The sequence below is a fragment of the Micromesistius poutassou genome, assembly GCF_964030765.1.
Source record: "Micromesistius poutassou genome assembly, chromosome: 9".
Taxonomy (NCBI): domain Eukaryota; kingdom Metazoa; phylum Chordata; class Actinopteri; order Gadiformes; family Gadidae; genus Micromesistius; species Micromesistius poutassou.
This window is the reverse complement of record NC_140279.1, coordinates 7842099-7984939: the sequence shown is the minus strand read 5'-3', so window position 1 is coordinate 7984939 and position 142841 is coordinate 7842099. Positions and strand designations below refer to the sequence as shown.

Below are 142841 nucleotides of genomic sequence, written 5' to 3'. Positions count from 1 at the left end.
TTCCCAGGGGTCTGAGGGTCAGCAGGTATGTTATGGGGACTTTGAGTTCTTATTCACAGGTTGAGGTTCAGGTTAACTCAAACGATTGTCTTCAAACTGTTCCAGTGGTGACCTATGCAGTGTAACTGAAGGGAGTATACAATTGAGGATCACATGAGCTCTGGCTGAGTATATTATAAAAACAGTATAAAGACATATACACACACACACACAGACACACAGACGGTTATCATCAGCCACAACAACACAATGTACACACTCTCTACAACACTAATGGGAAAAACAGTGCAGCCCTCTGTTTTGATCACCCTATAGAAATGACTTCACCGCTAACTAACAACACAACCGCTAACAAAGACTGCGTTATGTGAGATCCGGTGGGGGTCGTGGTATAATGACATTCATATCTATTTCAGGAACAATGTCTTCAGACTGGGCTTCACTGCTCAGCTGTTGGATGACTCTAAGGACATTCCTTTAGTGAAAACTGACAACCATTGTTCACTTTGTAGAGTGAAGCTTGTTTAAAAGCGGTACCGGCCCACCACATGCAAAAGGACAAGGGATGGAACATTCAACAGGCCTGTTCGGCCCAGCGGATACAAAGGCCAGAGCCCTCAAGATGAAAATCAAATCATCTTGACATACAACCATTATACGTGTACTGATAGACAGCACAAAAAACGATGTGTGTGATGTGTGTGTGTGTGTGTGTGTGTGTGTGTGTGTGTGTGTGTGAGTGTTTGTGTGTGTGTGTGTGTGTGTGTGTGTGTGTGTGTGTGTGTGTGTGTGTGTGTGTGTGAGTGTTTGTGTGTGTGTGTGAGTGTTTGTGTGTGTGTGTGTGTGTGTGTGTGTGTGTGTGTGTGTGTGTGTGTGTGTGTGTGTGTGTGAGTGTTTGTGTGTGTGTGTGTGTGTGTGTGTGTGTGTGTGTGTGTGAGTGTTGTGTGTGTGTGTGTGTGTGTGTGTGTGTGTGTGTGTGTGTGTGTGTGTGTGTGTGTGTGTGTGTGTGTGTGTGTGTGTGTGTGTGTGTGTGTGCGTGCGTGCGTGCGTGCGGGCGTGCGTGTGTGTGTTGCACAGAGAGGAGCGTCAGACAGTGGTACCCAGTGGTCTATATCTGGATGTAACCACACACACACACACACACACTCCCACACACACTCAGGGAGGATGGGCAAGAGTACAGTTAAAACAGTCGAGAGCAGCGTGGTTTGGAGCCTATCAAGGGGGTATGGACAGAGGAAGTCTAGCCTTGATCTACCTAACACCCGCAGGGAGAAAAGAGAACACAGGACCAAAAGCTCCCCATTGATACCCCCCCCCCCCCCACAAAAGTGCTGAGTGTGTTGCTTTCCTCTCTGATCCCAGCTCTCCCCCACGGTCCCATCTCCTTCCTGTTGTCACAGAGAAAATAAGAACAGGATGCCCCGCTCCCTGGCTGGACCATCACTGTCCACATCCCCCGCTCGTCTCTCTCACTCCTGCCAACCCCAGCTTGAAAGAGTCAGAAACCAAACTCTTCAAGACTCGATGAAACACCTTTCACCGGCCCCCAGTCACAAAGCTCTCCTCCGGCCCCCAGTCAAACAGTTCTCCCCTGGCCCTCAGTCACACAGCTATCCCATGGAACCCCCAGGCACAGAGCTATCCTCCGGCCCCCAGTTTCACAATTATCCTCCAGCCCTCACTCACACACCTTTCCCTCTGCACCCAGTTACACAGCATTCCCTTTGCCCCCTACTGTAACCAGAGCCCTATGTGCAAGATGGGGAAATGATGAAGAAGCTGGGACACTTTCCAGGGTCACATGCTTTGTTTTGAGGCTGTTGTTGCACCACGTGTGTGTGTGTGTGTGTGTGTGTGTGTGTGTGTGTGTGTGTGTGTGTGTGTGTGTGTGTGTGTGTGTACCAGTGTGTGTGTGTGTGTGTGTGTGTGTGAGACACACTTATTGCCATTTTCTCTGAAACATCTTAGGATTCATTCTTCTCATCTATCCTCATACCAGCACTAGCACTCTGTGTTTATTAAATTGATATGAATAGATTTATCGTAATTCATAATAGATAATAGAAATGTGGAAATCAATAATAGATTTCCACAAAATACGATGACATCTGAGGTTGTACATCAGTGCATCTACATGCAAAGGGAAACCCCTGTGGAGGGAAACCAGGTTATGGTCCAACCCAATGTTTCAAAGTTTGTGCCGTGTCCAACCAGTGATAGGCCCATGGTACATGGGTTTTATTGTTGAAAAAGACAAAGGGTCGATGATAGAATAATATAATAATAATTATTTGAATAACTACATTAAATATTAAATATAAAAAATAATGTTCAGTAAATATCATGTATAGTATTATGGCTCTTTGTTCACTCCATCATATGTTTTCCATTGTAAATTGTACCATTGATGTTTTGTGTTCATTTGTGCTTGCTAAATAAACACATAAGAAGCATAAGCAGGGTTGCTGACTTTCTCTTTCTTCTGTTTCCCACTGGCCATTGCCTTCCTGCATAAATAATTGTGTTCACTGACACTCTTGGCTCAGCCACTGCAAATGTAATTAGCTATTTTTTAACCGTTTCCATATGAGGTGCCTTTGTGATCGCTTTGCATATCAAAAACCTCCTGTTTTTGGCCAATGGCCTTTATTGTCCAAGCCACTGAACTGATTCCTTGAGCTCCTTCAAGGCCTTGTGAGTGACATCTATAAAGGAGGCATACTTCTTTCCTGCAAGGAAAGCCTGCTGGATTCTTTCTTGTTTATGTTTTCAAAGTGCTAGTCTCGTGTTATAGTGTTGGAGAGGTGTATTGAGTTGCTTATCTAAGTAGCAGTGGGCTACTTTATTGAAAGTGGGTACTGGCCATATCTTCTCATGAGGGGAAGGTTCTCATTGTCAAGCGCCTGTTTGATTCTCTGCTGATATTTATGGCAGCAGAAACTCTAAAACTCAGCATCTTTATTCATGAGATTCATGTCAGGATGCTGATGACTATATTAGCCTTCTGGAGCCATGGCCAACAGGCAGGTCTTCCTCTCCATTGGTAAAGTAGTTCCTCGGCTACAAGAGCCTTTTATGTTTCCTGTATTCTTATCTGTGCAGGGTCTTCTGCGGCTCCTGCAGCTTTGTGAGGATCTCGTTCTTCTCCTCCTGACCAGCATCTCTCATCCGTTCTTGTGACTGGGCCTTCCTCTGGCTCTGCTAGATTTAGGGGATTGACTGGAGGTCTAGGATCAGCTGCTGCAGGTGCTGACACTTGTGGAGGCCCAGCGGAGCCCAGATGCAGTCGGTATCGGATATGGCTTGGGTCAGCAGTGGCAGCTCTGCTTCCAGACACTCTAACCTGGCCCTAGTCAGACTGATTAGAAAATCGAATAAAAAGTTGAAAATAAAGATTACAATCACGGCTGTAGTGGTGAAATGTGAAGTGGGTAAACTCTGATCAGATGGACCACGATGCAGTAAGGCAGACCGCACGGCGGCCACTTTCTCCCTTCTTCTCTTTTTTCCTCCTCTTTTTGATCCTCTTTTCTCTGTATCTCCTTCATCTGTCACTTCATTCTCTGTTCCTCTTCTCTCTGTTCCTCCTCTCTCATCACTGCCTGTCTCACCACTGCCTGTAAAATAAAGGTAAAATTAATTGTATTGGAGAATTATGCCCTGGGTACACCTGGTAGGCAGCCTGTCACTTTATTTAGCCTACTCGCTAATCTACCCCATGCTAAAAGACCTACAAAAGCATGTCTGAATGTCTAATCAAGTGCTACAGCCCAGGTCCACGTTCACACACATTTCTGTTATTAGAGAAGCATCTTAAGAAGGGCGAAGGGGAGGTGGAGCTTTCTGAGAAAACTTCCTGCCAGATTAGCCTAAGAGATTCTTTATTTCCCTACGAAGTGATGACATGCACCTACATCATCCACACCTGTTCTTTGTGACTTTATAGCCGAGAGTGGATTGTAAGAGAAAAATAAGCTTTGTTCCACGCTGTACAGCAACAAAATAAAGATCACTCGCTAGCAAAGAGCTGTGTACAATTAGTGGTAACATTATCGTCACTGACTGAATGCGTCATCTTAGACGAACCACAACAACCTTAAAAAAAACGTGAAGAATTGCTCTTTGGACTTACTTTGTAATCAAGGCCTTGTGTTTGCATCTTTGGGAGGGGAGACACCGCGGGGACGCTTCGGAAGTCGCCTAATATCCATTTTATATATATCACAAAGTTTACTGCATCAGCGTTTATCGAGCCATTGATCAATAGAGACAACCCGCCACTTTCTGATAGCCGGCGCCACAAGCAGTGACTGGTCACACAGACACGTACCATAATGCAGCACAAAAATTATACGGATAAATTGCTTGTGCTTGTGTAGGTACAACACATGAAATGTCGCCAATTTTACAATAACACCAAATTTATTTAGGAAGACGTAAAAGGCATGTAAAAGTAAACGTGGATAAACAAATTTACAGGTGCGTAAACGCCACTCAAATTCCAAAATTCCAGAGGTGGGTAAACTGCATTTATGTGTATTTAGCCACCACTACAGCCATGATTACAATGTCTTAGAGCTGTTTATGCACATTTAAATGTATTAAAAATGCACTACTACTACTAGTGGGAAGAAAAATAAAAGACTCAAGCGTCATGGTAACAGTTCAAAACATGTTGGTGATGATGTCACAAGAGTTGGCCTATATAAAGCTGCACGTTTGGAGCAGTCTTGCTCATCCAGTAGGAGCACCAGCCTAGTGACGAGCAGATGCTGGCTGATGGTGGAGCCCAGCTCCTCCTGGCGCTGCTGAAGATGAGTGACGCAGACGCACGTCCTGGTGACGTGTTTCTGCAGCTCCCACGACACACTCTGGTACACCAGTGGAGCCCTGACAGAGAGTGAAAGACTGGTGTGTGTGTGTGTGTGTGTGTGTGTGTGTGTGTGTGTGTGTGTGTGTGTGTGTGTGTGTGTGTGTGAGTGTGTGAGTGTGTGCGTGCGTGCGTGCGTGCGTGCGTGCATGAGTGCGTGTGTGTTTTATACTGTTGGTCATGGTAATCGTTCATGGTGTGGTTTAACATAGATACTTGTATGTTTAAGAAGGTGTAAATGTAACATTTTTGTTAAACTACAGACAAAATACAAACCAGGCACTGCATTTACAATGTTAATCTCTGGTAGTGTAAACCAGACATTCTGTTGGCGTCACAGTGCCTGTAATCTCAGAGACGTGAGATGTGTCCAGAAGGCTTCAGCTAGGGAGGGTGTCTGGTTTGGTCTACTGCAGACACAACACAGGGATTGAAAAATAGATTGGATTAAAAACAACAAATAATTGAAAACAACAAAGATAAAAAATATACAACATTAATAATGTCCACCATGAATGTTATTTTTCATAGGATGGTAGGGGATCACCTTATGTTGAGCCCTCTTCCCCACCCTGCTGGAGACAGAGGACCCCAGCCAGCTGTGTGGTGCAGTGTTGGGCCATGTCCTCCAGCTGGGTCAAGAAGTGTTGGGCCCGGTCTTCCAGCTATGACGCAGTGTCGGACCATGTCCTCAAGCTGTGTGATGCAGTGTTTGTGTGAGTGTCCTCCACCTGTGGGACGCAGTGCTCGGCCATGACATCCAGCTGTAAGACGCGGTGTTAGGCCATGACATCCAGCTGTGTGACGCAGTGATGGTCCGTGTGCTCCAGCTGTAAGATGCAGTGTTCGGCAATGTCCTCAAGCTTCTAGAGGCACTCCTTAGATCGCCATGTCGCCGCCCAACCTGGCCTCAGGCAAGTTTCTACAGTCATTTGGGTCACTGAGTTATGGTACACCTTAGGGTTAGGCTTACCATAGAGGACTTACATCAACTATGCTAGACTGCACTGCACCTCGACCTGCATAATCTGCTGCTGCTACCTGATCTCCTCCAAGACCTGGTCCGGTTCATGTCCACGATGACCTCCCAGCCCAGCACTTACAAAATGACAGCATCAGGCGACCCGCTTTTCTAATCAAATAAAGAACAGCCTCATTGCAACAACACATGACTGCGGTTGTTGGTTTATTATCAAAGTTCCTTTCCACAGTCCCTTATCTGAAGGATGACTTGCAAGAGGTTGTTGGTTTGTTATGTTTTCATTTCTTAGACACGAAAGCAGATGTAATCATTAAGTCATTCAGCCTTGCCCCATAACATGACTTACTGGCGTTTAAACAACTCCACCGCTGCGAGGGCAAAGCTTGGCGTTAAACATATTAATGGATATTACGCTGGCAAACAAACATACAGATTCACACACACACAAACACACACACACACACACACACACACAATATAACACTGTATAACACTGTTATGTACACACACACATGCACACATTCACAGACACCTATGCAATTGCAATCAGGTGTGTGCTCGCATACACCGTTTTTGATCAACAACACTGAGACATTTAAAGTGAACAAGCCTGCTGTTGCGTCACCTTAATGAGGCTTCGAAGAATAAGTGTTACCTCTCAGCAGCTGCTGCTCAGCTGAGACCAGGGCCCGTCACCTCGGCTGGGGGCCATGCAACAGAGAGGATGAGCTCACATGTAGTTCTAAAGCAAAGGGGGCTCGGAACTCAACAGGAGGGCCCGACCATGGAGGGTGTTGTGAAACAGTTCTGTTTTTCCATAGGAGTACGTGTTAACAGTAAGTGACTGTCAAAATACACAGTGCTCGCGTCAAAAGGAAAAGGAGAGGCAGACGGGGATTGACAAAAAGTTCTAATATGGTGTATAAACCGACACTCAGGCCTCGGAGATTTAACAACAATGGCCTCCCCTTCCTCGTAGTCGCCCCAGTAGAGGTATCAGGGGGGGGGGGGGGGGGGATGTTCAGAAAAATCTGATAGGGATTCACAGAAACACCTGGTGCAGTGATTTCCACATCCTCCATGTCACATCCTTCCTCAGTCCATCCTCGATCTTCCCCTGTCTTCTCCTGAACTACCACCCCTATTTTCCACCCCTTACATTTTTTGTTCCTATTTTCTTTTTCAATTTCCTATTATTTTCTCTCTATACCTACATAAGATAGAATTATGTCTTGCTCGCTGATATGACACACAATTGCCATATGCATGATTTATCGTTACATTTCATTACCAAGATAATATTTTCATTTGTAATATGAAAAGATTGTTGAACTAGACACTCACACATGAAGAAAACATGCATGACTATGCAATGTTTTTGGAGACATTAACCATTTTCAGTAGGAGAGGGGAAGGTAGAGTTGATGGAGGGGCATAAAAGTATGCAACCAAATTAGTTACTGAAAGATGTATTCATCATGACCATGTTTTTGTTATGTCAAGCTTGAATGTAAACATATGTGTGTGTGATGTGTGTGTGTGCGTGTGTGCATGTGTGTGTGTGTGTGTCTCTCTCTCTCTCTCTCTCAGGGGGCAATTCACATCTGGTGTTAATTTACACAAATCTCTGCTCTGCATTCATTCATATAATCACACAAATGCAAATGCACACGCACACACACACACACACACACACACACACACGCACGCACACACACACTTGTTGCGTATACCACATCATAGTGTTGCTCCATTGGTCTCTATAGATGGGTTCTGATCTGGAGGTTAAGTAAGGGATAATGTATAGAACGCTGGTCATTATCAGGAATATAAGCCCAGACAGGGTGAACCAGACACAAAGCGGAGGTGTCTAGCTTTGCCCTGAAGGGGCTTATTTCCCAATAATGACCGGCGACGTTCTATACATTATCCCGCTTATTACACGGCTACTTGCCAAAACGCAAAAATAACTTCCCACAGTGTGTCTTTTTACAATTTATTTGTTACCAGCATTCGTAGTGTTTAGTCTGCCAAAGACGTTGACGTCGCTTATCAACCGAATGCGCTGGGGTTGATAAGTTACCAGATTACTTGCGGAGTGATACGAAAGACGTGAATCACTCCACTTTCCTTGACAGCGGTGATTATATGCTTAGCAACGGTCATTATCGAAAATAATTGACCGCCGAAGTCGGGAAGGCCCATTGAAGTGAATGGAGCATTCTACAGCATTAAGAAGAGCCGTGTAATAAAGGTATATCATGAATGAGAAGGATGAAGATAACTCATAAAAACTAAAGGAAGAGAGTTCATGGGATTCAGCAGTGATGTGCATGGGCACAGCATGGAATGTTGACATGAGTATTCGGCTGGGGTCCGAATGGCACTGTGTCAGACAATGAACTCAGCCGGAGGTTACAGGTTACTAGGTCAGTGTGTCAGAACTGATAGTATGTCCCATTTAACACTCAGCACTGCAATAACAAACACACATTGGCCAGATTCATGAGTGGCACGCATAAACACAGACACGCACACACAGACATGCGAGTACACAGACTTTGTTGCTGTCTGTCTTTCCACAGTCCACAGCTCTGGTATGTATCATGAAGACGGTATTATTGGAACGAGGTACCATTTAATTCATCCAAAACACGCTAAATTTTAAACCATAAACTGTGATTTTGTATTACAAAATGTCTTTTTCAGTTGCAAAATAGTGGACATTAGTACACTAATGTGACTGCTGTTGTTTTTACCTCTCTAGCCTGGCCCTATGGTTTATGTGCAAGTTTGTGTGTGAGTGTGTTTGTGCGTGCATGCATTTGTGTCTGCGTGTGTGACTGGTGTGTTTCAACAAGCCTGCCGCCCGGACACCCCACTATTAAAACAGACATTCAGCCCCACACAACCAAGCCCCACAATTACAATTACACCCATAGGCGCCCCAGCCAAAGCTAAAAACAATAGCAGTTACGTTTGTTTATAAATGTTCATCATTTCCAAAAGGCTGCTCTCAAAATGAGGTCACACTTATAACCACTCAACCCAGTCCGTAAATCACAGGCTTTTGGTGATGAGGAAACATTCCTGTGCTTTGTTCCAATATAACCATACTATCCATACTCACTATACTTAGTTTGAGTACGTAGGGCGTTCAAATTCAGATCGGGGCGAAAAGAACACATAGCCTGCATTAATGGAGTTATTTTGTAGCTTTTAAAGCTTTTATAGCTTTTTATAGCTACTATGCGTTAAGAGTTCATCGTTCAAAGCGGGATGTTTATTGCGAGGGAGGAGCCGTGGCGGCAGTCACGATCGTAATTTCCGGATCGTAATTCGATTTGGAATGACACTGACATCTGAAAATCAGCGCACTCAGTGCGGATAGTGTACTACGTTTAAGTGTACTCATGGAAGTATGGATATTGGAACACAGCACCGGTCTGCCTCACCCTTACCCCCTCCCTTGTCAAGAAAAACGAACGAGGAGAGAGAGAGAGAGAGAGAGAGAGAGAGAGAGAGAGAGAGAGAGAGGCCTTGAGACCCGGATGTGTCGTTTTAATCAATCATGCTACCCACAATGCATCACATACATCAGACCCTCCAGTGAAACGCTTGGCCGGTGTGAGCCATTGTTAACGCGTCAAGTGGAGTCATGGTGGGCCTGGGCCCCCCTTGATGTTCACAGCCGCTCCATATGTGCGCATTCATACATTCAACATAGAGGGGGGTGGGGGGTATGGCTCCCAGGGGAGATGGCCAATTCTGGTCTAGGTAGATGCTGGTGATGGGGTCATTCTTATCAAACCCCGAAACACGCCTCCACTCCCCCCCCCGCCCCTCACGCAGGGAGAAGCCTTATCAGTTGGCAAAAGCAAGGTGTCCGCAAAGAGCCAGGGCTCTCACGGGCGACCCGGCCAATTGAATTCTGTCAATCACAGGTCCGATGGGAGCACAGCAGGCCAGAAGGAGAGTTGAGCGGCTGCGCCCGTGGCTGTTTAGGTTGGGTTTGTCCACACTGCACACTTGCCTCATGTATGACCCATTATTATAATCCTCCACATCTGACCCAGACTAAACCAAACCATGTGGACAGTGCGTGTGTGTGTGTGTGTGTGTGTACATGCTGGACTTTTGAGGAGAGACTTATCAGGTCCCTCTTATTGGGGCCCTGTTCTGTTGGGGCCCAGCCTACAGGAGAAAGGTAGTGAGAAAGAGGGAAAGGAGTGCAAAACACAATATTTTCCAAGCTTGGATGTGAGACATGTTTCACCTTTTGTCAACCATCCATAACTCATAGCTGAGTTACATCTCAGTGATATCTGACAGCCATTACAGAACAGGGATCGCTCTAAACAGATGCCAACAGGAGTTTAGATTGTTTAATTTCTCTTTTATATTTCTGATCTGCTCTTCAAGAATGATCACATGCACTTCATCATACTCTTAGAAAAGAAACATTATTCGGGTCCTTAATGACCTGAGTACCCAGGGAAGGTAATCCGTTTCCGACAAACACACGTCATGCATGCACTCTCCCAAACACACACATGATCCATGCAAAAATGTACACATAGCTATACACATAAGAACACATGTAAGTAGTCAAACACACAAACACAACATGTAAGACAAACACACAAACAAACCAACATGTAAATAATCCAAGTCATTTCCTGTACCTCGACACCCTCTCATCCTCTTTTACTGTCAGCCCCCCACTCCCCCTCTACTTTATAATTCCAGAATGGTACGTCAGATGTCTTCTGTATGACCCCAGCCTGACCTGCCAGAACCGCCCCCCCCCCCCCCTCTCTTTCCTACAGTGTCAAGGCCAGACCCGACCCACACTGCTTCACTTTCCATTTCTTCTTATTAAAGCAGAGACATGGCAGAAAGGGGCTGTTCTGTTTCCTGCATCTCGTCGTCCAAGAGCTCTGTGAAGAAAGACGCCACAATGCAACACAGTTGGCTTGATCAGCCATGTAAAGCTGTTACTGTAACGGGTCGGGAGAGGAGCCAAACGCAGCACACGTAGGCAAGCAGACGGTAATGATATTTAACACGTGCTTTATGGATAGTTCAAAGATATCACAGTGGGGTAAACTTGCTAGTGTCCGGGGAGGAGACGCCATTGGAAGCAGCAGGTGACAGTACAACAGGTAGGTGTACGGGGCAAAGGCCAACACACAAACAGTTTATCGCCTGTACATTGTACCATACGAGCAGGAATGGATCCGATGCAGAGCAGTTCCACCACAGAAACGAGCAGAAGGAAGACAGGCAGAATCTGTTGTCAGGGGCGGAAGGCAGATGACCCAAGGCGGCGCTGTTTTTAAACATGCACGAGTTTGAAGCGTAGACAGGCATGAAGTCGTCCACGTGCGGAAACATGCATGAGCTTAAAACGTAACATTTGTATCGTCATCCGTTTTTCGGTTTTGTGAAACCGGGCAATAGCACGTTGATCCATAGCGTGGGTCTGTACAATGCTAATCAAATCAAATCAGGGTGTCGATGACGATACAAATGTTGCATTTTAAGCTTGTGCATGTTTCCGCACGTGAACAACTTCATGCCTGTCTACGCTTCAAACTCATGCATGTTTCAGAAAATGCCCCCTTGGGTCACACTTTTCAGTGGGTCGCAGAATTCAGTGTAACACCGGAACCGGATTTGTAGAAGCATTCTGAGACCAACGCGGAAGTGTTGCGTGCATAGAGCCCATTGAGAGGAGAGGCTATATGCCGGGTTGATTAGTGATCAGAGGCAGCTGAGCGCAACAGGTTTGGAGAGTTGGACTGATGAGCAGAGATTGGCTGGCAGGCGGGTGAGGAGAAGGAGGGAGAACTGATTACTGATTTTACCCAGCATTGGGATTAAAGGATCAGAGAATGATCTATTATTGTACGTAATAAAACGTAATGAAGTAACTTCTAAAGTTGGTACAATGGTTTTCTACACTAAGGACCCTGGATTTTTCAGGGTCAGCCAGTGTGTGTGTGTGTGTGTCCATTTGGCATTCTCGCTACACGAATGTTGCCAGTCCCTCGTTCTCCATTTCAAACGGCTCAGAGTAGAACCTGGCACATGCATAGCCGGGTGGGAAAAGGGAGCGGGAGGGGGAGAGCTGTAAACACATGTTTCTGCTGTCAAGTCATTTGTGAGTCTTTTGTTTGGCCCAAATTGATCAAAGCCCATGGGTCTGTTTATGAGCGCTGGAAGAAGTAGAGAGGCAAGAGGTGGGGTGTCGGGTTGGCCTGTGTTTGAGCTTTGTGTCGGTATGTTTGTGTATGCGTAGGCGCGTGAATTGATATGTGTCTGTATGCTGTTTGTATGCTGTCTGCTGTGTGTGTGTTCTATCGCATAAACACAACCACCAGCAGATCTGTGTGTTTTGATAGCCGCGTTGGCAGACCCTTTCCTAATCTATTCAGAAACTGATACGCTCTCACTCAACACCACCATATTCGTTCTATCGTAAAATACAAACGAAAGGTGTGACGTCGACTCTACCAACATAGTAGGGTAATCAGATATACTTACATAACATTATCCCTTCCCCAAGATCAATATTTTCAATTGACACAATGCACCAAGAGTGTTTTATTCTACCCACAACAACATTAGTGTACCCCGATATACCTACTGTACAGTTATCCTGCCTGCCTCAATTAGCAGCAAAGCCTCCCTTGATATTGCTGCAGTATACTATTCCTTCCCCAAGAGCAAAATATGAAAAAGTACTGTATATTATCCCTGTCCATAGTAGTAGAGTCATGCTATCTTTACACTACATTACGAATGGGACAGTAGGAACATTTCCTGCCACAATCATCCTGGCCAAATGGTCATTTTCAATCCATGCTCTCTCATAATAATAATAATAATAATAAAACTTTATTTGTATAGCACATTTCATACAAGGATTGTAGCTCAAAGTGCTTTACATCAATAGTATAAAAGACAGTATAAGGCAAGCAGTATTGTAGCTCAAACTGCTTTACATCAATAGTATAAAAGACAGTATAAGGCAAGCAGCAAGTACAGTTCATATAGTAGGAAAAGTATAAAACAATAATCAACATCATATCAGATCCTAGTGTTCTAATAAGTTACTTGAGTTACCATAATCGAGTTGCAAACAAACATAAACATATTAAGTGCAGAGTAAGATTCTTGAGTTACCATAATCTGGTTACAACATTAACACAAAGGATGGAATATAAATAGTGGCGGATAAAAGATTAAAATTAGGAAATAACATTTTTTTAAATTAACCAGTAGTGTATTTAGTGCAGAGTAGGATTAAAAGTGCAAATCAGAGTGCAATGATACTAGAACTAGTATTTAGGAATAATGATGAGGACGGGTCAGTCAAATGCTTTGGTGAAAAGATATGTTTTAAGATGCCTTTTAAATATATCCAAGGTGTTAGCTTCTTTAATATTTGTGGGTAGTGCGTTCCACAGTTTTGGGGCATAATTGACAAAGGCTGCATCGCCAATCTTTTTATGACTGCTTCTGTTGATCTCTAATAGACCTGCATCAGATGATCGGAGTGTTCTAGCTGGTGCGTAATTTGTTAGTGAGTTTGCAATGTAGCTAGGTCCTTGTCCATTTATGGCTTTGTATGTGAGGAGTAGGACCTTAAAATCAATTCTAAAAGTTACTTTTTTTTGGTTAGTAATCTAGCTGCAGAGTTTTGAATAAGTCTTTCAGTGGTTTTCTTGGGGAGACCAGTGAAAAGTGCATTGCAGTAGTCCAGTCGGCTAGATATAAACACATGAATTAGCTTCTCAGCATCATTATGATTTATGAATGGTCGTACCTTTGCTATGTTTCTGAGGTGGAAGAAAGCTGTTTTGGTCACTTTGCTTATATGGGAGTTGAAGTTCAAGTCTGAGTCAAGGATGACACCAAGACTAGTTACCTCAGGTTTAATCCAGGAAATTAAGCTTCCTAGGTTTTTAGTTAGCATCTCTCTCTTTGATTTGGGACCAACAAGAAGAAATTCAGTTTTGTCGTCATTTAATTTGAGGAAATTTGCATTCATCCATTTGTTTATTGCCAACAAGCAGTTGGTAATGGATTTAATTGCTGTTGTATCATTTGGTTCAGTGGATATTTACAGTTGTGTGTCGTCCGCATAGCTATGGAAATCTACATTATATTCTCTAATGATGTCACCGAGTGGTAACATATAGAGAGAGAAGAGTAATGGACCTAAGCAGCTCCCTTGTGCAACCCCGTAGCAACTTTCATATCTCTCTGATACATTGCTTCACAGACTAACATAAAACTTCCTTACTCTGATATATGTCTTGAGCCAGTTCAATACACAATCAGAGAAGCCAATATGCTTTTCAAGTCGATTGATTAGAATGTCGTGATCAATAGTATCAAGAGCCGCACTGAGATCCAGTAAGATAAGGATAGAGACTTTATTTGCATCAGAGTTTAGTCCAGAGCTGCCAACTCTCACGGTTTCACCGTGACACACGTTTTTGCCTGCTTACACACGCGCACACGCCACACATCCACTTTCTCACGGAAAAAAACAAACACGCATCCGTCCGTCCACCACCCAGTGGACGTTGGCCACCCATGACGCCTTCCAGGCCCTAAAGGATCCTGGATCCTGAACGGCAGTTCATGTTTGAGGTGGACGCCTCCGATGTGGGAGTCAGGGCAGGTCGCCACCGACCAAAAGCTGCACCCCTGCGCCTTCTTCTCTAGGTGGTTGACCGCAGCTGAAAGGAATTATGACATTGGCAACAGGGAGCTTCTCGTGGTCTAGCTAGCCTTGGAGGAGTGGCAACACTGGCTCGAGGGGACGAAGCTACCGTTTTTGGTATGGACAGATCACAAGAACCTTGAATATATCCAGTCCGCCAGACTAAAGTCTAAACAGTCTGACCTCCTGGCAGGCTCGCTGGTTGCGCTTCCTCACCCGATTCAACTTCACCCTCTCGTATCGGCCGGGGTCCCACAACGTCAAGGCCGAAGCCCTGTCCCGGCACTTCCCGGAGGAGGACGGGGACTCTGCCGGCCCTGATACCATCCTTCCACCCTCCCGTTTGGTCGCCACACTCACCTGGGAGGTGGAGGAGAGAATTAGAGCTGCCATCCAGGACCAGCCCATTCCCAGCGCTTGTCCTCCAAATCATCTGTTCCTGCCACCTGACATCCGGTCCGAGATTCTGCAGTGAGCCCACAGCTCCCAACTCACCTGCCACCCTGGAATCCAGAGAACCAAGGCTGGTCTCCTGCATCCACTGTTCCTCATCGCCCCTGGTCCCACATCTCTGTGGATTTTGTCACCGGTCTGCCACCGTCCAGCGGCAACACCACCGTACTGACGGTGGTAGACCGATTCAGCAAGATGGCCCAATTCATGCCATTAACCAAGCTCCCATCGGCCAAGGAGACTGCCCAGCTGCTGCTGACCCACGTGACCCACCAGCCTGTCCTCGGGATACCATCCCCAGTCCAATGGCCAAACGGAGCAGAAGAACCAGGAAATTGAGACGTCCCTTCGCTGTAAGACGTCTCAGCACCCGTCGTCCTGGTCTGAGTGGCTCTTGTGAGTAGAATATGCCCACAACACACTGACCAGTTCTGCCCCCTTCCCCTTCCCCTCCCAGAATACGGCTTCCAGCCGCCTCTGTTCCCGGCTACCAAGACCACCAAGACCGGCCGTATTCCCCAGCCTCGGGGTTGGCCTCCTCAACCACCTCCTCTGCTCGACCCGTCTGACGACGAGTCCGAAGCCGACAGCGTCATCTCCAGGGACCCCTCCTCTGACAAGGGTGACGTGCTCCTGGGAGCTGAAGATGAGAGGATGGAGGTCTCTGCCAAATTTAACAGGTTTAGGTTTTTTATGAACTATTTGAATATACCTTCATAAATACATAACAATTAGGCATAACCAAAGCTTAATATTTTAATATACTCACAGTTTTCGTGGGAATATAAAATTGTAAATGTATTTTATGAGCTATATTGTGAACCTGTTTACCGTACCATCCCTGGTAGCCTACACTAAGACACTTAGTGCAGTCAGGGTAACAATAGACAAGATATGCTAGTCTTATATTCATCATACTTTAGAACTACAGTATACTACTGATATGCTCAAATCTTTGATAGGGACATTTCACTTTATTTTGCTTCATATGAGTCTTTTCGACCACTAATGTTGCTGAAGGGGTAATCTGTAGGAGCGCAATCGGCTATAAGTGACCTCAAACTTGGCCTTCAATTCTCCCGGCAGGAAGACAAGCTAAAACAACAATCTGTTTTGGCACGGAGATATTCTACCAAAGAGAAACAAATTTGTGCCAGTTGATGAAGATTTCCGAAGTGAATTTTAATGAATGTATTTCTACAGTGGCAAGGATCCAATCTGTTGGTTTTAACCTTTTAACCTTTCATTTCACTTTCAAAATCGTTGTCTGGGACTTTTTATACCGTATACCGTTTTATACCGGGTGTTAAATCATTTAGGCCTTTGTATTTATTCTGTATATCAAATCCAGTTAAATTAAAGTAGAAATGTGTGTTCAGGTCAGTGGGTGCTGGTTGTGGTTTTATGGGAGGGGGGTAAGTTGTGGTTTGATGGCGGGTAGTGGTTTTGTGATATTTTACTGATCACAGCTCCTATGGGCATCAATATTTCTTTCACACGCATTAACACTTGGAAAGGCCTTGTAAATGTGATATCCATGTTTCAAGTAAGTTTACTTCCAAAAAACACCCACAAACACCCACACAATAAATACACACAGGCACACACACACACACACACACACACTCATACACATATTATAAATCTTAAACACACAGTACACAACACACATGCACAGTAGTCAAAATATAGTCCCTCTTCACACACTGCTTAAACCCCTAAAGAAAAGGTAGGAGACCGCATCTCTTGTATTTCAATTCCTTTTGCCGCCTTCTCTCTTTCTCTCAGCTCCTTGCACACCTTCTCTCCCTTTCACTGGCCTTTCCTCCTGCCTACATTATAAATCATTCCCGCTTCTCCTCTCTTCCCATGACTCTGACCATATGGTAATATCATACTGTTTCATTCATTATTCACAGTGTTGGACAACGATACCAAGAAAAATAAGTGTGTATGTGTGTAGTGCGCTTGCATATGTGTGTGTGTGTGTGTGTGTGTGTGTGTGTGTGTGTGTGTGTGTGTGTGTGTGTGTGTGTGTGTGTGTGTGTGTGTGTGTGTGTGGGGGGGGGGGGGGGGGGGGGGGGGTGGGTGAGGTCGGTGGTGTGTGTGTGTGTGTGTGTGTGTGTGTGTGTGTAATAATACCATTGTAATTGTTGGTCCTCTCGGATGATGTGATGAATGGGTGGGTGCCACTCTGGCTCCTGGCACACTATCTGAGAGCGTGTATGTTTGTGTAGATGCATGTGTGTGTGTGTGTATGTGTATGTGTGTGTGAGCATGCGGGCATGCATGTGTGTGTGCGTATTCTAAATACAGTAATGTTCACTGAAGGTGAGGGTGAGTAGCGGGCTAATTATTGGAGTCATATTCTGTTCTATGGTCGTCAAGCTGATAATAAAGTCAATACAAGTTTTTCTTTTTTTAACTATTACTGTTTACTGGGAATACTACTACTGCTACTTGCTTACTTACTATGAAATACGACAATAATTTGACAATAGTTTTATTGTAATGAATAATTTAGTTATTATTGTTTATAATATTATTATATGTATACAAAGTCATTCAAACAAGGTATTTTACAACCTATCATCAAGTCTAGTTTAGTCTAGTTTAGTCTAGTTCCAGTCTCAGTTATCAGCTTTCCTGTCTGAGAGGAAAGAACCGATTAAGGGCTCATTGTTGTACCAGAAGAGAAAGGCATGCTTTAGATGTGTAATCTGGTAAGGGCTCAATAACATGGCAATACTTCCCCTTATAGAAGGAGAACATACTGTCTTTCTGTTAGGTACCAAGGTGGGGGATTTAAAATATATATATAAATACATCCATAGAAAAAGAGAGAGAGTATGTTAGTCATTTCTTCTCTGAAAGCCACTGGAGCACTTTTTCCTTCTTCTGCTATGCATTTTGTTCTTGATGACTACCAACTGTGTGTTCCATACAACTTCATACCCAGGGCATAGCTTCAACTCCACACTGTCCTTCACCTTGATCTGAATCATTTGATAGGCTTAGCTATGTGGTCATTTATTGGGCCGTGTCTGCAACTAGACCATTTGGGCTTGTAATATTTAGCTGTAGTCCTTTTAAAATGAGAAGGTCTGTGTAAATTCTCATATGGACTTTTGTAGAATAGATCTATAAAAAAACGTTGACTTTGTGAGACCACCTATCACCCGCTCACCCATATATATCAATTCCTACTGTGGTGGGGGGGCAGGGTCCCATAGCAACATGTCAACATGAAGCCCAACTCTAGTTTGTATGCATGTGGGAGTTTTTTTGTGTGTGTGTGTGTGTGTGTGTGTGTGCATGCTTCTGCGTACCTGTGTTTGTGAGGGGTGAGGGTGTGTGTGTCTGTGTGTGTGCACTCCCCAGACTTATTGTGTTCCCTGTCCTTGTGCACCATCATCAAGTAGTTGTGGACGTTCTGCTTAAACGGTCCATTCAAACAACCTGTGTGAATGGACTGTTTAAGGAGAACACCCACAACTAGATGATCATAACACGATAACACAATCCCGATGACAATTGTAGCACAACTTTCCTTGGCAACACGTAGACACCAGAGAGAACATGACATCATGCAGCTGACCGAACACAACAGCCCGGTCTTACAGGTCCCAGAGAGATTATATCGCCGTCCCCGTGTTGCACTCACCATGCAGGCCGAAGGTCATGTTGTGCAAAAAAACGCCGCACAGGAGCTGTGTGTGTGTGTGTGTGTGTGTGTTTTGTGTGTGTGTGAGTTTGGGTTTGTATGTGTATGTGTGTGTAAGCGTAAGTGTATGTGTGTGCCTGGAGTGAATAAGCGAGTGAGTATGTGACTTATTGTGTGTGTGTGTGTGTGTGTGTGTGTGTGTGTGTGTGTGTGTGTGTGTGTGTGTTTGCGTGTGTATGTATATGTGTGCATGTGTGTGTCTGTTGGTCTGTGTGTGTGTGTGTGTGTGTGTGTGTGTGTGTGTTTGGTGGGGAGGAGTTTACTGTATATGCTATTCTGACAGTACATTTATACAACCTATTATTCATGCACCCCTCAACACACACACATACACACACACACACACACACCAACATACACACACTCCCAAAAACACGTGGACACGCATGCATGCACAGGGCAATTCACACACACGCATGAACTCAAACATATCCTGAGCGTATTATGAAACAGGATCCAGGACTGTATACAAATATGAACCAGAGAGGAAGACACACACCCGCGGACCTCCATGTCTCCATCTCCACAGTTCCTGTTGTTAGGGGTAAATAGAGAGAGCGCTGGCAACCAAGGTAAAGACACACAAGCACGCACGCACCGTGTGATACTCACACATGGCCCCTCAAGGAGGAGAGGAAGGAGTGCTGTTAGGAATGGTTAAACAAAAATACATTTATAGAAGGTTCCTTCTGAGTGGAGAAACAAAGGGGGGAAGTGAGATGACGTCGCGCGGGGAGGGAATGAGCAGGTCCCCGGTGGGCCGTAGGACATGCCCTAGAAACATTTTCTCATTCACACACATCAAAATGTAGTGTGCACACATCCAGATGCACACACACACACACACACAAACATGCACGCACACACACACATACACACCTACACACCCAGACGGCTGCACACACACACACACACACACACACACACACACACAGGCGTACTTAGAGTAACACACACAAACCTGAATGAACAAAGCCAATGTATGTGTGCTGCTCCGCAAATAGCCGTTTCCTTGTTGCCTTCACTAAGTTTGGAACATTTTCAATTTCCATATTTGTCGCATGAGGATGTTTTAAATCTATTCTTATTTTTGACCGGGACCGTCCGAGGTGGACGAGGTGTGTGCGTCTGTTTACGCAGGCTCTCGGGCGGTCTTCTCCCACCTGTTTTGAACTGTGATGTAACACTAGCCGTGGGTGGATGGGAACGCCACATCTGATCTGGACGCTGTGGTAGTGGAAGCGCCTCTCTGGTGTGGTCCGTACACCAGGGCCACTCAGCGCCGCCACAGCTGCATGTGCAGCCACAGAGAACACTGGAACACAATCTTCTGTCTCACTGTTTACTCAACATCTTTACAGCACAGCTTCCTGCACTAACACACACACACACACACACGCACGCACACACGCACGCACGCGTGCACGCACGGATGCACAGACACACACAGACATGCACACAAACAAACAACAAACAAACGCAAATGCACATGCACATGCACACACACAAACACAAACAAGAATATATCTCAAATGTGCACGCTCACACACACACACACACACACACACATACATGCGCACACATAGAAGCAAGGCTAGGATAATAGACTACAACAGGATACCTGACAGTATCGTCTGTACCTCTTGCTATTCTCTGGTATAGTTTAGAGGGATCAAAACCATATGCCCACGGGGTTGGAAACCCAAGCTCCTCTCCACAACCGTCTGACAGCTCTGTCAGTATCACCAACTACTTTTATTATTCAGGAGAGATTTGAAATCAGAGAAGAATGTAGTCACCCAAAATGTTGGGCAAAATAGTGAGGACACATGCACACACACACACACACACACACACACACACACACAGACACACACACACATAAACTTCACATCTGGCGGGAGTTAGACCTGCTAGAGTCTGAGGGAATTTCTGCATTGGAAGGGGGGGGTGGGGGGACTGTACCATCAATCAAAACCTCCCCTCACCTACTATCTCTCTTTCCCTTAACCATTTAGTTTAGTCTTACTTTATCAGCAGGGGGTATATCCTTGAGGGGGTCGGGGGGGGGGGGGGGGGGAACCACACTGGTTAGAGCTTGAAGTCAGGGTCTGTCTCGGTGGGGTCCCCTACCAGTCCAAGTCAGGATCCCTGCTGAATTGGGATTATCTGGTTCCAGAACTTTTGGAAGGGTACTTATTCTGCCACTTTGGGGGTTTTCCTTCCCCCAAACTGGCCCTCAAACACGCACACGTGCACACACACGCACGCACGCACACACCCATGAGGTGATCATAACGTTATTATTGAAAAAGAAAAATCCTGATGCAATATGGGAAACAAATTTCGAATTTAAAGCTATGGATACTGTGTTTGTAGCATATATAAACAGTTTAGAGACAGAGAGAAATTTACATATCCTCTGAGAAAACTAGTTTGGAGGAATAGCAATAGGAACAGAGAATCACAACCACATATCTTTCAAGATAAAGACCAATGTAAACATTCAAAATGTGCTCCCTCCCAGTGGACCACTTTGGTCTATCATACATCACATGCTCCAGTACAGTGTTTATGGTCGGGGGCCAACATGTGTAAAATAAGGTTTTGATACTATTTTACTATAATCCAAAACTGTACTTCAATTCTCACTTTTTTGTGCTCTTTCCTGGATTTTAAAGTGGGAGAAAGAATTCACCTTTTCTGTGGGGCAGCTGGAAGAACTCTCAGAATGACTCAAATGCAGGTTCACGCAAGGACAAACCATGATTAATATCAGTATTTTTTTTCCTAAATAAGAAAAGAACTTGAGATATTATTCCTCCACTACGTTTGTTTCTGTAAAAGACAGAGAGGGAGGCATTGCTTTACAAAACAATACATTGACAATAGAAAGAGCAGATGGAGACCGAAGCACCAGCTGATATTACTGGCAGTCTGCAAGGCCTTAGCTCATCGTAACTGTTGTAGCACGGCCAGCAAAAATCAAATGGATAGCTTTTAGCACACACAACAGAACACTGACCCGTTAGCTGAGCCAGGTGCAGTTATGTTTATACACCCGGGATAATGAATGCAAATATTATGGCAGTCTGTGGAGAGGGGAGCTCTGTGCTTAGCTTGGTGAACCATCCGAGCGCTCATTCACCTAAACCTGGACCGCTCTGGCAAAGGACCGTATGAAAGTTGGGCAGAGGGGATCAGAGCAATTCCAAAATGATCAGGGACATATTGTGCCAGTTATGCTGTTAGAAAGATTATGGGAAACATACTCCGAAGATAGTAATAACCTTTCAACAAATCAAATCATGCCTTCTAATACGGTATAGTATGAGCCAACGCACATTTTTCAGACTTGCACAAGAAGAACACAATCTTTTTACAGACAATCCCAAACACACACACACACACACACACAAATGCACACACCAGTTTTTGATTGATAATTCAATGTTCTTTTACTTCTCTCAAGTTCCCATGCAGTCAGCGGGAACATGCACAACAGGCCAGGCTGGTTAGGATTTCCTCAGATCTTCACTGATCCATGCTGGTGTACATGGTCCGAGGCCGGAGATAAAGGCAGCTTTGAATTGGTTCTATACTTGGTGGGACTCAGGTGGTAATGGCGTTCGGAAGAGTCTGGGTTCCTATTCTAGGAATGGCAGACAGAGTTTACAGAAGAGGGGTTTGTGTTTATCAGCGTCTGCTCCATTTAGGACGAGACAAACATTCTGTGACGCATGAGTCAACTCTGTCGTTTTTAAGGCTTCCAGGATGTCCATTACTCATTAGGGTGCTTACAGCGTACTTAAACTAGTATGCACACACATACACACACTCACAATCACAAACAGCATTCACACACACACACGCGCACACACACACACACACACACACGTGCGCACGCTCACACACACACACACACACACACACACACACACACACACACACACACACACACACACACACACACAAATATGTGCTTCTACATGGTCAACTGTACCACCCACATGCAGACAAGCCTTCTTTCTTAGGGAAAATCCTGAACCATGACATCATTTTAATGATGACTACTTTTGTTCTTTAACAACCTAGGATGTGACATGGATAGAAAGCCATGTTCTGTGTCCCTCTGACAAGACTACCACTGACTCACAGCACTCACTTCCATCAAGTATCATGATGCAAAACTCTAGACATGTATGCAAGGATCCTCTAGACACAGCATCAGAAAGACTACTGCAGGCCAGAGCCTCTAGGTCGAAGGAAATTTGTAAAAAAGCAACTAGCAACTGAGGGCGAAGGGTTTCACAGATGTTGCAATTTAAAAATATAAAGGGAAGGATTCATTGTCCAATCCAGGTTTAGTGTGATAACAAATAAGCTATTACATAATCTATTAATTGATTGGGAGAAAAATTATCTCAGTTGTTTTTTTTTAATTTTTGATTTGTTAAGTAATGTATCATGACAATGTTCTAATATTGAATATATATATATATATATATAATATATTCAAATATATATATAAAATAATATTCCAAATTATGAAATCATGAATTATCTTTTTGTACCAAGCAATGTGTCTTTCTTTACTTTAAATTGGTTCATAAAAACAAAATCTACACATAACATTTATCTGTGATTGTTAAATACACATACACAGACTTATCTCTTGATGGCTCTGGCGCCAAAAGGACCGTTACAACAGAGATCAACAGAGGACAACAGAGATCCAAGCAGGCACACACACTGAGATTAATAAATGAACATCCAACTTTAATCAACCTGACACAAGATGATTCTTAGGCACTGCTAGCTGTGACCTCCTGTCACCAAAAGTGGGCGGGGTCCGGACTCTGGAACACACCATGAGCAGGCTACACTCTGCTATGAGGTCACGATGCTTACGTAGCTGCCGTGGCTATCGCCATCCGGCTTGAACCCCGCCCTACCATAAGGGTACTGTCGGCGGTGGAAACACAAGCCGTAACTGAGCTGGGCCAAACCGCACCTTCACTACTGGGCCAAGGCGTGCTGGGCCTTAGCGCACCCGCCGGTGGAAACGTTGTTCAGCTGGGGCTGATGGAGACAAACACCGACATCCTCACTCCCCAACCTGCTGAGATCAACCCCCAAATGCAGAGACACCACTCGCCCATTCACCAGCACATTCCATCTGGTCTCATTTTAGATGCGTGATCACAGACCCGGGGCAATTTTGAGAATAACGCAAGCTGATTTTCCTCAAAAAAAATCTCAAAACGTGCTACACTGCTGACGTACTGATGTACTTCTTGGGGGTTGGGGTTAGAATTTCAAAGGTTTAGGTTTTAAAGATCTGCTGCGAGCGAGAAGTGACACCTGGGTCGAGTGTGAGCTTTCATGCCCACATGTGTGTGCTTGAAGGAGGCGTGTGTGCTGGAGTGACGGAGAGTGAGTGTGGTGCCAATGCTTGACCTCGTGTGGCTTTTCATCTCCTTTTCCCAAGAAAGATATTTGAAGTTTGACACAGTCCCTCTGATCTCACATGTGGCTCGCATTTGAGGAGAAAATGCCTGTGAGATCTACAGGCTGCTCTCGAATGGATGTAAACATGTACCGTCTCACCATTTATCTCAGGTCATTTGGATTTCTTTTAAAGCCATTCTCTGTTGCAGAGTCATGGTTTTGGTACATTTTACAAGCTGGAGTGTAGTTATAGTTTGTGTGTGTGTGTGTGTGTGTGTCTCCAAAAAACTTTGGACGTTTGTGGGACAATCTCCATTAGGAAAGTTGTTAACGCTTAACTAGGCCAATTAACACAACGCAAAAAAAAGATAGCTTCAAGACATTTTGATCATGTACAGTAATCTCTCTCTCACTGGCTCTCTCTCTCTCTCACTCTCTCTCTCGCTCTCATTTGTGAAGTGTAGTAAAGTCTCCCACAGACCATGGCAAACCTGTCCATTACACAACAGCGTGGGGTGGCATCTCGCCCTGCCATAGCTAACTGGCATTGGGGCTTTTGGGGGAAAAAAAGCACCTCTGCTGCAGATTGTAGCAGATTGTGACAGGATGTTTGACACTGTTTTAATCTCACTACTGGCTACTTTCTGCATTTGGTCAATTCAAATTCAAATGGAGCCTATTTTTATTGTATTTTTTTTTAATCAGTTGGTGGTTGCTTTTTTGTGAGGAATGTTTATTCTAAAAAATATGTATTTATTTTAGAAAGACCAGAATCTAAAATGCAATCAAATCTATAATAACATGTAGCAAGTGTGTATATTTACAAGCGTTATTTGTGTGTGTGTGCGTGTGTGTGTGTGTGTGTGTGTGTGTGTGTGTGTGTGTGTGTGTGTGTGTGTGTGTGTGTGTGTGTGTGTGTGTGGACTAACAATACCAAATACTGACTGAGGATAAACAATAGCAATGACATGAGAACTTCAGAGTTACCCTGTGGTCTATTTGTGGTAAATCTCTATCTAGACTAGACACACATACAGTTGATCATCATAGGATAAAATAAAATAGACTTAAAATGTTAGATTCTTTCCCCTGCCTAAAGTAATAGCATATCTCAACAAAGCTTGGGAATGGAAGACATATTTATCTGGCGATTTTAGGTAAACTTAGGTCACTGCATATGTCCCGGAAATGCTTCCCCCATGGGTTACGGTCTCAGGACATGGTCCTTATGACTGTTTCTGAAGCGTGGACAGAACTGGGAAAAAAGGCCTTTAACCTGCAGAAGCAGCTCAAGATAGATAGATAGATTACTCTCAGTGAATTTAAAGCTGTTAAGAGTTTGACGTCGGACTCCATTGGGAATTGCAAATGTTTTAGTCAATGATCTTAATGTATTATCACTATTGCACTAAGTAGTTGAACTTGTACTTTGTCTTGTGTTTAATGTTGGAACTGTGTACTGCTGTCCATCTTGGCCAGGTCTCTCTTGTAAAATATATTTTAATCTCAATGAGACTAACCTGGTTAAATAAAGGATATAATAATAATAATAATAATAATAATAATAATAATACTAAACACAAATAATAAACACAAAGTTAGTACATTTTCTACTTACTGTTTATTATCACCGTTCACAGTGATAACATGCAAAGGCCCAGTATACACAACATGCAAAGGAAGTTAGAGCATGTTTAAACATTTATTGACCTACATTTTTTAAACCAAAACCCACAAACCCACTTGACAACCCCATGGTTTAAAAGATGTCTGGTCTACCCTAGCAACAAATAAATACACCAACCAAACTCAAACATGGGAACACTTTTCTTAATTAGAAAAGTGTTGATTCCAAGTGGAAATTTGGTGAAAAGAACATCCTGGTGATTAAGATTAGTCCTATCTCAAAAAACAAAAATGACACGTTACCACAAAGTATTTCTCAGAAGGATCTGCACATATTGGTGTGTATGGGTGTTTCCAAAAACCTACCATCCCTATTAGGGCTTGTGGGTATTTTACTGAAGCACAGTGGGTTTTAACCCCACATCTGCTTCCCGGTTGGCTATATGACTTGCTATAATGCACCCTATCAGAGCAATTGAGGTATGGAAAGCTGGCCGGTGGTGGGAATTAACCCTGAATCCCTGTGTAACCTCTGGTTTATGTACGTTATGCCCGGTATCCTAACGATGATGTGGTGCATAGACTACCTGTTATATTTTAACATATGCACTGAACGATAACCTTACAACAATATTGTGCCAGGCATGTTATCAATCGGATAACATAATATAGTACCTGAGATACACCTACAAATCTTATTTTTTCTATACCATATAGTAACAAACCTTTTGGAAAAAATGTCCCATTTTAAGAAAGAACCAAAAGCAGATCTGATAAAATACAGAGAAGGTATAACACAGGAGCATATTACTGCCCTAAGGCCTGGAGAAAGAGAGGGCGATGAGGGGTCTCTGATCTGCAGCAAACAATATTACAGTATGAATAATGAGTTCCCTCTGTTGGGGCCTTAGCGAAAATAATGAAAACAACCTGTTTTAGATTAAGCCCCTCTCTCCCCTCTTACACTCACATGGGATCACAACAACGCAGGGGAGCTCAATTACTTTAGGTTATATGCTGCTGCCCACAGCTATAGGCATATAGGTTTACAGCACTAGTTGTGAATGTTGGAGAGCGAAACCAGCGATAGTGAAAAGGATCACGCATAGATTCTAAGCTAGTGACCTGCTCCTCGTCTCCGGCAAATAGTCAAACCATAATACTTTTTGATTCTCTCAGCCTTAAATTGCCTAAGACGAGACCATCACTATTCAAAGCTGCATTTGTTCATTTCTGGTGACACATCCAGATATTCAAGATTAAGTTTCACAATGAATATCAGAGAAACCGAATATGTAAATACCCCCGATGAGGAAGTTCTCGGGAGCCCAAGCCCCACGAACACTCTGACCAACATGTGGATTATAGTGATGGTGGAGTAGGCTCCATTGGTGAATCATGAGGACTGTTAACAAACCTGGGTCAACTGCAGCTCGAATTGAGTGGTTGTGTGATTGGGATTGGAATAAAAACTGAATCAATATTGTGATATCAGGCTAGTTAAATAGTATTGTGAACATTTTAACCAGAAAGAAACGTCTGAAACAAACTGGTTTTGTTAACCACTTGTGCCATGAAGATAAATTAGAAGCCAGGATTGAGAGGCATCATTGAACATGGTGCAGCACTGACACCTGCTGATTGCCGTCAGGAAAGGGAATAACAATCCATTGGTCAATGCAAAAAAAGTTTTATTAAAAAAAACAACCAAAACATTTAACTTTTCATCTTCGACTTATGTACAGATTACATATTATCCAATATCTCTGTTCAAAAATTAAACTCCTCTTCCAAAGCATACTGCATTCTAATGAGTTGGCTTCAGCTGCCTTCAACACAGTTACGCAATACCATGTGTCACTGTTTTCTATCAGTAGTAATCCATGTACATAACAATGCCTTTTGGATCAACCCTGCCTGAGACTTTAATACTGTAAGGGAAATCTACCACACTGAATACGCTGCCATGCAGATCCTATTCCAGACGGGGCACACCTTCTTCTAGTATGGGGTCAATTACTTCCTTATATAAAATGTACAATGCTACACTTTGCCATGGATCTAAAGAGTTGGCCATAATTGTCTCGTCCGTTCCCGCTGAAGCACAACTCCAATAGGATTCAAGCAGTGCCAACTGTCCATTTCTCAAGCGTTTTAGCTAGGTGTGAACTTGAGCTTGCCTGGATGTTGTTTCTGTCTTGCTTCATCTCTCCCCCCTGTAGTGCCGGGCTGGACTGGCAAAGGGAGGGGGAGACAATGAAGGGGGAACAAAAATACTTTTTTTTTTTCACCGCTTCTCCAGTTTCTTGAATTTTGCCTCTGTGGAGATAAAAAGATTAAAAAATAAATTAAATAAATCACTCAACAGCACGAAATTCTCACAAAACAAAGTAAACAAAATTCAAGTGAAGAGTTTTTGGTTTGGGAAACTGAGGAGGGCCATGAAGAAGCCATGTGCATGGAAGACTATCTGTGAGGTGAGAGTGCCATCTGCTGTTCAAGGTTGTAATGGGCAGAACAATGTGGTTTAACTATTTTTAGGCTTCAGTATGTCCAACATACTAGGAATAGACAGGACTGACATTCAAAGAAAAGGCTCTGTGGCTCAGCTGATATACAGAAGCCTTTCTTTAATCTCCATAATAATGTCTCTAAATGCACTTATGTCTTTCAGAAGTTTTCAATTACAACTGTTCTAATAAATGTTTATAAACACTTTAGAATTATTTGATCCCGTCATACCCAGCTTCTTGGAGTATGCATCTAGTTTGTAAGCAGCCTGTTCCAGAGATGATACTTGTTCTTCAATTAGATTTATTTGATCCAAGTAAGGTTGCAGGCTGGCATCTGAAAACACACACAAAAACAATTGTCATGGCAACAACAATCAGGCAAGGGTGTAAATAGCTAGCTGTCTGTCTGTCTCCACACACACACACACACACACACACACACACACACACACACACACACACACACACACACACACACACACACACACACACACACACACACACACACACACACTTTCTGGTATTGACACACCTCAACCAGAACATAAAACCAATGACCAGAGATATTTCAAATTATACACAATATTAGAACCTGACCGATATATTTGTTGGCCAATTTTACAGCTTATATAGGCCTATCACAGATATATCGGTATCGGCATATATGTTTGCTAATATTCGTAATAAATGTTGTTGATTTCTAAATGTAATTTATCCCTTTATAAATCCTTTACTTTCATGGTTGAACCTCAAAATTCTTAAACTGAGTAAATCCACGTAAAACACTCCCAACAATAACAGTTTGACATGATGGTCTGGGTGAAGGTTGGTAGCTCCTCCCCATACAGTTCATTGGTTCCTTTAGCTCAGGATTTCCATGTGATGTTGTGGTGGCCCTAAGCATTGCTGGAGGGTGAGCCACAAATCCCAAGGAACTGCTCCACCCCTAGCATTGATACAATATTGTATCAAACGATATATCAACCAATATATCTTCACCTAGATAGCATTTCATCTGCATAACCACCACGTGCCATTCCTCCTACTTATTGCATTTTGTACGTCCTGGCACTTCATGTATGCAATTATTGTATGTTATATTAAGTTATAGTACTTAGTTGTGTAGCATGTTAACCTAGCTATCATTGTTGGATAAGGGGAATGGGTTAACCTAGCGATTTTTAGTGCTTGCACTTGGTTCTACGAACATCCTTACTGTACCGACAGTGATATATCATTTCATTTTCTTCTGACAAATGTACTTATTGTAAGTCGCGTTGGATAAAAGTGTCTGCTAATGCCCTACATGTAAATGTAAATATATATATTTTATATTATATATATTTTGGTAATTTCTTTCTCCCCTCGACACACACACACACACACACACACACACACACACACACACACACACACACACACACACACACACACACACACACACACACACACACACACACACACACACACACACACACACACACACACACACACACACATTTGTTGTTGAGGTCCTGCAGGTTACGGCTGATGTTGATGCTGATGTCCTTCATCTCCATGTACTTGAGACTGGTCAGCTTGTTCATGTTCTCCAGCAGCCGGTAATCCTCACATGTTGCTGTGTGGCGAGAAGGAGAGAGGTAAGAATGGAAGCGGGATAAAAATAATTAAAGATAAAAATTCCCTGAATGTATGGGTGCGTGGATATGCACGATTACTGAACTATCTAGTTCAGTTATCTTTTTATGGAGTAAACAGTAGCAGAAGAGCTACATAGTGCATGTAATGAAAAGTGAATGCTCACAACACCCTTGTGAAAAGTGAAAGGGTACAATATCGAGTTTGGGCAATCATGCATTGTTAAAACATTAAAACTGATTGCAGCTGAATAGTTCCATAATTGGGAGTCAACTTATCCCTCTTATTTAGGATTTCAGTCAGTTTTCGACTTCCAATTCTGTAAAAATGAGAATGTCTATTGCAGAAATTGATCAAAGTTCACCAATGACATTCTATCATGTTTTGTGGTAGTCAACTCTTGTGTGAGAACGACTGTAGAACTTTTGTATTGAGGACTTTGTGATGTGTTGTTTTACATTGCATTGCATAGCATTATTATATATTGTGTACTTTGTCTATGTACTGTGTTTAAATGTGCACCCCATTGTCTGTGAAAATGCATTTCCTCTTTGAGGACACAAAATGACTATCCATCTACTTAGAGATGTTTCAAGAGTTAAACGTACCCAGTGTCTGCATCATCAACATTTTTGTCAGGTAAATAAAAAACTTTGTAGCTTCAACCCACTAGTTGGTGCTAAGAATAAAAGTACTATTCCTCTACTAAGAACTTGCGGCTTAGAATAAAATGATATTCAGTCAGTGCGTTTACATGACACTCAAGAAAGTCGATTTATTGGCTTTGTCGACATAGTCCAACTATGATTGGATTACTAAGATGCATGTATACACCTTAGTCGAGCTATACTCGAATCGAATTGGGTTACTCATAGTCGAATTAAGACCCCTAGATAATGCGATTCATAGTCGAGCTAAGCGTGCATGTAGCCAATCGAATTGGATTATGCGTTGATTTGCGTTCTGCGCATGCTCGAGATCTTTTCCCGGGGCCGTGAGCCGGAAGTAGAAGGAGACGATAGTCGCGTTGTTGTTGTCGTCGCCGTCGGATAAGGGATAACGAGAAACTGCAATTTATTTTAAAAGGTGGCGCAGAAGATGGAGGAAGTCGGTGAATGTAGTTACCCCCTATAAGAATTGTGTCCCGGCCGTGGGAGCGCGCATGGCATGCATTCATTAAAGGTGGAAGCACACGGACACTACGCTTCCATTTCACCCAAGGCTGAATTAAAAGTACATGTTTTTCTAAATGTGGGTCATCAACGAGGTTGTAAAGTACTAACTTCGGGCACATCTGTCAAAATAAATGTTTTTTTCTCCCGACGTGTTTACGATCTTTATTCATTCATTGCGCCGCGGCGGGGAATGTATACGGACGGGCGGCGGAGGGGCTGCTCGGGTGGGAGAAAGATGTTTTCAGTAGACAGCTGTCAACTAACTTTGGGTCGGCGATTTATTTAAAAAGCTGGCGCAGAAGATGGAGGAAGCCGGTGTCGTGCCAATGTACTAGTTACCCCCTATAAGGAGTATCATCAACAACGTGCATTCAGTACACACTACGCTTCGATTTAACCCAAGGCTGAATTAAAAGTCCATGTTTTTCTAAATGTTGCTCATCAATGAGGTTGTAAAATGACTACGATCTTTATTCATTCATTGCGCCGCGGCCGAACTGACGGGGGGATTCTCTGATGTTGAATGAATCTTACAGACTGCGTTGGGTTCTCCGACTCTCTGGTACTTCCACAACAAGTAAAGACTCCTAGTCTGGTTTATCTCGCCCATGGGGAAAAGGAATTGGGGGAAATTAACTTTGGCTTTGACTCTCTGAAGTCCAGATTGAAACGCGACATGGAGGAGAAAGCGATGTTTCAGCAGACAGCTGTCAGTTCACTTCGGGTCCATATAATTTCTCCGACGCTCCATTGTTCCGACCTCTCGGTCGTATGTGGACTGCTCCGAGCAGCCGGAGGAGTCGGCATACAACCGAGAGGTCGGAACAATGGAGCGTCGGAGAAATGATATAGACCCGAAGTGAACTGACAGCTGTCTGCTGAAACATCGCTTTCTCGAATGAGTTTGTTGTTGCTGGTGATGTAAAGAGGTCAACCGGTGGCTCTATTACCACTAGTTTAAATGGGTACAGCGCCACCTATCGTACCGGGGCATGACACGCATCGGCCAATGAATCGATTTACTCACCGCCATGTATACGCGGACAATTGCAGTTGTCCAATTGAGGAGCATAATCGAGCTATGGCTTTAATCGAATTAAGCTGTGCATGTAAACGTACTGAGTGATTATTTTCAGACATTTCTACTCGTGCTCAGAGGAAAAGTTACAAAACATGGTATGAACTGGGAGAAGAGTGTAAAAAAGGTGATGAAACCTGTGAGTTCTCCTTGTAGAAAAACTGCCATCTTGTCAAACATGTCAGTGCAAAGCTCATTAATGTCGGGTTCTGCAGGCTCCACAGCCTCCTCTGCCGTCTCCACGCCACCATCACCTTATCACACACACACACACACACACACACACACACACACACACACACACACACACACACACACACACACACACACACACACACACACACACAATAATTACTTTTTTTTTTAATCAATGATGTTAAAACCGAGAAGGACAATAATAGCAATCCTGTGTAATTACACCATGTTACCGATAACGTCGTGGAAATTAAGTGTATTGGCATAAAGTCAAGAGTAATTACAAATAAAACATGCATATTGTTATATATTGTTCATTCATTCTATATATTTAAAGCACATATACACTTTTATATTTAAAGCACAAGGCAAACAGAAAAAAGTGATGTAAACAAGGCACAGACGTGCTACGGACCAGAAACCTCCAAAAGTAAAAGCATTGGACGGCTATGCAAGTGTAGCCTACTTGTGGTAAGTTACCGTTCCTAATGTCATCGCGTAGCTAGCCAAGCTGCCCTGAACTGACATAAACTCACTGTTCGTGCTTGGCTTCTTGGGCGCTGGTGCAAGAGGTTCCGCTACATCTTCCAGGCTCTCGCCGTGAGGGACGGTGGTTCCTGTCAGATTTAACGCAGTCGGATGGGCCATTACCACCCTGGAGATGCTGTCCATAGCAGCCGCCTTATCGCCCGTTGCAGCCATTTTTGGTTGTTGGCCTTTCCTTGTCACATGATTTTAATTTCCACGTGATGTTCTTGTACGCGAATGAAAATCTCCATGCCACACCCTTTTCTTGTCAGGTGGCCAACTGTAATAGTATACGCTGCGTAAAACAATTTAAAATATATATTTTTATAATATGATCTAATAGATGTTGATGCGCGTTACAGTGGTCCACATATACTTACCCCATTATAACCGTAAATTGATTGATTGCACATTCAAATAATACTATTTTGGCCATTATCCCTAAAATCCTAACCTATATTTTAATAATAGTAGAAAATGAGAAAATAAGAACCCCGCGTTATGAAAACAACCCTTTTGGGCGGGTAAGGGTGACGCACTCCACGCATCCTCGGAAACGTCTGGCGCTGTTGTGGGAATCCATCGTGACAGGTTAGCAGTGGACTGTAAACATGGCGGCGTGCACAGCGACAGGGCTGTGCTCCATACCCCGCTGCTACTAGTCTGAGAGACGGAGACGCGCTAAACATGGAGACTGAAGAGGAGCAGCATATGACAACGCTCCTATGCATGGGCTTTCCCGACCCCGTTGCAATACGGAAAGCGCTTCGCTTGGCAAAGAATGATATAAACGAGGCAGTCGCGCTTCTAACGAACGAAAGCCCCGGACTCGGGTATGGTTATGAGCCGATGGAGAGCGGGCCTACCACGGGCTCGGGGACAGGAGGAGACGGGGAAAACAGCGGGCGTACTGGGACGGGGGGGTTTGATCCCCCGCCTGCATACCACGATGTAGTGGACAGCGAGGTAAGGCCAGATACAGCCTTTCTTCAATCAGCAGCAAGCGAATTCTTGACGTATGTGTGAAAGTATGCGTTACACCAGTAACTTAGCACTAGAGACCAGAGGGATCGCCCATTAGGCGAAATCACTGCTAGCTTAACATCAAGCATATCTGTCAAAGCAGGAGGGAAAGGTCGCGGCATGCACTCTCAATCCCATAGACTATAACGTTGAGAACGATTCACTTGGGCGGACGTAGACCGTGTGATAAATGTGAACCCCGTATTTATTTCGCACTGTGGTTTGCTGTCAACTCTAACCGGCTAACCAAGTAGCCGCTAGCTAGCCGGGACGTTATGCTGCCCGCGCGGTTCTCCGAGTAGCAGCAGTAGTACACTGTGCTGGCAGGGTTAAGTTAAGGAGTAATTGGTTTCACGTTTTAGTCTCAATGGGGAGTAAAACAATCAACCTAATGATTCAATACATTAACATTGCACGGGGAAAATATGCTGCACGCAAAAGCTATCGTTAGCCCTTATCGTAAAGCAAGGCAGTGTCAACCATGGATTCCTGCATAACCTTTTCTAGTGCACAACCGTATGGATTTCGCAATTCTTGACATTTAGCCACTTCAAGCATGACCCACGATATTTGCTGATTAGTTCGTCATCTTTATGCCACTGAAGTAAAAACGGCCCATGTGTTTAAAATGCTACCATTTTATGCCATGACGACGAATCGTTTGTCAGTATAGCAAACCACTCACTGGTCCTCTCTGGGTCACTGGTTTATTCTCTTTCTGGACAGCTTGAAGACCAGTTACATGATTAGTTCTCAATAATTACCTTATGACTGACGCATAATATCGTACGCACTGCCTGTGAGAAATATCTCCATACATTAAGACCGTTCAAGCAAGGCTCATCATTGAGCTGTAATAACGAGTTAGCAAACAACCCGTACACCTGTTGCATTCCAACATGGCCAAAGCAAAGACACATTAATCATTACTACTCCTGACCTTTAAATCGTCTGACACCACTGGTGTGTCACCCTTGTTGCACTAGTGTAGATCTCTAATATTTGAGTGAGAGCACAGTATGTCTTATCCGGTTATGGTCTGTCATTGCCAATGGTAGTTAATGCTAATAAGACACTCGCTGTAGTTAAAAACTATGCAACTGGAATCTGATCAGGAAAAATTGCATTTGCTTAGTCTAGCTGCTTCGGTTTACTGTCAATTGGCAACATTTCTTATCCTTTTTAAATTATAGATCACCTTATTCCTAGTACATCAGTAGTTCTCAGCATTAAGGAAAAAATACAGGTTTTATTCACCTCCTCATGCAACATTTTATATATACTTATTTTATACTTCCCCCATATTACTCTCCTAAATATACTTCTCTCTCTCTCTCTCTCTCTCTCTCTCTCTCTCTCTCTCTCTCTCTCTCACAAACAAACACACTGCAGTATTTTGCTGGGGTGGGGGTCCCAGGGGGGTCATCAGGGTGCATGGTAACAGACTGGCGCGGGATTGGTTACCTCTCTGTTCTGTGCAGATAGAAACATGGAGATGATCCTCTTGAGAAAGCTGAGCCTTTCACTCTCCCTCATTCCCTGCCTATCTGCATGTCTCATATTTGTTTTTGGAAAAGCCTCCCATATTCCACTTATTGCCTTTAGATTCTCTTTGTATATGTCACTAGTAATTTTGATGCCTCGAGACATCAAATTTTTAAGCAGTCATGTGGCTTCATTAGTCACTGGAGGCAATTAATTTTTGTATTCAGCAATTGAATGGTTCTAATTGGGTTTTCTCTCGCAAAAGTTCTCTCTTGGTTACCTTTCACTACCTTTGTCTAATGTCACAGCAGGTTTAATCTCTCATTCTCCATACACCCCCTGCCATCCATCCATCCGTCCATCCCTCATCTCATTATCACAAACAGGAGAAGATGAAATTTGCTACTTCTCCTTTCCACCTCCCTTCCTACCTCCATTCCTTCCTGCCTCTTGTTCGGTGTGCAGACCATCTACATACCTCAACAAGGTTGCTCATTAAGATACGCCGTGGGCATTGTTTAGAGTTAAACAGTTTTGTAGCTGTGTTCATCAGCCTTTGGATTTATTAATCAATATTGTGTTTCACATATCACAATATTGTATTACATGTTTTAACTAGTGATGCACCTTTTGATCGGCCACTGATTATTATTGGCTATTGTACGCAGTCACCATGTAATACGTGATCAAACTCTTCTTTTATCGTGTAGTAATACGTTTCTGAAAAAACGGAGCAATTGTAGCCTCTGAGAAATTGGTGATCCGTATCAGATTGTCTGATCACACATTGCCAAAAAAAGACGGATTGCTGCATCCCTAATCTTAACCCATGTTGAATGGAATATTGTGCAGGCACAAATCACAAATCAATTGTATATTCAAGAGCTATATTTGCTGTCTATGGCAAAACAATATATTTTCGCTTGCCTTATATCAGATCGATAAATCGCAAAGCAAGAATGAATTTCTAACAAGACACACAGGACTTATACCAGTGATCGCGTCTATAGTTCCCTGCGTCAGATCGCTGTATTTCAGAGCGTGAATATTATTTGTTGAATATCCAATATCTTTTCAACTTAAATAAATATAAACTGCTACTGAGATGCACAGTATCTATTCACAGTAGCTATTCAAAACTGAAAGTATTAATTTTACATTCAGTTTTGATGCCGGTACAATCCAGGTGTGCCTTCATTCTTTTAACTTGTCGAATGTCGATGAACTCTGCCTACTGGGTAAGCCTTCTTGAATCAAATCATTATCAAGAGAGGAGACTCATTTAATCATGAATATGCATATTCCTTCAAGAATATGTATTTAACTTTAACTAACCTAATCACAATTGCTGCTATTGCTCTACCAAACAGAAATTGTGTGGCGGAAAAAGTAAGCAAACTAATGATGCTGAGCTGCCCTTTTTCTCTTTTTTTCTCTCTGAGTCCCTGTCTCTCTCTGTCTGTGTCTATCTGTATGTTATTTGGTCAACAAGTCTATACATTCACTAGCCTGCCCTTGAGACTGAAATAGTAGATCATGATGCATGATTCAGATTTGGGAAGACATGCTGGTATTCCTCATACTCATTAGAATATGATTCTTCCTCCCAAGTCTGGGGATATGCTTTACAGCACTTAGGTCACTGTGGAACAACTTATTCATCCTTAAGGGCTCTGGCTTATTCATTAAAGCCCCATAAAATTCATAAAAACTGGAACAGCTTCAGTATGCTAAATGTAGGACTCCCTTTGTGCGTTCAAGTTTAAGGGAAAATTACGACATTTACCCTTTTTCATTATTTCCTTTTTGTTAAGTAGCCGGTTATATTTTGTTTACCCAGTGCAATGAGTTTTTCTGATACAGAATAATTTTGTAGCATGATAACTTCTATTCAGATGATTTCTAGAAAATGTTAATCTGTTAAATAATTTGATCTGCTAATCAGTCAATAATACTAAGCCGGATAATACGTCAATAAGTCGTTCTTTAGTTTGCAAATATATATTTTTTATTATTTTAGACAGACTAAAATAATAACAGTTGTTCAATGTGCAAGCGGGCCATTCAAAATGCTAACAGTAGATCTAACATGATAGATTAACTTGTGTCTGTCTGTGTGGTGCAGAGGAGTAACGATGAGAATGGAAACTGCTCCGGAGGTAGCATGGAGTTCCCCACCACCAACCTTTATGAACTGGAGAGCCGAGTGTTCACCGACCACTGGTCCATACCCTACAAGAGAGAGGAGTCCCTGGGAAAGTGTCTCATCGCATCCACCTGCCTCGCCCGACATGGTAAGATTGTCACATTTTATGTGTGTGAGAACGATCCTTATTTTACCTCAAGAATGAGCTGTGATGTTCCTCTTGTGTGTAATGCAACCCTTTTGTTGTTTGATTTCCACGGTAAACAAGTTCCCGTAATTCTCTGTTGGTTGCATGGGCTGCATGTTTTGTTTTGGTCAGCTAGGTTGTTTTACACATTGGTATTTTGGAAACTGGTGTTTTATAGCTCAAACAGGCAAAGGGCTTCCATAGTTTTCGATTTTGAGGGCAGGATTGTGCTGGTCCAAGATGTCTCCTATTCGCAAGGCACTCTGATCCCCAATTTTTCATTCAACCTGTCACCATTCTTGGCAAGGTTCAAAATCCCTATCTGCTCTTTAAGATAAGTTGCACTCTTTGAAATGGTGGCTTAATAACATGTGTTCTGAATTCACTCTAAGGCACTTTGGATAATAGTGACTGCTACATTTGGGAATGTGGGATATAAAAAAAACGTTTTGCCTTCTTTCTCCCAGGTTTGGCTGATGCAGATGAGAACTGTAAGCGCTTCATGGATAGGTGCATGCATGAAGCCTTCAAAAAGGTGAGGGGTCCCGCTGCAGAGGTCAAGGTCATGCCTTCAAGGAGTCTACATGCTTTTTATTACAGACTTTTCCAATTTAATCTTTAGAATAATCAGTTTTTTAACTGAAAGGTCCAGTGTGTAAAAGTGAATAGTACTTTTGCACTAAGGTGGATTTTGACAACTGTAGCCTGCAAATAAATCAGTTTAATCAATCACAATTGGATATCTTTGTCATAGTCAACATGGTCACTGTACATGTTGAAGGACATGGCGGAGGTTATAGCCACTTGACATTGCTCCACACACAGTCCTGAATTTATAGTGGTAAACTACATTTATAGACCTGTAACTATTCATATAAATAGCAGATTACACTACAAGCCAATGTTTACTTGCACGGCGGTAAGTGAATATAGGTTGCTTTTGATAAATTTGTGTCTTTGTATCACACAGTTTTCATTTTGGATACCAAATTTCTCTGAAACAGTGATGGTATACTTTTAGTTATCGAACACGGAAACAACCTAAAAAACAAACGTCTCCAAATCGTAGATGAATCCACACCCACTTGACATAATCCCCCTCATGGATCAAAAATTCAAACTGTTTATATTTAAACGCTCTGAATACATGTGATAGTTTGGTGAAAGGACAGAGCATAAGCTCATCTTCACTGGCTATAATAGACTCGTCTGAGAGAGGGTTAAGCGAAATTTATTATACAACATTGCTAATTCTAACACTCCTACACAACGGCCATGCTAGAAAAGATTCACAAATGGGTTGTGGCTATCGGCACGCCCCTCTCCTTCCTACAACTCTCAAATATATATATTTTTTAAAGCACGTTCTCACTAAAGCTGTCTGTCCATTCTGGGCTACTGTAGAAAATATTTGGTTAATGTCTTCAAGAGGACCAGATCCCTATGTAGATATAAAGGGCTCATTGTAAGGTAACGATAACACAGCAATTAAACATACTTTGGAATATTTTTATACTCCTGCCAACTAAATTCTGCAAGATGCCACTAAATTCTATACACTGCACCTGGAGTCAATCAGCTCTAATACATGATTTAATGCCATATCATATGGTTTTTGATTGTAGTTGCTGACCAGTAGTGCCGTCCACAAGTGGGGCACAGAGATCCACGAGGGAATCTACAACATGCTGATGCTACTGGTGGAACTGGCCGCTGAGAGAGTCAAGCAGGATCCCATCCCAGTTAACCTGATGGGTGTTTTGACCATGGTAAGGTCTCGCTCTGCCTCCTCAATGTTTTACATTGAGGAGGCATTGTTTCTCTATCTCTCAGTCGTTATATCAATCTGAGATGTGTACATATTTGACACATGGGAGTAAACATTAAAGGGCATCCTTAACACTTCTTCATTCCCCTCGTCCAGGCCTTTAACCCTGATAATGAGTACCATTTCAAAAACCGCATGAAGGCCTGTCAGAGGAACTGGGCAGAAGTGTTTGGAGAGGAGGCCAACATGTTTGCTGTATCCCCTAGCAACAGCTATCAGAAGGTACATCACACCCTACAATTAGATCAAGCTAAATTAAGAGTTTATCTTCTTTATTGTCCCTGTAAATTAACCAGTGGCCACACAGATAACACAAGCTGTTGATGGAATGTGAATGCTTTGTATACAGGCTATGATTTAGGTGGATTTGAGAAGCCCAAAATGATAACTAAAAATGGCAACTAAAACATAATCGACACAATCAACATTCTTGCAATGTATTCATGCAATGTATCTAACTGATGTAAAAGTAGGGCAAGACGTGTTTACTAATGTGTAAAATCTTTATCTAACATACATACAGCTATGCATGCAGACTGAGTGATCTACATCCTCAGCAGAATTCTATGCTCTAAATAAATCAATAACTGCATGCTAGGGAGGTATTCTGTTCCTCTGCCCAGGTAGGCACATCTTGCTGGGCTTCTGTTTGCCTAAACAAATCCTCTAGTTAGCCCTTTGTTTACATCTTCCCAAGCCAGAACAGAGGGCAAAATAAGTATGCTCCTCATCCAAAGCTTTGCGCAATAGATCCACAAAGAGAGCTCAGTGTGCTTGACAGACATCCAACAGCTGTCCGGAAATCGTGTTGCGTTTAGTTACAGCTTTAAAGGTGACGTGATATTTGTGAATGATTCTGTGGAGCCTTCCACGTGACTTAACTGAACCCAACAGGACCTCTGAAGATTGTCTTCATTGAATTTCGAATTTCAAAAGGTTTTACATTTCCCGAAGACGCATCAGACCATAAAACATATGACAAATTAGTCATAGATGAGGATACCTACCATACATTTCTAATTACTTTCTCTCAAGGCAGTTAGTCAATTACGTTTCAACTGTTTGTTTCAGGAGCCTCACGGTTGGCTGGTGGACCTGGTGAATCGAGTAAGTCATTAGTGCTGAGCAACAACTCATGGTGACATACTGAAACATTCCTAAAGTGTCAAAATGCTTGGCCTCACGCCTCTCTCCTTTCATCTGCCTGGTCCAGTTTGGAGAGATGGGAGGATTCACCGCCATCCAGACCAAGCTGAATACTGAGGAAATCGAGATAGCGGTAAGAGAAACCTTGTCCCAGCCTGCACTGGTGGCCTGACTCTTACAATATTGCAATGAATGTCTGACTCCGCGGAATATATTGATTGTGGAAAGCGGAAGGGGAACAGTGATAGTGATTTACATACAACGGTATATAGGAGGAGGAGGTAGTTCCCTCCTGTTCAATCCATGTCCTTAAGGATGCATTTCAGTTTTGTGTAACAGTATATGACTGCTCTGATTTAAAGTTGTGTGTGTGTGTGTGTGTGCATGGACGGACGGACGGACGGACAGCTGAAATGCTGCGCTGTGTGTTGAGAGGAATCCTTGTACTGAAGCTTCTTTCAGTGAACCTGGCCGGAACACAAGCATTGATTCAGTGCGTGTCTCTCATACACACACAGAAGCCATTAGCATGTTAATAAGTTAGAGATCAGTGCTGGTCTGCGCTGGAGGTGCAGGGAGAGTGTGAAAGCTGTCTGTTTGAAGATGCCCCATGAGCAGAGAAAGAGACTGGTGGGGTGGAAGACGCACACTCTGAAAGCAAAAGAAAGAGTAAATGGAGAAATGTCTGTGACTCATGTGACTCAAGTGACTCATTCACTTGTCTTTGATGGATAGGAAGTCAAAAGCATTGTGGTCATACACTCCTCCAGAAAGAGACCGGGGAGATGGGCAGAGAGGAGGAAAATGGTGCAGAAAGTAGATGAACACTACAGCCATTCATCACAAACCTTCTCGTTTTGGCCCTGCATGACAAAGGACAGCTGGGTTCCGCTGTTGGGAACTCACCCACACATCCATGCGTGCTCTCTCCCTGACTTTCACACGTGCACACTCATTCACAAGCAGTAGTTAACATGCTCAATGCATTCCATCATAACTTGACCCCTTGGCCTGCAGTATGACACGTGGATTAGAGTATAGATAGTCTTGTTGATGTACATAATATCTCTGTCTGTTTCTGGTCAATAATCAGTTGCCGAGACTCTTTTCATGCATGCTATGGATGTATGACTAGTGTTGTGATTGGACCAAATTGTGTTGACCAAGTTACCGTTTACAACATGAACATGTATATCAACATTCCTACTTTTTGTATTAGGCCTTCTATCAATTTGGCTCATTGTATGATGCTTAAATTGCACAGTAGTTTGCCCGCAACAGAAATAGCGTGCTACTTTCCAACTAAATGAAATGCATGTTTCATATTGTTTTTAATTTCAGCACACCTGTTATCGCCATTAACAAAGTGTTTCATTTCCTATTTGGAGGAATTATTTCCTTATTGTTGTAGCACTTCTGAGCAGCTCTCTCTGTGTGTTAATGCAGTGTGTATCAGCCCTGGTTCAGCCTCTCGGAGTATGTGCAGAATACCTCAACTCCAGCCTGGTACAGGTACGTTTCATTGGCTTTATTCAACCTTGCACACAGCTCCCAGTTGGTTGCAATAACTTCGGATGGGCAAAGTGGGAAGGGAAGGATAAATACAACACAATGTATAATTTACCCATAACACATTCCTGAGTCCCAAATGTAAAACAGTACCATGCTGAACATGCATCACTGGTGCTCTAGTTTGGTTGTTGAACCAAACCAGACATTATTTCCTGTTTGCTATTTGATACAAACAGTCAAACCTGTTCTCCCACACATACGTAAATATACAAGTATAATGAAATGTGTTTCTTGCAGCCCATGCTGGATCCGGTCATCCACAAGATGATAACCTATGTACAGAACTTGGAGGAGAAAGACCTGAAAGACAAGGTAAAATAACTATTCATATTATACAGGCACTCTAAATCGACTTGAACCTTGAATGAAGTGAAACCATAGGGGACAAAATAGAAGGGAAAATAAAACAATTGAATCATCCAATATGAAATATGAATGATTGGCTGTCACCTACCTCCCCAGCGTCTGGTGAGCATCCCCGACCTGCTGTCAGCCATCAAGCTGCTGTGTATGAGGTTCCAGAGAGAGCTGGTCACGGTAGTGGACGACCTGCGCCTGGACACCCTGCTCCGAATGCTCAAGACCCCCCACTTCTCCACCAAGATGAACTCCCTCAAGGAGGTAACCCACATAATCTCTATGCGTTGCCATGTGCTGGATATATACAATTCCCATCATGCATTCTGATGTACAAGCCGTACATCAGAATGCATCTTCCGCCATATTGAGAGGACTTGATTTAGGACTTAAATCCTAAATCAACGTAAATATACTGAAACAGACTAATGAAAACGTTGTTTTGCCACATCATGCTTGAGAAACGCTGTGGCAGTTAATAACGAAACCATGTCTCCCCACAAGGACACTTCAATTAATTTCACAATGAATTACTACACAATGACCTTAAAACATATGACTCAGGGTTGAGTGGAGCTGAACAAACGGCGGTGTGCTCAGTTTTTATCTATAGTAAATAAGAGACCCCTAGGTGTGAAAGCAGGGAACTCTGTTCTTTAGTCTGCTGACCAGTAGGAGGACATGGAGCATGAGGCAAAATTTACTTCCCTCCTTTGATGTAAGGATTTAGAATTCGTGGGATGCTCTTTGAAACAGTTTGGGACTCACCCAGTTCTAGGCGAAACTGGTGTATGCATAAATTCAAGCAACTTTTGTTTGCTTCTTTGCATTTAGAAGTCTTATCTGTCCCAGGTGCTATGTATGAAATAAAATCAAATTACCACGGCAATGTGCATTATATTAACCAAACAGGTTATATACCCTTCTGTAGGCAAGATCTACAAGCTGGAAAGAGCGCACAGGCAATGTTTTGAAAATATACATCCAAAAAATAAGTTTCTCTGCTATTGAGAAGTTTTGCATTCAAGTATCTGTGGCAGTGGTTAGCTATATGTGTTTGACAGGCAAGATGAATTCCCCGAACCAAGCAGAGAAAAGGTTGCCTGATTGGTCAGAAATTGGCAGGAGTGGTCTAAATGCTTGATTGTGTCATACAACAGAGTCTACTGGAAATAGATTGATAGATTCTCACATTTCACTCACTAATACCGGAGAGAGGACTTCAACAAAAAAAGACTCAAATTATAGCTCCTAGATCATCTAGGAACGCTAAAGATTTTGCATACAGCACATTGTAATGCCGCGTTTCCAATGGAGGGTGCGCTTCTGCCTAGCACACCTCAGCCCAGTAGTGAAGGTGCGGTTTAGTCCAGCTCAGTTCGCGGCTCGCTCACGGCTCGCGTTTCCACCACCGACAGTACCCTTATGGTGGGCGCGGTTTAAGCCAGATGGGGTTAGCCGCGGTAGCTACATAAGCATCGTGACCTCATAGCAGCCCGACACAGTACGTCCAAGAAGGACGCCAAACTTTTGCGTGACATTTTCTTCAATAAACAAAGCTTTCGCCGTTCGCCAGAAATACCTCGCAAGTACTGTGTGTTTGTTATTATCCCCCTGTTGCACTGCTCAATTGAATGCTGGTGCATTTATTTGATAAGCTGAAATGATCATTTACATGTTTAACATTTTGAAATACCTCTACGTTCTCTTGGATGGATGTAGAGGTGGCAGTTTTGTCATGTTCAGATGTTAATAATCAGAGAGACTGGCTCTCTGTCTCCGCAAAGACCAACCACTTTTTGATTTCACAGCTGTAATATCAGTAACTCTACAGTTGTATTGCCTTAGCCTATATTAACAGTAACAGGCTAACAGCATCTCATAATTTAGGTCAAGTTGAATGCAGACGATGCACGATGTCCTCACAGTGTGACAAGTGAATTTGTTTGTAGAGGAGGTAGGTGCCTTGCCTAGCTGACATCTGTTGGAGATCCTTTTAGGTCTCTCTCGTTTGATTGCTTATTACCTGTGCTTTGATGGCCTATCCCATTCTAAAGCAATGTCATGGTTAAAATGGCTAAAAAAAATTAGCATGGCTTCAGAGTTTGTGCACTGATCTTTGTGTATTTTTATTTTTCTCTACCAGGTGACCAAGCTTATCGAGGAGAGCACGGTGTCTAAAACTGTTAAAAATGCCATTGACACAGACAAACTGCTGGATTGGCTGGTAGAGAACTCTGTTCTGTCAATAGCACTGGAGGGTAAGGGCTGCTCAATTAAACCAGCGTTTATCCAAGCACTTGGCTCTAATCCTATTTAAACTTCCCTTTTGAATTCCCGGTTTGGCGCTTACCTCCCTTTTAGAAAACGCAATGAGAATGTAATTATGCATCAGAAAATAACATTGGCAGCTTCCCTTAAAAGCTGTTGTCTCTGTGTGCCGTTTCAGGTAACATAGACCAGGCGCAGTACTGTGAAAGAATAAAGGGAATTATCGAACTCCTGGGCAGTAAACTCTCTATGGATGAACTTTCCAAGATCTGGAGAATCCAAGTAAGTAGCTCATTGCACAGCAACCCTCACTAATAATATGATCTGGGTCTTTAGGTCCCGTTTTATATTAGACCACCTTGTAGGTATAATTATCACATTGTGGTGTGTGTGTGTGTGTGTGTGTGCGTGTGTGTGTGAGAAGCATACTGGCCATTAGACGGTCAGTTCACAGTAGGGACTGAAGTGATGGAAGAGCTCAAATGTGTTGACAGTATTAAATGTGCCTGTACATATTTGATGGTCCGCTGTGTATTCGATCGCTGGCTCATCTCATTGAATGATTCCAGGCCGGCCAGTCTTCAACGGTGATTGAGAACATCCACACCATCATCGCCGCTGCTGCCGTAAAGTTCAACTTCGATCAGCTCAGCCACCTCTTTGTTCTCATACAGAAGGTCTGTGCTCCATGCTGCAACGGCCACTTCCCCGTTGGTCCATTTGGAGATATGAAGAATGTTTTTATAAATTGTGTGTGTGTGTGTGTGTGTGTGTCAGAGTTGGGAGGTGGAGAGCGACCGCGTCAGACAGAAGCTGCTCAGTCTGATCGGACGGATCGGCCGAGAAGCTCGCTCTGAGGCTACAACAGGAAAGGTACGTCCCTCGTGTGTGTGTGTGTGTGTGTGTGTGTGTGTGTGTGTGTGTGTGTGTGTGTGTGTGTGTGTGTGTGTGTGTGTGTGTGTGTGTGTGTGTGTGTGTGTGTGTGTGTGTGTGTGTGTGTGTGTGTGTGTGTGTGCGCTCGCACGCGCGCAAGGAACACAATGTACACTTAATAACAATAATGAAGTTAGGCAATTTGCTTTGATGATGTTAGCTATTGGTGCTTGTAAAGTTCAACTGTGTGTGTGGTAGGTGTTGGAGGTTCTGTGGGAGCTGGCCCACCTCCCCACCCTGCCCACCAGTCTGGTTCAGCAGGCGTCTGAGGAGCACCTGGGGATCCTGAGCGACGCGTACGCTGTCAAGGAGACCATCAAGCGGAGTTACATCATCAAGTGCATTGAGGACATTAAGAAGGTGTGACACACACAGATTTCTCTGATTTGTCATTTCTGAGTTGTTTACTTCTTTTTTTTACTTCTTTTTGATTTGAGAATCAAAAAGAAGTGGACTTAACTAGGGATGCACGATTATTGCCAAAATGATTATCACGATTATTTTGGGGGGGGGGGGGGCGCGATTACGGGCTCGCGGAGTTGTTGGGGGGGGGGGGGGGGGGGGGCACGATTACGGGCTCGCGGAGTTGTTGAGGGGGGGGCGGTATTATCTGCCCGCTTCTCCCGTGCCTAAATTCGCCACTGCATACGGTGTTGCGCTGTACATGCTTGCTTTTATTGAGAATGAGGAGTCACGTGGTTTTTGGGGAGGGGAGGGGGTTGAGCCCGTCCGCCATGATGGCATCCACGGCTATCGGTTGCCAGGGGCAACGTTGTCAGAGCGGCATAGAGACAGATGAGGAAATACGCAACATAGAGACGCAGGAGACATTACGAGATAGAAATAAAGAGTGACGGGCAATTTCCACCAGAACCGTCACGGAAGCGGCACGGCAATAAAAACGTTCGGCGAAGACATTAGAAACCATTATAGTCAATGTAGGCTATTCCACTGGATACGGCAGCGGCACGGAACCAAACCGGCACTACTTTTTTTATAAAGTTGCCGGTTCGCAGCCGTGTCTCAGAACACTTGTACAGCCATTCAGTTTATGATGTTTATGATCTTTATTCATTAATTGCGCCGCGGCCGAACTGACGCGATATACTCTGATATTATGTAAGCATAAGCACCGCGGAAACCACTGCTGTCAAAAGACGCTGATCCATTTTCACTGTTGACGCGAGTTGCTCTAGTTCTACCTCCACGGCCCTGCAGCGGGCAATTATCGGACAAGATTGTCCTATTGTGTGTGGTGTTCCGTCTTGTTCGAATCTCATGGATTTGTATTTACGATCGGAGAGCAACAAATGGGCTGAGATTCTCTTTATGTGTGTGGTGTACATCCGACTCAAAAATCGCATAAGATTAAAAAATCTTGTAGTGTGGGGCAGCCTTCAGTGCGTTGTCCATTTAGGGAACCTGACAAACTGTAGCCCACTGTTCTTATGGTTTCCTCGTCGATCGTGTAAGGCATTGGAGCAGTTTTTAACGCAGCAGTTATTTCCAGGCATTGTTAAAACAGTACAGAATTGCAACAACCTCCTCTGCTAGCAGCTACCGTGTCAACAATAACGCAAAGCTCAGCTGCACTCGGAGGGGCGTACCTTCCAACATGGCGGGAACGGGGGGGGCTCTGTGCCGTGACGACAACTCCTCATTCTGGGGCGTGGGCGGGGCTCGTTTCCTTGTGGGTGGGGAGCACGCATTTGAAATATCGCGGAATATCGCGAGAACACTACGTGTCATCGTGGGAAGCCAATATCGTCAACGTGATAAAAATGTGGTATATTGTGCAGCCCTAGACTTAACCCGGTTTAGCTTGGTCACCATAGTTATTAAAAGCTCATGATTAATAACTTGTAGATCATAAGAAGGGATGCTTTAAACCGCCAACTCTTTCAAGAACCAAGTCGAACCAAAGTGCTTTAATAAATTGCTATCCTAATTTGGGACTTTTATTCAAAAATATATATAATAAGCTTCAACCCCAAAATCACATTTGTTGAGGTCTGATTTTGAAGTGGGCCCGGGATGGACAGACCATTCAGTCACAGTCAAGCCCCTCGCCCTCCTCTAGTCCTGGCCAAGTATGGTTGTGCTTTGTCAAGCTGCACGAGCAATTTACGCTGATTTATTTATTTGCTGACCCATGGTATTAACATAAGGGAGGAAGAGTGTACCATGTTGAACTCATTCAAGCCTGCTATCGTAGCACGGCACCTCCTCTATGTTGGGAGATAGCAGTGAAGCTAGCTAACTTGGTACTAAACGAACCATAGTCATACCGATAATATAATTCAATGAGTCATGCTGACCAAACGCAAACAAATAACTTGGGATGTTAACGACTCATTATATTGTGAGTCGACGTGTTGGGAGTTATGAGTCGACAAATCAATCAATTTTTTTTTTTATTCCGGCCCCGTGGCTGCAGAAGTTGCAGAGCTCAAAGGATCTGCGCTTTCCTTTAAGACAGCGGCCCGCCCGTCATATTTCAAAGGTTGCACTCAGGAGCACACCAATAATGCATTATTATTTTTTTTATGAAGTTGATAGAAATTATGATAAATAAAATATCACAGAGCATAGAGCCCCATTGTGAACGTTTACAATGTCTCATGTCAATTTACAATAGGCAAAATGTGTCGGCGTTGGCTGACTACTTTTTTTTTATTAGGATATTTATGCTGCACTTCCTTTTTGCAACAGAATTAGTTTAGGATATAAAACCATTTGATTTAACATACACACACTAAAACAGATATTTTGTTTTTAGATAAATATTTGGAAACGAAAATTCATGTTTTTCGCAGTGTGCCTCTCAAGAATAGATTGTTGAGTCGACACATTAATATCCCTACAAATAACATATATTTTCCTTAGCATAACATCAGGTTATAGGTTATAGCGGAAGTTGTGACTCTTCTCTTCTGAAGGCACACATGCAGCTTTCTCTTTATAAAAACACCTGAAAATAATGAACCAAACCAGCGATTATCAAGTCCCATATTTTATGTATTTGTAGAACGCTCAAAACATTTACTTATTTATAATATCAGGTAGGATTGAAATAGAAAATGTATTTTGAATTTGCACATTGACTTATATGAAAGTGAAACGGAAAACGTGGGAACCAAAACCGAAAAATGTCAAACGATGCCCATCCCTAATTTGAAGTGTCTCTCCAGCTGAACACATCAATGTTTATAACCTCCACTTCAAGGCATTTTAATTTGTGACCTCTAGTTGTGTGGTGGTTTGTTGGAATGTAACCCCGACTAATTAAACACATGCTTTAATATTCATTCACAGAAACACAGTAGTAGAAACTTCTGTCTGCACTGCTATTCCCTTCCTTCCTCCCTCCCTCCCTCTTGAACACATATTCATTCTCCCTTGTTTGCATCCCGTGTTAACTGAATGTTCATAGGGCCAGACCTGATGTTCTCATGCCCCCAGCTCAAACAAGGTTTACTTTCCTAGCTTCAGATTCAGGAGGAGAGTAAAGGCAGCGAGTCGCAAAGTTCATTTCTTACTGGTTCTTGGGGCAAGCGGAAAGCTAACACATCAGCCAAAGTAAGAAAAGCCCCCCTTTTAATAATAATTATACACAACTGAGCTGCCTTCAAACAATCCAATCAGCTCTTCCATTTTCACCGCTTCACCATAGCCAACCAATCGTGGAGAAATGCCTGATCACAAACGGGATCTCTTTGGTCACAGGGTGATTGTATTTATTCATTTGTTTTTCACCTGTGGGCTTGGGTGCGTGTGCAGGTGTGGGTGGGTGTGTGTGTGCGTGTGTGTGATTTAATCTCAAGCTCTTTAAACTAATCGGGTCACTGGCTTTCGACTGCACCGGGTGGTTGATCTTGGTTGAGGGTGTTCAATAATTTAGCTGCCGCTGAGTTCCATGGGAAGGTCTACGGAGGCCGATCAGGACTGTAGATGTCCAGGGTTTGGCAAAGGTTCATTTTGAAATAGAAACATAAACATGGCAACGGAAGACTAAATCAGAACTTCACTGTGTTGTGACAACTTAAAGACTTTTGCCAAACCCTTCCCATTTCTGTCTGATTGTGCCATTCTCCATGTGTGTGTGCTTCCTAACTTATTCTGTACAAAGGCAGCCACAGGCTTTAGTCCATGTGTTGACATGAGTGTGCGTTTGTCAGGCTTCTCAACAGAGCAGTCCTCAGGCGGTTTGGGTTGTCCCTGCTCTTCGGCAGCTCCACGAGATTACACGCTCCTTCATCAAGCAGACCTATCAGAAGCAGGACAAGGTAACACACCCCCCCCCTTGCTCTATGTGGCTGTGTTTGATTTGGCTTACGTATTCCACCATGCAGTATTCCTTGCATAGTGTATCGCATTGTGTTCAACCTGTGTTACGAGTACCAATGGGGCTTCTGCAGGTGGTACCTGGGATTTTGTTCTTGATATAGACACATTTTAAATATTTGTGAAAGAAATGTTAAAGAAAAAACTCTATAGATGAGTGTGGCCGAGATGTGTTAAATGAACTGCGTATAGAAAACGCCGCAGCACAACTGCCAATGCTGCAACACTAGTGCCAACACCACAACACAAATGCAGAAACCACAACCTTATGGAAGTGAGCGTCAAGGGATGTTGACTATGATAAGAGACAATTATTATTGTGATAAGAGCTATTAAGATAAGAACTATTATTATAAACCCATACATTATAGAATGTGGAAAGGAATACAATAATTAATCTATGAAACATTATTTTCACTTATGCCGTGCTTATTGACATCATATAGAGACAAGAATTTGATGTTTCTGCCACACAAACTGAAGAATGTCGAAAAAAATGGGCTTACATTGTAAGCTGGAATACTACTTCTCAAACTGGCAGGAACTTTCCTCTTCCAGATGTGTAGGCAATGACAGTCCGACGGCAATAATAGTCAGCCCGTTCGATGGTCTCTGTCCTTTGATGCTCACTAATTTATAACTTGCTTGTGATTCGTCTTGGCCACCGTAATAATGGCTTGTGAATAATTAAAAAACATGGTGGCTTTGTGCACCTCATCAAATGCTTTCCATTGTAATGTTTTCCCTTGATCTGTGTTTGCTTGTACACACTGGGAGCTTGAGCAGCGTTAGTGACTTCTTCTGTCCGCTGTTTCCCACTGGCTTTCTTGTTTGTACTTGATGGTCATATAAGGTCGCGACCCACTGCTATAAAGTTCATTATTCAGGTAATAAGTAAGACAATAATAATGTGCTGGAAATCCATCGGCATGATGTGTATTGATTGCATTAATAAGTGCTTCTCATCGTCCCCCTCCTTCACAGAGCATCATCCAGGACCTGAAGAAGAACTTTGAGATCGTCAAGCTGATCACAGGCTCCCTGGTGTGCTGCCACCGGCTGGCCGTCACTGCCGCCGGGAACAACGGCCTATCCAGCAGCACCCTGGTGGACGGACGCTACACCTATCAGGAGGTCCGTCTGCAACGCACACACACACACACACACACACACACACACACACACACACACACACACACACACACACACACACACACACACACACACACACACACACACACACACACACACACACACACACACACACACACACCATTAGAACACAGGATTGATGGTTGCTAGAAATGGGCCTCTGCACACCTATAGATATTCCATTAAAATCAGTCGTTGCCAGCTAGAACAGTAATTTACCACATTAACAATGTCTAGACTGTATTTCCTCACGTTCGTAAAGGTCATTGACCTGCAACAGGAGTGTCTACGGTCTCTGAGTAGCGACATGGACCTTCGCATGCACGATGGGGAAGTGTGATTTGGGCATGAATCAACAATTCTCTGCGATTCATTACAAACATGAACAAGCTTTTAAAAGGAAACGCACAGCTATATGAATGGGGTAATGATAAAGTCTGTTGATAGAGTGTGTGTGATTATCTTCTTCTGTGTTTTAGTACCTGGACGGCCACTTGCGTTTCCTGGCCTTCTTCCTTCAGGAGGCCAGCCTCTACCTGGTGTGGAACCGGGCCAAGGAGATCTGGGAGTGCCTGGTGTCCGGCCCTGATGTCTGTGAGCAGGACAGAGAGGTATACATGCTATGGGCGGGCATCAAACAGTCTTAACATTGTTCTACCTTTTTAAAAGGGGTTGTATGTTCGATTTGAGAGTTGTAAATAGAGACAGAACAGAAAAGTTTGAGGTTCTGAAACTAAACAACCCAAAAAAACGTCCCATCCCTCTGTGCTCCCTCCCTGCATACTCTTCTCTGTCAATGAGAAGTGTTGCATTGATGCACCTGTTACTGACCAAGATTGATTCCCCGATATGAGCCAGGAGTGGTCTCAAATCTATATTGGTTTGCACAGTCAACCGGAGCGGATATTTCCCAGGGCATTTCACTGACTAATATGTGGTAGATGGATAGATATGGCATTTCTAACATATTACACTCATATAATATATTTTTAATCTTGAGTAATCTTTATTTTTTATTAAATGGATCGCTGGTAGTTTCCCTTGTCTTTATTACCCAGAGTTCAGCTTGGTTACATACAATTATTAAGGCCACAACAAGGCTTACATTACATGTCAATTTGTATAATATCTGGGGGACATACAGACTGTCAATTATGTTGTGAGGGTTGCTAGGAAGGAAACTTGGAATTTGTCCAGACTGAACAGAAGCGGAATGTATCCATTACATGTACATGAGTCATCACTGGGCTATGCATGCTGAACAACAACCCCCCCCCCCCCACACACACACACACACACACACACACACACACACACACACACACACACACACACACACACACACACACACACACACACACACACACACACACACACACACACACACACACACACACACACAGCTTATGTAGTGCTCAGCCTCTCTTTGAACAAGGTCATTCTCTCCAAGCCCCCCCCAAATACATTCTAGGCTGGAATGTATTTGGTGCTTGAACTGCAGTTTCAAGGTAATTGTTTACAATATGTCATGCATTTTAGTGATATGTATGTATGTATATAAATGACTCCACAGATGTGTTTTGAGTGGTTCACCAAAGGCCAGCATGACCTGGAGAGTGATGTCCAGCAGCAGCTCTTTAAGGAGAAGATCCTCAAACTTGAGCCCTATGAGATCACCATGAACGGTGAGGTCCACCCTGTAGACGCACACCCCACTGGGCTATGTCGTTGAATAACGCACAAATACTAATTGAGTGTACATTGCATTTCAGCATTTCCACATTGTATGTGTAAAAAGACACAGCGACAGACATAGTTGAGCATGTCTTTCTAGCTAATTGTTTATTATTGCGTCCCTTGTTTTTCTAGGATTCAATCTCTTCAAAACCTTCTTTGAGAACGTCAACCTGTGTGACCATCGCCTGAAGCGCCAGGGAACGCAACTGGTCAGTTGTGTTTTAACATTCATTTTACTGCTTAATTTCGTTTTTCTTTTTGGGGGGGGTTTTCAAAGACTTAACAGAATACTTTTGAATAAATTATCTGAAACGAATAATGATTCTGTAGCTGACACATATTTCTTAACTAAAACATTGCTTGGAAGCTTTCTATATTTTTATTACAATGCATTGCATATAATATTTTTTAATAAATGGTTAAGTCTGTAATTTCTATTAATGGAGTTGTATAACATTAATGTTGCACCACAATATGATGAATGCTGACTCTGGCTACTCAATGACAATGCTCGTGGTCATTATGTGAATCCAGTGTGTGGAGCGACTGGATCTGGTCGGGATGGATTTTATCTGGCGAATCGCCATGGAGACTCCAGATGAAGAGATCGCCAATGAGGCTATCCAGCTCATAATTACATACAGCTACACCAACCTTAACCCCAAAATGAAGAAGGTCAGTGTTATTCATCTGTGGCAATGGGGGGGGATTTGAATCGTGGACTTGCGTGGATTTGACAAAATGTATTTTCTCATTTTTTGTTCCGTAGGATTCTGTGTCTTTGCACAAGAAGTTCATTGCTGATTGTTACAAACGGCTCGAGGTAGGTCATTGTACCCAAGCTCATTGAGGTCGGCCTGATAGAATTTCAATACAAACACTGATATTTTCTAATGATTCTGTTTCTCTCAGGCGGCAAGCTCTGCTCTTGGCGGGCCAACCTTGACACATGCTGTTACCAGGGCAACAAAGATGCTCACAGCCACCGCTATGCCGACGGTGGCCACCTCTGTGCAGTCTCCATCCAGGTACACGGCAGGAGGGTCTGGGTAGGAACCTAAGATATTAAAAGCTCTATATTCACTGTGTCAGGAATATGTATCAAATATGGACAGGGCTCACCATGCTCAGTGAGAAAGCTTATTCCCTGCTGATGATGACTCCTTTTTTGCAGAAGAATTGTATTAAAACATTGAAGTACACTGTGTTTGTGTGACTGAATCATTGCATCCTTGATCTACTGTATCTTATATCGTCGTTGTACTCCTGTGCAGGTCCACAAAGCTTGTGATCATTGAGAGACTGCTTCTTCTGGCGGAGCGATACGTCCTAACTATAGAGGTACGCTATAGGTCCATGTTGAAGACCGTCTTGAGTTGGGACTCTTAATTCCTTTGTCTGGTTCTAGCAAACTCTTTGACGAGGTGACGCTTAAGTCCATGGTGCGTTGTTTCCTCCACAGGATCAGTACTCGGTCCCTCGCACTATCCTACCTCACGGCGCTTCATTCAACGGCCACCCGGTGACCCTTCACGTCACCTACGAGTCCACCAAAGACACCTTCACCCTGGAGGTATGGCCCTCACTCACTCACTCACACACACAGCCTCAATGTATGGCAGTGTGCACCGCAGGGAGGGGCTGTCCTTACGCTTTGTGATCCCCGCAGGCCCACAGTAATGAGACCATAGGGAGCGTCAGATGGAAGATCTCTGAGCACCTCAGCTGCCCTGTGGACAACGTCCAGATCTTCGCCAACGACAGCGTGGTAATTATTACGATTCTTCTTGTTGTTATTGCATGCTTTAAAAATAGTTGTACATGTTAAAAATACAATTCAACATTAGGTTACAGAGAAGGACAATAGTGTAAAAGTTAACAAAAACATGACATTATGAACATAAGGAAACTTGCCGCCACAACAAATTGCAAGGTGAAACAACAATACCAACCCCCTCTGCCTCCTCTTTCCAGCTGACGATGAACCGGGACCAGAAGCTGCTCTCCCAGCTGGGCTTCAGCGACGAGCAGAGCCTGACGGTGAAGAGCTCCAGCACCGGGACGCCCTCTGGCAGCTCGGAGTCGTCCACCTCAGCCTCCAGCAGCTCCAGCTCTGCCGTGTTCAACTCTGCCTACGCACTGGAGCAGGTACAAACATGCATACCAACACGCACATAGACACGGGCACACACACACACACACACACACACACACACACACAGATGCAGGCTACCTTCAAGCACAAGGAGCTTCGGTGCAATGTTTCCCCCGGCTTTGTCGTATAACTCTGCCATTCATTGTTATTAAGGCTTTAGTCGCGTGTGACAAACTCACACACATACACTTTGTGAACCATTTGTGGGTATACATGAAAATTGGCTTTGTGTGAGGTTTTTTTTGTGTTTTTCTGTTCAAAGGAGAAATCTCTGCCTGGAGTGGTGATGGCTTTGGTGTGCAACGTGTTTGAGATGCTTTACCAGCTGGCTAATCTGGACGAATCCAGGTGATAGAACCAGCCTGCTAATAAATTCATCTGTTTTTGCCACGAACAAGCTAGGCTGAGGGAGTCATGAATTATAGAATTATTATCCTGGTCTACGACAGCTCAATCTCCGTTCTCTTACTATGTACGAGCTGTGTAGGACTACGTCAGTAGACAGTCTCCAAAACGAGAACTATAAGAACATAAGAGTTTTCAGATTAATAATTCGACAAAACAATACCTGAAACATGTCACGGAAACATATTTCCCTCTATCAGCAGTCACTCTCTTACTCGCCCCTCTACCCATGAAACTGAGACGGTCGTCTCTCCCTCCCTATGGTCCTGCCCTCTCGCTTCCAAATTATGCTCATTTGCTGGTCCGGCGGGAGTTGAGAGCCTGGCAATGAGGTTATGAGTCAGCATAAAAAGTGTGTGTGTGTGTGTGTGTGTGTGTGTGTGTGTGTGTGTGTGTGTGTGTGTGTGTGTGTGTGTGTGTGTGTGTGTGTGTGTGTGTGTGTGTGTGTGTGTGTGTGTGTGTGTGTGTGTGTGTGTGTGTGTGTGTAGGATCACTCTGCGTGTGCGGAAGTTGCTGCTGCTAATACCAACAGACCCCGAGGTGCAGGATGCTTTGGACAACTTTGTTCCCAAAGAGTCCAGCGTCTGGAGTCACCAGGTACTTTCTTCCTGCCGCCATGATTTTAGTTCTCTATCCCATCAGGCTGTATGTCATCCATGTTGCTTTATCTGAGGAGATGGGGAATAACTTAAGCATTCCCTTTTTATATTGGTTGTGAGAGCAGGGCCTCTGGATTGCTAATCAGAGTAAAGCAATGCAGAATAATGATGACGTGGATAACAATAATAACCCTGTCTAAAAACAACGAGGAACAACAAAGGTCGTGCAGCTGCAGAAACTCTGCTGCCTTTTCTTTCTTTTCTTTTTTTAATCACAGCTGGATGTTGTATAACTTAAGTACTTAACTTAAATAAGTTGTATAATGTCTCCCACACTGCCCTCCCTCCCCCATGTCACGTGACCTCCTGTCTTGGTGTGTCTAACGCAGAAGACCCTCTTCACGCTGGGTCAGAGTGCAGGGTCTCGCTCTCCCTCCATGTCCTCCAAGCAGCAGCACCAGCCCAGTGCCGCCTCGATCCTCGAGTCCCTGTTCAGGTCCTCTGCTCCGGGGATGTCCACCTTCAGGGTGCTCTACAACCTGGAGGTACACACACACACACACACACACACACACACACACACACACACACGCTTAAGAGATGGATGTTTTTAGTTTTGGTGAAAACTTGCACACTCTCCGTGCTGTTTAGTCGTTGCGTTGCTAAGGCTGGACTACTTTTGTTTCAGAGCTGGAATTAGCATAGGTAACTTTTGCAGTACTAAAGAGAGCACACAGTAAGCTTAGCTGGGGGTTTGCCTTTTTCGCGACGGGTAAGGGGGGTCAGAGGGCAATGGTTTAAGAGTGATGTTTTGCTACTGTCAAATGTAACAGTTTGTTTTTTTTATCAATAATTCTTCTTCCCTGCAGCCAAGTCACCTGTCTTTGGAGAAGATAGGACACTGGTTCCTTTCCTACTCCTCCATGTTGTTGTTGTGGTTGAATCCGTCACCTTATTCATTGTCTCCTCTCCCCACATGCTAGGTACTGAGCTCCAAGCTGATGCCCACATCTGACGACGAGATGGCCAAGACCAGCGTCAAGTCCTTCTGTGAGAACTTCCTCAAGGCTGGAGGCCTCAGGTAACCAAACAATCCATAGCAGCAACATATACATATAGTCACACATAACATATAGTCCCTATAAAACATTATTCCATTTGAACCTTGGAGAAAAGCTCTGGAATGCAATACTGTTTGGACTTGAAGGTGATTTTCCACTGTAAATCTGTGTAATGATCGAAGCAGTAATGCATTTGTAGCAGTATTGGTACACGGACGATGAGAACAGCCTGAGTATATGTCCGCCTCTTATCTGTGCAGTCTGGTGGTGAACGTAATGCAGAGGGATTCCATCCCCTCAGAAGTGGACTATGAGACCAGACAAGGAGTCTACTCCATCTGTCTTCAGCTGGCCAGGTATCTTTTTTATTAAATGGTATTGTTTTATATGTTTTAAGTTTTTGACTCGTTCAAAAATAGAACAGAACTTGCAGAGTGCAGCGTTGTGTCCTGATGTTCACATCTGTCCATTAAGCTGACAGTGTCTCTGTACAGGTTCCTCCTGGTGGGCCAGAGCATGCCGGCCTCGTTGGACGACGACAACCTCAGGGACGGCGACGCGCTGTCGTCACGGCCGTTCCGGAACGCGGGGCGGGCCGGCAGGCAGTTGTCTCTCTGCGGGACCCCAGAGAAATCCTCCTATAGGCAGATGTCCCTCTCTGAGCGCTCCTCTATTCGGGTGGAGGAGATCATCCCTGCAGCCCGCGTGGCCATCCAAGTACTACAACACACACACACACACACACACACACACACACACACACACACACACACACACACACACACACACACACACACACACACACACACACACACACACACACACACACACACACACACACACACACTAGGGATGCACCGATTCCACTTTTTGTAGTCGAATCGGTGCTTACATCGGTACTTGCCGATACCGATTACCGATACGAGTACTACTACTAATACCATTACAGTTTAAAGAGCCAGTGAACCCACTGTTTCAGCGGAAATTCAAACACTGAGATCTTAATAAATATAAATATACATAATATATATGTTTTGCAGTTTGGGCTGAGAGTTCTAAGAGAGAGCGAGCTGTATTATCACCATGGATACGGCCCACAGCAACTTTGTGATACTTTTGAGTACCTTTGTTGTGTCAGAGCGAATTAATGAGCAATGTTGTAAATGTGCCATAGGCCCTTGGATGTGGGTATTAAATAAATCCCGGCTCAGACAAAGCTCACACATGCACATACACACACTCACAGTGGAACATCCAGCTTTGTCAAGGCTGCATAGGGATATGCATGCAAAATGGATATGGATATCGAAGAATTTTCTATATGATATGAGTGGTGAAGAATGAAAGGTGTCTAAACGGGTGTGTTTTGATCCTAGACCATGGAGGTGGGCGACTACACCTCCACTGTGGCCTGTTTCATGAGACTGACCTGGGCTGCCGCGGCTGGGCGGCTAGACCTGGTGGGCAGCCCTCAGCCAATCAGAGACAGCCACAGTTCATTGCTCCCTCAAGGCGTTCGCACCAGAGTGAGCAGCACAGGTAAGAGATCCTCATCAAAGTGGAATGTAGTGGTCAGGTGTGGTTTCATTTCTCCCTCATCTGTTTGGAATGTGCTTTCACATGTCATGGCAGAACAAACATCCTGCCGACTTCTACTGCTTATGCAGCCAAGATTATAGTTAATCACACACAGATCCAGGCCATTGACTTTTTTGGGCATTTTTTTAATTTTCAGGAAGTAACTGCAGCTCCAGCAGTGAGGGCGAGGGAACTCCTACCGCATTGCATGCTGGGATATGCGTGAGACAACAGAGCGTCTCCATCAAAGACACCATCATCGCCCGGGAGGCTTTGTCACTTCTGGTGACTTGTCTGCAGCTCCGCTGCCAGCAGCTCTGTAAGACTACACACGCACACATAAACACAAGTTGTTTTTGGGCTATCAGCCATAAAGAATCCCTGTAGTTGATGTGTAGTGTATCTGTTTAAAATATATTCATTGACATTTATTGCCGACACCTAGATATATTACATTCACTGCAAATACGTGTCTGCACAAAGTACAACAAAAGGCACCAAGAAGTTCTAGTTGTTAATTTGCAGCACTGCACAGTTGGAAGAGGCCATTGGTTATTACTTGGACATGCCTTGTTCTGCCACAGACAAGATGGGGCTCTGTGTTGTATCATTCCCTCGTATGTGCTAGCTTGTATAGCCGCAGCGTTGGCTGACCCTGTCCTCCGGGGCCAGCTGATCGCTGAGTGTGTGTGTTCTGTTTCTCCTCTGGCAGCATCTTTTTACAACCTGCCCTCTGTTAACGACTTCATCATCGACATCCTGCTGGGGTCCTCCAGCGGAGAGGTACTGGACCGCTTTGTTCCGTTTCTGAGAGCTAATGTTTTGTATGGACTGGAGCTGGCCGTTGCTAGTGGCCTGAAGACGTTGTGAAGTGTTTTTAAGATATCGGGAATGTCTATTTGCATAGTCTGTGCTTTGCTCGAGACAGCTAAATTCAAGGAATTGACGTAACACAATTTGAATGGGAAATAGAATGGGCACACACTGAATGTCGCCACCAGATCATAATCTATTTAATAATGTCCATATTATGTACACTTTCCCTTTAGCAGTTCAATAGTATAATTGACAGACTACCCTTAGTGTAGTACAAGGGTTTTCCACAGTTGGGCAGGGGGGTACCAGAATTAAACTATTAATAGCGGAAACATTTCCTTGATGGATTGGTTAATTTTACTCAAATTCTAGTTGATCTATTTAGTGATGGTGTAAGTAGCTGAAGTAAATAGGTTACATAGTGCTGGTTTAACGTCTGGTCTCCCCCTCCAGATCCGACGGGTGGCGTGCGACCAGCTGTACACTCTGAGCCAGTCGGACACCTCAGGCCTACAGGAGGTGCAGAAGCCCAACCTGTTCCTGCTGACGGTGGTCCTCAGCGCCCAGCTGCCCCTCTGGAGCCCCACATCCGTCATGAGGGGAGTCAACCAGAGGTACACGGCCTGTAAAAGAGTTACAGGGAGGCCAGACCCACAAGTCAGACTTAAGATTCAGCCTGTAAAGTCTGATGGCAGACAAGCTGAAATCCGGGTGAACAGAACTGCTTGTTAAGCAGAACTTGCTTTCCAGGTTCTGCTACAGCATAGTAGGATTGCTTGATCTAAGATTATAGTTGCCAAGACTTGAGACTGGAAAGCCTATACTGCCTGTTGGACCTATACTGCCTGTTGGGAATGTGTTTGCACTTTTATTATTATGCCTTTCCCAAAAGGATACAGCTGAGCAGATGCATGAAGAATTGCCTTAATCCCAACCTGACCTTCTTCCTAGTCTCTCTTGACAGTGTTTTTTTGTCCTGCAGATTGCTTTCTCAGTGCACTGAATATTTTGAACTGAGGTGTCAGCTTCTGGACGACCTGACCAGTAAGTCTTAACGCACATGCACGCATGCAAAATCCCAGTTGTCGTTTTTTTTTGTGTGTCGATATATGTATGTAATATATGTAAGTGTTTTGAAAGGGCAACGTCTATTTTCATCCACCAGATGTCAGTGTAGGATCATTTATTTTCTAATTGTGTTATCCTTGCGTCCTTTCTATCTCTCCATCCTCACTCTCCATCTCTCCATCTTCTCCCCTCCTCCACCCTGCTCCGTCCCCCTGCCCTAGGCTCTGAGATGGAGGCGTTGAAGTTGAGCGCGGCCAACATGCTGGAGGACGAGATCTCCTGGCTCGACAACTTTGAGCCCAGCTGGGGCTCCGAGATGGAGACCAGCGAGGCCGACAACATCCTGCAGGCAGGACACCTCAGACTCATCAAGACACTTCTCTCGCTCTGTGGCAAGGAGAAAGAACAGCTTGGTGAGCCCGCGCCGACGTACGCCCAACACATCTCTTCCCTGCACCGTCTGCATGTAAGGGACTTGTAAACTAACGAGATGACAACGTTGCCGTCTGCCCACAGGTCCGTCGCTGATTCAGCAGCTGTTGGATGACTTCCTTTTCCGCGCCTCGCGCATCATCATCAACAGCTCTAACCCGGCGCCCGCCCCCACCCCCAGCCATGACTTCCACCCAAAGTACAGCTTCCTTTTTATAGACTTGGATACTGTTTTGCCATTGTTTTTTATTGTTTTTTTCGAGACACCTTAAAAAAATAACATGATTATTAAAAACAAATGTATCTATACTAACCGCGTGTGTGTGCAGGTGCAGCACAGCCAGCAGCAGACTAGCAGCCTACGAGGTGCTGGTGATGTTGGCGGACAGCTCTCTGCCCAACCTGCAGCTCATCACCAAGGAGTTGCTGTCAATGCACCACACGCCGGACCCCTCCCTCAGCAAGGAGTTTGATGTGAGACTCGACAAGGGATTCTCAGGCTTACAAAGGACCTTAACCCATGACATATAGTTTACAAATGACATCAAACAGCTGAGGTTTGAAATATTATAATGCAAGTATGATTGAGTTTATAATTAATACAAATTAGAATGAATAATTAATTTAAAAAATGTGGAATAAAACTGCCAAATATACGGATAACTATATTTTAATCTCATCTCAAACGTTTCCGCTGTACACCAATTCACCATCTTGCAAAGTCTTCTTATAATTTATTTAAACATATGCGCCAACGCCATGTTCTCTTGCAATGTTGTGTGGCTGTGGGCTCCCTCCCTGCAGTACCTGCCCCCGGTCGACAGCCGCTCCGTCTCTGGTTTTGTGGGGCTGAAGAACGGCGGAGCCACCTGCTACATGAACGCTGTGTTCCAGCAGCTCTACATGCAGCCTGGCCTGCCAGAGGTACACACACACACGCATGCATGCTTCCCAATCTTCGTCCAAAGTGTTTTGTCAATGTGCGACGTTCAAACTGTTACTTGGTCCATAGGCGATCTTGTCTATTGAGGACGACACAGAGCAGCCAGAGGAGAGCGTGTTCTGTCAAGTCCAGTCCCTGTTTGGTCACCTGATGGAGAGCAAGTTGCAGTACTACATCCCTGAGAACTTCTGGAAGGTGCGTTGCATCCTTACTCACTCAAATCCTGCAGGCTTTTAGTATAATTGCTTGTTTGATCCAAGGTAATAGTTCTGCCTTTTGTCCTTGTATTAAACCTCATGAAAATGTGTGTCTCAAGCAACAACACACAATTTCGGGGGTTTAATTGTTGCAATGGTTTTAGCTGTGGTCCTCCTGACTCTCAAAGGGATGATCACATTGTGTGGTTTTGTCTCCTTGGTCTGTTGCAGATCTTCAAGATGTGGAACAAGGAGTTGTACGTTCGGGAGCAACAGGATGCGTACGAGTTCTTCACCAGCCTGGTGGACCAGCTGGACGAACATCTCAAGGTGTCCCTCTCACTCATGCACTCACTCTGAACAACCCAAATATCTTGTTGTATTTACCAGTTCTTGTGTTTCAAGGTGTTGTCACTGACACAACCCATTCCTCATAATGTTCCCAAACAGAAAATAGGGCGGGAACAGCTGTTTAAAAACACCTTCCAGGGGATTTTCTCTGACCAAAAGATTTGTAAAGACTGTCCTCACCGGTAAGCCACAACCAGGATCTTGCCTTCCATGTTTTATACACTTACTTCTATGTGAATAATCTCAAATATATCTGACTCGACATACATTTATTTACAGGAAAAACATTGAGATTACCACTTTAATCTTACATTGACATTATTAATTTCATAGTTCATATTAAAATCACACTCGAAAGGACCTTGCTTTCCTTCGTAAATACTATACATTATACATTTATCCTTTGACATTACAGGTACGAGCGAGAAGAGACATTTATGGCCTTGAACCTGGGTGTGACCTCCTGCCAGAGTCTGGAGATCTCACTGGACCAGTTTGTCAGGGGGGAGGTGCTGGAAGGCAGCAACGCCTACTACTGTGAGAAATGCAAGGAGAAGGTGTGTGAGAAGCCTGCTAAATATTTTAGTATACAAAGCTGTAGATAATGTTTGAGAGTTGAAGATGGTGCTCTCTTGTAGAAGAATCGAGAGAGCAGAAGCGAGTCATTTTTAAAGTAAACATCCCAAAAAGAACCTCCCTCCCTCCCTACGTTGCTCCGCCACGAGCGCCTTTAACTTCCCAACTTGAAATGGTGATACTCCAGCGCAAAAAAATAACTTAGGAATATCGTGTTCTAACAGAACATGAACACTTATAATGGCTCTATATGGGGCCAAGAGGATTATTAAGTTTAATTCAAAGGTGAATTCTGGTTTCAAACCTGTAGGCTTCCCAGCAAGTTTGATTATTATTGAAGTATCAAAATATAATTAGCTATACTAGCCACTTGTAAACGTTAATGTGACATGGAAGTTTAAATGCAGGCGGCTCTGCAAAAATCTGCAACGTGTCTGCATCCTGACGCAGCTCTTCACGAATAGAGGTGTGTGTGTGTGTGTGTGTGTGTGTGTGTGTGTGTGATTTCAGAGGACCACAGTGAAGCGGACGTGTATCAAGTCCCTGCCAAGCGTGCTCTGCATCCACCTCATGCGCTTTGGCTTCGACTGGGAAAGCGGACGCTCCATAAAGTATGATGAGCAGATCAAGGTAGGACATGACTGGCACCTGACTGGCACCTGCATTCACAGAGAATCATCACTTAGCGCTACCATCACTGTTCACTAGATACAGCCTCATCACTGTTGAATAGATACAGCCTCATCATGTAGAGCTACCATCGCCTTTCAATAGGAACAGCCTCATCACATCATTCAGAGTAATTCATTAACAAGTTGGATAACAATTAACTCTCGTTAATTGAGAGACCCCGTCTGTCCCCCGTCTGTCCCTCAGTTCCCCTGGGTGCTGAACATGGAGCCCTACACGGTGTCCGGTATGGCGCGCCAGGACTGCAGCGGGGAGGCTGCGGAGGGCCGCGGGGACGGGGCTGCCGGTGGCTCGCCCCGCAAGAAGGTCACCATATCGGAGAACTACGAGCTGGTGGGAGTTGTAGTCCACAGCGGCCAGGCGCACGCCGGACACTACTACTCCTTCATCAAGGACAGACGGTAAGACATGAAGGATAATTGGAAACATCCGCCTCGCCTAAAGACTCAATTTACCATTTCAATGTTTACCATTTGGTTTTTACGATTTCTCAATAGTGTTTTAATGGGAATAATGCATAGGTTGGATCTAGTGTTCCTTATTTTCCAGTCAGCACAACTGTAGTGTATCTAGGGTTGGGCGATGTCCCCTAAATTGGCAGTTGACGATGGACGATGATGTCGTTAGCACTTTTTATTATCTCTTTACATAAATATTTTTTTCTACTTAAAAACTATAATTTGGTTATTTTACTAACCTAACTAATTACTCATCCGGGCTTTTGCACGTAAGGAAACAAAAAAAAAAGTAGCTTTGTAGTGGTTTATCTCAGCCATTGTTGAGAAGGCTTTGACTCCCTGAAGTCCAGACTGGGATTGTCTCCCGCCGGAGCTCCAGCTCTGCTTCGAGTTGTACCGGTCACGGTACAACTCTGTAGTCAACACTGTCCAAGCATCAGTGGTGATGGCAACTTTCTCCGCTAAGGACAGGATCTCACGGAGGGAGGCTGCTGCTAGCTGTACATTTTCTCCAGCCGAACAGTCATAGTTTGGCGACATGGCACTGTATAATCTGGCTTGAGAAATGCGATCAGATCGCCGAACCCCTTCCCCTCGACTACGCTTATGGGCAGCATAATTGTGGCTATTTTTTTGTACAACATTAAATATTATAGGTTAAATGTACAGTGTAAGACATGTAAATAAGACAAGAGGCTAACAATGTCAAGATCAATAATTATTTGTGTACCCTGACCCAGTATTTTCACAGACTAACATGTCACGTCTCTGGCATGGGCTATTTAAAAAAGCATGCATATGCATTAGTCATATTCTCAATTTAATTTACAGAGCAATCCCTGCAAAATTTTTAGGTGAACTATAGAAGAGACTAGGATTAGTGTGTATCTGACAGGGGGGGGGGGGGGCGTGGCATCACGATGGTGGCTCTCGATCGTGATGTTGGTCGTCCATCGGCACAACCCTAAGTATATCAAGACAATTGAAATGTCTCATTAGCCAGTCTTCAGTTGGTTCTGTTCAAATGCCCTGGGCAACACTGAGCAAAGGCCCATTAAAGCTTTAAAGGGCTTTATGGGGCCAAGTTTCCCCTGGCACCCCACTGTACTTTATAGCGCTCTCTCTTTGAGTGTAATGTAGGAGGCTAATAGCTGATAATGATGGAGCCAGTGGACTTAGTACCTTTTTCCACTCAGCTGTGGGCTCATTATACAGTGCTCAAGGGGTGGGGGTTGGCGGAGTGGGGGCCCTGTAAGCTTCTCCAGATTTTGGGCCCCTCAAGGCAGAAACACTCAATGAAGACCATGAATGCCTTGGTACCAGATAATCCATCACTGCCACATTTCAACATCTCTCACTCAGTCTCTCACTCGCTCATTCACTTACTCACTGTTATTCTCAAAGTGTTATCGTGGGCTGTGTCACGGGCCTTGTATACAATGCTTTGTGTATAGATTTGGTGCAGCCAGCCGCCCTCTGCAGAGATGTATTGTGTATAGAGGTTCATTCAACCCCACGCTCTTACAGGGGTGGTGCTCGCGGACGCTGGTACAAGTTCAATGACAACGTGGTGGAGGAGTTTGACATGAACGACGAAACCCTGGAGTACGAGTGCTTCGGAGGGGAGTACCGCCCCAAGGTCTACGACCAGTGTAAGCCACGCTCGCACAAACACGCCCAAATCAATCTAGCCAGGTCCTCTCCATAGGTTAACCGTAACATTTAGCGTAGCTCTATAGAGTTTATGCACAGGTGTTTTTGCGTATCTTTTGTATATGTATGGGTCTCTTTGTGTGTGTGTGTTCTCAGCCAACCCATACCCCGACGTCCGCCGGAGGTACTGGAACGCTTACATGCTGTTCTACCAGAGAATCAGTGACCAGAACTCTCCGGTCCTGCCCAAGAAAAGCAGGGTCAGCGTAATGAGACAGGAGGCCGAGGACCTCACTCTGTAAGTGTGTCCCCGCAGACGTACACACTGTAAACTGCAGGCACCTACATAGACAAACTGCAGGTCCCCACATGATCCGTCACACCTTAACCTGTAGGTGACCACATAGTAGGGATGTCACGATACCAGAAATTTAGTAGTCCATACCAATACCAGTGAAATTCCACGATTCTCGATACCCAATTCGATACCACGGTCAAAAACAAAACAATAAATCCCATGTACTTCAACATACACTAATTTATTAAAAACATTTAAACATTACAAAAAACAGTGGCACTGGCATGTAGCCTTCAAGTAATCAATAAAAATAAACCACTATTAACATTACAAAAAAAGAACAGCATTCAAGTAATAAAAAACAATAAAAAATATGCGCTGAAAGCAGGGAGTCATGCAGCTATGCGGCTCGCGTTTACACTTGCGTGCATGGCGGGGTTTAAAACATAACTTCCAACCTAATATTAAGTAATATAACGCAGGTGCGCAAGGCAGCCACAGGAGACGCCAACATTGTTTTCAACCGCTCGGTACCGCGCCGTATTAATTACCAAGTTTTGAAAATAAAAAGTATTTGAAGCGAATAAGCAACGCTGTTTTTGATTTGTTTGGTTTTTTTATTTGGTTTTGAACGAATAGTTTTGGATGCATGCATCGGCTTTGAGTTGGTTTGTTACTTTGAAATTGCATACGCTCGGAACACACACGCGCACGCACGCACACATTCACCGCCGCACCCACTACAACCTGCCGATCTTCAATCAAAACAACATCAAGTAAGTGATGACGAACGCAGTCGTACCATGCGTGTTTAGAAGCGCAACATTGAAACGGGTCCCGTCTGAAACGGTCGTGCGGTGCAGCGTTCCAAACGCAAAGTACTTCCAGACACGACCCTTGTTATTCTTTTTATCGACGAGTCGAGGCGAGCGGTCGCACTCGCTGCTGCTGCAGTCTTCCATGTTCCCGTGTAGGTGTATACATATGCTGCCCACGTGACGTCCGGAGGAATTGCATCCTCGGTACCTACGGTACTAAGAAAAACGAGTACCGTTTTTAGAATTTTGGTATCGACTTGGTACCGAAGTATCGGTTCTCGTGACATCCCTACCACATAGAACACATTTTCAATGAACCCAGATAAAATGTACTTTATAGTCCCAGAACGGTAATTCAGGGATGCAGACAAACTGTTCAAACTCGAATAGACCCACATAGGCAAAAAAAAGCATAAAAAAGTAAAAGAAAGTCCCCACTTCTCTCACTCTCTACACAGGCAAACGCAGGTTTCAAATTCTCCACACAGGTAAATGCACACTTCACACTCTGTGTCCCCAAAAAGGAGACAAGCAACATAATCTGAGAAACACAACTAACATTGTACAGTACAAATGTCAAGTGTAAAGTGTGTGACTAAAGGGGATTCACGTGTTACATTTCATTTGATTTGCATGGTGTGTAACTCATATTTTTGGACTGTTAAGGGTGTCCTGTGGTAGCAACACATGTCTTTGTTGTTCTGCTCTCTAGCTCCGCCCCCTCCTCTCCCGACGTCTCGCCCCAGTCGTCCCCCCGCCCGCCCAGGGCCAACAACGACCGGCTCACCCTCCTCACCCGTCTGGTGAGGAAGGGGGAGAAGAAGGGTCTGTTTGTGGAGAAGATGCCGGCCAGTATCTACCAGGTACACTCGGGTTACTAAGAAGGCCTGCTGGAAGCCTTTCAGCAGGCCTGATCTTATTCAACTGCTGTTGAAGTATTCTGTTCGTTTTTTTACAGAGAAATCCCCTGGATGGATTGACTCATGCATGCTTGTTGTTTTACGCTTGAGTAACCTTCTAGTTCAGATGTTGGTTTTATGGAATCGATAGATGCAGTACAAATATTTGCAATTGTAAATAGCTGTTTGTTTGTGATTGATTCATCACTCTACCAGCCCATCACATGGGGCAATATCAAGCTGAAAATATATCAATGATTGTTGTATGTGTGTAGATGGTACGAGATGAGAATCTGAAGTTCATGAGGAACCGCGACGTGTACAACAGCGACTACTTCAACTTCACACTATCCCTGGCCTCCGTCAACGCAGTGAGTGCTTCACATACCTTACAGGTCCTGGTCTCTCCCTCGCTCCCTGCCCAGATCCACATCACCAGAGATACTGTGTGTGTGTGTGTGTGTGTGTGTGTGTGTGTGTGTGTGTGTGTGTGTGTGTGTGTGTGTGTGTGTGTGTGTGTGTGTGTGTGTGTGTGTGTGTGTGTGTGTGTTACAGACAAAGCTCAAGCATCCCGACTACCAGGACATGGCCAAAGAGAGTCTCCAGCTGTCTGTCCATTTCCTCTTCCACACGTACCTGCACACCAAGAAGAAGCTCAGGTACGCGCACACGTCCATAGCTCACATTGACACTTCTGCACTATAAAGGAAGTGAAAAGCATAAGCCAATACAATTACGTTTGTATTGCTTTAGGATTCTCCTTTGGTTAGGTTTAAATGTCACGCCTCCATCCCTTATTTCGGAGTGTGTCTCTGTCTCTCCCTCTATGTCTATCTTGCTTGGGTCCAGGGTGGACACCGAGGAGTGGATGACCACGGTGGAGGTGCTGCTGTCTAAGAGCAGCGTGGCCTGTGGCTGGATGGTGCAGTATCTGGTGGGACCAGAGGGCCGAGAGATCTCCAGGTGAGTTCTGCCACCGGCCTTTCGGCCATGACACCAGATGACAAAGGAAAATTGTTTTGTTGGCTAAAGTTGACCAGCTAAAGGGCTGGTCCGGTAGATGACGTTCCTCAAGTTTTACAAAAATGACCCCACGCCAGGAACGTCCCGAGTATGGCTGTATTTAAGGAATAGCTCATCCCAATAACGGCTTATGTAGTCTAAAAAGTGTTCTGTCATACTGTTATACCTGGAAAAAGTGCAATGAACTAATGACTAAATCCCGGACTCTCTATAGTTTACTCCTCTATAACAGAGAGCATTGTCCTAGGGTCTCTGAGGGCCCTCTCCAAAATATTAAGACACACAATTTCAAACCACAATAGAGCCATCTAGAGCTCTCTAAGATAGGCACCACTGTGGATTAGGCTGCGGATGCTGATTGGCTGAAAAAACAGGCCTGTGTGTGTAGCTGAAACAAACTTCAAATCAAGTTTGTTGTGAAGAGTGGAGTGATTATATGTGGCAAAGTTGTGTTCCTTCAGGCTGTGGTTAAAAGGAGTTCTCGCTGCCTCTCAGAAGAACAAATGTGCCCTCACAAATGACTAGGGTTTCTGGACAAAAACGCTCTTCAACAAGCTTCCAAAATGACTTGTGACTGGGGCTTGAAGCCGACTAACCGAGGGAATAGGATTACAGAAAACAGAAAAGTGCCCACCCATACAGCTGCTTAAGGATTACTGAACAGGCCTACCAGGCCCAGGGTCCCAAGAGCTCTACACAAAGATGCTACTGTAATATAAGCTTATATTTGGTTTGTTCATCTCATGTCAATTTATTTCCACAAAATTCACCAGAATCTATAATTGATGGGACTATTTATCCAAATTTTCCTCCAGGGGAGCATACCCCTGGATCCCGCTTGACAATTATGTTGATCAGGGCATATATCTTGGCTTACCGCTTATCTCCCAGGGGAAAAAAGTTCAGGCTCAGGATTTTTTTCTACTATCACCCCTGAAAGCGGCAGGCACATCCGTACGTACGTACTAACGTGAGCACTGACCTGTGCCCCTATGTTTGCCTGCGGTACCCCAGGGTGTGCCTGCTGGAGTGCAGCCTGCGTGAGGTCCGGGTGGTGGTGGCCTCCATCCTGGAGAAGACCCTGGAGAGCGCCCTGCACTTCAGGGAGCCGGGCCTGGACAACCTGGTGGATGCACTGCTCTCCCTGCTGGACAAGGACGTCCCAGAGAACGTCAAGAACTGCGCCCAGTACTTCAGCCTCTTCAGCAACTTCGCTCAGCGGGTAAAGGAAGAGTTAGTCCAGTTGTTTGACTGAGTAGTAATACTACATTGAGGACAGGTCAGTGGGTAATGGAGAGTTAATCCATTTGTTTAAGTGATGGGTAATACTACACTGAGGAGAGGTTAGTTGGTAATGGAGAGTTAATCAAGATGTTTAGGAGATAAGTAATACTACATTGAGGACAGGTCAAGTTGCTTAGGTGATACTGGGAAACAACACATTGAGGACCGATTCAGATGGGTATGATTGAATAAAAGAAAGGAAAGGTGTGTAATGATGCTGGATTCTGAGCTTGAAGGTCCTGAGTGTGGGGTTGTTTCTCTGTGCTAGGGCTCCACGTCATGCCAGTTGTTGCTGAAACACGCAGCCTATCGTCGGATGCTTGTCTTCCTCCTTGGAGCCAACAGGCAGAACAACCAGGTAAGCAAATGGCGCATTCCCTTGGCGGCTCCACTTGTTTTCCCTAGTGTACCGAATTGTATAGTATTACTGTACTGTATAAGCCTTATCACCGTAACCAAGAAGGGCTGTACAAGTTCATCAAATACTAATGTATATTTGCAATAATTTGAAGGTTTAACCATATTGACATAAAAACTGAAACCGAGAGTATTTCCTCTTCATTGGACTAAACCCGTGAACCTCTGTCTCCCCCCCCCGATAATGTTCCAGAACCGCCGCTGGAGTCCGGCCCAAGCCCGCGAGTTCCTCCACCTGCACAGCACCCTGGCCCTCATCACCCTGAACTCTGACCTCACAGCCCAGAGGACCCATGGTCAGACACACACACACACACACACACACACACACACACACACACACACACACACACACACACACACACACACACACACACACACACACACACACACACACACACACACACCCCTTATATACAGTGGCATTGCCATGTGTCAGAGTGAATTTCGATCTTATTCCAATTTCCTTGTCAAATAGTGGGGAATCTAAGAAAGTAGTCATTGTCTACTGCACCCACGCTGTAGACATGTCACTTCCTGAGGGAAATCAATGCTATATATGGCCTCCCCCATCCACAACGTTATTGCGTTTTCTGTGTGAGTCACGTTTAATAGACATAGCGGTAATGGCATTAAGCAGACTGTTATTTCCTGTGATCAGAATGTTCCGAGAAACGTGTCTCACATGAGACGTGTGGTTGTGTTCCTCAGCCCCGGGAGCGTTCAAGCTGAGTGTGAGCAGTGTGCCCCCTGCCAGTGCTCTCATGCCGCTCCACGCAGACCTGCAGGCCTCTCTCTTCACCCCAGAGGGGCAACCATACCTCCTGGAGGTAACACACACACACACACACACACACACACACACACACACACACACACACACACACACACACACACACACACACACACACACACACACACACACACACACACACACACACACACACACACACACACACAATGCACATGGAAACAGACACACTACCCAAGAGTAACAACATATTGGATAACTGTAAAAAAGGTTAGGCATAATAAGCCTTAGCGGCTTGACATGTGACATGTTTTTACTTTCAAACTTTGTTGGATTATCAGTGTTTTACCTAACACACTAGGGTGGGTCTATCCTATTACTATTCACTACTCTTCCATTGGTTACAATGTTTCCAACTGGTGAATGGAGGCCCGTCGTAAAGGAGCAGGTATAGGTGAGGCAACTAACTCAAGAATGCTGTAGGTAGACTAGACGTGAGGATCCAACCCAGAGGCAGCCTCTTAGTGCTTGTGTGTATGTACATATGTGTTGTAGGTGATGTTTGCCATGCGGGAGCTGTCCGGACCACTGTCCCTCCTCATCGACATGATGGCCTACTGCTCCTACTGCAATGAGCCTTTCTCCTTCGGAGTCCTACAGCTGCTCAAGGTACGCATACAACAACATGTGGTTTCACTGTCTGTCAGACCATACCCACACGCCGTGTGTGATGAGACTCTGTGGCGGTCCTCATTTGTTCGGTCTCTTTGTGTTTGTGTTAGACCCAGTTAGAGACGGCTCCGCCACATGAACTGAAGAATGTGTTCCTGATGCTCCAGGAGCTTCTGGTGAGCAATGACTACTGATCACACAGCATCATGACACCTATATCTACTACTTTACCTTCTTTTGTTCGATTTGAAAATATCAAAGTAGTAGCAATATGATTTATTTCGATCGATCATTTCATTGGTGCAAATTATATGCTTCACCTGGATGGACATTTAGTGCACAGATATGTGCGTCTCATGTACGGCAATTAATCCCCTCTCTACCTCGTCAGGTGGTGGAAGACCCTCTCCAGGCCCAGAGACTCAAGTATGCGTTTGAGTCAGAAAAGGGCTTGTTAGGTACGTCTGTGTTCCTTTTGGTCCAACAGCACTTCACTGCACTGATCTTTATTAAATTTATGGGTGGGTGGGTGGGGGGTTGAGTTGCCCCGACTGACCTCTCTTCTGCCTTCTTCCAGCTCTGATGCACCAGAGCAACAACGTGGACAGCAGCCGCTGCTACCAGTGTGTCAAGTTCCTGATCACACTGGCCCAGAAGTAAGCCAGGATTATTTATAGAGCACTCCCATCACAAGCACTGTCTCAAAGGGCTAGTGATGGAGTCTAGAAGGCTGCTGATGCTCAACATGAAGCTTAATGGATGGCTGGGAGTGCTGCTCCAAAGATTCTGAGCAGCACTGGATGTTCTAGCTGATGTAAACCACGATTTACATTTTTGTTCAAGTCTTGTTCACAGTTTCATTCAGCATGCCTTTCAAGATGGCCGTGACATTAGTGGAGCAGTTAAGTGATATAATGGTTTATTTGGTGATACAAGCATGAAAATTGGCATGAGCAATCTCTGTGGGTCACTTGACAATAACGCACACACAGCTACTTGATATTTCAAGATGGCTGCCATTTTTCAAGATGACTGCCACCCGCCATGTGGATCTTTAAATTCTAAAAAAAAAATCATAGAAATGTATTGGGTTCCTCAAAATGCTCTGTCAAGAGAGGTTGTTTGACTGTGTGTTGTCAGGCCCACAACCTGTTCAGTTTGGTAAAACCTGTAACCAGGAGTTGCCTCCCACTGGCATAGCTCTTAGGGTTCACTGAGGTACACAAGCTCTCTTACCACGACAACGTAACGTTTTTTTTCTTCTTTTAAACTTAACAGCCATGATGTTTGTCAAAAAAATACTGCTCCAAAATAATGATTGAGCACTGGCTAATACTGAATGGCAATAAGGACAGATCCAGAGGCAACAGCAGCTCTGGCTAACACAGCCACGGAACCATGACAAACAGAAAGTATCTCAAACAATACTAAGGAACTAAACTGAAAATGTGCTTCACTGTTAGATGTACGCAGTGGAAGCAATGTTACAGGTTAGGTAACAACTGAAAACTTCACAGTAATAGGCTGGTGACAAAGTAGAACACAATGCGACGATGCAACGAGGGGAAGCGGAGCCATAGGCCTACACCTGAAAACACAGAGGACAGCAGGGAATAATTCTGGCAAAAGAAACATGCAATAGGTTCTAGCAGCTGAGTCCATATCTGAAGCACTTACACCTTCCAGTACATGCCTTGGTGCACCCACGTCTGGTCAACTCCCAACAACTCTCCACAATAAGTGGAAGCGGAGCCCAGAAGACTTTCCACTCCGCGTCCTGTTCCACCCATCCCCAGTCGGATGGGCTCGGCATTTGTGGATGTCGCTTCAATGCCTGTCCCCACACGTATCCAGCCTCATTAGCACGTTTGCCATCCTCTTTGAGTGCTGCTTGAGTTGTTGGGATTAAGTCACATTGTCTTTTCTTTCTGGCAAAGAGATCAAGCCTGGCCTCGTTCACAGTTGTGACTTCTCTGGACCTGTCATACATCAGCATAATAAATCTCTCCAAAGCTTGCAAGTCACTATCCTCCACGGCAGAGGGACATTTGCTGAGTCTTGCAAATGTGTTTGAGACCTCATCACACACACGTCCCATGTTTTTCCAGGCAGACTTCTTTGATTTGCCATGGAAGGATGACACAATGTCACAACCACTGAAGGCATGGCAGAAGAGGATACCACTTGTTTTCCCTGGTCTTATAGCTGAAACCATCTCATGTGTTAGGATCCATCTTGTCGTCTCTTCTTTGCCAAAAGTCACCCACATTTTCTCAAGGCCAAGTGGCATCAAAGAGGGCATAACAGTACGATCGTGCTCTCTGTTGAATAAACTCGGCTGAATGAGTTTTTCCTTGGTGTCCTGCTGACAAATGAAACATCTGCCCCAATTAGTTTTCTGTTATGATGCCTTCTGCCATGTCTGCAGCAAATGCATCGGCAGAGGGCGAGGGTTTATCCTTTTACCACCTTTTACCAAGCACTTTGATGTATGGGATACAACCAGGTCCATGTCTCAACCCTACACTTGGTCCGATGGTTCATCCAATGCCATATATTTCCCATGCGAACTGTACACCATCCGGTTTACTAAAACCCCATTATCCTTGGCTCGGCTCTCCAATGCTGGCACAACCTGTCAGTTCAGGAGCAGCTATCTAACTATTTTGGGGTAAATTAGACAGCATCTGGGGTTCTAACTTTTAATTAGCTGTCATTGAAGCTGTCATCACTCTGAGTTTAACAGCAGTGATATATCACCAGTGTGCCCTGGTAGTGCAGATATGCACTCTCGTCTAATCTATCTATGATCAATAAATCAACACAACTGTATTTTGATGCGTTAAAAGTTGTTCTTTAGTATGATCTAAAACACTGCTCCACCACTAAGGTGTCGGCCATCTTGAAAAATGGCCGCCATCTTGAAATTTCAAATGTCTCTGACAATTTTCTTTCAAGTGACCCATGGAGACTGCTCATGCCAATTTGCACGCTTGTATCATCAGCTGAAAGATTCTGACGAAAATAAGCACTTAACCGCTCCACTAATAGTAGTTGTATAGATTTATCACACAAGATGAGTTGAAGTGCCTTAGGGATTGTGGTAGTTATAACAAAGGAGATGAGTTGAAGTGCATTCGGGATGTTCTCCTGACGTGTAACACTTGTCGTCACCAGGTGTGCTCCAGCCAAAGATTACTTCAAGGATCTCTCTGGTCACTGGAGTTGGGCAGTCCAGTGGTTACAGAAGAAGGTCGGTCTTCAGTCCCCCACTGACAGCACGCTGCTGATACAGCACAGCTGGGAGCTCAGCCTGTGAATGTGATGACCATGCTTATGATGGTGTGTGTGTGTGTGTGTGTGTGTGTGTTTCCCCTCACAGATGTCGGAACATTACTGGACTCCTCAGAGCAACGTGTCCAACGAGACGTCCACCAACAAGACCTTCCAGCGCACTATCTCAGCACAGGTATGGACACGCACTCACTCGCTCTTACACACGCACGCACCGGTAAACCTAAACACACACACACAAATAAATGTATGATTCTAAGCGTACATCTGAGAGTCACCGCTGACTGTGGGGTCGGTCTTCCCCGTAGGACACGTTGGCCTATGCAACAGCCCTGCTGAACGAGAAGGAGCAGTCGGGCAGCAGTAACGGCTCTGATGGGAGCCCAGCCAATGAGAACGCAGACCGTAGCCTCCGCCAGGTATCCTCCAACCCCCAACACGAGAGGTCACGTGACACTCTTGCTCGTTCCCGTCCTTTCGAGGCGTTCCTCGTCTCCTCAGTGCTAACCTCCCCGTTGTTGTTTTTTTCTCCCAAGGGTTCAGAATCTCCCATGATGCTCGGCGATTCGAAGAGCGACCTGGAGGACGTGGACCCCTGACCCCTTCCACGACCACGGGGATCCCTCCAGTACAGAGGCGGTGGAAATGCTCCTGGCCGCCAACGGAAAGACTGCACTTCAACTCTGATTGGTCAGGACATTTTAGACCCAACACCAAACCAATCACTTTATTCTTCTGGTCGCTATGGCAGCGGGAGGGGCCGTGAATAAACCATGAGGCCCTTCCTGCTAGACCGCCCGAGGTGATAATGGAGCTTTATAATCATTGAGGTGAGGAGCGCTTCATTACGGCTAAGTGAGAACCTTCCATGAACAATGGATGAAATCATCCTTTTATTCATTCACTCACTCAGAATGACTGAAGGTCCAGGACGGGGTTGGGTTGTGTTTTAACAATTGTTTTTGCTCCTGTTTGCCAATATATCAACAAAGACATATTCATATTGTAAAGATTTGTTCCATACATGTAATTTCAAAATGTAAGATAATATTTTAAGGTCTCTGTGTACTCACCCTCACAGTTGTGTTACTACAAGATGTGGCGTCGCCTCCCTCCGAGGTGTGTGTCTGTGTGTGTGTGTGTGTGTCATTGTGCGTGTGTGCGTGCGTGTATGCGTGTGTGTGTGTGTGTGTGTGTGTGTGTGTGTGTGTGTGTGTGTGTGTGTGTGTTGGCACGTGAGACGCCCACACATTGAAAGGGGCGTGGTTGGGGTTTTTAAGTATGCACTTTATAAGCCTCTCCCAGTCTAGTGTGGGACGTAGGGAAGCACTGACTGGGCTGTCTCGCCACCACCTCACGGTTCTGCGTCTCCTCGTCAGATTCCAACAGTCCACTCCTAAGTTTCTTTGTGCCACAGAGCGCATGGAAACCGGCTCGGTGTGTGTATGTAAACCCTCTGAGCCCGGCCAACCTTTGAACGCATCCCTTACTACAGTAACCATGGACGTGGCATCTCCTGTCCGTTCCCGTGGCGACGGAGAGCGGACTGGTGTGTGAATCTCGGAGGAGAGGTGAACGGTGTTTAAGATGCAAGCAGCTCTTCTGCTGGCTTTTATCTGTTTTTTTGTTTACCTTTTCTTTTTTTTTTCCCTCAGTTTTGCTTTTTATGAGTATGCTCTGCCTGTTTCCTCTGGCCTGGATGAGTAGCCCGGGGCAGATAGTTTGAGGGACCGCCTTATGCAAGTACCGCTGTTCTGCACCTCGGGCATCTGTGCCAAAGGAAGGGGAACTCAGGAGTATGTTTTATTTTTGGTGCCAATGTTGTATACACACAGACACACACACACACACACCAACAATTGCAGAACATGCGCACATTGCTCACTCACCAAAACGCAGATCCAAACGGTTTTTTTCCATCATGTGCATTATTATCATGTTTAGTTTGCCAACAAGAGTTTCTCTTTTCACGTCTGGCCTTCACCCCCCCCCCCACATGTCGTGTAGTCCCTCTGCCGTCCCCATGCTCCCATCTCTCTTCCACCGATCACATCGGGAGACTTGAAGTGCCTTAACCTCCCGATGTGCCACCCCCCCCCCCCCCCCTTTGTCCCGTGCTCCCCACTGTGTAGCCGGCACTCCCGTCTGGAGAGCCCCGGTTCCCCCCACGAGAGGCTCATCAGTTCCTTTATATGCAATGCTGTGGCTTTCTTCCTTATGGTGTTGAGGGGATTTTGGGCACCGTGGGTGGGGGGGTGCCTCTGTGTTGTGTGCCAAGGTTTTTAGGAATGTAGTTACCTGGGTAACTAGGTTGCTGAAGTCTTGAAGCCCAATAAAACAGGGTTTAGCTGGTGTGTGCGAGAGTGTGTGTGTTTGTGTGTTTGAGATCAAATGCTGCTTCTAGTCACTAAGTGTAGTTCAAAGTGCAGACTGCACATTAGACAACCGATGAAATGATAATCTACTCCAGCAGAGTAACCTTCACCAAGACTGTAAGGCCGAAGACGTTACAGTCCTGCTTCACACAGAGCCCTTTGTGTTGTTCTCTGACCTTCGGGAGATGATCGCCGCAGTCACCGTTTTTTAAAACCAGGCTTTAAAACGTTCACGTTGTGTGTGTGTGTGTGTGTGTGTGTGTGTGTGTGTGTGTCTGAATCTCTTCAGCAATCATTTCTTGGCATTTATTTTTTTTTCAATTGACTGACTACCTGGCTTTAGTCCACATGGCGTTCCATGTTGAACTGGTCAGCACCCCAAGCCCCGGCCCTCTGCCCTACCAGATGGGGATGTGAACCTATCTGAGCCTGTGTGAGCCCGGCACACGGCCGCATGTGTGGCTGACGGCAGAGGCTTGTGTATTATGTGTAAATGTTTCCATGGAAGACAAACCCCTCTCTTTATCTTTGCATCTGTGAATCGCTCATCCAGACTCACTATCACAACCACTCCCACCACCGCCACAACCCCCTCATACTCACCCGGCCACAGGGACGCTTTCAGTGGTCCCCTCTGAGCACCTATAGACTTCTTTTTTTTTTTTCAGAGACTTTGAAACACTTTCTTTTTAGCCATGGGATGTGGGAAGGGGTGGGGGGGGCAGCGAGGGTGGGGGACGATCTTTACGGGTTTTTACTGTCATTCAACTTTGAACACTCACTTCTGAAGGACAAAAGTCTGCCACGAGGGGATTCTGTAATGCATGTTAAAAAAAACCTGTTTTAATTTGTACATCAGAGTTTGATTATGGGGAAAAATTTGATATAAAATAAACTGGAATGCACAACGTTTTGTAATGTTTTTGTTTTTTTCCATGTGTCATTATTTGCATTATTTTCACAACAGGTTCATTCATATTACCAGAAGCTTCAAATCTCCATCTGTGTTTCACCTTTTTTAATGAGAAACTGGAGCATTTGGAAATTACTTACTTATTTAATTATTCTTTCTTTATAGCCTTTTAATACCAAATCATTGTTTTTGCATCAGAGCCACTTTGTGTGTACAAATCACCTTGGTTGCCATCATTTTATGCAAAACATTGTTCCTTTTTAGAAGGCCTGTTTTCATTTGCTGTTCATGAAAGTACATTACTACTCGTCACTCCACAAATGCCTTACACATGGCTTAAAATATTGCTACAACAATGTACAACAGTTCTGCATATACAGTATTGCTAAAGTAAATTTTCTGCTCAGTTTGCTAAGCATTGTGAAATAAAACAACGAGATTCTGGGGCTCTTTATGGTCCCACGTTCACGCAACGCAAGGACCACACAGACGCTTCGACGTAGTCATGAACGTTTATGGTCCTGCGTCAGGTTTTAGTGAGCGGACCAATCGCAGCCCTTGCGGCTGCATCGCCTCGACGGATGGTTACAATTTTGGGGAGGCGCACGTCAGGCCCTTGCGGTGGACGCAAGGAGGGTCCGCAAGGACGTAAGGTGTCCGTAACCCCCTTGCGTTGCGTGAACGTAGGACCATAATCAGCCCTTAAAGATGTAAAAGCCTCATGTCTCGTCAGCCCGTCACACTAAAGTCTGTCTCTGTAAAGGCGACAGCTAGCCGTGTTGCAGCGGTGGAGAGATGACGCGGGCTCTGCATATTTTCTGACAAGACAGCAGGTTGCAACTCCTGCGACCCCGTTCACCCCTGTGGCACTGCCAACAAGGCAGCTGTCGCCCTTAGCAACCGGCATCCATAGTGCGGAGCCTCGAGACGGCACTGCAGTCGGTCAGAGTCCAGCCAGATGGACAGGACACCTGCACCTGAGAGTCAAAAGTGCTATCGGAGGTAGTCGAAGGTGAGGATCTCATTCTAACCCAGGGTGATACCAAAAATATGGCGTATTTTCTGGAGGGGACATCAATAATATCAACGTATATATCAAACAGGCTTTAATGGTGGCTTAAAATGTATATTTTAATGAATCCCTTTAAGGCTAGCTAACTAAATCACTAGACATGTTACCCACACACATCCACAAATGCAGCACAATTCATTCTCTGAAAATAGGCATAGAGGTGTAAGGCACCAATCATATTATATGCAACGGTTTAGACCACTGAGCAGGGGATGTAAACAAATACTTTAAAAGGTGAGCTGTTCCTGCTTGAATTACTTCAAAAGTGGAGTAGGCTTCTGTGAAATATATATTTTCAATAACACGTCCCCTCCCCCCGGGACCTGCACCCATGAAAAGTAATTCTAAATATATGTATTAAAAGGCTTGCCTAAAATGATCCTGTGTAGAGGATCACCTGGAGGTCATCATATGTGATGTGTTCCAGCAGCTGACATTCCGGTGCGTGGCACACACTGCCTCCGACGTCTTCTCCTCGGTTGCCAGACAACTTTTTCTAGTTGCCATGGTGCGGACGCGAGTCGGGCAAGACGACTTCAGCAAGGGACCGTGAGCTGCAGCATACATATATAAGCACATATAATACAGGGGTAGTGGGAGAAATTAAATGTGAGGGAGAAGATCTGTATAATTTTTATACAGACATTCCCCAGTCTAGAACTGTGAGTGTAGAACAATACTATAGTCCTTTGTGCAATAGTTATTCCGCAGTCATTTCCATTTCCGGCTGGAACAAGCATCAACACTAACCTACACTGGCCACTCGGTGCCGATGCTTTGAGATATCCCAATTTCAACACACTCAAAGTTCAAATATCATCTCTTCGGACGGCACTTGTGCTGACCTCTAGGCGTCTAACCAATCACATTGAGCCTAAAGGGTCCAGATGACTTCAGAACTCGGGTTCGAACCGAGAAAAACTTTGGGCTCTGGCATGAGTGGTGGCCCTCACCTGTCAGATGGTGCTGTGGAGCCACACACTGGGCGTGTACCAGGTATTAAGTTCACTTGTTGCGTGTAATGGTTTATTCGTTTCCCTGTATCATTTCCTTAATTTAGAAGACAGTTTAAATATATATATATATAGTTTAAATATATAAATAAATATATATATATATATATAAATATATTCTTTAAATATATATATATATATATTTAAAGAATATATTTATATTAAAAAAATATATTAAAAAAAAAATATATATTTTTTTTATAAAAAATTATAATTTTTTAAAAATAAATAAATTAAAAAAATTTGGACCTGCGCAGGGTTTTTTTTTGGACCTGCACGCAGGTCCAATTTATTTATTTTTTTATTTTTTTTTCAAGTGGAAAATGTCTTTTTTTTTTTCTATTTTCTATTTTCTATTTTTTTTAAGTGGAAAATGTCTTAATCTGTGTCCGATTTCCACTTTTCTAAGAGTGAGAAACTAGGCTGTCATATTGTATGCAAAATCACTCAAGACTGTGATCAAAAGGATAGCCTAATAGGCTACAGTTATTTAAAAAAAAAACAGCAATCAACAAATAATACCAGCTTCTATGGCCAGCTATACTGAAATGAATGATTTAGTCAGTCACAGCGAGGGTACCACGGAGTTCTAAAGCGTCCAGTTCAGTTGTAACCCGGCCAATCACAGACAGAGTAGGGCAGGTCTTGGCGTGGCCATAGTAGGATTCGTAAATTCGCTCCCTGCCCCGGGGGAAGCACTCCTCCTCGTAGAACATGCGTTTCTGCAGTGTGGTGGCAGCGGTGGTGGAGGAGAAGAAGGAGGGCGGAGCCTTGGTGGCGGGGACGTCACGCTTGGGCTTCCACTGGTTGGCGGCGCTGCTGACGGCCATCGGCTTCAGCTTGGCGGACATCTTGGTCTTGATCAAGATCTTGATCTTGGCCGGCCGGCGGGGCGTGGTCTGGTCCGGGCCGGCCTCGCCGAAGCGGGTGTGGGTGGAGCTGGAGCCAGGCGTGGGGACCCTGGGGGAGGAGGGGCGGGTGTTGGCGTTCTCCTGCTGCCGGTGGTGGTTCTTCTTCTTCTTGTAGTCGTGGTAGTGGCTGGTCCTCTGCCCCTTCTTCAGTGGTCCCGGGGTGGCGGGGGGGTTTGGGTGTGGTGCCGAGCAGACCGGCTTCCTCAAGTTCTGGACAGGGGGGAAAAGTAAATAAAATCACAACGTTATTCAGTGGCATTCTAAAACTAGTGGGGTCAGGGTGCTGTGTGTCAGAGGAGAAGAGAGAGACAGCTTACCTTTGACCTTCCACTTCACCCTGTGCTCCCTCTGGTTGAAGTCGACGGGAGTGTCGTAGTGGTTGATGAAGGGCGTGCTGGGGTAGGTCCCATTATGATGGCCGCACCGGGGACCACCCCACGCCACCGTGTGCATCCCGTGACACTGGCTGGTCTACAGAGGTTACCCTGATGAACTAGATAGCCGATGTTCAGTCAGGAATGAATGACTGTGTGATTTTAATGTTTACTACTAAGCCATTTGGCAGGCACTTCATCTGAAGCGATTGATAGTGAATTTAGATGCATGTCATTAAGGAGCAGGTAGTTGTTAAGAGCATCTGGCACAATGATCCCTACAGTCAGGTATCAAACCCGCTACCTTTCGGCTTGGAGTCAAACACCCAAGCCACTGCTACACCGTCCTCCCCTTGTAACACTATCCTTCCCGCTCCTCTGTGTCTTTCTCTGGATCTCTGTCAGCGAGGAGAGCGAGAGCGTGATAATCCTCTCTGACCTGTCTGTGAACTCTGAGTCCGTACTCCTCAGGGACGCTGTTAAAGTGTGTGAAGAGCACACTGCCTTGCAGCTCCCGGTGAGACGTCTGAACACTCCCATCCATCAGGAACACCTCCGCCTTGCCTCCGTCAGGAACACCTCCGCCTTGCCTCCGTCATCTGGACAGGACACAGGTGGAACACTCTCATGGAAACCAACTCTTTGGCAGATGATGAATATCTAACCAGCAACCAGCTCCATCCTGCTACATGGTTGAGTATTGTTTATTTAGTTTATTTTTTTAGTTTATTTTTTTATAAAACTGTGCAACCTCTGTGATTTCTATTGGCTTACTTGAAAAAACCAATACCTTGGGGAGACTGGAACACAGACCAGTTGGTCTGTGGAGGATATAAATTTTGCCTGCTGCATGAAAGAAACAGAATTGAATGGTAATCCCAGTCAGTTGCTTTCAGAGAAGACGCAACACATCAGTTTATGCTTTAAGTAGGGCCTAGTTTTTAAGTATGCTTATAAATAAATCCTTCTTCTAGCCTGGAAATCCAGACCCACATCTAGAAAGCTGTAGGGTCCCAACTCGAGGGGTGGATCCAAGCATGCATTTGAAAATATCACTGCACGCAATTGGATAACACTATGACCAATCAGAAGAATACAAGGGGTATCCACGTATCCAGACCAGCGGAGCTAACCAATAGATAAGACTCTTGCCGTATCCGGACGGTAAAACAGCAACGCTTTTGGCCCGCCTATATCAGATACACAGATGTGATTGGTTAATGTTCTGGCCCAGGGGAATCGGGGAGTGAGTATATTGCTCGTTCCTAGAGTGACTTGCTAAGCAAATTCAAATTGTGCTCTCCCGAGAACTTTGGATTTCCAGGGTATCCTTCTTCATGACTTCCGGTGAATTCAGAAACATGTCATTTAGGAGCAGGAAGTGGGATGAGGCATCATTCTCAGGGATTCCTTATCGGGGGACTGGGGAGAGCCCCTATTTAAGTGGGGTTATGTTATTTGTTGTGCATGTGTTGTGCACGTATATGTGTCCCACTGGAAAATGGCCAACCTGAACTAACTATTCTAAAGGTAAATAATGTGTAGGCCAAATTAAAAAGAGACAATGACAGATTGCAATTGCAATTGTATCTGGAAATATTGATTTGTGTAGGGGTTTAGCACTAAAGCTTTCCAGACTGCTTCTCAATAGATTAAGGGTTTCCAAGTGTAAGCAACTTACAGGCTGATTGAAATATATTTTCCTAGAATTGTCCAAGAATCCCATTTTTGGTAGACAGTGCCCCCTCCCCTCCACACACAGTGGTACACGCGTTAACTCATTTAGGGTGTAGTAGTCAGCATATTAAAGGTGACATATTATACCACCAGGTGTGGGTGTGATTAGCCATTACAAGCCGTTTTGAAAATGTGCAGCACAGGTGGGCGTGTCCACCTAGATGTGTGACGGATAGATGAGCAACGTTTGCTACAGTCCACTGGGTAGGCTGGTAGACTGATCTATCCAGCACACATCTAGGTGGACACGCCCACCTGTGATGTCAGAAGCTGTGCATTTTCAAAACGGCTTGTAATGGCTAATCCCACACCTGGTGGTATAATATGTCCCCTTTAAACCCTAAATTATTATATAGGAACAAAGTGTTAATGAAATTGCCACGATACAAGCTAAATGGCAGATAAACAATACAGTACATTTTTTGAGATCATAATGTCATTATTATTTTTGAATAATGATTTTTCTTAATTGATTCTTAAACAGCAACCGTTGATAAGAGTGAGATGAAGCCCCATGGGCAGATCAGGCTCAGTAATGGACTGCTCTGATGCCTGGGGCGCCTCTGGGGCCGGACCGTTACTTCCCCTCTCGCCATGGCAACCATGCTACAGCTCATCATTATCATCATTACTGGATTAATGGAAAGTGACAAAGACAACCTAATGATATAAAGATGCTTATAAGTCTATATGTGGCCACTCTATTAGCATCAATGAGGAAACATGGCAGTCATTTATCCATCCGTCTAGAGAAGTGAGTTGTGCCCAAGCCTTTGGATCAAAGGCCTGACTGACGCAGGACTTTTCATCGAAACCTCTATTCTTTTTCCATACAGGTCAGTATTAGAGTTGAAGTCATGCCGTTCTTTCTCCTAACGCAGATCATCTCAGACAAAATGGAACCACCCTCAAGCAAGCCCAGGTTGGCTTATTGGTTTAGTTGTGTGTGTGTGTGTGTGTGTGTGTGTGTGTGTGTGTGTGTGTGTGTGTGTGTGAGTGCGGTGGAAGGGCTGTTTCGCTTCGGTCTAAATGAACAAGCAGTCCTCAAGCCCCTTTAATTCACGAGAAACCAACGGGAACTGACAAACAACCCACAACCCAACACGCTGGAATAATATCATCCATCATCCTATCTTCCATCACACACTAACACAGCACACACACACACTAATCCACAGACACATGCACACCTTCTCTCCCACATACACTTTCTCACACGGACACACTCAGGACAGGTGCCCATACATACCGTGAGGTCCCCCCAGTGCGGACAGCGCTCCTCGGTCACACTGAAGGGTCCCAGGGCGGCCACACACAGCCCGCCACCCGTCAGCCCGTAGCTGGACGGCTCCACGCAGTCCCAACCCAACGTGGCCAACACAAACCGCGGACTGTTTCATCTTTCTTCGTCCTGGTTTCTCAAGGTGAAGGTGTGTGTGTGTGTGTGTGTGTGTGTGATTAAGTACTTTTTTAAGGGGGTCCTTGCCTCCTGCTCATTGGCAAAATAGGTAACATTTTTTGCCTAACACGTTCCATTGTTTCCATCGTTTCCAAAGTGACCAGGTGTTCTGTATTCAACAGTCATGTGTCTGTTTAGACTTCAATAGTTACTTACAGTAAACATTTGCCATATTTATTTTTCTTTATAGGTCTCCACCAGTATTTAATTTTTCACTCAAACAAGCCATTACTTCTCCTTCACAGGCACCACCCACAGAGAATCGTGGTAGACTAGTCGTTAACTCACGCTTCCAGAAACATCTCCACACAGGCCGGCCCTGGCCGTCATTCTTTCAAAAGAAATTAAAAAGAGTACAAACCTGGGCACAACAACGCTGCTGCCAAAAAGGCACTTTGCTTTGGGATAAACCAGTAATAAAATGCTTTGTAAGTTCGTGCACGCAGCTAGGCCGATCCATACGGCTGGGATGGAAGGCAGATCTTCCAGAAGGATAAGTGTGTGTGTGTGTGTGTGTGTGTGTGGGGGGGGGGGGGGGTGGTGTTCATAGTGACAGCCTTCAGTGTGGCCTATAAAGTACCTGTTTACTGGGCTTACGGTCAACTGAACTGTCATACAGGGTCAACAACGGTTCAAAAGTTACATAAGGCTGGAGTCCCGGGTGGGATGGGGCAAGGTTAGAGCAACACAGGAAATGGTAAACAGTAAAGTTCCCTCCAACGTTTCATCCATCTAGGACTCGTGTCCTCACAGCCCTATTTTTAGTTCAGCCCAGATCGTCCCCTTGGCTTGCAGGCCCCCACTTCTGTGCTCGCTTTGGTGTTCAAGATGGTGGTTCCCAGGAAGGCACAAAGAGTGAACTTTTTTTTGCTGGTGAAATGCAGCTGACGATGGTTTTGTCGTCTCAGGCTTGTTTCATGACTCATGGATTCCTGTCCCTGCGGTTTTCTTCTTCCTCTGGGAGAAAGGGAGGAAAGGGGGTGAGGGAGGGATGGGGGGGGGCAGGGGGGGGGGTCACAGGTCATATCTGCTGCGAGGCGTGCTCCTGGCTCTTCATCACCGTGTCATAGGAGGGCGGGGGCTCCAGGTCCCAGGGGGGCGGCGTGGAGGGCAGGGAGGGCTCGGCGAGCTCGGCCTGCCCGGCCACCGAGTCCGTGGACATCTCCCTGCGGATGCGGTCCAGCCTCCTGAGAAGAACAAAGTCCACCATGTGATGGTAGTTCTTTTGAGGGCGACTCATTTTGTGAACATGCGGTCGCTTCCTGTTCCGCTTTCCGTCCATAAAACTTTAGCGCCGGCAGCACTCAGTGTGTTTGTGAGTACTTGTGAGTCATAATCTCCCCCTGCCTCTGAGATTAAAACACGACACAACGCAAAACACGCTTGCGAATGTGTTAAGCGCTAACTAGCACTAACCACGTAGGAGACGAGCAGCCACTGGCCAGAGAGCCATCTCCTGTCTGTTACTGGAAGTATAAAAAGGCTGGAGAGCGTGCACCTGGCTTGTCTCTGACACCATGGGAGAGATTGAGCAGAGCAAGTCTTGTATACATTCATGGGCCATCATAGGCAAGCTTTCCCTGTGACCTACTTCTATTTTCAGAACATCTTTATTTTTCACTCCTCTCTGTGTCACACATTCAGCACACATGAATGTTCATTTAGATTCAGCTTCTTATTAAACTATTATTATTGTGTGTGTGTGTGTGTGTGTGTGTGTGTGTGTGTGTGTGTGTGTGTGTGTGTGTGTGTGTGTGTGTGTGTGTGTGTGTGTGTGTGTGTGTGTGTGTGTGTGCGTGCGTGCGTGCGTGCGTGCGTGCGTGAGAGAGAGATGGAGAGAGAGAGAGTGAGAGAGAAAGGCACGTCATGTGTTAAAGACCTAATAGCATATGGTGGCATATCAGTGACTCAAAAACTACGAATATGAAGTTACCCATCTGTGTGTGAAGCACGTGCGCCTACCTTTGTATTGCCAGCGCCTGGTGGGGGCTGAAGCGGGTGCCCGTGCGGGGGTGCAGGAGAAAGTGTCCTGGCACCGCCACCTGCAGGTTCTTCATGGCAGCGCAGAGCCCAGTGACCACCAGCCCCGCACCCCCGAGCCCCAGAATCAGTCCGAGTTGAAACAGCGGGATACCGTGGGGAACGGCGCCCGTGAAGAGTGCCATGACCACACCGGCCGTCATCAGCACCACGCCCAGACACAGCAATATGCTCTGGGGAAAGGGCATGTCTGTAGTGTCCCCCACCGCCTAACCGCTGCTACATTGAGCGACCCCCATCACAGAGAGCCTGCAATCGAGTAACGGACACGGAGAGATTATTTCAGACCGATCCACCAACCGTAATTTAAGCAAACCCGGATGCGATGAAAAACGTTTGCTTTTCAAACAGCTTGCTTTTTACGCGACTACAGTGCAAAACGAAACTCCAAAATATACATGAGTGAGCACCCCAGGAGAAAGGCTAACTACGTGCAAGTATTGTTTAGGTGTCCAAATGTTGGTCGATTCACTTTACCTTTACAGAAGACAGGAAAGGTGACGGGGATTCTCATAGGTCTCCGGTTACACAATAACATGTGGAATGAACCGTCCTTCATCCAGTCTCATCATATCCCCAGCAGTGACCGATGCCCACCAGGGCTCTGAGAGAGTCGCTGCTGACGATAACGCGCGTGTCCCACCGTCTACAACTGCAAGAAGACCGCGCCCCCGCTAGCTGGAAGTGTAGCTTGTGTGTGTGTGCGTGGTTGCGTTCGTGTGCGTGTGTATGCGCGCGCGCGTGCCAGTAGAGGAAGTCGCGTGAGGCGTTCGCTCTTTGGGCTGGGCGGGCTGCGCGCGGGTTCCGTCACCAGAATCCTGAACTTCTTATAGGAATGCTTTTCCTAAAATGCAACGAGAACTATCCAAGATGTATTTTTACGCGTCACACCAATAATGAAAAAGATAATGATGAAACGGGTCCGAATATCCAAACGGCAGACAACAATCACTATCAATATTTTTTGTAACTGTTGCTGCCTGGCTACCAAGTTCTACATTTGTTCGGACGTTTTTTTTGCAGCCTTGTGGTTAGCTATTAGCCTCTTATTAACTCAAAAATGGAACTTCGTCCGAGTTCAACAACACCATTATATTTACCCTACGTTCGCCTTTCTTGTAACGCACTTTATTTCGTGGGACTTTGTGTTATACACTTCAAGAATTAAGATCAAGATTTCTGACCCTCCTATAAAGGAATGTAGTAACTCATGTTATCCACGCTATGGGTGTGGCTTCAGGGTTTGAGGTTCGCCTTAACAAGCTTCTGTTGACTGACGGAACTCCATCCCTCAGTTCCGTTGACATCCATCTGCCCTTGCTGGACAGCCTATTATTAAAGGTAGAGTAGACTATTTGAGAAACAAACCAGAGTAAGCTAGATATTGGATTTATCCAATGGAAAAAGACCAAACCTCCTTTCCTGCTTTCCTGACTCCCTGCAAAGCCACTGCCCCAATAACACATGAAATAAACTACGGTAACTTTAACAATAGGTCTGCCTAGCCTTGTTGAAGACTAGCCTGGGAACCAGATGAATCTCGTGAGCTCACGTTTCACTTGCTCTGCAGATAAAGTCTGGCTCCCCTCCCGTACAAATAGATTTGCCCGGTATGAAATAGACCGGCCAATCACAACCGTTTAGATCAGATCTTCTCTGCTGCAAGCATGTTGTATGATTAACAGATGTCGTCGCGCAGTGCTGCCTCACCCCTCTCGTTGCTATGGTTGGTTGTAGACCTATCCAATTTCATCCAGAGGCATTTGGGTCTGTGCCCGTTGGTGACGCCCCTTGGAAATCGAAAATGAACGGAGAGGTTTCAGACTAATAACTTGTAATTCGTCTGGCGATGCCCGGCTAATGGAAGACGCTGTTCACAATCTGCACAAAGAGTGACCGGGCAGAGTTTGCGGGTAGCCGGGTAGGTAGGTAGACAGACAGATAGACAGATTACAGGTCTGCGACAGCCAGATAACGGAATTTTGTATTTTTTTTTGTCAGAGCATTTGATTTATTGATTGCTCTTGGGGTGTAAAGAGAATTTCAACAAATATGACAAAAAGTGCTTCTATAATAAATTGCCTCCCCTAGCTTTAAACTAACAACACCTATGCAGAATGAATATCTTATTGAACATACATGTTTTAGTTATTATTCTTAGTTTATTACATTTTTTCATCAACTTTACTTTCTACTTTCTGACCTTCTTAATAAAGTAGGCCTATCTGTATGCATATCCTTGCATAAACTTTTGTAGGTAACAGCAATGTGTAATGTGTGCTTTGGCCGTAAGAATTGAGAAAGCCCACTCATTGAAATACTAACTTGTTAAGATTGGTCTATTGTTAGATCTGCCTCCTGAGGGAGGGTGGCTATGTCCTTGGGTATCACCTATGGGCCTGCCCTGGTCTGTCCTTGCGATCTCAAAATAATGACATAGGATACTAAATAATGGCCGATGACAACAGACAGACAGTAGGAGAAATAAGACAAAGGGTAGGAATGCCCCCTCCAACATTATTTTCAGGAAACAACTCTGTGGCCTTCATGTGCATTTCGAGCCCAAGCTCTAAAGAATATTGTAAAGTGCAAAGTGCAGCCCTAGCAACCATAATAATAAATAATTAAAGAAATGTAATCTGCATGGGTGATGACATGCATAAAGAAACTACATGGGTGAGGACAGGCTTAAATGAACTACATGGGTGAGGACATGCTTAAACAAACTAGAGTGAGGATTGGCTTAAAGAAACTAGAGTGAGGACAGGCTTAAAGAAATGACATGGTTGAGGACAGTCTTAAAGAAACTTAACATGGGTGAGGACATGCTTTTTATTTAATAGGAGCCTTGGAGAGGAGACTGCTTAATGAGTCGCAAGGGCAGCTTCTTTCACACTGGTCGATAAGAGCAATCCTCCTCATCCCCTCCTATTAACCACACCTTGCATTAGTCAATACCAGTGGCCTCCACTATGGAAAGTAACAGGGATTCTGCCAGTGCCACTGCTGCCTATGGCATATTATCATTATGCCCCAGTCATTGTATCATAGATAGGGTTAGTTGTTGTTGTTGGTGGTGTTTGTGTGGACTTTTCAACTTGAAACCTATACTTGACTAAGATTGTAAGTATCTGACAAGTTAGGTTTACAAAAGCAGCGATTTTTTCAAGACAAGAATATTGGCATCCAGATGAAACACAATTTAAAAAAAAAGAAAAACAAAATAACCACTTAGAATAGCATGGAGGTCAGAGGCATTAGCAGGTAATGGATGAGGACGAGTCGGTCAACAGCGCTGTAGCGAGAGAGGCATACAAAGATCGGGTTACAGTGCTTCACCTGATTATTACCACTCAAATGCTCTGTTGTAGTGCAAACGGAAGAAGAAGTAGGAATGAGCTTTGGGTGTTCTTGTTGGTGATCTGCAGGCAGAAGTCCCTCTGTCCGTCAGGCTAGTAGGGTTCCTGTCAACCCAGATTCCTCCCTCTGACCAACCCACCGATCCTGCAGATTTTTATTTCAACCTAGACCAGATCTTTACTATACCAGATGACCCTGATTGAAGCGTGGGTCTCATGGTGAGGGTAAATCCTGTTGGTTTTACTTGTAGTTGCTAGGGATTGAGTAGTAGTGAACCGAATTAACCGCTAGTCATGGTTCGGGTATGTTTTGTTTGGTTTATTCGGTTCAAAAAAGGTTTTGTGTCCTAACATTTTTCACTAACTTTTTCATTTGGTGACCAAATGTCCTGTGCCATCCATCTGTGTACATTCATTTAAAAACATTCACTCACTTTTAAATTAATTTGTTGTTATCGCAGAGGTGGTCCCTTTTCCTCTCCCGCCAGCGCTTCGACAACGCTTTCCTCACGGAACAACTATTCATGCTCCTGCAATAAATTTTTCTTATCTGCCGTTCCTTCATCCACCGTAATCCATTTCTTTGCATGCTCTTGAATAGGCTAGCGCTGCAGTGCAATTGGATTGCACAATGTTTAATTCCCCTTATCATTTGGGTGTCTTCATTGAAACTAACGTGGGTCAAGTTTCCAAAGAGAGCTCAAAAATCGGCACCGCCTCATGGTGCAATCCAGTTGTATGGTACACCAGTACGCCCAACCTGCTCTAGCGAGAACGTGATGTAATTTCCTGGCTTGCAGCACTTATAGCGTTCCTGTTTGTCATTGGCTAATCATTGTTATTTTTAGCTACATTAGCCTCTTTAGCAAACCAGCTCGAAAACAAACAACACAACGTTACATTGTATTGCACGCACAGCAAGACTGTGCAATGCATAAATTGGTGACCGGAATAAAGTAGCAATGTTATCAAGTGTGTAAGAGCATTTAAAATCAACATTAAAATGACCAACGTGATACAAACACAAAGAAAATAAATCTCTTTACGGGCGCAGCCATTTTTGTTGTCGAGTCGTACGGTCAGCCTCACTGAACTCGGTATACTCTCAGAGTGGGACCGACCAAAGGGGGGCGTTCCTCCGTGAAATACCGCAAGAGTATGGGTGGGCGTACCATACAACTGGATCGTACCATCATTATCATTACCACTCGTTATATTCAACACAGAACAAGCCGAAAAATCGACACTGGCCGGCACTGTGCTCTGTGGCTCATCTGGTGTGCGACCCGCTTTACATTCAGGCTCGGGCCAAGAGTGGATCCGAAAGACTGACTTCCTCCACACAGCACCTACATAGTATTGCAGTTTTGCTTTTTGGAGCGTTTTTCCAATAAAACATGTGTTTTATTAGACCGTTTGAGAAATAACATTTCTTCATCGCTACAGCCATTTTTAAAAACGTTACAAGGCACAGCCCCACTCATACATTGTTAGGGGAGAACGCATATTTATACATACAACATTTTTCATAGGCACTTTTAATAGGCACTAACCGAAAACCGTGACCCCCAAAACCATGGTATGAACCGAACCGTGAATATTGTGAGCCCCTAGTAGTTGGTGCGGTGAACCTTATGCCTGTATTAGTTCCTCATACCACTGGCCAAAGCCTGCAAAGTAAATAATCATATTGAGTTATGGAGCCATTTTTACATTCTGATGTGAATAACAAAAAAACATGTACATGGGAGATAAGGGTTATTAAATAATGTGTGATCATTTTTTTAACAAAATAAATACTACAGACACCACATGGCTGTTGCAATCACAATATCGCAGTTAAATTATAACTTTTTCAACATTGACTTTGTATTCCTGACAAATACACTGACAAATATTTTTGAAATTAGTCCAGTGTTGAGCAAGACCTCTTCAGCCACTGCAGTCACGATGCATGAAGCAATGTAACCCTATGTGACCTGTACATCCTCTTATAGTGCTTGTTGGTTGTTATAATAAGTGTCTGACAACATTGTGGAAAGGATCCCTACAGCTTTTTTCTTTGCCTTTTGTTTGATCTGACCTGTTTGTTATTGTGTCAAACCAGGATCTCGCTTGAGGATAACTCTTGCTCAGAAATATCGCTTGGGTTGAGTTGAAGCAGGAAGGGAAAAGTAGAAACTTGAGGGAGTTGGAGACAGGAGTGCAGGCCAGAGTTTTTTGTTTTGGACTAACGAAAGTGTAACTTATTGTTATCTCAAAAATGTAGGTGAAGGAAAGTTGAGATTGTAATGACAATGGAACAATAGGGACAGTTCCTGCAATGCGATTAAAGAGTGAGACTTCTTGATCAAGACTTGACAAGACACAATAACAAACAGACCAGATCAAGCAAAAAGTAGCAAAAAAGGTGGATAGGGATCCTTTCCACAATGATAGTATATAATCTTAGCCTGTCAGTTGCAAAAACAAGCACTTTGGCGTTCTCGCTCAATACTGGACCAAATTTAAAATGTAATGCCTGCATTAGTCACTTAGACCAAAACTGAAAGGTGCAAAAAATAGAGTCCAGGTTGAAAAATCCAGAAGTTATCCCTTCAGGTTTCAAAATACCCATCATTAGCCTTATGCACTACTCCAAACCGAGAATCGGTGCTATATACCAATAATAAGCGTGTATAATAAAGTGTACTTCACAAAAGGCCAAAATCCGGTTAGATACATCGCTTTGTTAGATCCCTGACATTTTATTAACCGGGCAAAGTAATCTCTGAGATAGGTTGCGCATGCTGGAACATATTCAATCAACATTAGCAAAAAGCATGCCGCCTGCGGTATCAATTGATGTTACTGTCATACCATGTCGCTAATCACACTGACTAATGAAGGGTGGATTCTGAGTAGTCTGCATTTTGGAACCCAGCGTCCTATTGGACAGGCAGCCATGGGAAGGAGGTTTGAACATTGTCCAGCGTCACACCTCAAAGCTGATCTCCCTCGATCGTCCGAACAGGGGCTCCGATGCCAGGTGGGTGTCAGAATATGCCCGCCGCAGGTGCGTCGAGCTGCAGGTAACCTTGATGGCCACTTCATAGGGGGGTGGGGGTCCCAGCCACGGGGGAGGTTGTGTAGAGGGACTGAAACATCCGGGATCCATGGGAGGGTAGTCAAATTCCTCACAGTTGGCGCCACTCCGATGGCGTTCTGGGGTTGTGTGCCTGTCCAAAAAAATAACAGACTTAGCAAACCGTCTCCAGCTGCAGTTGCATATATCGGCCACTAGATGACACCCATATAAGGCTATACAGGTCACTTGATGACACCCATATGAGATACCCTTGGCTATACAGGCCATGCTTAGATAATGCATAGGTCTACATTTCCCAAATTGCAAAATTCGGTAGTGAAACCATGCTTTGGTATGGTGGCCTATTAGTTAAGATGCAGTTAGGATATTATCATAATAATGTATTGTTTGTATGGCTTTGATATAAAGTCTTGCCTTGTTTATTAATGGTTGATTACTTGTGTGTGAACCTAGAACATCATGATATATGGTCTCATTCGTCTAATAGAGAGCACGATGGTGACTCCAAGGGTCATGGCCTTGAGAGAAGACCGCTGCGCTCTGCTGTCTATATTAAGAAATAATGAGATTCGGTTAATCGTATGATGGGTGGGCTCGCACGACTCATCATAATCGATCGGTCTATTGGTGCATCCCATCACGCGTGACATCACGGCTTTTTGTATAGAATATAGAGTAAAGTTGATGTTTGCATAGGCCTCCTGTGTCTGCTGAATTACACCACGTAGGCCTATGAACAAACTGTTCGAGTAAATCACTACCCTACCTTGGCAGAAACACGGACTGCGACTCCGGGAAGCGGCTCCCCGATGGCGCAAAAAGGACGTGGCTCCCAAAGTTGGGGTAGTCGTTGTAGGGATAGTGCGGACACTCTCCGTTGTATTCTCCGTGGTTGTAGTTGACCGGGGACTTGGTGTTCATGGCCCAAAAGAGCCCCAGGATGAGCATGACGGCCCCTAGCACCACGCAGCAGAGGGAGAAGGCCTGCAGACGGCTCTGGGACGAGGTGAGGAAGGCGGTGGAGCCCCCGGTCACTATGAGGAAGACCCCCACGAAGATGGCCCCATGATGCAGAGAAGGCATGGTGCTTAAAGACAGCGAGTGTTGGCAGGGAGGTTGTTAGTGCTGCAGAAAGCCTTTGAAAGGTTGCCTGCGGGGTCCGTTATGCGCGCACCAAACATATGGAGAGTGAGAGTGCGCTCCTCTTGCGCGCAGACCATTCATTAAGGATGCGACGCGGTGGAAAAACAAAGACGAAGCCTAAAACTCAGATTCAAAGTTATAATAGTGATTATCAAATGAAATAAAGAATAAATCGCGCATATAGAAAGAAGTTAAAGAAACCAAAAGTCATAAAGGAATAAGGGAATGCTATTGCATAGACTACCTTTCCATGGCTTCCCTGTCTCAGGAGGATGAAGACCCTATCTTTTACGTCCACATATCAGCCTGTACCGTGCAGATATCCGCGCTATCCTTCGGAAGGAATAGACCATTGACTGGAAGTTGTTGTATTAAAAGCTCTGCAGTCCGGGTGGTTGGCGATCATCCCTGCAGATGGATGAGGGAGCGACAGACCCCACTTAGGAACATTTACTGGCGCCCCACCCTCTCAAAGTGGACCACTTTATCTGCGTGTGCGTGTGAGTGGAGCAGGGGGGAGCAGGGGGAGAGGGACGTGCGGTGATGGAGAGAATGACAGATTATAGGCCTACTATTTTTTTTTTTTTGCCTAATATGAATACAAAGTCCCATCATGTGGGAAATTAACAATAGGCATCTCCATTTTTCTCCTTCTACGTTTAGCCTACTATTTATTTTTTATTTGTATGTTTCAAGTGTACACGTTTGACTATAGACCTTTCCCTATTAAAGAATACAAACTCCTTTGTTCGATGTTGTGGGAAATTTGAAACGAGGAGAAAAATAATCTCCCAACTATAGGCCTACTTTAAAACAGTTAAAAACAGTTAAAAACTTTTTCACAATAGCCCTATCACGAACACACAAATGGGCCTAATATATATGTTGTTCATTGTGTGTATTACGTTATGTTCAACTTTGATATAGCAATGTATAGGCTAGTCCTATATCGATATTTTTTTATTGAGTTTTATTTTTATTTTTATTTAGCGAGATATTCTCTAAAAGTCAAGGTCAGATCTGATAACACTAATGTCATTAAAACTAAAAGGCTAATTTCAATACAACACAATGCATTCCTATTGTGTATGATGTAGGCCTTTAAAACAACTATAATATCCATTCCACTCGAGTCTATTCTATTGTATTTTATCCTATTCATTCCGTCTGTCCCCTCAATGACTAGACTGCGTTACGTCTTCTTTCTGAAACCATATTCCTAGGTAGGCCTATAGTTACATGATTGGAGTAACGCATGACTGAACTAAACAAATTGATGGAGCCACAAGGAACGGGCTGATGGTGTGACACGCTTGCTGCTCTGTGACTGGTCCAGAACCGCACGCTGTAAGACTCGAGTCACCCTCTAGCCACACGGTTAACCAATCAGCATGAAGAAGGGGTGGGCCTAGCTGGTCACCTAGCTGGTTACCTATCGTTGTGAAGTAAGGTAGAGAAGTATCAGGTTTTTGGAGCGTGCAGCTAGCGGATCAATGCGTCGCCAAGATCCGCTGCATACACCAGTGTAGTCGCTCGTTTTTTTCGTGAATAAGAGTAGTAGCTGTTTTAGGGTGTTTGGTTTGATCATTACTAAGGCACTAGCTAGTGAGAAGGCCGTGGGCTGTACAGCGATGGATTCGTTCATGTATTTAGGGGTCTTGGTAGTGTTATTTCTACTGTGGATTAAAGTAAAGGGACTCGATTACGTGATCGTTCATCAAAGATGGATCTTTGTGTGTTTATTCCTGCTACCGCTCTCCGTTGTATTCGACGTGTATTATTATTTGCGTGCATGGATAATATTCAAGATGTGCTCTGCGCCAAAACTGCATGACCAACGTGTCAAAGACATTCAGCGACAGGTGAGCACATCCAGACCTATATAATAAATAAGTGTGTGTGTGTGTGTGTGTGTGTGTGTGTGTGTGTGTGTGTGTGTGTGTGTGTGTGTGTGTGTGTGTGTGTGTGTGTGTGTGTGTGTGTGTGTGTGTGTGTGTGTGTGTGTGTGCGTGCGTGCGCGTTTTCTATATTGTCTGTATCATTCGTATCTATGCCATTATACATTATCTCTGTCTTAAAACATTTAAACATTTGCTTTCAGGCTTTGCTTGATTGGTAAACAACGAATCTGTAACAAAATACAAAAACAATCTGTATTGATAGTTATGTAACCAGGAGGTTAATTGTTATCCCTTTACAGAAATAACTATTTTGTTCAACTCTATTTCCGCTATAGTTTGTCTTGGGAAAGGGTTCAACTTTAAGGATCAGAGGCTGTTGGCCTAACAGATAACGTACTATCTGGAACACTGGTATAATCTAGCTGCGTGTGTAAGTGTTTTACTGCTTCTCTGTGTAAGTCAATGCCATGTTGGGTTGTGCTCGTTCTCCAGGTGAGTGACTGGAGAAAAGACGGAGCCAAGACCCACATGTGCACGGGGAGACCCGGCTGGCTGACCGTGTCCCTCCGAGTAGCCAAGTACAAGAAAACCAACAAGAACATCATGATCAACATGATGGACATACTGGACGTGGACATCAAGCGACAGGTAGCCTACATGCCGGGCTGAGGGGGATCCAACAGAAAAGATCAAAGTTTAATTTGTATCACTGAATCAAAGTTAATGGCTGAAAGGGCTTCACACGCCATATGTTGCATCACCCGCTAACCCTAAGCTCTCCAAAGAGCAAGGAAAATTATCCCTTTATTATCAAGGAAGAAACCTTTAGAAGGAACACTGAGTGGGGGATCCCTCGTTCCAGGGATGGTCAAATGTGTAATGTCTATACTCTACAGTGGTGTAGTGCTGCTGGCTACTAAGCAAGCTGGTAGCCGTCAGGTGGGGGGGGGCAGGCGTCCAGTCATCCTATCATCATCACACTAAGACAGAATCAGCGTTATGGTTTGAGGAAGGCAACTACTATCACTATTGCAGTTTTCATGATAACAATGATGTATATCCAATGTATTAAACACAGGATCCTGTCTGCTGGTGAGGCAGCATTGCTAACCACTGTGTCACCCGACCCCCGCCATCCGTAAGGACCAGGGTGCAGGCAGGGGGCTAAAAGCGGGTGCAGTGTAGACCTACATGGTGCAGTTTTTAGCCCTCACAGATGTGTGTGGTCGGCAGCAGGGCTGCTTCACAGCACCAGGGTTCATGGTTCAAACTAGCTACAGAATACACAAAAACACATGTTTGACTTTTTAAAATACTAACACTTTATTCAAAAATACCTTTAACATAAGCCTTTTTATATTATATTATATTATTCTTCATTGGTTCTAAACTACACGCTAAGAACAGAACATAATTTTCAAATGATGATTGTGAGGATTGATTGAAGGTGCTGTATGTACGGTTTCTAAAGTTGTTGAAGAGAGATCGCAGAAAGGAGCGGAAGACTTTGAACCTCAACAAAAAAAGCTCACCCTCCTCCCACGTTCTTTGGCCATTGAGAGGATTACACTGTGTGCACAATGTGATTGACAGGCAAGATGGATTCCCAAAACCAATCAGCCAAGAGATGCCCTGATTGGTCAGAAATGAGCCGAGGACAGTCTAAAATCGATATTGGCTCATACAGAGGCAGGCTAGACCAGGATAGGTATTCTCATTCATTATTAAAAGTACCACTTGTGTGCTGCTCATAGCTTTATAATGGCAAATAGTTGGCTGCTTTTTCTCCCTAAAAACAATATGTCTAATGCTGGATCTGTGCTGTTAATGGCAGGTGGTACGAGTTGAGCCTCTGGCCAACATGGGTCAGGTGACCGCTCTCCTCAACTCCATTGGCTGGACGCTGCCTGTGGTGCCCGAGTTAGACGACCTCACCGTGGGTATGTTAATAACACCATCACTGTTCTCATTTGGACAGTTTGTCTAAATAGTCTAAAAAGTTGATGTGCCTTTTTCTCACTCATGTCCCGACTATGGAACTTAATATAAAAACACTATTTTCATGTCAGTCAAGTTGTTGACCGTAGTCCACACTAGCATCTTCATCAGCATTGGAAACTGCTGTTAACTGCACACAAAATCGGTATCGTTCAGTGGCTCTGCTGTTGCAGTTCATGCCTTGTTTCATGCACATTCCCAGACCACAGACTACATACCCAGAACACTTTAACTGGCTGTCGCTGGCATCCTGATCACTTAAGCAATAGATCACGACAGTGGAATGTGCTCATTATACCACAGTCAAGGGGCGTACAACAAATACAAAAATGTAGTCCCTCCTGGCTGCCTGCAAAGTGTGCGGCAGTTGCTCTGCAACACACTGTAGCGTCCTTCAGAGAGAAGGCTAGAGACGATAGCTTGGTATGCCGGCAATTTAGCCTATTATCGAGCAGTTTACTCACAGTGTGCCTATTGCTTTACAACATTTCCACCCTCTCCATCAATCAACATATTTTTAGGCTTCAGTGAACTATGCTATTGCTTTTATATATAAATAAACAACAGCTCAAGTTATGCGCGGAGTGATACAGAGCTCTGTAAACTGAATGGGCGTCATAGCTGTGTGTATACGCTCAATATACAACAGTTAGGAACCAATCAGATCGCTTGATTTAAGCCACCCGTTTTATAATCACAATTATACATCATCATTTTCAGCATTATAAAGTTATTCCTTGTTGCATTTTTTCAAGTGTGGAGGGGAGTGAGGAATAAAAAGTATTGTTTTAACATTCAGACGGAGTGGGTATGATGCATTTGTCGACACATCTTGACATCAGATTTGCACCCTCCGAGGCTCCTCGTAGGATTATATAACGTTTACATCTTCCCTGCCAATCAGCTTCCTGCTCGCCTCCCTAATCACATCAGACGATTTATGTTTTAGTTCCACAAAAGAAATGGAGAGGAAATGGGCTGTAGGACCAGGGGCGCCCTGGGATCGAATTTCATAATAGCTTTCCTGATGCCATAAACTGCTTATCGCGAGGCTAATGTTTTCCCATTAGGATGCTGTATTCATTTTGATGTCCACACTCTAACACACACACACACACACACACACACACACAGACACTTTAAACACGATTTAAACATGCACACTTGTGCGTATGCAATGACCTGGCGGCTTGCAAACGCTGCCTCCTGTTGATTGTTTTGAGCTTTTTCAGAGGAAGGAAATGGGCTAGCAGGTACATCCCCAACACATAGACCCAATAATGGGAACATATGCAGATGTCAGTTATTACAGAAAATGTATTGAAAGACTTTGGTTATGTTCTAATGGATAGAAAATGTTAACTTATATAAATAATAAAAAAAATAATAATTAAAGGTCCCATGACATGCCACCAGGTGTGGTGTGATTAGCCGTTACAAGCCATTTTGGAAATCTGCCCCTTATGACGTCATAAGGGGCAGAAAGTGGACGTGTCCACCTAGATGTGTGCTGGATAGATCAGTCTACCAGCCTACCCAATGGACTGTCGCAAACGTTGTTCATCTATCCGTCACACATCTAGGTGGACACGCACACCTGTGATGTCTTAAGGGGCAGATGTCCGTAACGGCTTGTTACGGCTAATCACACCACACCTGGTTAAGATTCCAATAACTCTCTCCTTCTCTTTTTCCGTCTCTCCCTCAGGTGGTTTGGTGATGGGTACCGGCATCGAGTCGTCCTCTCACATTTATGGGCTGTTTCAGCACATCTGTGTTGCATTTGAACTAGTGCTCGCAGACGGCAGCCTGGTCCGCTGCACAGAGGTAAGGGACCAGTCCCATCAGCCACCATAGGCTGAGACTGACATTGATTTGAAGTTCCTGATCATCAACAGGTGACGTTCAGAACACCTTGGGATCCTGACAATAGGTGTCTCTTTTTAGTACAAAATGGCACTAAATAAAGGTATCAACGGCCATTCTCACAGCATCGACCGATATGACAGAATCTCACCTATATCTCTGTAGAACAGCCTTTGGACGGATTTCGTTTATATATTTGAACCGGGATGGTTTTGCCGTAGAGAAGGCAGAACCTGATGTCTAAGCTCACTCCCCAAGTTAGTTTGTATTAATAATCTGTATGTTTTAGTTTGTTTTTATTCTTAGTGCGAGTATGCTTGCACTCCAGTGCTATCAGTCCGCCAGCTCTAGAAGGCTTCAGTTCACTTACGGCCAGAGGGGTCTGTCATGAGAAGGACTTTCAGATTCTTCTAAAGAGCACCCTTAAGTGATGTGTAGTAACTGTAAATCAAAGTTGTGATCCCCCCCCCCCCCCCTTCCCTCCCCATCAGGAGGAGAATTCGGACCTGTTCCACGCCGTTCCCTGGTCCTGCGGTACGCTGGGCTTCCTGGTTGCCGCAGAGATCAAGATCGTCCCGGCCAAGCAGTGGGTGAAGCTGTGCTACGAGCCGGTCCGGGGGCTGGAGAACGTGTGCCAGCGGTTCACTGAGGCATCGCAGAACAAGGGCAACACGTTTGTCGAGGGCCTGCAGTACTCCCTGGATAGTGCCGTCATTATGACGGGAACCATGACGGACCACGCAGAGCCTGACAAGGTGTGTGGACGGGGGGGGGGGGGGGGGGGGCATTGGTTCCTGGTTAGCCAGGGTAGGGTAGCCTCGATTTTAGAGCTGCACATTTTCTGAAAATGTGTCTACTCTAATTTTAATAATCTATCAATTGTTTAAAAAAACAAAACATTTGCTGCTTAATGTTCCAGTTCAATTCACATTTTTGGTTCATGGACCGTTATAAAAGGAATATTTTATTTTTGTTTTTCTTGCGTGTTTGATAAAGCATGGATTAAGACACTTTGGCCTTTGCTGTTATATATTACATTTTATAAACTAAAGGAATTATCAAAAATCCAAAAAAGAATCGAAGAATGAATTTGAGTCCGAAGGCGGAACGGACAGCTCGATGGACCAATGGGTGATGAGGGAGCTGGACCTTAAAAACAAGGACAAACTCTAAAACTGACTCCATGCTGTATACTCGCTCACATTTGTTTACACATTTATTTCACACATTTATTTCACATTCTGAATCTATTAGCCAAGGCAACATGCTAGAGGACATCTTCCCTGTCCCTTCTTTAAATGTATTACACTTACACCTTATAGTTTGTAAATGGAATTGTACACAGTCCCAAAGACCAAAAGAAAGTTGTAGTTATTAGAAGCAGTAAGGGGACGGGTGTGTCTACTGAGCAGTACAGCTGGGTGCTGTCGGTCAGTGCAGATTGCAAATTGTGAGCCAACTTTCTATTTTTTCTTTCTTATTAAATGGTCTGAATGTGTCCTGTCTTTTAACATCGTCTGTCTGTCTGTCTGTCTGTGCCATCAGATCAACCGGATAGGTCTGTACTTTAAGCCATGGTTCTTCAAACACGTGGAAGGCTACCTGAAGGACGACCGCAGTGGAGTGGAGTACATCCCACTCAGACACTACTACCACAGACACACACGCAGCATCTTCTGGGAGCTGCAGGTAAACATGAGTACACAGACACAGACACATGCATACATTAGACCTGTGAGACGGTGCCTCTTATCGGCCGGGGACTCTCTTTTCCCCAAGCCTTTCCCCCACAAACATTACCCTGCATTAGCCACTAATGCTTTTCTGTCATTCACGCACACATGCACACACACACACACACACACACACACGCACACAAGCACACACACCCCACATTAGCCAACAGTGAGTGTGACAAGGTTATGTTCCATAACTGTAAATAGTTGGATGTATTATGCATGGTGGCGGTCTGACAGGGGAGGAGCTCTCTTGGTCTTTTGGGCCCTCCCTGTACACAGCATTAGTAGCATTAGTTATTTACGGAGGAAGGGCTTGAGGGCACAGATGCATCATCAAGCCAAGATACACCAACAACATCATGTACATTTTATTGTATATTATCATTATATTAGTTTTATTTTATTGAAAAGTTTACACACCTTATCAACTGAACAAAATCTCCCAAATTGTAGCTGGCCTATAACCTGCAATCTTTTTCTGACTTTCTTTTTTCTATTGGGTCCACTCTTGCTGATGTTAAAAATGTAATTTAACTGGCTAGCGAATCGATTCTTGCTCCTCACCTTAATGTGTGTGTGTGTGTGTGTGTGTGTGTGTGTGTGTGTGTGCGTGTGTCCCCCTCTCTCTCCAGGACATCATTCCCTTTGGCAACAACCCTGTCTTCCGCTGGCTGTTGGGCTGGATGGTACCTCCCAAGATCTCCCTGCTGAAGCTCACCCAGGGAGAGACCATCCGCAGGCTGTACGAGCAGCACCACGTGGTCCAGGACATGCTGGTGCCCATGAGGCACCTCCAGGCGGCCCTCACTCGCTTCCACCAGGACATCCAGGTACATATGGGCGGCGGGGGGGAGCAAGTGATCCACGTGTTCTCCCTCTGAGGGGGGGTCTGGTGGATGGACTCACTTGGGAATCTTGGCTTGGGTGTGAAAATAAGTCGGCTAAACTCTGGTGGTCTCATCCTGTGTTGTGCCAGGTGTACCCCCTGTGGCTGTGCCCCTTCATGCTGCTTCCCAGCAGAGGCATGGTGCACCCCAAGGCCCAGCAGAAGGAGGAGCTCTACGTGGACATCGGGGCGTACGGCGAGCCCAGGGTGAAACACTTTGAGGCCAAGGCGTCCACACGCCAGCTGGAGAAGTTTGTCAGAGACGTCCACGGGTAGGACTGGAGAGACGTTGCTATTGAGACACTAGCTAGCATCACAGCTATTTGAGCTAACTTGCGTCCTTACTATTGTAGCTATGTGGCTTGCTCGCGTCAAGCTATTTTAGAATTGTCGCTAGTATCATACCTGCCTTAGCCATGTATTAAATAGTGTGATGTTTGAATTGTGTGTTCTGTCCATCTTGTTGGTTTTGACATCGCCATGCTTCTCCCATAGGTTCCAGATGCTGTATGCAGACGTATACATGGACAGAGAGGAATTCTGGGAGATGTTTGATGGAACGCTGTACCACAAGTTGAGGGAGCAGCTCGGCTGTAACGATGCGTTCCCTGAGGTGTACAACAAAATCTGCAAGTCGGCTCGTCACTAAAAACTTGGACCTGCTTATCCGGGTTTGCTTGGAGGCAGTTGTTTGCAAGAGGCTGTCTTGTTCTTTTAAAAACCTTTCTTTTTAAATGAACAATGTTGTACATTAATAAGCTTTTCGCCCGAACAATGGGCAGAACCAATGGTTAACGTTATGTTGAAGGACGTGTTGTATACCACTTTCAAAATAGAATATTTATTTTTCTAGCACTTCATCATGGTTCTCAAAGAGCATGTGGGCTTCAAAAATACACATACCAGCTAATGAATAATACTGTTTGATGTGTCTGCACACATTAATATTAATCATAGCTATGATTAATGTGCTGCTATCTAGTTTCCCCTTTACAAGTTAAAATGTTTTCTTCCCTTGTCAGTTTGTTGTGTGGATTTATTGGTTCTTGCCATTCAAACCTTACAAGTCACTCCTCAGTGCCATTCAACTTTTTTTAAATGTACATTTTCAACACAATATCGATATATTTTCATGTGTAAATGCGTATATCTCTATGTGGACATCATGAAATGTTACTATCTACTATCTAACTATTTTGTAAAATGGTATAGATTTTGTATGAGAGGTTAACTCTGGACTGGCATGACAAAACTGGCTTTGCCTTTAGATTCAAGCTTTTAATAAATTCACATTCAACAATAATTACATTCTTAATTATTTTGGAATAAAATAATTAAACAAACCTAAAATGTACTTCAATACATTTTAGGAACATTCCCCCGCCGTAGCTTCTCTCTGAAACACAAACAAACATGCATATCATCATTTCATTTGAGCTGTGTAATGACCATAAATGTGTATAATAAAGCGATGAATCCATCTTCTTACTGCGTGTGTCTGGCCCTGAGGGGCTGAGAGGGGAATCTTGGTGTGGATGATTTGAAGGCAGATGTGGGGCTTCTAAATCTCTTCCCCTCTTTAAAGTCCAAGTTGTAACCTCCGGGACCAACACCACTCTGTGGGTGAGATGGTAACCATTACAGCACATATTGGCTCACCGCCTCCCACTTCACATACCTACGCCAGACCGTCCGTCTCTGTTGGTCAACAAATAATTCAGACATTTTAACGATGGGATCCTAATGGTTTGAGACAGCAATGACTGGTAGAAATGAATGTTCTTCTAAAGAGTGCTTATTCAGACCGTGATAAGCATAGTAAAACATTGATGGATGCCCCCTTAATGCCTCCCTTTAGAAGTGTACCAGCCACAGTCAGCTTGCAGGAGTACAGACCAGGAGAAGAACCATCCCCTCATTCTAGAGTTCTCCTGGCTGGCCTGGGATCACCTCGGCACCCTGGGATACGCTGGAAAGTGTTACTTTGCCCACCCTGTTGCCCACGCCTCTCCGACAGGACAGAACAGAACAGTGGACCGTTTTAGAAGGGGAATAGATAATGTGATATTGGTGGGCATTTGGATGTGATCTTGTGAAAACTTTGAAATATTGGTTATCATGTGGATTTCGGGCCTTTCCATGTGATTTCTGGCTGTGATTAATGGGATGGTGTTATGCAAACAGAAGAATGAGAACGTGTAAATAATAGATGAGTGATCGACGAGGTATATGCAGTCTAATGTTTACCCACATCACATCCCGTCAGAGGCCTTTCCTGCTGCTTAGAGCGGCGTGGCGAGGACGATAAGAAGGGAGGGGGTTTGTGATTCAGCGGACGTCCCGGATACCCGACTTCATAGTACCCAGGTCCTGGTAATCCCTGACAGAGGGAGAGAGTGATACAAAAACAGGAAATAGTTGGTGGTCTGATCTTTTTTTTTTGGCTTGAGTTCTGAATTGAACCGGCATTTATTCATAATGAATGATTGAACAACAATAAACGTGAAATGATTATTAATAATTAAGAGTGTTATTAGAGTGTTGTTCTGATAAACCATGCATGCATCCTCATCAACTGTCCCCACAAAGCAATTTCTGAGCATAATTGAACAAAATTCTGAATTGTGCGTCTCCTCCAGTGACTGACCGCGGCGCGGGGCCACTGGGCCAGGGTGCTGTGGTAGATGCGCTCTGAGGGAACAGACGGGTGCCGCGCCACTGAGCTGAACACGCCGTGCTTTCTCCTCTCTGGACGGTTCAGCGCATCGCAGAAACCCTCCAAGTCACGCTCGGTGGAGGCGGCCCCCACTGCATGCTTCTGCGGGGACCAGCCCACACACACACACACACACACACTGTTGGAGCCATTTTGATATTTATGTTTGCAAATTAATTTGAGTGATTAAGATTGATAACACGTAATTATATATTATACACATAATTATAATATTTAAGTTCATGAAATATGGTTTAATAGTATGGTGAATTATGGTTTACAATTACGTAATTCTATGTTTGAATACTGATTGATTGCCGTGTTCTGTCTGGCCAATTGAGCGAGACGTCTGATGTTCTGACTGACAGATGTCTAATATAAGGATGGGTTACCTATGACCAGGTGGAGCGGAAGTGGCAAACAATTTTTCAACCGTGTGAATGCGATAGGGACATCTTTGTTTGTATTTTTCAAGAATGGAACAAATAAATCGATCTATAATTCAAGACGCACGTTGTCCGGATTTATCTGATCCCAGAAGCGGCCGCTGGAAAGCTGCCACTATACACACACTAAACAATTCACACTCAGGCACACGGCAGTTGTGTATGGGTTTACAACTACAAGCATAATGTGCACACTAAAATGGACGTGTGTATGGCATCCAGGCACGTGCACACATAGGGCCCTAGGGGTGCTTGAGGCCCTGCCCTTTCTGCCTCGTATTAAAAAGTGCCCTCAGCGCTCGTCCGCGATCCCCCCCCCCCCCCCGTCAACAATTCGGCACCTGCCCCTCAAAACTTCTGTGCACGTCCCTGATGGCATCATCAAGCCAGGATACACCAACAACATCATGTACATCAGGCATGCAAACTGGTTTGGGGTGAAAAAGGTGAGACTGATGCGTGAGCCAAGGAAAACACAGACCCACTAGGGGGTTCCAGGGTTATACTCCGGGGAGTTAAAAATAAAAAATAAATTCTATATTAATATTCTATTATTCTATATTCTATATTAAAATATATATATATATAAAAATTAAAAATAAAAATTTGACCTGCGCGAGCATCTTTTTTTTTGGACATGCGCACGCAGATCCAAAAAAGGTCCTTTCTGCCTCGTAGTTGACCTGCCGGGCGGGACGATCAGTCCTACTCCCCCACATAAAGAGCTTAGTTCTGATTGGATCGCTTCCCAAATTGTCCCGCTTACATTTTCGTCTCGTTTTTATTCGTTAACGAAAGTGTCAAAAGATTTTGTCATCCTAAATAGATTTTTATTTAGTTATCGTCTCGTTTTCGTCAGACTGTAGACCCCCCCCCCCCCCCCCAATGTTTTCTCAATGGATCTCCACAAATCACACAAGTGGCCAATTTTGTTAAAAAAAACTGCGAATTTCGCCGAAAGGTGACTAGTTTGCATGCCTGGTACATATTGTTTATTATTATTTGTTTTATTTGATTGAAAAGTTGACACACTTTTATCAACAGAACAAAATCTCCCAAATTGTAGCAGGCCTATAACCTGTAACCTTTTGCTGACTTATTTTTTTCTATTGGGTCCACTCTTGCTGCTGTTAAAAATCTAGTGTGTGTGTGTCTGTGTGTGTCTGTGTGTGTGTGTGTGTGTGTGTGTGTTTTTTTACCGGCACAGCAAAGAAGCCAGCCGTTACCGGTGCGTCTCGCTGTCCGGTGAACAGATCGTATGGTCCTCTAACGCCGGTCCTCTTGCCCAGCAGGATGTCAACACTGCTCTTCAACACGTACGTGCAGGGACTCGGCCCGCAGTACTGCGCGCACGCACACACAAAACACACACACAACACTTTTCAACATGGATGGTGAAATACCCACTAGTGTGCTTATCTAGTGCATGTACTTGTGGAGCATGATAGTCTAGTGGGTAGGAGGTACAGCCCCCAGTTGAAAGGTTCTGGGCTCGAACCCCAGTGTCTGTTGACTCCTTGCTCCTTGATCAAGGTGCATAACCCATATCGGCTCATTGATGACATGTTTTTATATAAAACAACATACTTATATAATACATACATACGTACTGTAAGTTGCTTTGCAAAGTGCCTGCTAAATGACCAATGCAGGAATAGTTACTTTGGTCTCCTCAGAGCTGCGCTTCCATCCAGAACTGTTTTTCATCAGAACGCCCCCGGCTGACCGTGCAGACATGGCCTCCAGAGCCGCCCCCGGGACCCCCCCTTCCCCATAGTTCCCGGGACCTGGGGTACAACTCTAGACACACACAATAAAGTGGTTGATTTTGAATGCAAATAATGACAATTTACATTGACTTCATTCCAATATATTTCCTATATATTTGCAGACTACATCCTTTTAGAAATGCCATCTCAAATCAGTTCCATGAATAGGTTAAATCAGGTACTGTACCGCCCTCTCTTCTGGACTGCAGTCCTACCTGTACCTCCCGGAACCTGCTGTCCAGACTGGCACAAACGCCACGGGCACTGCCTGGCTTCCTGGCCAGCTCCTGGATGAAGTCTGTGCTCTCATAGGTTCCGGGACCGACTTTGGTTTTCTGTAGGATAAACAAAGGCCCAGTGGCGGGGATGGGTGCTTTGGGACAGCGTTTGATTGTAAATCTGTCCAAACTGTCAGCTGAACAAAGAGAGAAGGATCAAGACGGTAGCACTGAGCTTCTCATGACCCACCAGGAACTGCTTGTTTGACCAGGCCTCCCTGTAAAGGAAACGGGGCGTCCGTGCTTCCTCGGCCGTCATCAGTTCTCTGTGCCAGCCTGGACCTTTGGCCCGCTGGGCCACTGCTCGTGCACTGAAGTCCCCACCGTGCACATCATACGCTACGGAACTGAGGCTTGTCATCTCCTGGAGCATGATAGAAAAGAAGAGCAAAAAGAGCAGCAATGCATTTGAAGGAAGCTCTAGTAACAATAATGCAGCAAAACACAAACTAAGCATGCTTATTCGACCCTTTTCAACTTCTCCTATATCACACTCAGTAGTAGCCCAAGCATATAAGACCTCGATTCCTTTGCTAGCAGTTGACGATATCTGTGTGGGTGGACGATGTCCGACGATTACGATGTGAACACTTCTTTATTGGAGATATAACCATCAAACAGAAATTGCAAACTTGCGTGTTTCATCCCACTTAAGCCCTTTCAGAGCCTTACCTTTCCTCATCCGTCTCACAAATGTTTAAAAAAAAAAATACCTGTCACCATGGCAACACTAACGCGTCCTATCCAACAAACGCGGCAGTGTGTTTCATAGGCCTTATCTTTGTCTATTCTTTGGTCATGTCTTTTTTCCGCTAACATGGGCCAAACCATGAACTGATAAACGTAAAAAAAAAAGTGCATCTCTTCTCACCATGTGCTGGTACTTTTACGCACAACAACCATCCGCTGAGGGCCAGCACACTTAATTCATACGGACCTGACCGGTCTGCGCTGCGCAATAGCGCGACGTCCAGTAACTCCAGTTGCATCGCCCTGCGGTGTCCAGTTGGGTAGCGCGAGATGTCCAGTTCTGTCGCTCTGCGCTGTCCAGTTGGGTAGCGCGAGATGTCCAGTTCTGTCGCTCTGCGCTGTCCAGTTGGGTAGCGCGAGATGTCCAGTTCTGTCGCTCTGCGCCGGAACGTCGCGCGAGACGACCAGTTGGATCTCTTGATAGGATGACAGCATATCGTTCTTACCACATGCTTATGTGGTGAGATTCAAACTACACATAGTCCTACTTGTAGTTTGGCCATGCTTATGCATTGTTAAAGGAACAAAGACAAATGAGAAAACATTGTCTATAACAAAATGTAATTTACACTTTAATTTTAAATTAGACTTAAGCCTGCCTCATTTCATTGTATAGGCCTACTTTTATCGGTGCTTTTGCTTTAATTTGTGTTGTTTTTCATTCATTCATTATTATTATTATTATTATTATTATTATTATTATTATTATTATTAGGTGCCAAGCACAAAGTGCGAAGGCAACCTATTGTAATCGTTAGTTTTATTATTATTATTCCGCCACGTTTGATTTACACAGCCTAAACTCGCACGCTTTTTATGAAACTTACTACAGCTGTAGAGGCTGACTCAAGAATAACAGAGAGCAAATGTTACACTGATTGGCCTAAAGGTGGCGCTATAGCAACAGTCCAAAAATGCAAACTTTGTCTTCAACCTGACATAAAGCGAAGTCTGTACAATAAAGATTAAAGCACCCAGGAGCCATTGACTTCTAAAAAGGGTGTGGTTTAAAACGCGTAAATACTTAAATGCTTATATCAAAATTGACTCCTATGATCTTGAGTCCAATACAAAAGTTGTTTAGAATCAAATTCTAAACAAGATAAAGTCAACATATTTTCAATTAGGGCGTGGCATCGAGATGGGCGTGGCCACTGACTAAAATGACCACAGTTCATAGACGGAATGTTTGAGTGGGACCAACTTGGGTTCCAACTGCTCTAGTAAAATGAAGTTGATTGACAAAACAGCATGGCCGCCAGAGGCTCAAAATCATCCAAAATTAACTTAATGCCAAAAAGCAAGGTTAACTTAAAGCAATCATCATCATATCTATATCGGGCTATAGGGAGCGCTATAACAATTAACTGAAAATCCTACGCTCAATGTTATGTGACTAAAGGTGGAGTTAACTTGAGTCAATCATCACACAAACTTGGTGTACTTAAAGAAGCATAGGTCAAGGTTAACCTGGCTAAATACATATGGTTCATCCATATAGGACCATAGGGGGTGCTACAGCAATTCATTGAAAACTTTAAAGACTCATAACTCCTCAGCCATTTGACTTACAGTCAATGGTGGTATGATGGTAGCTTCCAAAGAAGTACCTTTACATTCCACCTATGATTTCATTAGCCAAAGGTATTACTTCAGGAATCCTGATGGACAGGTTGGTTGCTCTTAGTAAGCAGAGAACCATTCTGCCCCAGCCATTGCCAATTTAGCCCACAATGATATGTTTTCGCTTGTTCTCTACCTGGTAGGATATTTTAAACTTCAAACTCTCCAACCCAATGTGTTACAACTATTGCTAATCGAAACAGCTATGCAAATCTATACGGTTAGAAACTCCAGAATACACTGATCATCCTGATCAAATTTTGGATCAGTTTTCCCCAAAAACACTAACCAGTGTTGCAAGATTGGGCTGTTCCCCTCCCAATTGGGCTACTTTTCATCACTTTAGGCTGGAACAGTTAGCATTGGGCGGGTACATACAGTTTGGGCTGGTTTTGAAAAAAAGTGTTAATTTGGTCACATTCAGGTGTTCATTTTGCTCGAGCATTGGCCTTTTACATGCCTATTTTGTGTGCTATGTATTAATGTCCGCTCATTGGTGTAAGACCCATTTTCTGCTGCTGTCAGTGTGTTCTTTACACAGACCTTGTGAGGTGTGCGTGCGTGTGTGTGAAAGATGTGAGAGAGGGACTGTCAGTTATGTTCTTTGTAAGGTGTGACGAGGAAAGTACCTGTACATTCCACCTATGATTGCTTTTGCTATGTTTATTACTTCAGGATTCCTGATGGACAGGTTGGTTGCTTTTAGTAAGCAGAGAACCATTCTACTAGCCTAGAAATCTAGACGCCCCTAGTGGCAGCAAATTTATTTTGTACCCAGGGTCGTCTAGCAACTCTCCGTTAGCTCGCAAGCTGGAAAAACCACGACTGAGTTGCAACGGTTCCATGTGAAGTCTGTGTGGTCCCTGCTACATGATTGATCGTAGCGCTATCCTATTGCGTGCAGAGGGAATTGGAAAGACAACTGTTTATCCCACTCCTTGGATTGAGCCGTGCAAATGGAGTGTTCCCAGACCCAACATCCTGATGTGGGTCTGGCTTGCCAGGCTACCATTCTGCTCCAGCCATTGCCAATTTAGCCCACAATGATATGTTTTTTCTTGTTCTCTACCTGGTAGGCAAATATTTTAAACTTTGAACTTCCCAACCCAATGTTATAGACTAACCCACCAACATCAAGATGGACTCCTATGATCTTGAGTCCTGTGAGAAAGTGAAACCCTTCTCACTTCAAGGAAAATGACTGGTGTATTGCTTTAGTTGTACTTGTATTTGAAATGTTTCCCCCCTGGTACATGGTATGGCCTAACAGGCCTTGATTGGTCCACCTGAGACAAATCAGGTGCCTTATTTAAGGGGGTTTCATTGTGTTTGGAGGAAAAGGAGGAAAGCTAAGACTGGCTTGACACGAGGCCAGTACTTGGCCATTCTGTTATGCTAAATTATGCCTAGGCTAGCAAATTGCTAACAGTTTTTTTCTTTTTGAACAATTCATGTATATTTTGGAACCAAAGGACTTTGTTTTGTTTATTTATGGTTCGGTCTTTATTTTGGGAAGTGAATAAAACCAGTTGCCCACATCCCGAAGTGGAATGAGTCGAGAGGCTCATTTTCACAAGTCCAATACAAAAGTTGTTCAGGATAAAATTCTGAACAAGATGAAATCCACATATTTACAATCAGGGCGTGGCATCGAAATGGGCGTTTCTTGTGACTAAAATTAGCACAGTTAATAGAGGGAATGTTTGATTTGAGCGGGACTAACTTGGTGGCTGTTGGGGACCAAAGTTCTAACTGTTCAACTAAGATGAAGTCGATTGACAAAACAACATGGCTGCCAGAGGCTCAAAATCATCAAAAATTAACTTAATGCCAAAAAGCAAGGTTAACTTAAAGTCATCATCATTGTATCTATATCAGGCTATAGGGAGTGCTATAACAATTAACTGAAAATCCTACTCTCAATGTTAGGTGACTAAAGGCGGGGTTAACTAGAGTCAATCATCACACAAACTTGGTGTACTTAAATCAATCAATCAATAACCTTTATTTTCCCTCGAGAGACACTGAGGTTTCCCTCATTTACAGTGACGACGAGCATACACCAAACACAATAACAAGGATAACATCATAAAAATAAAAATAAAAATATATCTATAAAGTATATACAATACAAAAAGAGCAAGAATAAAATAGGATGAAATACTAAATGAGAATGAGATCAGCTAAAACAGTTACAGTGGGACGTGTACAATTCAGAAATCATAGATTTAAATAAACCAAAAGTAGGAAGAGCAGTCATTTTTAAGTTGCTCTGTAGAGCATTCCATGAGTTAGGAGCACTGCTGGAGAAGGCAGTCATTCCTAGACTGGAGTGAGCTCTGGGAAACTTTAGGAGGAGCAGCTCACTGGACCGGGTACAATAGGTCTCTGTGTCCCAGTCCAGCATGGTCCACATGTAAGGTGGCTGTTTCCCAATGAAAGCTTTAAATATAAATAAAAACCAGTGTTTCTCACGTCTCATAAAAAGAGAAGGCCAACCAACCTTTTCATAAAGGGTGCAGTGATGGGTTTTAAAGCAATCACCTGTAATGAATCTAAGTGCTGAATGATAAACTGAATCCAAAGGTTTTAGGGTAGAAGCAGACGCATACTTATAAACTACATCCCCATAGTCCAGCACTGATAAAAAATAACCCTCTTTCTACATACCATTGGGAAGCTGGTTCTATTCCTATATAAAAATCAAATTTTCTGACGTAATTTGCAAACAAGGTTATTAATGAGATTTAAAAGTGAGTTTTTTATGAGACTTTTTCAATAATAGACCCACAGAGTGGAAATGCATAGACTATTGAGACTATTGTGACCCATATCTCTTGCCCTTGAGAACAACATTACTTTTGTTTTGGTTTGATTAAGAACCAGCTTGAGTGAAACAAGAGCATTCTAGCCCACAATGATATGGATAAGGATATTTTAAACTTCGAACTCTCCAACCCAATGTGTTGCAACTATTGCTAATCGAAACAGCTATGCAAATCTATATGGTTAGAAACTCCAGAATACGATGATCATCCTGATCAAATTTTGGATCAGTTTTCCAAGCACAAAGTGCGAAGGCAACCTATTGTAATCGTTAGTTTTATTATTATTATTCCGCCACGTTTGACTTACACAGCCTAAACCGCTCGCACGCATTATGAAACTTACTACAGCTGTAGAGGTTGACTCAAGATTAACAGACAGCAAATATTACACTGATTGGCCCAAAGGTGGCGCTATAGCAACAGGACTTACAGTCATGAAACTTTGTTAACACACGCATATCCTCATGGTGAACAAATATGCCTCAAGAACCTATGACTTCCGGCGACCAGATTTGCGGCCATCTTGAATTTTGTTAAAAACATTAAATTGCCAAAGGATCCCAGGTTTTTTGACTTTGACAAAAATCCTTTAGCCCATATCATATATGGACCAATGTCTTCAATCTGACTTAAAGATTCTGTACAATGGTCTGTACAATAAATTTTAAAGCACCCATGAGCCATTGACTTCTAAAAGGGGTGTGGTTTAAACCGTGAAAATACTTAAATGCTCATATCAACATCAAGTTGGACTCCTATGATCTTGACTCCAATACAAAAGTTGTTCAGAATCAAATTCTGAACAAGATAAAGTCAACATATTTTCAAATAGGGCGTGGCATCGAAATGGGCGTGGCCTGTCACTAAAATCGCCACAGTTCATAGACACAATGTTTGATTTGAGCGGGACCGGCTGTTGGGGACCAAAGTTTCAACTGCTCAAGTGAAATGAAGTTGATTGACAAAACAACATGGCCGCCAGAGGCTAAAAAATTTCCAAATTTAACTTAACGCCAAAAGGCAAGGTTAAGTGGTCAAGGCAGAAAGGCACATGGGTCAAGATGAAACTGTACAAATTTTATCTAAATCGGCCTAAAGGTGGCACTATAGCAACAGTCCAAAAATGCAAACTTTGAACAAGCATATCTCGTAAGTTTTAACTTACAGACATGACACTTTGTTCACACATGCATATTGCACGTAACGCATAATGCAGTCCATGGCGATGTATATTAACAGGGGGACACATGCATATTATGAACACAAGTCGACAACGATAATGTATACAATACTGGTAACAAACGATGTTTGTTAATGTATTGCCGCATATCATTAAATAGACCCACAGTTGCGGCCATCGAGGACCGCGTTCGCATATGTTTTAAGTTGTCTTTGCCGCAATTTACATGACGAATCAGTGTTTCTGAAGTTGGAGAAGAAAACGAGCTATTCCATGTGTTAATTATGCCTATTATTTGGCCATAAACTGAGCCATTTGAAGTTTGAAATTCATGTGATCATGCATCTATCTCAGCGGAGACTGCAAACGCGCTGTCAAAAATCAACTCGTCAAGTCAAAATGCGCTGGCTCTTAAAGGGGATGGGTATGGAAGCATATATGTAGTAAAATTCAAATGGAAATCCAATTTGCAATTCAAATGGGAATGCAATTTGCAATTCAATAAGTCATAACATTATGCAATTGACAATTCATTATGCAATTTAATAATGTAATTTGTAAATACGTTATTCAAAGTGTATTTTAATATGCAAAGTGACAATGAAATCCTCAATAAAATTTGAAACATTTTTTGAGTTCCTTTATTCAAATTGAAAAGCTATAGCGTCCCCGTGATTGCAATGCACCTCGCCACGCTCCGTGTGTTGCAAAATTCAAATGACATTTCAATCCGCAAAACACTTTCCAAATCGTTTTGCAAAACGTTATGCAAAACGTATCAGCCAATCGGGTCTGGGCGGGAACTACGTCACTTGCTCGTCAGACCAGCTGATCATCCACGCACGTTGCAATTTATTTTCTATGCCTAGCATTGTGCCAGATTTGACTCTTAATAGGTCTATGGTTTGACTGAGTTTACGTAATTATATCTGAAAATGGCGGAAAAGACGGTCTGGCAGCTGCTGCGGGAGGTCGCTACAGCTCTAGAGGAGTAGCGGGATGCAGGGTCCGGAAATTACGAGCAAGTGACGTAGTTCCCGCCCAGACGCGATTGGCTGATACGTTTTGCAAAACATTTTGCAAAACGATTTGCAAAGTGTTTTGCGGATTGAAATGTCATTTGAATTTTGCAACACACGGAGCGTGGCGAAGTGCATTGCAATCACGGGGACGCTATAGCTTTTCAATTTGAATAAAGGAACTCAAAAAATTTGACAAAATGTTATTCTAGTTTTATTGTTATAACTTTTGCAAATTTTATTGAGGATTTCATTGTCACTTTGCATATTAAAATACACTTTGAATAACGTATTTACAAATTACATTATTAAATTGCATAATGAATTGTCAATTGCATAATGTAATGACTTATTGAATTGCAAATTGCAAATTGCATTTCCATTTGAATTGCAAATTGCAAATTGCATTCACATTTGAATTTTACTACATATATGCTTCCATAGATGGGAGATGCCACTCTCATTGGTTTATTGCATGTTTCGCCCAAAACACACCTACGGGTTTCAGCTCAACCCATTTTAGATTTGCGCCGGGCGCAAAGCTAATTTATCTCGTCGTCATAATAGTAACAGCACCATAGAACCGCCCACAAAGTACTTTGACTTTGCGCCTTGACGTCTGCTAAGTATGCTAATGCTATAGGCCTACTGCATGAGAAAAATTTGGATCGATATTGCACAACAATCAGGAGATGCCCCCCCCCCCCGAATATTGAAGGGTATTTCGCACACCGTCTATCAGCCATGATCTGCGTCAGGGTTTTAATGGCCTGTCAGGGTCTTAATGGTTCATTGGTCGGCTTATACTTGGCACCGTAAAATGCTGCTTGCAGCTTTAATTATTATTATTATTATTATTATTATTATTATTACAAGACTATTATTTGTAATACTTTATTTGGAATATTAATAATAAACTCTGGCCCCAAGACTCCAATAGACGTTGCAAGTGTAGGTTCGTTTTCCAACAGCCTGCCGTTTTTATTCACGAAAACGTGCACAGGCGAGCTGAGGCATTTGCCTCCTGCAATGATTGAAGATTGAGCTCAAATACTGTAGCACTGAGACTTCAGCTTTTCACTCCAATCCCCCAGAAGTCCCATCTGGTAGTATGCTTCGCACGCGCCTGGAAACCGATCAGCAGTCTGGTTAGTCTGTTGACCCCGCCCACTATGACACCGCTCATAGGAACCAGTGGAGCCACTGGAACTGTTGCTTCACATGAAGGCGTCAATGCAAAATTAGTTCCGAATTTGACCTGGAACTGGAATAAAAAAACCGGTAGGCACCGTGAAATGGGAAGCATATTTGTGTGCATCGTGTTTTTTCATTTTGCCTCTATTTCTGTTTATTTAGTTTGGATATAAACAATCATACAGTCCTTACAATTTCACCTAAAGCGTCTCTACACAATGAGAAAGTTCTGGATGTGTGTTCTTGACTTCTCCTTCATTGGTTTTGCTCCGTGTCAGTATTGGTTATAGGTAGTTTAACGAGTCTTCTAGTCAGATTTACGAATATGACTTTGAAAAACCCTTTGTATACGCTGCTGGAGGGTGTCGTACAGTGTGCTTTTAGTTCAACTTTGAGGTAAATGCCATAGTTGTAGTCCTTTAGATTTAGCAAAGCAGAATGTAATTTAAATACAGGATAACCTGTCAATTTAACACCCATTCTTACCCGTCTAAAGTGGGTAGGTCAAGACGAGAGTAAAAAAAGATTGAGAACAATGCGGAAGTTGGCTGGTACCTCGCTGTAGTTTTGTATAGCCAATCTTTACGCATGCATTACGCGTATAAATCGAGTTGCGCCGATTTGTTCGTTTAAAGCTTTGTTTCACATAGCAGGCGTGGTGGTGTTATTTCTGTTGAACTGAAATACATGCACAAAAAGGCACTTTATATAGGCCTATATACTTTACTGTATACAGTATTGTAACCTACACGTTTGACGTGCATATTCGTTGCTGAAGAAGTGAAGTCTACCACATTCGTCCCTGTAGGTGCAATTTGAAACAGACACCGACCCCTCCGTCGATCTCGGCGGCCTTTGAAGTTGCAAATCCCTAAGATTAATACTTTGCAGTGAAATGCATTTTTTGTGACAATTAAAGTAAATTGTCTGTTTTCAACAATATATATATTTATATATAAAGCCCCCATCATTGTGTCAAACTCATTATACTAATAATGCATACATTGATTGTAAACTTCATATTCATGTATTGAATGTCTCCATATTTTAGCCATCCACACATTTTACTGTCATCGGGATCTAAGTACAGCGAGAAGGAAGGATGACTACGGACTGGGAGCCCACCTACACCGTGAAGCTGGCTCAGCTCCTGCTGCTCTCCACCTACTGGGGCATGCAGATCTGGGTCACGTTCATATCAAGTGAGGACTGGACTTACGCACACCCTTGATGGTTTCCGTGATACCATGACTCATTGGACATTTACTGGGGCTTAGGCCCAAATAAGATTTACATTTTGTTACCGCTGAAATAGTTAACTTTGTATGCTACTCGCTAGGGGGAAGGGGTACAATCAGGATAGTGATGATTTGATTGTGGATATTTATATCTGATACATGCATGGGTTATATATGTTAAAGGAGAATTTGTTATTTGGTTCAAGACAGACAAAAAAACTATAAGCCCTCCTAACAGTTATATAAAAGGTTAGCTTAATAATTCATAAAACAATACCTGACATGTAGTGGGGATCAGCCAGGTCCTGAGGCAGTGAAGAGTCCCCACAAAACTGTCACCAACCATCACCAAGTTGAATGCTGCACATCGACTGCTGTGTTGCAGTAATGGAGGAAGCCAGATGATTAGCAAATCACATTATAATAGGTTCCCCCATGTGAGTTTAAAACCCAGGTTACAGGATAGCCATATGCATGAATATTTGATTTTCCTTCGAGTATGAATTATTTTGATGTGTGTGTGTTTTTGCAGGCTTTGTGATGGACAACCACCTGAACAGACATACCTATGGGTTCATTCAGAGCCGCCTGGTCCCCTTCTATCTTCACCTGGGTTCAGCCTGCGCTTTCTTTAACCTCACTATCTACGCCATATATCACCCGAGCGACATGCTGACCGACAGGGAGTCTTTTCAGGTGTGTGGACGTTGATAAGATGACGCACCACATTCTTATCATTCAAGTCATTTTTGCAGATTTATTTATCCAAATATTCAAGAGAATCATTGGGTATTTAAATGACTTTTATGAGAAGCTTGGGGGTTAGGCATCTTGCTCAGGGGTGCCCACAGGTAGACAGTGTGCACCCAAATGTTTGTTGAACCAGGAACTTTCCACTGGCCCAGAACCAGAGACCTCAGCCACATCAGACGACAGACAGAGAAAGCGTGCATAGCAGACACCCTTAAAACTAGAAGACTATCCTGCCCCCTTTGTCCTTTCCAGTTATTAACAATCTATCCATCTTCCCTCAGATTTTCATCTTGTTCGTGTCAGTGACGGTGGCAGCGATCAACGCCCAGTGGTTTGGCCAGATGACCTCGGAGATCATGGCGGACATGCATCTGATCGAGCAATCGTGCGGATTGGGCCAGGACATCGGCCAGTCGTCCAACCGGGAGGCGTACGCCAAGCTGTGCGAGACGGACGTCAAATACAGACACCTCAGCGGCCGCCTGTGGCTGTACAGACTGCTGTCTTCCCTGTGTAACCTGTGCTGCATTGCGTGCAACTTCTGCAGTCTATCATACATGGCGGAGAATCTGGTTACGTTGTAAAAGGGGTGAGACGCGAAAGCTGCTTTTTTTTCTGGATAAAAAATATCTGGGTTGGATAAAAATATATATTTTGTATTTTCACGTCCTATTAAGGGGGTTGGATTTCTGCTGTTTTTTCCCATAGCCGTGCTAAGGCCAACAGAAGCTGCTCTTCCTTTGGGCTCCTGGTTGTTACAAAAGGAATAAAGGCTTGCAGCTCTCCCTGTCTCTCACCTTTCACCTGGAATGCCTGGGAGCTTGCGGTGTCCTGCGCTGTAGGTTGTGACCTAGAGCATTCTTTGATAGTTTTTCTTTTGTATCTATTAAGAAATCTTAATCAGGAGGACTTTCTTACAATCTTATTCTATTTGTTTGTATTCGTACACCAATTCCCCCATGCACTGCACCTTAAAAACAAGCCTGTGTCATAGTCATGCAGTGTTTCAGTCCTAAACACTCAAAGCACGTGTTTGACTACTAGATCTCTCTCGACACAATGTGGTGGAAGCAGCTTTTTCTTACTACAGTTTCTCAGTTTTGTTTTCTTCAGTCTATCCATGTGTCTAAGGCCCTGTCCCAATTCTCCCCCTTCCCCTATATTTGAGCCCTACCCCTAGATTTTGCGCGTTCCCGCAAAAGAGTTCTGTTTTTCCCTTAAATCAACCCTTGAATGCTAGCCAGCTCGGTAGCTGACTTGCAGCTAAGGGCACTCAAAGCAAGTGTTCTTATTAAGGGGCGAGAAATGGGACTGGGCCTAAGTGTTTTGTTTATTGATGAATATGAACCAATAATTTATCTGTTGATTGGTCTTCAATTTCTAAAGAGAATACTTGTATTATAGTTGCTCATTTACAAGGTACCTTTTTGTTGGTGAATCGTTTTACTGGAACGTATAAGCATCCCTACATTTCTGGGACCTATTCTTTTTGCACTCCCAGAACAGCATTTTTGATGGGCTGATTCACATCTTTGGATATCTGTCGAACTATTGGTTGTCTTACATGTATTTTTAGGAAATGGGGAATTGATGGGAATGCACAGTGTGAGAAAGCAAGAGGACTGAGGCGTCTCATCCCAGGTGGGTTCCATATACCAGTGTACGGAAAACACTTACCCCAAATAACTTTTAGGCAACAGAGGAATTCTAAATCTCTTTACTTATTGCTATTTATTTATACTAAGTTAAGACTGAAGATGTTCTTGTTTGTGCCTTAAATGTTGTGGTATGGGCCATGCTGGCAATACAATGCAAAATAAACATTTTCACAACAAATTGTTTTAAAATAGAAGCTTGCTTTCCTCACTCTTTTTGTATTTGGGCCTTTTAAATTGCTTTGCAAGGAACATTAATGCTAATAATACTTAATTTATCAAAGCAAAAATTGTGGCATATTGGTTAATTTTAGATTTGTGTATATTGTCATTGCAACATACTTACTTTTTCGGCCATTCCCAAAATAACACCTGTATGCCATGTGTTATTGTGTGGGAATGGCTGGATAAACTGGGCATGTCAATTGGTTTACGTGAGCCTGTGACTCATTTGATGACGGGCACAGATGGCTGTGTACAGAATGACCTTTAGGGGTCAAACATGGAATGAATCTTTAGTCCTAACAATCCAAATAAAATTTAAGACAAAAACTAATTGTTCTAAAGAACGATGAGCAGAAATTAATTGATTACATTACATGTCCTTTTAACGACATTCATAACACAATTTGGGTGTTTATGTAACATTGTTGTGCATAAAGATAATTACAAAACTTGGTTCTAAAATGAAATGTGTAACAGACAAATCAACAGCAGATAGTTTACAGGTGAAATTTTTAGTAAAGTAAAAAATATCTTGGCTTTGCATGTTCAAGCCTCAAGTCCATAATTAATGTGCAAGAGAACAGTGTCAATAACAATATCTTAAAAAAAAATGCAAAGAACTCAGTTATGTCCTGAATCGCAAATGGCATTTGTAAAACGTTGACAACAGTTTTCACTCTGACCTTTTAAAAAACAGTAACACCTTGAAAATTCAGAAACTGATATTTCTTAGAGATAAGGAATACAGCTTTAACTTTCCCAAACACACTTAAGAGTGCAGTAAAAAAAAAAAGAAGGCTCTGATAAAAAGACAAAAAACAATTTCCAGACCAGTAACCACCTGTGAGAGAATCAGTGACCACCAATCATACTCAACACACAATGTAAACACATAGAAAGAGCTTATCCCTACCAAAGAAATCCTTAAAAAAGCATCCAAAGTCACAATCCTAACTTTTAAATGGGATATTAAAATCCTAAAACACCCTTTAGTAGCGTACTCACTGTCTATTTAACAGTACATTTACCAATTGAATTAAATTTTAAAAGTCTAAAGTTTAGAATCAAGAGAATCTAGCCAATGATATGCGGATCTGTTGTTCCGCTTTGAAGGCATAGATTAAATCGCATTCTTAGTAACCAGCAGACCAAGCTAACTATACTATATAGGGAAAGGAAGGATTGTGTCTTAAAATGAAAATATAATTTACTACTTACAGGCCTAACACCTATATACATCTACATTTAAAGTAAAATGATCCAGCAGATTTCTCCTGTCCTCAGGAATATTTATTTTAGTTCAACTTGAACAGCTTCTGTTGGTCTGTATGTCCGCTCCATCGACATCATCGTATTGTAAACATTGCAATGTAGTTTGAATGTCCCTTTATGCAACCACTTAAAAAATAAATGCCCGGAACAAAAAAAACAATAAATACTGTTAAAAAGAAAATAATACTGGACCAGGTCCAGGCTGGAAAAGGCCCCTAGAATTGAGGCTCATGAACTCCCATTGTTCCAGGTTGCCTTGTGTAATCTATGCAACCTGAAAAAAGCTATCCGAGAAATGACTGCTCATTTTTTTACACTAGTCAAGACACCCCAATTCTCTAAGTACCTGGAATGAGGTACTTAATAAATACAGAACCGTCAAGAAAAATAAAATGTGTCTCCGTGTGTATCCAGTGTCTCTTGTCAAACTACAACCTTGCCCTTGATCTCCAGCTTGCTGAGGTCAATGGCCTTACTGGACTGCTCCTCTGTGAAGGTGATGTAGGAGTACACCAGGCTCCCCGAAATACTGGAACACAACACACACACATTGAGAGATTGTAGGCAGATCGATAGCAGCCTTTATAGTCCCTCTTAGTTGTGAGTGAGTATGGAAGAAAATTTACCTTACATTATTATGTTAACATATACTTTTTATTGGGCCTATATGCTATATAAATATAACAATGGTGGAGAAAAGCTTAAAGAAGACATGTCACCACTCCTCTCTAACAGTGGCCTAGAGTGGTGCCAGAAAGTCTGGTGATTGACTTAATTACAGTGGCGAGGATGAGATAGAGATCAAGAACCGGTTGAACTGAGGTTAGCCTAGGGGCAAAAGACCAACTGGACACTCCACTTGATGCCATAACCTGTTGCTGACCCACTCCTTAAATAACTCAGACAGGTATATGCAGAAGATCCAGATAAGACAAACATTCTTGATGGACAGAAAGGGATACATAAGGAGCAGCCTGTGACCAGCTCTCCAGTTCTTTGTCAAACCAACTTGGCTTTGCTCTTACTTGTTCGCGAGTAAAAATAAAGTCTTTTGTCATTCTTGCTCCGGTCCCCTCATACTCTCTTGTTTAAAGTTTTAGTGTTAAATGCGGTTTATCTACCACATGAGGTCCGGTGAGGGGGTAAGAGCACAGACAGCAGGTCATAAAAGCCGGGCTGGGTCTCTAACAAGAACCAGCATGCTCATTAGGAATTCCTCGTGCCATGATACGAGACATGGGCTACCTGCTGGATGTGTTGAAAATGGCCTGTTGTGCCTATCAACAACAGCTACCTTCCAGGGAGATGTAGCTTAGAGAACCACAGAACAATGTGCACAACATCTACCAGCTGTACGCTTGCTGGAGTTGTTTCAACATACATGGGAAATTAAAAATGCAAGGCAAATTAAGTTAACACAGCGTTCATAAGACAAACGTTACAATCAATGACTCAAAGATTAAAAACTGGGGGAATGGCTTGGAACACATGCATCCAGCGATCACGCCATACCTGATGTTCAAGCCAATGAAATTGGTCCACGAGAAGATGTAGTCCCCGCTGAACACCATTCCGATGTACGTCACAAGTATGTTCTGAGACGGACAGACGGACAAGGGGATCGTCAAGAGAGACATGCATGACAAAACCCGGATGACAAAACATCCTGCATCAACGCTCCTCACGGCCCCTGCTGCTCACCTTAATGCAGCCAACGATGGTGGTGGTGAGTGCAGAGTTGTACTGCATACAAAGCACAGTGGAATACATCAGGACAAACCTAGATACAAAAAGGTACAACTGATTAGAATGAAATGCATTAGAAAATCATCACACTGGTCCAAACTATTTCCATTACATATCAATATAATAGGGATAATACAGACATATTTTAAATGTCATAACTTATTGTTGCATTGGGTCGCAAACTGCATGAACATGTTTTGATTTGACACACACACACACACACACACACACACACACACACACACACACACACACACACACACACACACACACACACACACACACACACACACACACACACACACACACACACACACACACACACACACACTTTTGTCAGGGCTCACCCCATGACAGAGGAGAGGATGAACTGAGTGAGGAAGACCCTGTCTGACCAGCCGTCATATTCCATTGCCTGTGGAGAGAATGTCAGTCAGCTCAAAATATACAACCAACGTTATTGAAGTGCTTTGCTCCATTAAAACAATACAATTCCATTCATCGTTTGGGGTCATGCTACAAATGACAGTAAGCAGCACACATCCAATTTAAAGGGATAGTTCAGGATTTTGGACATCGGGTCTCATTTCATTGGAGACTGTTTAACACTTTTCATTCAGTCCTTCTAGTTGCAGAAATCGCTGGTGCTAGGCTAGCGCAAGTCAAGGGGAACTGCTAGCCTGCCAATAAAAACAGTTTTACCCACTCCAAAGTACACCCGATGCAAACCAATTATAATGCCCAACTATCGATGTAAATGTCTGTGTTGATAGAATAATATTAGAAATAAAACTATCCTTGTATCGCAATGATCACATTACATTTTGGGGGACTACTTTCTCAGCAGCGGCGGAATTTCATTTTGCTCCGGTGTAGCAACCAATTCACTACAGCAGACAACTAACACTATTCTATCAACACAGACATTTACATCGATAGTCTGGCATTATAATTGGTTTGCCTCGGGAGTGGGTAAAACTGTTTTTTTTGGCAGGCTAGCAGTTCCCCTCGAGTTGCGCTAGCCTAGCACCAGCGATTTCTGCAACTAACGACTGAATGAAAAGTATTGAAAACGGTCTCCAATGAGAAATAACACACTGGCTCACTTGGAAATGAGACCCGATGTCCAAAATCCTGAACTATCCCTTTAAGAGGCAGAATATTCTCTTTGGTTGCATGATTGAAAGGGAAATCCCATTTATAGTCCTGGGGAAAAAACCCAATATCTCAGCATTGAAGCATGCTTAATAACTCTATTAGAAATATCGCAGCACCACAGCGCCTGCCAACATGTGATGATACATGATCTGAAAGAGGTTGAACAGAGAGAGGCATGGCCCAAAGCAGAAAGAACAGTCCCAACATGTTTGTGGTTTGCAATTTGTCTGAACTGTATGGTCTGAGGTGGATTATTAGAGGGAGTGCTTAATCAGAATAATGGTTTGATTTTTGCTAACAAACAATGATATAATAAATGCCAATAGGCAAATGATTCTCAAGCATTTTACAATACACTAGTGTACACATTTTTTAGCATAGGTGGGCCCAGTGGGGATCAACTTCCAGACCCTTATATAACCCTTACAATAACGCTACATTCTATGCCAATGGTGCTTGCTCATCAAATGTCCTGAATATCTGTTAAAATAAGTAATCAAGAAGGCAGCCGTTGGTATATGAACCAGTGTTGAAGGTCATAACTGCAGCAGAGTGTGTATTAACTCTACTTTGCTGGATAATGGGAGCTTTGTATCTTCCCCGCACCCCTCCCCTTCTTTCCTCCCTGGCCCTTCCCGAGCTAGGGGTTTGGCAAAGCCTCAGCTCGGTCAAACCTGATCAACCGGCTGCTCAACCCTGATCAACCGGCTGCTCTAAGAGCTTGCAGTGACGAAAATACACACATAAATGTATTGAGAACCTACCAAAGGCCTTTCACCAGAAGGTTTGTAAACTTTAGGATTGTATTCAATTGAATGAGGGTACACACTTATCACAATGTAGGAAGGTAGAAACAATTTAAAACAAGCTTCATCTACAAGTAAACAAAAGAAGAAAGAGAATCTATTAGCCAAAAACAAAACACAAACAAACAATACATTTCTTACCCTCTGGACATCTCCAGTCGCGTGGGCCAAGAGCAGTGTGGGAATGATCATAAATAATGCATTATAATATAATAAGCCATATTTTCCCAACTCCTGTGAAAGAGAGGCGAGCGAGAGAGGTATGGCAGTGCCAGAAAGGGAATGGGACCAAAAGGGAAGAAGTTTAGAGAACAGAACAGAGACCCTTATTCAAAGCAGGTCAAGAACATTCCTACTAAACTAGACTACAGATGTTAGCAGTCGGCCTACTGCATTAACACACTTTTCTAGCTAGCATCGGCCTGGTAGGTTTTTTAACCAATCATTTCTGCTCACAACTTGCTCAAGTCCCAACACACACAGCTCTATTTTTGTGTCTATTGGTGGTTCACTAATGACATAATTGTCTATATGTGGACCTCGTCCATTGCCCGGCTGTAATCTGAGCAACATGGTTCCCATGTTAAAAGTCACTTGATCACCGTGAAGGCTATTTGTCAAGCAAGTATCACAGAGGCAACAGGCTTACACGAGGAATTCTATCAGGGGGACAAAATAAAGTATACTAATAATACTATTGGCTGACAAAATATATATACCCCTTAAGAGTGTATTATGAAATATGCAGAAGATTTGGATGCATATTCCTGACAGACGACAGAAGGTCAAGTTGTATAAATTCAATAACAGCAGCCCGGTGCCAAAGAAAACCCTTGACATACAATGGTGTCATTGACCAAGAAGTGGTGGTGCCACATACCTTGGAATCCAACTTCTGTTTCACACAGGCCCCGTTGATGGCAGTCAACACATCGTTCATGAGAATGAACGCATAACCTTCCAGGTCAAACGACAGGTCAGTACTACAGGCAACAGGGATCACAGAAAAAAACTCAAAATACAAGGGATGTTTTACCCCCTCCATAAAACTATTTAATTTAGCCTTGAGCATAAAGGCCTGAGCCACAGGGGTCTTAAAAACCTTTGAACCGGGATAGGAGAGAGGCATTCATCATGTCGGTCAATACCCTGCAGCACATATTTTTGAAAGTAGGATTAAAGGCTGGAACACCAATTTAATAGTCCTCACCTTGCAGCCACAAACGCCCCAAGGATCATTGTAAATACTGTCATCTGGACCGGTCTGGAGAATGTCTTTCTAGCAATGGCAACAAGGGGAAGGGCCAATAAAAGTGAATCTCATGATACAGGGAGAGACTTCAATTTCATTTAGTCTCATTTGATGAGAAAGTGCCTAGAAGTACATCCAAATTGTATTTATTAAACAGAATAGCTAGACTTACTTTAGCAGGAATATTTCAGCCATCATTGTAAATAAGATAGTGAATCTTCGGAGGACTGTAAACATCGGGAGGCTGGAGACAGAGAAGACCTTATTAGAATGAAGTGAATATATATTACATTTAAAAAATATTGATAACTTTTGTGTGGCCTTCAGGTATAAACTTAATAATATCTTACTTTAGCATTTTAGTTCCAAATAGTCCAGTGATTTGGTTTCCCACGTAAAGGAGAGGTAGAGGAAAAGTCTAAAAAGGATCGAATATAAAAGATTGAGATGCAGAGTGATGCTGACTAAGTAAACTGAGCACTGTTATTGATCGTGTCAGATAAACATTTAAGGAGGAATTATTTTGATAAATGTTTTGGTACATTACACAAGAGACAATTGACGAAATATATTAGTCACCTTGCCGGGTGTGCTTTCATCGAAGTCAGGGAAGCTGATCACCCTGACAGCCTTGCCCCCCCATAGCACAACCACTGTCGCGAACATCTGCACAGTTTCACAATTTAACACATTGCTACATTGTCATGGCATACGTTCAATTATGACATTTTTAATAAAGAAATAATAAAACGCATCTACTTACTTGTCCAATCCCGACACATATGGAAGATGGGAACCTGTTAGGCCAGTTGTATACATATTAAGTTACTGCTTAAACAGTAAAGTCAAAAAAGTATGTGCACGATTGGAGATAACTGTGGGATATGTGTAAGTTAACGTCACTGCTAATCTCACTATTGCCTCTGTTGCCTACTATAAACAAAGCGCTAAATTAAGATCCACCACCGCATCCTTCTAACTAATCAGAACAGCTCAAAGTTAGTAGTAGCCCTGCTAGCCCCCGCTCTCCAACTAGGCTAGCTAACGGGCTACTTTACAAGTAGGACCAATACACGAGGCGCTCCAAAACCACTCTTACCCATAGTTAGTGAGGACACTTTTGTTCACCACGACTATGAGAAATGAACTGATGCCGTAAAATCCAGCAGCCAGCAGCTTTAGAAAGAGTTCCGATTTGTCCGCCATCCCCGACATACGTTCATCCCCGCCTCCGTGCCTCTTCTGTCCCTGCCATCGCTGAGCGCGAGCTACGTACTACGGCTCTGTGACGTCGCGCTACTTCCGCCCAGGCTGCAATAAACAAATTAAAACAGCGATCCTTCCCACTGCATTAATTTGCAATGAGTTTTAACCTACACATATAATACTGCATTGATACATATTTAACGACTAATAGATTCAATGTTTATTGAAAGGAACACGCGTATACATCAATGTTATAGGCCTACCTGCATTTATAACTATGAGTAGGCTATACATGAAGCAATACATTTGAATATACAATCAGCTTAAATTCCGTTGATGTCAGTTCAAATGTAGCGCAGTTGGGATATTAATGGCTTGTTCTGTGTCAAAAGGGGGATTCATTTTTGAAAGCGAACAATGTTCCTGTTGGTTGAAAGTCACAGAAAGTGATTTGCTTTCCTCTTTAATCGGTTGATAATGCTGTGTGAACTGGGCTTCATCGTGACAGTCTGAATAGTGAGAGAGCGACGGATTGGAAGCATAATTACATTGGGCATTCCGGCTGTATGGTCGAGTATGGGAGAATTTGACTCCATATACTTCAATACCTCTGACATTTGCTGATAAGACAAAATTCTGAAGTCGTCTTGGCTCTGAAACATCTTTCTGGGGTACTTGCTTGGTTGGAACTACACATTGCTTTGTGTAGTTCACATTCTTCTGGACAGACATACTTGAAATTAACTGATATATCCTTTTATTACACTGGCTGGTGTCAAGTGCTCTAGGTTCAGCATTGGTGGGTTTACTGGCGAATCTCCCCTTTGGACTAGGTAGAAGTTGCGGCGCTTTATCCGGCGATAGTAACCCAATCCGCCCCCGGCCCAGTGCTTGAGAACCATTCCCACCATGCGGCATAGGGGACACTGTCAAAGGGCTGGTCAGATGAACACACGGTGCCGCCATGTTCCCTTTGGCTTTAGGGAGATTGGTGATTGGGAATGTCGACTGAATTTTGCTGCTCAAGGACAGCTTTCCCAGGGCTGTGTTCTTGGTTACACTCCCGTCCGCCGAGAGCACCCTGAGCCTGTTGCCGCGTGTGGGCGTTGTTGCTGTAAGGACGTGCCGCTGCCACGTCTCAGCAGTCAACAGGGGTCTCTCTCTTCCCCTCTTGCCCCTCTTCTTGCCCATGGCCTCGGCCTGCAGTGAGTCTGTGATGCGTACAATGGCGGAGTGGACTGTTTGCCGCGCGGGTGCGGGTTTAGGGTGAGAGTGGGTCAGTGTGTGGAAGCCAGAGGAGCCAAACAATGTGTGCTTGTATTTCTCTCCACTGCACAACACTGGATATGTCTCGCAAACAATCTGTGGATTTAATAGAACACCGATGTGATATTGGTTATGAAACTGAAACTATAACACATTAGGACAACAAGTATTAGTACATGACTCGTGAAATAGCCAACTTGAGGTGTTTCTAATCCTCACTGGAACTCACAGGGGGTGGAATGTAAGCAGATGGGGCCATTGCTGTGACTATCTTTGCATTAGTTCTCCGCAGTTCATCCCGAAAGCAAAGTGGGGCCAACTCTTCCATGGCATGGGCTCCACTTGCACACACACCCTCCACTTTGCCCGTTATCGCTGGAGGTTCTTTGTCTCTACAAACAATAACACATTTTAAGGAAGGAAACAGGGCATGGATTCAAATGGATATTTTGTCCAAACAATTGACTCACCTCCTGGAGCGGTTGCTGCAAACACGTACAACGTTGCCCCGCTGTAGCTGCTGGCAAACCATCTTCCCCAGAGACACTGCCAGAGAATATGGCTCATCGTCTTCCTCTGCATGGACAAAAAACAAAAATATAGAATTAACATGGGAGGTGTTAATTGCTTCCTCTTAACAACAAAAAAACCCTAGTATTTTAGTTTGTAGTTTTTTAACGAAGAGTGTTGTGTTACCTGTGAAGGTGGTGTGTAAAGCAAGTGTGTTTTCTGTGTAAGATGTCTGATACCTGGGGACACAGTGTGTGTTAACTGTAAATGTAGTCTATTAGATTGTGGTTGCAGTCTTAACTGTGAATGAAGAATGTTACAGGGGTATGTGGAATGAGGTATGTTACATATAAATACAGTGTGTTACCTTTGAATGTAGTACGTTACATGATGTGAATACAGTGTGTTACCTGTAAATGAAGTATGTTACATGTGAATACAGTGCTTAACTTGTGAATGTAGTTTGTTACATGGGAATACAGTGTCTTACATGTGAATACAGTGTGTTACTTTTGAATGTAGTCTGTTACATGTGAATACAATGTGTTACATGTGCATGTAGTCTGTAATTTGTGAATACAGTGTGTTTCTGTTACCTGTGAATGTAGTGTCTTACCTGTGCATAAAGTGTGTCACCTGTGAATGTAGAGTGTTACTTGTGAATACAGTGTTACCTGTGAATGTAGTGTTATCTGGGAATACAGTTTGTTAGCTTTGAATGTAGTGTCAACTGGGAATAAATGTGTTATCTGTGAATAGAGTGTGTTACATGTGAATTAGGTACGTTACCTGTGAATACAGTGAGTGTGTTACCTGCAAATGCAGTGTTTCACTATGATTGAGGTTTGCTACCTACAAATACAGTGGGTTACCTAGGAATCTACTGTATGTTACCTGTGAATGCCTTAAATGGTGTGGGGGGAGAGGACAAGGAGCTAGACCAGTTGGATGTGTCTTCGTACTTGAGGCTCTCACTCAGGGCAGCCCTACTGTATTCTGCGCTCAGTCCCTGAGAAAGAAGCTTTTCTTTCTTGAAAAAAAAAGAATACCCACACTGACGCAGCACCAGAATGGTACAACATTATATCACACATGCACATGTATATCTATACAGAACCATTATTAGCGTTCAATCAAACGTGTGTTTGTTATAAAGTAAACTGAAGGATTCCTTCCAGAGGTTCTATGCAGATGTTGAATTAGGATATTAGTAAATTATAATCTTAGTCTATAATCTTGTGTGTGTTCATGGGCACATTTGAGTGGCTGTTATTTCCGTTGCACCTTCGCTGACCACATTTGCCTGTGATGTGAATGTATACTAGTCCTTGCTGAGCAGACAACCTTGAATCCCTTGATATAATTTCCTCTCCCTGTTTAAACAGAAATAATGAATCAAGTTAAGCCGTGGGACTATTTTACAGTACAGATATATCTTCCTGTCGTTTTGTTCGATTAACATATGCTTATAATAAACAGAAATATAACATACACTGGCTGGATGAAAAGGCAGTAAATAATAGATAAAGAGTCCCGCCAGGTATCAGTGGTTTATAAGTGGCTGGAGTTGTTTTCATGTTTTAGCAGAAACAGATATGCTATGCTGCATTTTGTTATCAGAGGCTAATACAGTTAATTACAGTACCAATAATAATTTGTTGTCACCTTATATGTTTTCATAACCGTTTGTATCTTTCAATCGTTTCAAAATTAGAGAGAGGGTGGGATTCAAAACGTTATCTAATTTAAATGGAAATAGCCCACCTTTGCATGGAGCAGTGCTCAAGGCAAGTTCTTCAGGACTGGCAAAAGGACAAACTGTTACTTTAGCCATACAACATAGTCCATTTGTGGAAGATGACCTAATGTAAAGCGAGGTAAATGGGTGTTTAACAGAAAACCTGCATACCTTATTTATTCTACAACAAACCAACACAGTGTGTCAACAAAATAAACACCAATTTATTCATTACAGAATATCTCATGTTAAAACATTTATGAAGATTGTGACTAATTTGGCACTGAGGAAAACCACTTATCATTTGCTGTTGTTTTTTCGGAATTTCAATTACCTTTGCATGTTTTTCCAGGACATCTTTAGTCCCCCCCCCCCCCAAAAAAGATGCGTCTCCTGTGCGGCCCTCTCTCTCTTCCCTTGGTGCCCCCCTCCCCCACATCCCAGTGGTATGTTCGATTAGAGCATTCTCAAGTTTGGCAGACGCCTGTGTTTGGACATGGCCTCGAAAAGGCATCAAGTCGAGTCGGGGGCGGATAAGAGAAAAAAGAAGAGAAAGTGAGATGATGCACACACGTCGATGGCAGGTAAGACAATGTTTTAAATAAAAATGGCTAATTCTGTAATTTAGTCCTTGTATGAATGTCTATGCTCATGCCAGGTAATGTTAATGTTACCGTTAACGTCAACAAACTAAAGTTAGCTCCTATATTCTTTTAGCCATCAGAAGTCGTCAGCCAAGTATTAGCCAAGTTTACTTATATAGGCCTAGGTCTACTGCATTTCAGGACGTTTATTTGGTGTTTGTTGTGTAACCTACGTTATGACGTTATGCATGTGTACTGTGAACCAACGAGTATGCAATTGTGTATTGTAGTGGGAAAAGTAATGCTACAGATGATACTTTAAAGTAATGAGTTGATGAATGGAGAATGGCTCCTGGTAACATGAATTCTGAGAAACCTTGCATCTGCAGGGCGACATCTGCAGGTGAAACTACAATTTGAAAGAAAATAAAGAAATCTTAGTTATGTAGATCCCCCTCCATTCACATTCATAGTTTTCAAATTATGTAATTTTTTTTTATATTGTGAACCATCAACCATTGTCTTAAAGGTAAAATAGTTTTAAATGTTGTCATGCATCAGTGATTTACACATTGGCTTACATAAACCTGTAATTAATATGTAATATTGTTTTTGAATCAAGGTGAAAAACTGTATTTCAGTGTACAATCCCTGAGTATTTTTACTTGTATTTCTGAATGCAGGGTCAATGCTTAGATATCTGCAAGGAGTTCCTCAAGCCCAGGAGGAAGATTTAGATGATCAACCATCCACCAGCAGTTCAAGCACACATCATCAACCACCAATCTCTGCAGACTCTGCAACAGCACCCAGCCCTGACCAACAACCATCAACTACTAGTTCAGGACTTATGTTAATGTTTGGTGCTATTGTTAATGCAAAATTAGTGTAGTCTTTTATCAAGAGTTTAATTTCTCTTTATTTGCACATTACATTTTGCAAAACATTAATGTTGAGAAGTTATTTTGGAAATAAAGAGAAACGTACTGACAATTACTGAATTGATGTTTGATTGATGATTTTCAGGGGGGCACCACAATGCATTTGTGCTTAGGGCAACGAAATGGCTAGCTCCGGCCCTGGGTATGCATTACAAGATTCTACAGAATCTCACGCCAGCGAAAACCCAAAAGTTGGCAGCCCTGACATGATACGTAATTACGTATACGTCCACTAAGATGGACATATTGGTTTAAACGAAAGCACTCACTCCTTTCTTAAAATTGTATAATACTTCAGTTGAATACACATCTATTTGTAAAGTTTGGTCTGGATCGCTTCCTGAGACTTACCTCTGCAGTGCGCGTATATGTTGCCATAGCACCAACCCTGACCTCTGTGTTAGTTAGCGCCTATTCTTCGTGTTGTGTTGCGTCTCTAGGCTGTGCGCCGCTCATTTGTTGAGTACGTCAAACATTGTGGGGTGGTAGATACATTTTTCTTTGGCTGGACGCCAATCCATGCAGCGGTTAGGCTAAGCTGTATTTAGGGTCGACATGACAAGCCAGTAACACGCTTTTCAAGTTGATAACCCAATAGGGATTTCTTCCGGATATTTCGCTGGTCGCCCCAGGATGAGTGGACGGAATCGTTCATAAATAGCTAGAATGCATTCTACATCTGTGGTGGCGACCATGATACCGTAGGCCTAGCCTGCAGTGCACTCATTATAGGGCACATTCATTCAAAGCGAGGCCATACTGACCTAACCTTGAAAGGACCGTGTGTATTTTGGCAGGTGGTAGCGCAGGGACCGAAAGCTGACTGATCTCTCCATTTGCCACGTTGTCAAACCGTGAGCACAAACCCCCCATGTCTTCATACCCTCACTACTACCCTCGGTGTTGTGGCAAGGAGCAGCAATCTACCCTGCATCATGTCTGGACTCAATGCATCCCTGGGCTACTTTATTGCCATAGTGGCCTTCGGCATCTCAAGCCGAGTACTTCTGAGGCGCCGGCCGCGTCTCGACTTCCTACTGGAGTTGGCGGCGTCGTTTGTGCTGGTCGCATGCTTGCTGGAGGTGCAGACCATCGTGGAGGTGGGCCAGTGGGCCGGGGGTCTTGGTCCTGACGTGTGTGTCACCATCCTGTTCGTGGTGCTGTTGACCCACGGCGTGGTGTGCGGTAACGCCTCCGGCAACCCCACACTGACGCTCGTGAGGTTCCTGACGCTGGAGGAGAACCCCGTGCCCACCCTGCTCGCCGTGGCGGGGCAGTTCCTGGGAGCGCACGTGGCCCTGCTGGCGGCCCTGCACTACTGGGGCCTGGAGCTCACGGACATGCACATGATCAAAAACCTGATGGCGAGCTCGTGCAGCACGTCGCTACGGGTGTCTGTGCTACATGGGTTCTTCACGGAGTGTGTGTGCACGCTCGTGTTCCACCTGGTGCACCTGAGCATGCGCCGCCGGTCCGCTATGATCCGGATCCCACTTGTTGCAGTACTCCTGACCTTCCTGTCCCATACAGGTGCATGCTTCGTCTTACACAATGAGATGCAATTTTGCGAAGCTGACATATATTATGGATAATCAGTCACATTGCTCTTTTGCTGGTATCAAACCTTTGGGGCAGCAAGGGATATAAATCAATGTAATCACAAATACCACTGGCTCATAATACAGACTCGTGCAGTTGTCCGTATAATGACAATTGTTTTTTGTATTCAATTTGTGTTTTGGGAAACAGCTAAAACAGATAAATTGATTAATCGAATAGTAGCCTAATATGTATATTTCTTTTTTTCAGCCAGTGATTATACCTCCGCCTACAAGAACCCTTCGTTGGCCTATGGCCTAACCTTCAACTGCCCTGGGTTCACCTTTACGGAATATGCAACAGTCTACTGGCTAGGACCAATCACAGGTAAAATACAGCGCAAACACAACCTCGTTTACACATACCAAACTCAAATACAGTTTTTAAGCTTGTTATGTCACCTATCGGGAAATGTCAGCATAGTAACACAATGTTCTATTTTTTCATCAGGCATGAGCTTGGCTCTCTTTCTGTACATGGGCCACATTCCAAGAGTTTTCTCCAAGAATTTATTATACTCTCAGAAAACCAGATTCAGAGTGCCCAAGGGCAATTCCTCAGGTGAACAAGAAGACAAAAAGAAAAAGTGAATGAAGCTTTTATTTTTATTAATCATTAAATATTCTGATCAAATGTGTCTTGCTCATTGGACAAGTTTATATATTCATGAATACAAACTGCAATTTAAACACTTAAACAATTGTTTGTACTAATCTCAGATCAAGCCATACTATTGGCTAATTCTGATTAGACAGGCTAGCGATATATAAAACAGCAAATGTAATGAAGTACAAAATTGATTGTTTCTGTAAGTAAAGATCTAGGTCAAAGTAATGAAAAAGTATGGTAATGCTTTTATTTCATAACCCTTTTTAAGAACATAACCCTATCATAACAATACATATTCAAGTGCATGCAACTCCTTTTTATAACTCAAACTGTATGTACAATAAATAAAAAAAGGTTCTTCATGCTTTAGCCTCAGAAGGAAGGTCTGGGTTGGGTTTGGACTGCTGGGACGCACCAACCTTTGCAGCCTTTGGCAGTTGTTTGGCAGAATGGTTAGGATCTGTGGATAGGATAGGATAGGAAGTCAAATGTACAAATTACATTTATTTGATTTTTTTTTTCTTTGTATTAAATTGTACTCAAGTTAGCAACTTGTCATTGTATGCCAGAATACATTTATAAGCAATTGCAATGATAACCTATGCAAATCCAGTCCATATCTTCAATGCAATAGTAAAGAACATCCAACCAACTGAAAACAGTCATAATGAAATACTCTGAACAGAGAGTACTTTTCCAAGAGCTCATCAGCACCTAACTCCTAGGGGGCTGTAATTATTGTGGAGACTAAGATACAGTCACTCACCTGGCTGCACCTGGTTCTCCATCTGGGCTTCAGGTCGGTCAACCCACAAACAATGTTCTGGATTATTTAGAAACTTCTTGGTCTGTCCACAGCTAAGGCACCTAATCACGGTAAATCGAGTTGCTTTATTATTTCCTTAGGAAAGACAAAGTATGAGTTAAAACGGCACACATGATACATTCATTATTTTTGTTCTTGGTGCTATAATTAGAATGTTGCATTATTCATATTGTATATTAAGATGTTTGGATTATTGGATTATGAAGGAAACCCCTACTTCTTTGTCTTGATGTAGCAGTCACACCAGGGATAAGCAATGAGCAGCACTTCTTACACAGTGTTCTCTTCACTGACGGGTCCCTGCAATATTGTCATTATAAATAAACGTGGCAATCGACAGTTAAGGTAATCACATCAACATCACCCAATAGGACTATTCATTGCAGTGTGTGTGTGTGTGTGTGTGTGTGTGTGTGTGTGTGTGTGTGTGTGTGTGTGTGTGTGTGTGTGTGTGTGTACTCACTGTCTCAAAACTAGACGTTTTGCGATAGTCTTTTGGGTAAAGCTGTAAAAACGAGCCAGTTCCACATTGCTGGCGTTTTGAGACAAAACACAATGTGCAGCCTATGCAAGAGAAGTATGGCATTAGATAGCATTTCATGGGTTTTATGACTACCTATACGTCCTGAGTAGTTTCACACCTGATGTAGATAGTTCAGTCTTTGGTATGCCTCCTTGTCTTTCAGGTTTCCTGCCATTGACCCAAACAATTTAAATATAGAAAGTCCAGCAATTTTGAAAGTTTAGGATCAGAATCATGCAGTCAGGCCAGTTGTTCAGCATGCGTCGTTTTTCTTCCGGGTATGGTAATGTAACTTCCTTTCTCAGCACTCTTTAATAAAGAAAGGTGCGAACGTCGCCCCCATCTGGCTATAACATGCAATAGCCTTCAACGGTAATGTCTTTTGTCGTTTAAAACGGTTGAATGTTTTATTTTTATAAGGTTGAATGTTCATTCCAACTAAAACATTTAGACTCTGCAACACACCTTAAAAGACAAACACACCCATACCCTGATAGGGATTCAACAAGTATGTGCATCGTGGTCTGAAATTGAAGACTTATAAAAACGTCTGTAGTCTTAGATTTCAATAAGAAACCTATACATTTTCCATTATAAACCCAAATCTTAACTGGAATCTGGAAGTGTAAAAATCAAATTACCTTCACAACAAAGTCACAAAAGGCATAAATGACAGCATTTATTTGAGTGCACTAAGTTGTTAGTTGTCCTAAAAAAAAGAAAAAACTGTCAATATACAATAACTACTACATTTGCTAACCAGCATGATATAGCCACAGTTTCCCCAACTACTTTGAAAGTTACACAATATACACATGGAAAAGAGGCAGCGTGCTAGCCTTGCCCCAGAATTACATTACGAGTTCAATGTGGCATAACAGTTGTCTTTTTTTACAATAAAAATAGAGAGAGAAAATGAGGACCCTGTTGATGTAACATTTGATGTTCCTGTAAAGTGCACCTCTCCAATATCAAGAGGGTACAGATAAAGGCACAAAATAGAGATCAAGATGATCACTGAACATAATGGTATTGTAATGTCAGAGGCATTTCCTATATAATACAATGTTCAATGTGGGGAATAACTGAACTAGGCCCATTAAATACCATGAAGGGGATCAAATATGAAATTCAAGTATCAAAATAAACTGAAGACACTGACGAGCTGGAAAAGGTAAAAAGGACCATAGTAAAAATACAGGTGAGAATTACTGACATACTCAACAATACATTAGGGAACGGCTTGCATTTGTTTAAGGTAGTCATTTTTTTTAAATGACCTCCATAAACAAACACTAAACAGAACGAGGTATCTTTTCATTCCAAGTTAAAGATAAGCCTCGCCTTCATATACATTTTTTTTTTTACAAAATAACTATGCCTGGCACTGCAACTAACCACTTGGTTGACTTGTCTTCGGACGCTGGGGCGCGGAGCAGAGTTCATTCGGACAGCGGAGGATATTCGCTTGGGTGTTTGTTTGATGTTTTTGTATTTTTTGGTCTTCTTCACAGTGAGGTTTGTCAGGGCTGAATCAGACGGCTGCCCCAGGACTCCAGCCTATTGTCTGGCACAGAGAGAACACACCGATAACGGTCGGCACAGACGTGCACACAGCATGGGAAGGCGGGGAGGCTTGCGCTCCACTCCGACTAACGATTGCCCTTCATGGCCTCCTTGGCAGCCAGGATGAGAGGGTTGAGGCTGGAGAGAGGCTTGGCGATCTTCAGGAAGGGATGCTGTTCAGTGGGGGGAGAAGGTGGAAGAGACCCAAGAGAGGGAGAGGGGATACAAATAAAAAGTAACAGTCAACTTACATAGGTCAGTTCATCATTCAAATCACAACTGATAGCGAGGATGGGTGGGGTTATACCTTGAGCAGCTCTGTGCCTCCCCATCGTTTCTCTACATCCATTTCCAGGCAGCGGTTGAGGAAGTCTCTGAAGACGGGAGAGAGCTTCTCCGGGTTCTGAAGTTCAGGGGTGCCGTTGGTAGCAATAAGGTAGAGCGCCTGAAGGAATGACATAATTGGAGAGCGGTTGTTAGAAATATTGTCCCATCATGGATTTTGACTTGACCAATAGAAGCCTGCAAACTTTGCGGTTTTGTTCGCTTTGGTCATTTATTGATCCATCTGTCCGAGGTGTAACATCGTTGTCTTGACTCTGAAGTCCCAAACACATGAAAAGAAACAAACCAACAAACAAGAAAACTTGGACCAAACGACTTACACGCAGGGGGTTTTCGTTCAGGTAGGGAGGCTCTCCTTCCACCATCTCTATGGCCATGATACCCAGGGACCAGATGTCCACCTTGGGCCCGTAGGCCTTCCGGGTCACCACCTCTGGGGCCATCCAGTACGGCGTGCCCACCATGGTGCTGCGCTTGCTCTGCTCGGGGGTGATTTGAGCGCAGAAGCCGAAATCAGCTGTGGGAGACAAACAGTGACCCTTTAGGCCCCATTGGTAACAAGACACATCTTCGGTGTCTCCCCGTTAACACAGCAGTGCAGGACTTACTGAGCTTGACAGAGCCATCCATCCCCAAGAGCACATTGTCGCTTTTGATGTCTCGGTGGATGACCTGGTTGGCATGTAAGAACTCCAATGCTTGTAAACACTAGGATGGAATGAAGAGAGAGTGAGGCGGATGGAGGATGAATACTAACCGTAGCATCAAACAGCCTCAATATAGATCATTATTAGTGGACTGGGTTGGAGTGTTTTTTGTGTACCTCTCTGCAGACGGCAGCGATCTGGGCCTCGTCCATACAAGTCTCTGTCACCACATCTGTCAGTGAGCCTCCAGCCAGATACTCCATAACCACAAACAACTCCTCCCCCATCAGGAAACTGAGAAGCATAGCACAAACAAATAGTCTTAGGAATATATGGATTTTTTTAACCAATGTAATGGTTATGGACAACAAATGCCAACCAGAGCGGTAAGGTAAGGAGCCATCCAGAAATATTATATATTTATTTATTTTTACCTGTCTAAAAAGTTGACAATGTTGGGGTTCTTCAGCTCCTTCATAACTAAAATCTCATTGATGATTAACTCCTTCTTGGGCTGCTTCTGGAGATTGATTTGCTTGATGGCAACCTGTCAAACAGTAATTGGAAATATAGCATTATGGTGCATTTCCACCGGCGGGGACGGTTCGGACCCAGCACGCCTCAGCCCAGTAGTGAGGGTGCGGTATAGCCCAGCTCAGTTACGGCTTGTGTTTCCACCGCAGACAGTAGCCTTAAGGTAGGGCGGGGTTTAAGCCGGATGGCGATAGCCGCGGCAGCTACTTAAGCATTGTGACCTCATAGCAGCCTGACACAGTGTAGCCTGCTAATAAATCCAAGGAAAAAGAAGAATGTGCACAATGAACAAAGAGCAACAATGTAGGACGTCCAAGAAGGACATCAAACTTTTGCGTGACATTTTCTTCAATAAAAGAAGCTTTCGCCGTTGTCCAGAAATACCTGCGGTATATATATTTTTTCGTAGGATAAGTCTGGGATTCTCGCCTCTGATTGGTTAGAATGGCTCTCCTCCAATTGTTTATGGTTAGGGCTAGGGTAAGGGTTAACCCTGACCCTAAACCTAACCATAAACTCCCGCAAACAGCTAAGACTAATTGAAACACGATCTGAAGGAGAGCCCTTATAACCAATCAGAGGCGAAAATCCCAGACTTCTCCTGCGGAAAAAAATATTGCCTCGTGGGTACTGTGTTTGTTTGTTATTATCCCCGTCACACGGAAGTGACAATTCTGTCAACCCATGTAGTGTGTAACTTGAATTTGCCAGCACCCTTTCAGGCGTCTCAGTACCCCAACGGAGGAGTACTGAGAGACGAGTACGGCTCAACCTGGACCGTGGAAACGTGACCCGTGCCGCACCTTTGCAGACTGAACAGACCCGCACCCTCTGGTGGAATTAGTCAATATTCTGGCTAATATTTAGGATTGTGTTTCTTGCCATATAAATTTTATTTATGTCTCACAAGTCAAGTGACATTTACCTCTTGTCCCGTAGCGACATCAATGGCTGTGAATACTGTTCCTGAAGCCCTGTGTGAAAAAAATAGATTTAATGAGAAATAATATGCTTCAACCAATAGGAAATGGTTAGAAGAGTAGTGCGCAAATGTCTGTACGATGCACACATGTTCTTAAAACATTGGTTTGTTGTCTCAGTCATTGTATGGTAGGATTTGATGTCTAAAGAAATCCAATCAACACCCTAGTTGTATGAAGATAGCAAAATGCGCAAATTTGACATAAAATGCACTTCTTGTCATTCTAGTCAGTATAATGTGGATTAAAGTAGGGCCACCCAGCGAGCCCTCTACACTTACCCCTGGCCAATCTTCTCATATCTGGTGTACTTCTTTTTGGGATCCCCAATGCTGACTATGCTTCCTGTAAGCAATGACACAATCAGACACACGTTTTACATGGAAACTAACCAACAATGCAGGCAAAATGTCTTGGGAGTAGCATGTCAGGAATAAGGCAGCAAGATTTACTCAGTTTGTCCATGATCTCCTCGTCCGACATCTTGCCCTTCTTCTTCTGTCTGTCCACAGCCTTTGAGGCAGAGTCCCCGTCTGGACAGGTGACTGGAGCAGGAATTGGGTCAATAACAGAGCGTGTGTACATCTACAGGACACACAGACACTCTGAAGTCAGGCCCTAGCACATTCACATAAAACCTACCAACAAATTTAAAGAATTACTCCATGGAGTGTATAGTAACACCATGCTCATGTGGTTGCTTTAAGACGTCAGCTTACACTCTTTGTGTGTTCTGGTCTCGGTGCAACGATGGGAGGGGGTGCCTCATCGTCATCTTCATCATCGATATTCTTGATGTTGGGTGATGAAGGCTCCGAGCCTTTTTTCATTGGCTTAATTAGAGGAATGGTTTGATCAAACGCCAGTCCGTTTTTAAAAATATAACAAAACACTTATTTTTAAGTAAATAATGAAGTGAATAGAATTATAGAACTTACAGATTGAGGCCCTGGGGTGAATGCATCTTTTTCTAAAAAGAGAGGACAGGAAAATCAACATTTATTCATGTCATCCACTCTTCGCTATGTATGTTATGCTACAAACGTTATTCTGACAACCACTGGGCTGGATACCAACTGATCACAGGAAGAATAGAAGTGGTCCTTATTCAGACACCATCTCACCTGAAGACGAGAAGCTGAGATACTTCTGCCGACCGTTGCCTGTGGAGTCGTAGAACTTCAGAACGTCGAGGACGGCCTGTGGGTTCTTCTTCTGCTCTGACTTGGTGATGTTTGAAGTCTGAAGCAGCCGGGCCCATTGCTCTGGCATACCCTAGGTAGAGGGCGACAGGGTGGTTCAAATCAGTTGGGTTTCGGATGGTGATGAATCGGCAAACAAACATTGCCAACAGAGGTAGAGCAGAGCATAAACTCACAGTGAACTCCCCAGTGACGGCATCAAAACCAACATGGATGGTGTGCTCAAAGTCTGAAGGCGGCGAGATCTCTGGTCGCTCTTTGTCTCGATCTTTTTTCCTACCACCTGAAATTGTTTGTGCATTTGCTCATTTTGTACAAGCAGTAAAAGTCATGGAAAATTTCCACCAAATGTTTTTGCCCGTGCGCTAAGGGGAATGCTGGCACATGA

General features: G+C 43.8%; 11 protein-coding genes across 18 annotated transcripts in view; 4 read left to right on the top strand and 7 right to left on the bottom strand.

Annotated features, from left to right (window-relative positions):
• Window positions 1–27529: 27529 nt before the first annotated feature.
• On the bottom strand, window positions 27530–33150 carry bloc1s2 (biogenesis of lysosomal organelles complex-1, subunit 2; the record flags this gene model as incomplete). Its single annotated transcript, XM_084472495.1, has 5 exons — window positions 27530–28168; window positions 28592–28696; window positions 29861–29980; window positions 32391–32507; window positions 32985–33150. The coding sequence occupies 5 exons, from the start codon at window positions 33148–33150 to the stop codon at window positions 28137–28139; spliced, it is 540 nt and encodes a 179-aa protein (XP_084328621.1). The 3' UTR covers window positions 27530–28136.
• A 421-nt stretch (window positions 33151–33571) lies between these two features.
• Window positions 33572–78860, top strand: usp24 (ubiquitin specific peptidase 24). Of its 6 annotated transcripts, none has more exons than XM_084473262.1 (68): window positions 33572–33942; window positions 37610–37778; window positions 38285–38352; window positions 39443–39586; window positions 39742–39867; window positions 40717–40752; window positions 40859–40924; window positions 42238–42303; window positions 42601–42675; window positions 42826–42984; window positions 44867–44981; window positions 45170–45273; window positions 45561–45668; window positions 45769–45864; window positions 46123–46284; window positions 49411–49503; window positions 50103–50210; window positions 51253–51402; window positions 51900–52031; window positions 52994–53105; window positions 53290–53366; window positions 53692–53832; window positions 53927–53980; window positions 54070–54185; window positions 54432–54498; window positions 54620–54730; window positions 54827–54925; window positions 55132–55305; window positions 55575–55660; window positions 56206–56314; window positions 56706–56861; window positions 57300–57397; window positions 57638–57733; window positions 57872–58094; window positions 58754–58916; window positions 59113–59274; window positions 59668–59738; window positions 60225–60385; window positions 60754–60815; window positions 61061–61252; window positions 61356–61470; window positions 61601–61745; window positions 62076–62195; window positions 62284–62409; window positions 62643–62741; window positions 62862–62944; window positions 63178–63319; window positions 63849–63968; window positions 64215–64429; window positions 66014–66138; window positions 66296–66437; window positions 67714–67743; window positions 67968–68118; window positions 68430–68525; window positions 68710–68813; window positions 69004–69117; window positions 70192–70399; window positions 70730–70819; window positions 71072–71174; window positions 71590–71708; window positions 72185–72298; window positions 72412–72477; window positions 72693–72759; window positions 72879–72957; window positions 75479–75554; window positions 75684–75770; window positions 75904–76014; window positions 76132–78860. In XM_084473262.1, exons 1-68 carry the CDS (start codon window positions 33664–33666, stop codon window positions 76192–76194), a joined length of 7896 nt encoding a protein of 2631 aa, XP_084329388.1. In that variant the 5' UTR covers window positions 33572–33663; the 3' UTR covers window positions 76195–78860. The 6 variants fall into 6 exon arrangements, with proteins under 6 accessions (XP_084329388.1, XP_084329387.1, XP_084329391.1 ...); XM_084473261.1 differs by having other exon boundaries at window positions 54070–54206; XM_084473265.1 differs by lacking the exon at window positions 49411–49503 and having other exon boundaries at window positions 54070–54206.
• A 6656-nt stretch (window positions 78861–85516) lies between these two features.
• LOC311353014 (uncharacterized protein) lies at window positions 85517–88091 on the bottom strand. The gene is made up of 3 exons (XM_084472853.1): window positions 87967–88091; window positions 87412–87738; window positions 85517–86636 (listed from the first exon to the last, which is right to left on the bottom strand). The coding sequence occupies exons 2-3, from the start codon at window positions 87675–87677 to the stop codon at window positions 86471–86473; spliced, it is 432 nt and encodes a 143-aa protein (XP_084328979.1). The 5' UTR covers window positions 87678–87738; window positions 87967–88091; the 3' UTR covers window positions 85517–86470.
• A 5731-nt stretch (window positions 88092–93822) lies between these two features.
• Window positions 93823–95019, bottom strand: LOC311353019 (uncharacterized protein; the record flags this gene model as incomplete). Its single annotated transcript, XM_084472857.1, has 2 exons — window positions 93823–94066; window positions 94703–95019. 2 exons carry the CDS (start codon window positions 95017–95019, stop codon window positions 93823–93825), a joined length of 561 nt encoding a protein of 186 aa, XP_084328983.1.
• A 1502-nt stretch (window positions 95020–96521) lies between these two features.
• dhcr24 (24-dehydrocholesterol reductase) lies at window positions 96522–104954 on the top strand. Its single transcript, XM_084473358.1, has 9 exons — window positions 96522–96941; window positions 97473–97628; window positions 98815–98920; window positions 100687–100805; window positions 101336–101599; window positions 102390–102533; window positions 103216–103413; window positions 103560–103741; window positions 103965–104954. The coding sequence occupies exons 1-9, from the start codon at window positions 96711–96713 to the stop codon at window positions 104116–104118; spliced, it is 1554 nt and encodes a 517-aa protein (XP_084329484.1). The 5' UTR covers window positions 96522–96710; the 3' UTR covers window positions 104119–104954.
• LOC311353656 (ciliary microtubule-associated protein 2-like) lies at window positions 104955–109051 on the bottom strand (the record flags this gene model as incomplete). Its single annotated transcript, XM_084473554.1, has 6 exons — window positions 104955–105086; window positions 106117–106287; window positions 107831–107974; window positions 108294–108431; window positions 108616–108735; window positions 108869–109051. 6 exons carry the CDS (start codon window positions 109049–109051, stop codon window positions 104955–104957), a joined length of 888 nt encoding a protein of 295 aa, XP_084329680.1.
• An 8230-nt stretch (window positions 109052–117281) lies between these two features.
• On the top strand, window positions 117282–121328 carry LOC311353262 (transmembrane protein 205). 2 transcript variants are annotated; one of them, XM_084473105.1, is made up of 5 exons: window positions 117282–117359; window positions 118324–118474; window positions 119043–119206; window positions 119545–119852; window positions 119972–121328. In XM_084473105.1, the coding sequence occupies exons 2-4, from the start codon at window positions 118375–118377 to the stop codon at window positions 119845–119847; spliced, it is 567 nt and encodes a 188-aa protein (XP_084329231.1). In that variant the 5' UTR covers window positions 117282–117359; window positions 118324–118374; the 3' UTR covers window positions 119848–119852; window positions 119972–121328. The 2 variants fall into 2 exon arrangements, with proteins under 2 accessions (XP_084329231.1, XP_084329230.1); XM_084473104.1 differs by having other exon boundaries at window positions 119545–121328.
• Window positions 121329–121652: 324 nt separating this feature from the next.
• On the bottom strand, window positions 121653–128609 carry LOC311352762 (nucleotide sugar transporter SLC35D1-like). The gene is made up of 12 exons (XM_084472565.1): window positions 128477–128609; window positions 128141–128174; window positions 127957–128043; window positions 127728–127795; window positions 127550–127621; window positions 127336–127404; window positions 127006–127108; window positions 126267–126359; window positions 124509–124576; window positions 124117–124195; window positions 123928–124010; window positions 121653–122944 (listed from the first exon to the last, which is right to left on the bottom strand). The coding sequence occupies exons 1-12, from the start codon at window positions 128590–128592 to the stop codon at window positions 122839–122841; spliced, it is 978 nt and encodes a 325-aa protein (XP_084328691.1). The 5' UTR covers window positions 128593–128609; the 3' UTR covers window positions 121653–122838.
• Window positions 128610–134482: 5873 nt separating this feature from the next.
• On the top strand, window positions 134483–136081 carry aqp12 (aquaporin 12). Its single transcript, XM_084472713.1, has 3 exons — window positions 134483–135152; window positions 135432–135548; window positions 135672–136081. The coding sequence occupies exons 1-3, from the start codon at window positions 134558–134560 to the stop codon at window positions 135809–135811; spliced, it is 852 nt and encodes a 283-aa protein (XP_084328839.1). The 5' UTR covers window positions 134483–134557; the 3' UTR covers window positions 135812–136081.
• A 73-nt stretch (window positions 136082–136154) lies between these two features.
• rpp21 (ribonuclease P subunit p21) lies at window positions 136155–137442 on the bottom strand. Its single transcript, XM_084472714.1, has 5 exons — window positions 137298–137442; window positions 137120–137220; window positions 136874–136956; window positions 136597–136731; window positions 136155–136290 (listed from the first exon to the last, which is right to left on the bottom strand). Exons 1-5 carry the CDS (start codon window positions 137352–137354, stop codon window positions 136190–136192), a joined length of 477 nt encoding a protein of 158 aa, XP_084328840.1. The 5' UTR covers window positions 137355–137442; the 3' UTR covers window positions 136155–136189.
• Window positions 137443–137735: 293 nt separating this feature from the next.
• Window positions 137736–142841, bottom strand: part of pak2b (p21 protein (Cdc42/Rac)-activated kinase 2b) — a 6412-nt gene continuing 1306 nt past the window's right edge. For both annotated transcript variants that reach the window (XM_084473043.1, XM_084473044.1), the window contains exons 3-15: window positions 142630–142736; window positions 142376–142526; window positions 142190–142221; window positions 141971–142084; window positions 141704–141836; window positions 141533–141596; window positions 141197–141245; window positions 140172–140284; window positions 139914–140031; window positions 139699–139798; window positions 139411–139607; window positions 139053–139190; window positions 137736–138918 (exon numbers count right to left, since the gene is read on the bottom strand). In XM_084473043.1, the coding sequence (XP_084329169.1) occupies window positions 138832–138918; window positions 139053–139190; window positions 139411–139607; window positions 139699–139798; window positions 139914–140031; window positions 140172–140284; window positions 141197–141245; window positions 141533–141596; window positions 141704–141836; window positions 141971–142084; window positions 142190–142221; window positions 142376–142526; window positions 142630–142736 (1403 nt within the window). In that variant the 3' untranslated portion in view covers window positions 137736–138831. The remainder of the gene's footprint in view (window positions 138919–139052; window positions 139191–139410; window positions 139608–139698; window positions 139799–139913; window positions 140032–140171; window positions 140285–141196; window positions 141246–141532; window positions 141597–141703; window positions 141837–141970; window positions 142085–142189; window positions 142222–142375; window positions 142527–142629; window positions 142737–142841) is intronic.

Bases quoted from the DNA above. Each gene is read 5' to 3' on its own strand.
- usp24 (XM_084473261.1), top strand. From the start codon at position 33,664: ATGGAGACTGAAGAGGAGCAGCATATGACAACGCTCCTATGCATGGGC. The intron at 70,400-70,729 runs GTAAAGGAAGAG...TCTCTGTGCTAG, and splicing joins TCAGCAACTTCGCTCAGCGG to GGCTCCACGTCATGCCAGTT. The intron at 75,555-75,683 runs GTCGGTCTTCAG...TTCCCCTCACAG, and splicing joins TCCAGTGGTTACAGAAGAAG to ATGTCGGAACATTACTGGAC.
- LOC311353014 (XM_084472853.1), bottom strand. From the start codon at position 87,677: ATGCCCTTTCCCCAGAGCATATTGCTGTGTCTGGGCGTGGTGCTGATG. The intron at 86,637-87,411 runs GTAGGCGCACGT...TGTTCTTCTCAG, and splicing joins CAGGCGCTGGCAATACAAAG to GAGGCTGGACCGCATCCGCA.
- dhcr24 (XM_084473358.1), top strand. From the start codon at position 96,711: ATGGATTCGTTCATGTATTTAGGGGTCTTGGTAGTGTTATTTCTACTG. The intron at 98,921-100,686 runs GTATGTTAATAA...TCTCTCCCTCAG, and splicing joins GTTAGACGACCTCACCGTGG to GTGGTTTGGTGATGGGTACC. The intron at 100,806-101,335 runs GTAAGGGACCAG...CCTCCCCATCAG, and splicing joins GCCTGGTCCGCTGCACAGAG to GAGGAGAATTCGGACCTGTT.
- LOC311353262 (XM_084473105.1), top strand. From the start codon at position 118,375: ATGACTACGGACTGGGAGCCCACCTACACCGTGAAGCTGGCTCAGCTC. The intron at 118,475-119,042 runs GTGAGGACTGGA...GTGTTTTTGCAG, and splicing joins CTGGGTCACGTTCATATCAA to GCTTTGTGATGGACAACCAC. The intron at 119,207-119,544 runs GTGTGTGGACGT...ATCTTCCCTCAG, and splicing joins CCGACAGGGAGTCTTTTCAG to ATTTTCATCTTGTTCGTGTC.
- LOC311352762 (XM_084472565.1), bottom strand. From the start codon at position 128,592: ATGTCGGGGATGGCGGACAAATCGGAACTCTTTCTAAAGCTGCTGGCT. The intron at 128,044-128,140 runs GTAAGTAGATGC...GAAACTGTGCAG, and splicing joins TATGTGTCGGGATTGGACAA to ATGTTCGCGACAGTGGTTGT. The intron at 127,622-127,727 runs GTAAGATATTAT...CTCTGTCTCCAG, and splicing joins TTTGGAACTAAAATGCTAAA to CCTCCCGATGTTTACAGTCC.
- aqp12 (XM_084472713.1), top strand. From the start codon at position 134,558: ATGTCTGGACTCAATGCATCCCTGGGCTACTTTATTGCCATAGTGGCC. The intron at 135,153-135,431 runs GTGCATGCTTCG...TCTTTTTTTCAG, and splicing joins GACCTTCCTGTCCCATACAG to CCAGTGATTATACCTCCGCC. The intron at 135,549-135,671 runs GTAAAATACAGC...TTTTTTCATCAG, and splicing joins CTGGCTAGGACCAATCACAG to GCATGAGCTTGGCTCTCTTT.
- rpp21 (XM_084472714.1), bottom strand. From the start codon at position 137,354: ATGGCAGGAAACCTGAAAGACAAGGAGGCATACCAAAGACTGAACTAT. The intron at 136,957-137,119 runs GTGAGTACACAC...ACAATATTGCAG, and splicing joins AAACGTCTAGTTTTGAGACA to GGACCCGTCAGTGAAGAGAA. The intron at 136,732-136,873 runs GTAGGGGTTTCC...GTCTTTCCTAAG, and splicing joins TGCTACATCAAGACAAAGAA to GAAATAATAAAGCAACTCGA.